The sequence below is a fragment of the Leptodactylus fuscus genome, chromosome 5 (genome assembly GCF_031893055.1).
Source record: "Leptodactylus fuscus isolate aLepFus1 chromosome 5, aLepFus1.hap2, whole genome shotgun sequence".
NCBI classification, from domain to species: domain Eukaryota; kingdom Metazoa; phylum Chordata; class Amphibia; order Anura; family Leptodactylidae; genus Leptodactylus; species Leptodactylus fuscus.
This window is the reverse complement of record NC_134269.1, coordinates 64,535,157-64,652,271: the sequence shown is the minus strand read 5'-3', so window position 1 is coordinate 64,652,271 and position 117,115 is coordinate 64,535,157. Positions and strand designations below refer to the sequence as shown.

The following is a 117,115-nucleotide window of genomic DNA, read 5'->3' as shown; positions in this document are numbered from 1 at the left end:
TGAAGTCTGAATTTTACAGACTTTGTATTAGCCAGTACTCTGCTTTGTCCACTTTCTGAATAGAGCTCAGCAGAGCTGATCAGAAAGGAAGGGGCACAGGTCTGAGCTGAAGATTCCTGCCTATTCCTTTTAGTGACCGTGGGCTTCTCAGTGCACAGACACGCACCCTTTAAAACTTCAGATATCACTATAGCATGAACAAAAGTTTTCTAAAATGACATTTTTTGGCTCTGTAATATCACTTTCATCTTCCCTGTAGAAAACTTTAACCCTTTCCTGCTTTTATTAAAGGGTACCTCTAATTATAAAACAACTTTTCATAAATAACTAGTACAAGAAACTTTGTAATCTATCTTATTAAAGAAACATGGTTCCTTTTCCATTTAGCTATGTTGAGTTACTTTTTGCATAGAAGTCTATGGAGAGTAGGAGGATAGGGTGCCAAAAAACACTCTTATCTGCAGTTACTAAACTTTGCTACACGGTAAGGGAGCTCTCTGACACTGTTGTATCTGCAAGAAAAGAGTCTACAATTGCACAGAACAAGGTAATAAATCAATTAGCAGCCTTACCCTCTCCACTCCATAGACTTCTGTGTGTGAGCTGAATATAGAGAGGATTCTGTGTTTAATAAAGGAGGAAAACAGCCTTATAAGTGGATAAGGGAACAGGTTTCTTTAAAAAATATATTACATCAATTCTTATTTCCTGTATTATTTATTTGTAATTGGAGGCACACTTTAAGATTAAGGCCTCATGTAGCGAGCTGCATCCAAAAAGCGCTGTAGAAGAGACTGTGGTGGAAACGCATCATGGTTTTTTCCCCGCAGCACTTTTCACAGAAAGGCCACAGTATTCCTCTGAAGATTCTCTGCCCCTATAATTCCTATATAGAAAATACCAGTGTAGGTAGGTGTAATTGACATGCTGCGATTTGCAAAAACACTTGCATTTTTGAAATCACAGGGCTTCTGCTGCAGATTTTTTTTCTGCAGTGTGTGGTTAGGATTAGCTAGAATCCCATCCACTTTGCAATTTCTGTAATACGTGGCTTTTTTTGAATATTGGCAACATGGGGCCCTGGCCTATAGGGGTTTTTCGGCCCTAAATGGAGTTTAGATATGGATGACTTATCCACAGGATATCAATAGTTGCAAACAAATCACATACTGATGATCTATTCTTTGGATAGGTTGTGAAACCTCAACTTGGGTCCAGAAAATCCATTTAAATTAGTTGTCTGAGACCCCATGTGTTTTAAATATTGATGACCTATCCACAAGAGAGATCATCAGCATCTGTCTATTTAAAATTATGGCTGCAAATCCTATCCTGATGTCGCAAACTAGGAATGATATAATGGTCAGTGGTGCTGTAAGATAGTCTTTAGACCCACGGTCAAGAAGGGACTTGCAGCCTTAAAGGGGTTGGCCACTTTCAGACCAATATTGATAAACAAATGTACAAAAAAAAGAGATACAATTTTCCAATATACTTTCTGTATCAATTCCTCACAGTTTTCTAGATTTCTGCTTGCTGTCATTCATTCTGTTACTTCTAGTAGATAAAACTCTGACCATGGTCATGTGATATACGGTCCATGGTCATGTGATTTACGGTCCATGGTCATGTGATGAGTACACAGGTGCTGCTCGTTACAGTCACAGCACAATATTCAGACACCTGCCTGGTAATCAGCTGTGCACCTGTGTGTACATCACATGACCATGGACCGCAAATCACATGACCATGGTCAGACTTTTATCCACTAGAAGTAACAGAATGAATGACAACAAGCAGAGATCTAGAAAGCCGTGAGGAATTGATACAGAAAGTATATTGGAAAATTGTATATCTTTTTATTGTACATTTGTTTGTCAATATTGGTCTGAAAGTGGCCGACCCCATTAATGCAAAAGCATTATGGCCACATGAACGTGACTTTACTCTAGACTGCCCCCCATACCCTTGCAGTAGGAGTGCATATGTTTAGTACCTGCACTTAATGCAGTTCTTTCAGTGGGAGCTCCTGCATCTTACGCAGAGGATGCAAAATAGATATCAGGGGACCTCTTTAATACCTTTAGCTTTGATACCAGAATATCACAGGTACAGTATAAATTGAATGTGTTGTCTGTGTTATTACATCTCAAGCAGACTTTTTTTTTCTTGATCCAGTGTTTAAAGGGAACCTGTCAGGGTAGTTTAGTGTCCTAATCGCCCTGCTGGGTTCCCATTAAGACAGTGCCTTATACCACAATACGTCTTGGTTAATGTGTTGGCCTCATTATAGTTCAGTTAACGCATTGTTTACCTCTAATTTGTGTAGTAGACACACACTTTAATGGGTTTATACAGGTTCCAAAAATGATCTGCAAATATATCCACAGCAGTCCTTAATACTCACTGTTCACTTGTGCAGACGTTGCTTCATTTTACTTGTTCCCTGTATCACTGTTATTTAGATGATGAAGTGAATCTGTGGACAAACTACATATCCCATGATTCATCTGCCTGCTCTCACTCTCTGTGTCCCCCTAATTTCTCCAACCTCTCCTGCACAGAAATCATAATAAATCACTCCCATATCTGAGGTCACATATCACTGTGATTTTTTGTTCGCTAGCTCACTCCCCACTGTGAGCAACAAATACAGAGAGTGAAAGCAGGCATATAATCATGGTAGATGTAGTTTGTCCACATGTTCACAGTATGAAAATAAGTGACTCGGGTAAAATAAAGCCAAGCAAAAGCTGCATAAGGAGAACAGTGAGTATTTAACCCTTCTGTGGATGTATATACAGATCATTTTTAGGAGATGATAACCCCTTTAATTTCAACTTTATGAAAAGCACTAAAATCTATACATAATGTATTATACAGATCTTTCCTGGCTATGCAGCAGTTGTAGTTTGTGTACATATGTATTTTTTACTTTTGTACATAATTTTCTATTTTTTGTAATTTTGTACTACATTAAACTACAGTTTACATATTTGAGTGGTGTCATTTTGCAGACGTACATAAGGAGGACCTCACCGGGAAAGGAACTGCAGATTTGGTTGGTGAAAAAGCAAATCAAGTTATCTAGACATAGTGAAAAAACCTAAGAGAAAACTCCCAATAATCAGAAACACATTATATTGGCGTAATGAAAGGGTATACTTTCCATTAGTTAGTGCATTTCATGCTAACATATAATACACATTCGTTTTGATGGTGCAACATTATAAAGACATAATCCCTACTAGTCATAAGGGTGTTTTAATAATGTGACAGTGGGACAAAGTGTCAGCTTATGGGATCCCAATTGCTGAGGGAAGACATGGCAGTAGGTATTAAGTTTTCCATTTTTGAAAAACGCAGCATGAGAGTTTTATCTGCGTAAATGTTCATTTTCCCTATAGATTTATTAAGGGAAGAAAAAAATGCAATGAAAAAAACCGTGAAAAAAAAAAACTGTATTTCTGCTGTGTTCTGCAATGTGGGGGCTAAGGCCACATGTAGTGGACTGCAGGAAAAACTGGAGCGTAAACACAATGCAGTTTTTCCTGCAGCGTTTTTCGCACAAAGTCAGTAGACTTGGCTGGGACAAATTTTTCTGCCAGGGTGCAATCCTAGTGTGGTTAAAAAGGATAAAGCTATACAGAAGAACATACTGAGATTCTGTGTGATGGCTCCGACCTCTTCCAGTAATCTGTTAGGAGGAAACTGAGCAAGTGTGAATAGTGTTGTCTCACTAGTGCTCTGCACATGTGTTGTGGGTGGGGGAGGGTGAACAGGAACAACTGCTTTATATATTATTACTACACAACTGTAAATGAATATCTTGGCACATTGTACATTGGTGGGAATTTTAAAACATTTTAATAACTGCCTGGTTAGAATGCCACAAACACGTGAGCTTCACGTACTGCCAAAACTTAGTGACATTGAAATCCTGTGTATAATGTTATGGTACTTCCCAATAACACCCTTAATACTGACTTTTAAATACATTTCCACTTTAATACTTCTGTTTTATGAATTTTGCATGCAAGTTATGACTTTCAGAAATATTAAAAAATTTTCGAGCCAGCCAGGAGTCGAACCTAGAATCTTCTGATCCGTAGTCAGACGCGTTATCCATTGCGCCACTGGCCCTACTGGTAGAGCTTTACAAACCCATTCATTTCTGCAGTACTAGCCCACCTGACTTTTTCTATCTGATATCTACTTAGTTATGAATCTCTGTATTTTCGATATACCCATGCCCTTTCTTAAAGGGGTAGTTCCATTACAGGCATTTATCCCCTTGTCCACAAGTATCACATTGCTGGGGGCTCTGACTGTTGCCCAGCGATCAGAATTATGGAGGACTGTAAGTCCCGCGACATCCTCCCTGTGAATGTATTACTAGTACACAAGCTTCATTTCCTACTATGGGACTACAATCTCCGGTAGCCCCATAGAAGTGAATAAGACGCTGGTCATGTAAGGTCTCCAGTGCACCGCTGGAAATTGGGATTCATGTATACTGGGATGCTCAATACTCATATTTGGCGTTTTTGTGATGTGAAAGCTCAGCTTTCTTATGGTGCCAGAACCATTTTTCTAGGTGGCATAAAACTAATGATATAGCCATTTAAAGTGCGCCCCTTTGGCCATATATCAAAAGAAGTCCAGTTTCAGACAGCCTGACTATGTTTACACAGTGTAAAATCTGGGCTGATATGTATGATTAGATACAATGCCAGGATTGGATCCAAAACAGAGAAAAAAGAAAGAAAAGAATACATATATCTACATCTGTATGTGTATATATATATATATTCTTTTCTATCTTTCTTTTTTTTTGTTTGTTTCTAAACATACATATTTTATACAGTGTAAACATAGTCAGGCGGTCTGAAACTGGACTTCTTTTGATACATGCCCCAATTGTGCATTTTTGTTGCATGGTGGCACATTTAGGGCCCGTTCACACGGAGTAAATGCGTGTGTATTTTGGCAAGATACACGTATAAAAATAAGATTCTCATTGACTTCAAGGACATTTTTTTACACGTGTAAAAAAAAATTGAAGTCAATGGGAGTCTTTATTTTTACATGTGTATTTTTTACACGTGTATTTTGCCATGTGAACGGGCCCTTAAAGTGTAATTCCAATTTTATTAACTTTTTTTTTCTCCTTGTTTGTGTGGGGGCTGAACGTTTTTGTAAAACACTTTATTAATCTATAAAATTTCCTTTTGTCACAAAGCAGGCTTTAAAGTTCGCATTAGCAATGATCTAACTAAGCAATGCCAGGGAGTCTTTGTCCGTACCCATGTACTCAGTATAGTATATAGAGCTGAGGCATTTACTAAAGGGGGGACTTTAAATGCCTATATCATTGGTTTTATACCACGTAGAAAATGGTTCTGGCACCATAAGAAAGCTGAGCTTTCACATCACAAGAAACGCCAAATTTGAGTATTGAACATCCCAGTATACATGAATCTCAATTTCCAGCGGTGCACTGGAGAACTTACTTGACCAGTGTTCCATTCACTTCTATGGGGCTACCGGAGATTGCAGTCCCATAGTAGTAAATGAAGCCCCCGGTCACTCTAGCATACTAGTACTACATTCACAGGGAGGATGCCAGGCTACTTACAGTCCTCCATAATTATAATAATAATAAATTTTATTTATATAGCGCCAACATATTCCGCAGCGCTGTACAATTATTCTGATCGATGGGCAACAGTCAGAACCCCCAGCAATGTGATACTTATCTCCGGTCTTGTGGACAAGAGGACAAGTGCCTGTAATGGAACTACCCCTTTAATAAAGGGCATAGGGTATATAGAAAATACAGAGATTTATAACAAAGTAGATATCAGATACAAAAGGTCAGGTGATCTAGTATTGCAGAAATTAATGGGCCTACAGAGCTCTGCAGTAGGGCCAGTGGCGCAATGGATAACGCGTCTGACTACGGATCAGAAGATTCTAGGTTCGACTCCTGGCTGGCTCGAAAATTTTTTAATATTTCTTAAACTCCTAACTTTCATGCAAAATTCATAAAATAGAAGTTTTAAACTGGAAATGTACTTAAAAGGCAATGTTAAGGGTGCCATCATGTTGTTCTCTATAGCACTAGATGCAGGATTTCAATGTTAACAAGTTTTTGCAGTACATATGGTTATGAAGCTTCATGTGTTTGTGATATTCGAGCCAGGCAGTTATTTAAATGTTTTAAAACTCCCAACAATCTACAATATACCAATATATTAATGTACAGTTGTGTAGTAATAATATATAAAGCAATTGTTCCTGTTACCCCTCCCCCAACACATCTGCAGCACACTAGTGAGACAACACTATTCACACTTGTTCAGTTTCCTCCTAACAGATTACTTGGAGAAATAGGTCGGAACCATCACACAGAATCTCAGTATGTTCCTCCATATAGCTTTATTATTTTTAACCACGCTAGGATTGGACCATAACAAACACACACAAAAATATAATTTACGGTATCTAATTATATATTGTTTTTGTTTTGGGTCCAATCCTGGCATGGTTAGAAAGAATAAAGCTATACCGAGGAACATACTGAGATTCTGTGTGATGTCTCAGACTTCTTTCTCCAAGTAATCTGTAAACTGAACAAGTGTTGTCCCACTAGTGCTCTGCAGATGTGTTGTGGGTGGGGGAGGGGTAACAGGAATAACTGCTTTATATACTATTACTATACAACTGTACATTTATATATAGATTGACGTAGAGTTTTAAAACATTTAAATAATTGCCTGGTTAGAATATCACAAACACATGAGCCTCGTAACCACATGTACTGTGAAAACTTGCTGACATTTTAATCCTGTGTGTAATGCTAGGGTACTGTTCAACAACACCCCTAATACTGACTTTTAAAGTCACGTCCACTTTAATACTTCTATTGTATGAATTTTACATGCAAGTTATGAGTTTAAGAAATATTAAAAAATTTTCGAGCCAGCCAGGAGTCGAACCTAGAATCTTCTGATCCGTAGTCAGACGCGTTATCCATTGCGCCACTGGCCCTACTGTAGGGGGCTTTTTAACTCTGTAATAGTGCTGTAACTCCAGCTTCCAATGTTTACAGTTCTGAATTTATTGTCCCGGTTATACGGTTATATAACACTATGGACAATAAATGAATGAACACGACTTACCGCTAAAACTGTAAGATGTGATTCTATTTTACTGCTTCAAACTGGATGAAGTAAAAAAAAAAAAATCCAGTGTTTTAGCAGGATGCAATAGTATGATATCATACCAGCTTGGAGCTACCACTGTAAACGCCATTTATAACTCTGACTTGTAATGTAATGTACATTTTTTTTAAATTTTTTAGTATTACATGTGACTATAAGCCATATTGTCCAAATTTGTCCCCCCCCCCCCCCAAAAAAAAAAAAAAAAAAAAAAAAAGGCCTCCTGATGTCCTTAGAAGAATTCTCCAGGGCCTGGTGTAATGCTCTCACATCCATGGGGGTCACATACTGTAAAAGGCGAGGACAACACATTGTGCGTCTACATCACAGCAAGGGAACAACACAGACAAAAAGGGGACATGTCACGTCCCCAAAAAAGGAAATGGCCTTGTCAACAGAGGTATAACTTTGCCCGAAAATTTTTGTGTGTCGTTCTCCCAGATCTCCCGCTTCAAATGTTATGAAATATGGTATAAGCCATAGATATCCATTTGCGATATATACTTGCTCACTGCACAACAAACTGCAGATTTTACCAGTTGGTTGGGAAATATCTTTGGAGCGATTCAGTCACTTTATAGTCAGCATTGGGAAATGTTTCACAAGTTTAGGCTCGGTTCACATCTGCCTTCAGGGATTGCGTTCCCCTCTCCGCATGAAAAAATGCATAGACCCCATTATAGTCTATGGGGTCTGTGGGTTTCCTAAAGTAACTGCCTGTTTATGTGGATTAGGTTTCGATTTGGAGGGTCCCCAAGCAGACTTCCCAAATGGAAACCCATGCGCAGATGTGAACCGGGCCTATGATTGTAGATGAAGATACCTTATGTAGAATCACATCAGGATCTCCGATTGCTATCTTTATATCTTTAAATAAAAATCTATTACATTACAGAAAATAAGGCCCCGCACAGATCCCTGAAGCAAAATGATATGTTGTCTGCCATTGGGCTTTAGTTTGGAGAGTCACTGACGTCATGCAATATGCAAATAATGACAGTACATAGCTCGATCTAAGAATGGCGTAGCGTGCTAATACAATACAGATAGTACTCAAATACAATCTTCATATAGACCCATCATGACACTGCCATAAGTCTATATTTTTATGGTTCATAATACTGTACATATGAAATACAGAGACGTTCAAATACATGAAAGAGTACAATAGGTACAATAAGTATGAGCTTATTAAGGGCCCGTGCACATGACCGTGTGGGGGCCGCAGGCCTAGATTGCTGTCATCCGTGCCACCCATGCACCAGCTGGAACTCCGCAGCCCCATTGATTCAATGAATGGGGGCCATAGAGGCACGGCTGCAAAATCAGACAGGAATAGAACCTGTTCTGAGTTTTGCAGCCCAGACTGTTGGCCTGTGCACTGATCCATGTAATACATGGTCATGTGCATGGGCCAACAGAAATGGAAAACCTCGATAGCACACTGACCCAGGACACGGCCGTATGCAAGGGGCCGAAGTGACAGACTGGTGCAGGAAGCAGAGCTGCGCCCACAAGGGCTTACAATTGAAAGAGAAAAGTGAAAACCAAAAATAAATATATATATATATATATATATATATATATAAAAAGCTTACTTAAAAGCATAGAACTGGCTGAAAAATCCTTTTTGTCCTAGAGTGTAGCTAAAGTGGGAAAAAAATAACTCTTAACTTTTATTAATATTAAGGAGAACCTTTCACCAGCCTCAACAAGTCCATGTCATTACCCCAACATCAGACGATGCTCCGCTGGTGTCGGCACAGTTGGAATTTTTTCTTCTCATCCTTTCTGAAAAAGTTTTTGAGCCTGGCAGAAGTCGAACCTACATGGCAAAAATGTGATGTCAATACAAAATACATTTCAAACACAGATACTCCCCCCCTTCCCAAATTTAAGCCATCCCCGTATAACACCACTACCCAGTGCCCATATAATACAGCTGTGGCAATCAATAATGGTGGCCAATCGATGTGCGCCCTGTTATATTAATTTCAGTGGGTACTGCATTCCCTACTGTACCCCCTGTTCTCAGAATCAGTGGGGATCTCAGGAGTCAGACCACGGCCGATCGGCAATTTATCATCTGTCCTATCAATAGTGAATCAATCCATTTTTGTGGTATAAACCCTTTTAAAGGGATTCTATCATTAAAACGCAATTTTTTTGTGACTAACACGTAGGAATAGCCTTAAGAAAGACTATTCTTCTCCTACCTTTAGATGTCTTGTCCGTGCCGCTGTTCGGTAGAAATCCCGGTTTTCATTGGTATGCAAATGAGTTCTCTTGCAGCACTGGGGGTGGGCTCTAGCGCGCAAACTGCACTGGGGGCGTCCCCAATGCTGTGAAAGAACTCTCCAGCGACGCCTCTGTCTTCTGGAACGGCCTCTTCACATGTCTTCTTCCGGTGCTGGGGGTCAAATTTCTAGGCCTCGGGTAGAGCCAATTTCACATGCCCACAGGCCACAAGAAAATGGCCGCTTACTTACTGTGTAAGCGGCCTTTTTTCTTGTGGCCACAGGTATGCGCTGTCAGACCGCCCCCAGTGCTGCGAGAGAACTCCTTTGCATACTGACGAAAATCGGGATTTCTACCGAACAGTGCCACGGGGAAGACGTTTAAATGTAAGAGAAGAATAGCCTTTCTTAAGACTATTCCTACGTGTTAGTCACAAAAAATTGTGTTTTAATGATAGGATCCCTTTAAGGAAAAACTGATGGTTTTAATATTTATATTTTCTTTTAATATATTTTTATAAAAAATATTCAAGTTCGTGTCCTTCTCCGGTCCAATATCAGTCGGCCCCTGAAGGGGTTAATAAACATGGCTTTATGATTAATTATATTATATAAAATAATACCAGCCACAAACTATGTGAGCTATAACTAAACAAAAAGTCCAGCTCACCATTCCAAATCCATGTAAGGAAACCGAATCCAGGAAGCAAGGAAACCTTATGGGATTCTCAAGGCTCACTAGTAGACATAATGACGATAAAATTCCAGCTTCAACTGTGGATCCAAATATCCAAACGATATGGTACGATAAAAAATAACTTTTATTTAATAGTTCACAGTTGAAGCTGGAATTTTTATCGTCATTATGTCTACTATGTGAGCTATACACACGTTATACAAGGAGGCAGGTCTACATTGCTATCTATTAATGTTCAAAACAATATAAAGGGAAACAATTATGATCCAGCCCAGAGCCTTACACTGTACCACTGCACTGCACACTGCACCAATGGCCACGTGCTTTGCAAGTTTTGCTTTGTAGGTAACTGCTATATACTGACACTGGGCACACTTACACTAATGTAATGCTGATATATAGATACTGACTGTATCATGAATGACTCCCAAAACTCTGGTGTGCTTTCTCATGGGGGGCCAGTGGCGCAATGGATAACGCGTCTGACTACGGATCAGAAGATTCTAGGTTCGACTCCTGGCTGGCTCGTCTGTAATTTTTTCTTTTCCTCAATCTTCCTTCTATTATAATTCGAATAATAAGAGCCATATTATTTGCTGAGATAATGATGCGCAATAAAACCAATATAGAATAAATAAAAGATTCTCGAGCCAGCCAGGAGTCGAACCTAGAATCTTCTGATCCGTAGTCAGACGCGTTATCCATTGCGCCACTGGCCCGTACGAAATTTCAAGCCCCCTAGTGTTGTATTGCAAGAAGACGTCAGAGGTCGCGCTCTTTCTGATGTTACCACATGATACTGATGAGGGAAGTGACGTCAGGCGCGGCAGATTCGGAACCCGCGCGTTGGTCCTCGGGATCTGGTGAACACTACAGCCTGTCACCCGCTTGTGCCCGGAGTGGGGTGAGCGCCTTGTAGGTAGTTGTGACGTTGTCAGCACAGTATAGATATAAGGTGCATGACGTCATAGAGCGCAGCGCTGATAAGCCGCATGAGGTGGTGTAATATGTATGTCCGCTTATACTGCTGGCAGTGACGAGCAGTGCGGGCTAATACAATGGCAGGATGTAAGCCATGCGTGAGGAGCCATGTGGGCTTATAGTGGATGATACAAGAGGTTCTGTGACTGAGGACTCTGATCCAACCTCTGGCATGGTGGTTTCTTTCTGGAGGAGACCACCAGGGGGCTCTCTGTCCTGACACCTCCCCCTGCTGTGCCCAGACCTGGCCACCAGGTGATGTGTCAGGGGCCACCGCCTCCCCTGGGCTATAGTCACACACAAGTATCCCAAGAATCCCATCCCCAGTGTGCAGGCAGCGGCAGGACACACATGTGCGGTACCGCTCCATCCATGTATATGGGATGGCTGGGGATATGGGGATGGTGCCCCTATTCTTGTGTTGTGTGGGGGTCCTGGCAGTCACACATCACCAATCAGAATGTTATTCCTTATCCTCTATATAAGGGATTACATTAAAAGGGATGGCCCAAAGTTTAAGAGGTGCAAAAACATGACTTAGTGGCTGTAAATGGTTTTCTGCCTCAAAATCCTCTCCAAAAACTGCCCATCGTGACAGTACAAGGCTATTACAGAGTACTATCGGGGGGGTGGGGTTCTTCACATCCCAGCAATGATGCCAGGCTGTAAGGGCGGGTGAGATAGTAGTGCCGAAACTAACACCACCAATATCTCTGGCACCGGGGTGCACACTGCCAGCTTTCCAGCAGTAGGTAATACCGCCAATGTCAGGACATGAAAGGTCCTCTTTAAGGACTGGCTCTATTTGGACCTTAAAGAAGACCAGTGTCAAAAGCCCCATGACATAATTGATCTTATAGGGGCTCTTACCCTGGTGGGGGTTTTGTTTATAGAAATCTGAGACAGATATAAGTCCTTATAATTTTGATGCAAATTAGTGTATCCTATCCAAGTGGGCGGTAACACTGTGGTTTCTCTGGGGGTGGGGTCTCTGTGCGTCGAATGTCACGCAGTGTTACCACCCACTTGGCTAATGGTCCCTAATTTGCATAAATACAAGGAGTATCACTGTGACTAAAGACGTTATATTAGGAAAGTGGTCTTGATGCAGGTAAGTACATGACATATAGTGGATCTACAAGCCTGGGGGGTGCAGATCTATAGCTTGTCTGTGGGGTACATGACTATATAGCACTGTAGGCAGATTGCCCGTTTGGCTTTGTATACACACTGCCCTACAACTGGTGAATATACAGAAGATCTTCCCATTGATAAATACCACCAGATGCTTATAGTGAGTCTCCGTTCACATCTGTGTGGGAATCTCCATAAGAGACTCTGTCACAGACTCCACCGAAAATCACTGGAGAGAAAAGTCTTGCACAGGGGACCTTTCTCTCTGCTGGTTTCAGCATAACACCATCGCAAACGCAGCGGACCCCATTATAATCTATGGGGTCCGTGGGTAACCTCAGGCTCCCACAGGGAATATGCACAAGTGTGAACCTAGCCTAATATAGACTCCACTTCATCAAGTTTTCGTTGTATTTTGCTGACTGAATAGATTTATCTTCTAGATTTTTCTATTTCATAAAATACCCTCACCTCTGGAAAAAATATTTAATAAAACAAAAATTATCTGTGCAAACCATTTGTAGTAAGTTTGATATATATTTTTTAGGTCTCTTTTATAGCAATATGGACCAGAAAATATTATCTTTATCTGCTGAGAAGAAAAGCGATGGACTTCAGCGTTACCTCGAGACTCTGAAAGATGCTGAGGTGAATGACGACTGTATACAGGCTGCATGGATTGCTATGACAATGGTTTTCGTAAAATAATACATTAGTATTGTGTGGACGATCAACCCCCCCATGGGAATTTAAAAAGTAAAAAAATATCATGTTTTTAAAAGTATTAAAAAATATATAAAAATTCTAATCACCTCCCTGTCCCTAAGTCACATATCAACATAAACACTTTAGGTATCCCTGCGTCCAAAATTGCCTAGGTTATTAAAAAATAAAAATGCTGTAGTGGGAAAAAAAAATCAAATGGCCAAATTACCATTTTTTTTTAGCACTTTGCCCTTTAATAAAAATGGAACAAGAAACCATCAGACATTCCCCAAAAGTGGTATCAATAAAAACATGTTGTGCCACATAAAAAGAAGCCTTACACAGCCCCAAACACAGAAATCTAAAAAAGTTACAAGTGCCATAATATGGCAATACAAAAAAAAAAAGATTGTGTTTTGCTAACTTTTTTATTTTGTTTCAAAGACATTGAAACATTAAAAAATACTATATAAATTTGGTGTTGCTGCAATTGTACCCATCCACAGAATATAGGTAAAATGTCGTAAAAACTAAACCCAAAAGAAATTGATGACCCCTGCTTTTTTCCCCCCAATTTTATCCCGTTCTGAATATTTTCCCAGTACATTGCATAGAATGTTAAATGTTACATTACCAATTTTTCGTGTAAATAAAAAGCCGCCATATAATTTAATAAACTGAAGAATAAAAAAAGTTATGGCTCTTGGACTCTGAGTAAGAAAAAAAGCGAAAACAAAAACTGTCCCAGACTTTTCAGACTTGTTTACACGGGGCAACAGGGGGCGGATTCTGACGCCGAATCCACCTCAGAATCCGCCCCCTCAAGATAGAGATCTATGTAGACCGCTAGATTCCTTTTTTCCGTGAGTGGTATGTTCCCGCGTCTGCCTCGCAAGACCACCCTCCGGACTAGGCCCATTCACTTGGGCCTACTGCGGAGGGAGAAGCCGCAACAGTTGTGGCAGGCGTGTTTGGTCCAAATCTGATGCGGCTTCCCGCATCAGAATCAGGACCAAAATACGTAGTCCTGTGAACCGTGTGAACAAGGCCTAAGGGGTTTTTGGATAGCAAAAATATTTGATGAAAGAGTGTATTAGTGTATGGAAACTTTGAGAGCCTAATGTGATAATTGATACATTGGATTCATTGTACATTTTCGATTTTTTGGAGGAAAACCGCCTGATTCAGGTTACCCTACAAATCCCACAACTTCAATAGGATCAATCTTTAGTCTTGTTTATGATGGTCCTCTGACTTTCACTTGGCCATTCCTTTGTTCCTTCTGGAGATTATTTGCCATATTCTCTTCTCAGATACAAGCAACGGCCAGATAAGGACAACACATGCTGCACATACATTGCTGAGCTCAAACTTTCCTACAATTTCACTTTTCCTCCTTAAGTTTCCAAGTATTCTGATTTAGAGACTGTTACAATATTGAGATTTTCACTTCAGTTGTATTCAGTGCTGTGTCTTTTATTTCAGCTTGTAAACCTCATCACTAAACATGCAGTGAATGGAAAGGAACATGGGGCGCTGTTACGTGGTATCTTTAAAGGTTAAGATCCTTGAAATATTTTCTAACTGCATTTAGTATTCAGGACAAGGCTCGTAATATTAAACTCCTTATATTTGTGCAGGGTCTCCGTGCTCTGAAGACACAGCGGTATGCAGAAGGGTTGCAATCTATAAGCACTGTATAGAACTTGTTGAGTCAGGAGATTTGCAGAGAGATGTAGCAGCAGAGATTGTGGGCTTATTAATGCTTGAGGTAAGTTCATTTCAGATGGCAACAGGAATATACTTGTAGGCTCAGGACGATAGAGTTGTAAAACCATGTAAAGCAGGACCAGGCACATTTGGTGAGGTAAAGATGTACAGTAGTAATATAAAAAACCCTACAGATTGTACTGTGTTAATACAAAAAATACTAAAGGTCTATTATGATTAAAAAAATAAGTAAAAAACCCTTCTTTCAGACAAGGAGCGTGTTTAGGTCACAGATTGGACTTATACAATGTGGTCACCCTTGATATTTTGGCCTTTAACAAACCAATGGGCCTCATTTTCATTACAACTGTTGTTTCCCATTGCAAAATTGCGATGCATTTCTGCCTTTTTTTCCACAGTGTTTTTTTTTTTTTTTTTTGCTGCGTTTCGCTTCCTGGAGCCTTATGGTTGGTTCACACTAGCGCTTGTATTCCATCCAGAAGGAGCCCGCATGGACACCCCACCGGACGGAATACAATCGCCACACAAATAGCCAAATAAAGCTTTGGCGGTAGTAAGCGAAGATAGCTAGGTAATGTTATTAGCTGTATTTGTACTTTGTGTTTACTTTGACTTTCAGGTCCATCAGCTACCAGCACCCGCTCTTCTTGAATTGTCTAATTTATTTCTTGATGCTGTGAAAGCTGGAAATATGTCAAGTGGAAAATCATTGGAATTATTTCCCAATGTTCTCAAAGCTCTGTCATCAAAAGAAACCTTGGTCTATGGCAATGGTAATATAATAGTTAATGAAGAATATGCTAATAATTGTCCAATATACTTTCATGCAAACGTGGTAATTAAAACCTGTGATTTTACAAGGAATATGGTCCAGTGTATAGAAAACAGACTGTAATGGGATTCTCTATTGTACACGGCACTGTGTCTAATGCATACAGTCGAAAAAAAATTGTGATATGATGTTTTATTGAGAGTTTCAACCCACAAAGAATCAATTTTAATATGTTTATAAACTGGTGCTGTATGAAGGCATAAAACATTGGAACACAGTTCCCAGGGCATTATACTACAGTACTGCAAGGACTTTGTGTGCTGTATTATTTAGCCTGTGAATTAAGCCTAAGGCTGGTCTTACACTACCATAATGTAAGTCCGCAAATGGTCCGCAATTGAGGGTTTTCAATTGCGGACCATTTGCGGACAAATTATAGTCGATGTGGCCTCTTACACCACCGGATATTTTATCCGTGGTGTGGCCGGGCCGCAACCGTGGTCCGCAATTTATAGAACATGTCCATAATGGCCGTGAATTGCGGCACTGCACGGACTCGCCCATAGAACTCTATGGGAGAGTGCGGCAGGACACGGACGTCTGCGGAGTCTATGATGCCAATCAGCAACTTGCGGACCGTACATTCAATATGGTCATGTAAGACCAGCCTTAGAGAGGATTGTGTGGATTATATTTCTTTGGTTACTGTATGTTGTATAATATATAGATATACATATAACATCTCAATTGGAAGGTTTTTCACTACTGTATATAGTATGTAATACAACTTTCTGGCAGACAGGTAGTTATATTTTAATGCATTATGTTTTACATAGTACTGAAAAGTTACAGCAAGGAAAAAAGGAAAACGTATGCAGACTACATGGGATGTTTTTGGCTTTAATAAAAGAACATGAAAGAGTTATGTTATTGGCTCTGTGCTGGTGAGCATTGGGTCAGATTTACTAATACCGTGTATTAGTGTAAAATTAGACTGGACAGTTTCTAATGCTCCAGATTCACCTGTAGACTGTCTAACTTTATGCCACTTATTAGTTGGATTAGCAAATGCCATAAATGCGACACAATTTTTGGTATATCTTAGACCATGGCCTTTCTTGATAAGGCACAAGCTTTCTGCTAAACTATGTCCCCTTGTTATACGAGGCTAAAATAGTAAATGTGGTACAAGGAATATGCGCCAGGTTGTTTGTACGAAATATTCCAGCATCCTGGTACATTTTCATTAGTAAATCTGCTTTATTGCTTTTACAACTGCATTTATATTCCTGTGAAGTCATTGTACACATCCTAGGAAATATGATTTACATAGACGCTTAAAGTAATTTGCTGTTAAGTACCACCGCAGGATAGGCGATAAGTTGTAGATAAATAGGGCTCTGACAGCTGAGGAATCCTTTATGACAAGAGGGGTGTCTTATACCCCTGTCTACGTGGTATCACGGTTACGCAGATGCACATCCGCTTATTTTGTTTCTATGGAAATTCAGAATATATTCTAGTACAGTACTTTACTATCTCTGGCATTCCCGTACACATGAATGACGTGGCAGCGCGTCTGCACAATTGACAATCCATTCAGATGGGTAAAAGGGACCCCTGTTTTCATGATGACTGCGATCAGGTCTACTGCCTGTTTCCCACCTACAGGCTGACTTTGAGGGCAAACCCATTCATTCTTTTTAAGTATTTGATGAAAGTCAAGAAATGACTTTATTTTTCTTAAAGGCGAATTAACTGGAGAAGAATGCAAGAAGCAGATTATTAATAGTTTGTGCTCCAGCAGGTATGTGAACTTTCATTGCTTTTTATTTAAAGTGAACCACTTACATTCAAGAACATTTAGTTAAATAGACCGATTGATACTGTTTTACATAGTCGTCTTGTGAAATAGCTACCAGAGAGATTGTCACAGATCCCTGGATGTCAGGCAGATATATAGGAACAGGCGATTTATTACAAATAGGATCACCAAACAGGATACACAGTGTGTATGTGGAAATCAATGGTGGTCTGGTTCCAAAACTACTATAGAAATAAACTAAAAGAGCATCACACCTGTCCACTAATTCTCCATTTAGGTATGGTAGACATTTACCCCTATAACAGGTGGGATGGGGGTTGGGCAATCCCTGTTCTGGGGATAAGTGTAGGTCACACCTTTGTGATATGTTATAAATGACTATAGTCGGAATGACCCTTTAAGCATAGTTTCTCAGTTATTTCATATTTCTTGCTTAGTTGGGTGATATCCTGAGCAACGTTTTTCCATTTCACTGCAATAGAATGGAGTTGTCTAATCCCTGTTCACACATTCCACATGTAAATGTGAACTACAGTTCATGATCTGAGCAATTTAGACAAGAGCCGGATTATGATAGCTAGACTAATAGGTCATAGTGTTTACATAGTAACAGATGTTATAAGGTGTTCCCATTATATAGTGGTTAGTACCTAGCAGAAATGGTACAAGGAAGGATACTAGGTGAACCTACAACAGGGTTAAGATATTGTATCTGATCTTACAAGAGTTTACAGATCTGATGCTAATGTCTTGGTGCCAGATATCACAGGACACCTTCAGAGGATTTGTGGAGTTCATGGCTTGATGGATCAGAGTTGTTTTATTGGCTTGACGGGGACCTACGCAATATCAGGGAGTTGGTTTGATATGTCTGATTGGTATATGTCTTGTGTTTTACCTCATGTCTGTACATTGTATAGCTACATGGTATATGATGTCATTTTATAAATAATGAGGAAGCCATATTGGGTGAACATTCCTGGAAACAGCTGAAACTAAATTGAGTGTAATTTACCTATTGTTTATTATGCTAATTTCATTTTTTTGTAAGGTGGGATCCAAAATGTGTCATCTTTCTAACATCAATGTTTCGGTGAGTTTACAAATGCGGTTCACTTTTTTAATGTATTTTCACGGGCAAACAAGTGTTTAAAAAAACCATTCAATCAGGGCAACATGGTGGCTCAGTGGTTAGCACTACAGCCTTGCAGTGCTGGAGTCCTGGGTTAGAATCCCACCAGGAACAACATCTGATCTGCAAGGAGTTTGTATGTTCTCCCCGTGTTTGTGTGGATTTCCTCCCATTCCATAAAAAAACATACTGATTGGAAAAAAAATGTACATTGTCATCCCTATATGGGGCTGACAATCTACATTAAAAAAAAAAAAAAAACCTTCAATCAGTGAACACTTCAAGTCACAAAAGAAGACTTGAGATTGTATTGGTAAAAGGGGCATGACTTTCCAGTCACAAGAAGTTGGATATTTTATCAGTATTTCTTCCACATTTCTGTCGGTAGTTTTTGTCAGTACTTGCTGAGACTCTCAGCTTTCAGTTGACACCAGAAGCACTTATCTAGGTGGTATAAGACCAGAGATAAAACTCTGAAGCGACCCCTGTGACATTTTGTATATCTGTATATACTGGCAATCCAGGGTGTATAGGGGATGGATATCCCTAGCAATCCTTAGTTACAATGTTGATAGCGAGAACTTTACAACTTGTGTTCTGCTAAAAGTAAGTACAACAGGCTAATAAATTATATTACAAAAATGTTCAGCAATCCCCTCTATGTACAATAGCAAAAAAAAGTAAAAGAACAATTACACTTGATAAGTTCCGGGGCTGTATCCTTAGCAAGCAGATGGTCATAAATGACTGAGTTGTTAAAGGGGTTGTCCAGGCAAAAATGGACACAAAAAATATTTTTTTAAATCAGCAGGGAAAAAACAAAATCATAGTCAACTTTTCCCTGGTGCTCTAGTGCCTCCCGGCGTGGTCCGGTCCTCCCAGTCCAGCGGAAGTCCCTGTACATGTGGCCTATGATTGGCCCTAAAGGGCATGTGATGTCACTACCTGTGATGTCTCAGGGTCACCTCCTGAGGCCGCTAATGTATTCTGTCAACCAATCAGTGGCTTCAGCAGAAGGGATCCGAGACCTCACAGCTGGACTAGACCTCACTGCGAGGACACCGGGGAAAGGAGAGTATGATGTATATATATATATACATGTATAATGAGTGATACATTTTTGTACATTTTTGTATACTGTGAATAATAGTTCAAGCAATGTTTAAAAAAATATAGTGCAAATATCAGAAATCCTTCAGAATTTTTTTTTTTTTTTTTTTATGTAGATCGTGAGCCCCATATAGGGATCACAATGTACATTTTTTAAAATATTTTTTTCCCTATCAGTATGTTTTTATAGAATGGTAGGAAATCCACGCAGACAAGGGGTGAACATACAAGCTCCTTGCAGATGTTGTTCCTGGTGGGATTCAAAACCAGGACTCCAGCACTGCAAGGCTACAGTGCTAACCACTGAGCCACCGTGTTGCCCCAGAAATCTTTCAGAATTTGATCTATTGTAAATGTCTTCTTTATAGTTCTTTTTCTGGTTCATACAGCACAATGCAGCTCAGTTTTAGCTTTACTATGTCACGTATGATGAGTGGTTTCTTTAATATGTGCCTTTCCAGAGACGTTTTGCTAAGTACAGAGGAACTTCAGTTTGTTGTGGAGAAGGTTTTAAGACTGTTGTCTAAGGTAGACCTCCAAGAGATGCCTCCGCTGGTTTACCAGTTGTTGCTGCTCTCTGCAAAGGTAAGGTCATATTACAATGGATTATTGTAAAGGTAATACTTTGTTTACGGTGACCTTAGCAGATGTTTTTGTGTATAATTTTAATGCAGGGAAGTAAGAAAAACATTCTAGAAGGAGTTATCAATGTCTTCAACGATTTGGACCACCAATTGATGACAGAGGAAAAGAACCAAGAGTGAGTACAACAAAATACTAAAGTGATTTGTGTTGAATAATTAAAAGTAATGTATAATCAGAAAATTACTCTATTATTCTAAACATATTGTATGGTATGTCTATCTAATGTCCACAAGAGAGCAGCAACAAAGAGTTAAATTGTGCAAAGATGGGTACAAATCCTGCAGGTAGACTATGTAAGTAACTTCAAAAAACACCGGCTGCAGTCAAAATTTGTGAAAAAATAGAAGGACTTGAGGTCTAATAAAGTACTTCTATTTTTTCACTATTTTCGGAGTGTTGCCTATGTTTCTCTTTTTGAAGTTATCTATTTGTCTTAAAAATATTGCAGCCCCTAGAGCGCACACAGTAGCCTGAAGCTGGGACAGTGGTTGTAGAATGAGTAGAGTAATAGAAATGGCCTCTGATCTGTTAGCCAGTTGCTCTGGATTAATACTTTGTCTCTTCTTGTAGTTCTTTGGATCTAATTGATTCAACTATCCCAAAGGAACAACTTCGCCAAGTTGAGGGTACCATTATTTTGCACATTGTGTTTGCTATTAAATTTGACCAAGATTTAGGGCGAGAGCTGGTGAAGGTGAGTGGACTATTAAATTGACGGTTATGATTTATTGTTCTTTATTTGAATAGAAATATCATGTCATGTAATTGATGAGATTTTTACCTTGTAATGGGGAAGGGGGACAGTATACTGTTCATAGCACAGAATTCCTGTTTCTATCAATCAGTTACATTAGCCAATGACCATTCCTGGAAATGTTCCTCTCCTTAGAATACATTTTGTCAATGTTTCAATACAAAGCACCTACAACTCCTATGTATGTCACAGGAGACATCTATTTTGTCTGCTCTTCTTTTATTCCTCTAGTGCCCCTTTTGCACAGTTTGGGATGTTATGTGTTTATTTGAAGTCCCAGACTTTTATCTGTAATGATTTGGAATTATTATTCATGAAAAATATTAGGGAGAATTGTGATGAATTCTCTTTAAATATGCAATATATTGCTTTTGTAAAATACAATGGGGGACGTTATCGTGAGTGGAACTTTTACATTAGTTGCTGAATGTATCTAATACTAGCCTCTGCCCGTGCTTCCTGCTTCGTCTGTGGGTTGTTGGCGTTGATGATCCGCCTATATTCAGCAAATTGCTGCCATCGATGGTTTACCTGCTCCAGCATTTCGGCAGTTCTCAAGCTGTCCTGCTGCTGAACTTGTTCCTCAGACTGTGCCTGTGATTGTTCCAGCATCTCAGCAGCTCTCTGGGACACCACATAATGAGCGTGCTGTTGGTGTTGATGATCCGCCTGCTCTGGCATTTCGACAGCTGTCAAGCTGGCCTGCTGCTGAACTTGCTCCTTACTCTGTGCCCGTGATTGTTGCGGTATCTCAGCAGCTCGCTGGGACGCCATATAATGAGCGTGTTGTTGGCGTTGATGATCCGCCTGAGCTCTGATTGAGGAGACCTCTGTGACTTCTGGCTCCTTCATAGCTCTTGTTTGCGACAAATTAGAATTTCTTGTTTCAGACATGTTTAAAATTGACAAACTGCCAAATTGGATTGACGGTGTTTGGCCATGTCAGTTTTTCAGCAGTGCCTGTTGCAGATCAGATAATATGCAAATGCATGTACACTGGGGGTTAGCGTGTGTTTACACAGAGATAACATCCCTGGCTTTCTCAGAAGCTGAGATAAGAGCAGTGTAATATAGTATGTAACCATAAATTCATAACAGTTGTGACGCCATGTCATTTACCAGGATAAAAAGTAGCCTATATTTTAATCGAGGTTACAATCTATCCATATGCTGAATTTCATCCAAATCCGTTTAGCCATTTCACATTTATAATAGTAGGATTGCATGTTTTTTGATAAAACACTTCTGTCTTGAGATGGTACTTCACTATCTCTGCATCCCTCTGAATGAAGTAACATTAAGACAATTTTATGTGACTTTTTGAAAAGCTATGGTTAATAAATTTGATGTATGGACAGCTAGATGGATTAACCGTGCCCACCCTCCCACCCACATTCTGAAAGCGGAGTGAGTGGTATAAAAATATAAAATTGAACTTTTTTTTTTTTTTTTTTTTTGCACAAAGAAGTTGAATGACTCCTAAATATTTACTTTGCAACTTTTTTTTGCCAGAATTCTGGAGAGTAGGGTATCATAAATGTCTCCCAATGTTTTCTATAATAATGTCATTTATGTGTCATGTATATATTATATTACAGGCTGGGCAGCAAGGAGACTCAAGCAAGTTCTTAAGTCCTTTCAGCGTTGCACTCTTGTTGTCTGTATCCAGAATACAAAGGTTTGAGAAACAGGTAATGCATCCATTGAAGAATAATATGTTAGTTTGGGGTAGTCAGAAAGCCTTTAGCCTGATTTGTGTTCATCTCTAATAAAATGCGTTCATAAAACCTGTGGGTACTCACTATTAGCAGCGCTGGATTTTTTCTCCATTTTTATTACTATTATTTGATTTCATCCCTTTTTCTTCAACGTTCAGGTATTTGATTTCCTGAAAAGTACCATCTTGAAAGGTTTTAAAGATTATCAGTTTCAACAAGGCTCAAAATTTTTACGGGATTTAGTACCACAGCCTCCCTGTGTCTCAACAATGCTCACTGAAATTGTGAAAAACAGGTATGGAAATGAATAAAGTATGCTATTTGCAGAATGTAAATGATATATTCTGCTAAAATAGATAGTAAAGTTATAGTATAGTTGTATAATTTCAGGAATTTTCTAGAGCGTGTTCCCGTCTGTTGTCATAGTGTCCAGCTGTTAATGTGACCCTGTCAGATGAGGATGTGATAGAGGGAGCGAAGCTGGGCTCTGGGCTATATAGGGTTATATGATTTTTTTAAAATCAGGATTTCTGATTATAAAGTAGAGGAAATCCTTCAGGACTCTTATGAGAGACAATGAGAGTCCTGCTTACCAGGCCCACACAACATGATTCACAGATTTCCCTGTATCATTGTGTGTATAAGGTTGTCAGTAAGCTACAGTTCAGACAGCACAGCATTTTGTATTTTGAAACTGCATGTACAGTGTCGGAAAGACTGAAATCTGTTCCTTTTGGAGTAGAAATACTAATTTGGCAATTAAATCTGCATCATGTTAATAGGCTTATTAACTGAGTCATGCATGATGTTAAGGAAGCTGCCCTCTAGAGGGCAGCATATAGAGGCACTGTTCTCCTAATTACATCCTGGAGAATAGATTTGCATATTTTTTACCCAGAATCCCTAGCGGAGCAGGAATGACTTGTAAGTCTCCGTACTGCCTATGTAGGCACACACTCTCCCTAATGTCTATGATTATCCCCTGACCCTGGAAAGTCTCTAGACAGGGTGGACTGAAATGCACGTTTACTACATATAGAGTCCCGTCACAGTTATAATAGAGAAGATGGCGCTACAGCCTTACTGACTATATTCTTCTTAACTGATTAAATAGAAAGTAGAGAGAAAGATCCTCACACCGTCCCCAATAGGCAGTCATGATACTGTCTGAGCTGCCCATGTAAGACTGTGCTGATGCAACATGGGATTGAAATAGACAGGATGATGAACCTCAGGGGTATGAGTGCGATATACATAAGAGAAGAGCAGAGTGTGAAAGAGTCAGATGAGGAGAGCAATAGAAAAGGTGTTTTCACTAGACTGCTTCTGTAAGGCACCCCTGTCGGGAAAAAGCATTACCCACTACAGCAGCAAACCTTTAGGTAAGATACTTGTCTTCTTGGCCACCATTACTGCAAAGTGGCAGTAAGATTCAAATCTTCTTTTTATTTTTGTCTAATTTATTTCTTGCAAATTATATTGATAAATTAAAGCTTTCCATTTCAGTGTATTTGGTTGGGACCATGTCACCCAAGGACTTGTGGAGCTTGGATTTCTCTTAATGGATTCATATGGACCTAAACTGCTTCCAGGCACAAAAGTGTCAGATGCATCTGTAGGTTCACCAAGTCAACAGGCCAGTCAGCTTGGATCTAAAATTTTACTGGAAACATTCAAGGTGAATCCCTCCTCCCCTTTTGACATCCACATTATTTTCATCACCTTTGAGTGGAAATTTTAACGTTTATTTTCTGTTTCTAGGTTCATGAGCCAATAAGAAGTGTGATTTTGGAACAAGTTTTGAATCGTGTTATTACTAAGGCAACCTGTCCCACAAGTCACTTCATAGGTAAGTTGTTGGGGAGGGGAGTATTGAACAGTCTGCAGTATTGGTTAATACAGTAGCTGTAGCATGAATACAGATCTGGCAAACAAGTGGTGACTTTACATCATTTTTGCGATGTCAAACCTGATCCAGCTGCAGGAGGGACGAAGCAAACAAAAATGCAGGAGGAGAAAAAAGGATGGGTGACAACCAACCAGCATGGAAACCTCTCAAGTTAAAGCATACCTAAAGTTTTAAAATCTTGTTTTTTTTTCAGTTCCATAAATGAATAGTGCAGGGTATAATAATATACTATTTAAAGTGTCACTAAACATTTAAACAAGATTTGATCTGTTCTGGCTGCATTTGTGCCTTTAAAGGGATCCTATCATTCAATCACATTTTTTTCTCATTAACATGTTGGAATAGCCTTAAAGAGGACCTTTGATCAGATTGGGCACAGGCAGTTCTATATACTGCTGGAAAGCTGACAGTGCGCTGAATTCCCAATTTGTGCCCCGGGTAAAGCGCTGTCGGTCCCGGTACCATAGCGCTTTACAGTCAGAAGGGCGTTCCTGACAGTTACCCAGGTACATCCTTCTGCACAGCAGCGCCTATCGTGCTGTGCTGTGGAGCGGGGAGGAACGCCCCCTCCCTTTGCTCACACAGCTCATCCATAGACGAGCATTATCAGGAGAGGGAGGGGGGCTTTCCTCCCCGCTCCACAGCACAGTGCGATTGGCGCCGCGAGGCAGAAGGACGTCTCTGGCTAATGGTCAGAAAAGCCCTTCTGACCATAGAGCACTACGGTACCGGCACCGTATCCTCTTTACACCGGGCACAGGTCGGGAAAGCCGACAGTGCGCTGAAATCAGCGCACTGTCGGCTTTCTGGCAGTATATAACACTGCATGTGCCCAAAAGTGGTGAAAGGTCCTCTTTAAGAAAGGCCATTGTTCTCCTACCTTTCATTGTCTTCTCCGCGCTGCCGTTCGTTGATATTCCGTTTTTTGTCGGTATGTAAATGAGTTCTCTCGCAGCACTGGGGTCGTCCCCAATGCTGCAAGAGAGCTCTCCAGCGCCACCTCCATCTTCTTCTGGAACGAGGTCTTCACCGTGTCTTCTTCTGGTGGTGTCTTCTAACTTCTAGGCCTTGGGCCTAGGGCAAGCTAGAATGGCCACTTACAATACTGTGTAAGTGGCCATTTTTCTTGTGGCCGCGGGCATGTGCAGTTGGCTTTGCCCAAGGCCTAGAAGTTAGAAGACACCTCCGGAAGAAGACGCGGTGAAGACCTCATTCCAGAAGAAGATGTAGGTGGTGCTGAAGAGCTTTCTTGCAGCATTGGGGACGCCCTCAGTGCTGCGAGAGAACTCATTTACATACCGACAAAAAACGGAATATCAACGAACGGCAGCGCGGTGAAGACAATGAAAGGTAGGAGAACAATAGCCTTTCTTAAAGAGGACCTTTCACCATTTTTCCCAAAGGCAGTGTTATATACTGCCGGAAAGCTGACAATGCGCTGAGTTCAGCGCACTGTCGGCTTTCCCGATCTGGGCCCGGTGTGAAGAGCTTACGGTCCGGTACCGTAGCTCTTCTATGGTCAGAAGGGCGTTTCTGACCATTAGCCAGGAACGTCCTTCTGCCTCGCGGCGCCAATCGCGCTGTGCTGTGGAGCCGGGAGGAACGCCCCCTCCCTCTGCTCACACAGCTCGTCTATAGACGAGCATTATCAGGAGAGGGAGGGAGCGTTCCTCCCTGCTCCACAGCACAGCGCGATAGGCGCTGCTGGGCAGAAGGACGTTCCTGGCTAATGGTCAGAAACGCCCTTCTGACCATAGAAGAGCTACGGTACCGGACCGTAAGCTCTTCACACCGGGCACAGATCGGGAAAGCCGACAGTGCGCTGAACTCAGCGCACTGTCAGCTTTCCGGCAGTATATAACACTGCCTTTGGGAAAAATGGTGAAAGGTCCTCTTTAAGGCTATTCCGACAAGTTAATCAGAAAAAAATGTGATTGAATGATAGGATCCCTTTAATACAATTTATAATATACTCTATTAATGAGTTTTAGCCCCAGTGAAATCCTTCGTTTTTTTTATCTTTTCCTATGTTTCTCTGTTGAGAAGCTGCAATCATTACACTACTTTTAGTATGTACAGCAAGATCAATGTATTATTTTCAGAGATATCACCATCTAAAAAAAGTGGAGATTAGCAGCGGGGATTATTTATATGTATCTGATTCCAATCCCGACTGTGTGAAATCTCTGGAAAATATAAAGGTAGATTCGGTTTCATATGAAAGCTGTAAATCTAATCTTTTATATGAAACAAGAACCACCGCTCTAGGCTCTATAATGCTCAGGATATAACTGTTTTCAATGACACCTCCTCCAGGCTCATTTTCCCTGTGTACACTTCTCTATAGTGAAAACTGTGTATAGATATCGCTTCTCAATAAAGAAACAAGGAACAGAGTAAAGAAGAGCAGGGTTTCACAGAATAGAGCCATAATTCATAAATATTAGCTCATGTATTAGAAGCAGTCTACTTTTTTTTTTTTTTAATTCTCCCTTTATTTCATTTCTGTACTGGTGGTTCAGTGGGGTGATGTAAGGGTTAAATTTAGTAGTTGTGTTATCCAGTAGAGAAAGTGTTTCACATCTCCCGTATGTGACCTGTTTATTCAGTGTCCTGTTCCTTTGAGAATATTGAAAGCCTGAGTTCTCGATTCAGTGAGTAAGACAGTGACCTCCTGAAGCCCAGGTACAGATTAGAGGCGACGTTTACTTAGAAAATGTGATACTGTAAGTGATGGCGAAGAAAATATCAGGACAAAGAAGCATTTTTCTTTTATAGCATATGTGAAAAAAATGTACAATTATCACCTGCTCTATTCATTTATGAAATAAAATAAAAACGTTTTAAAAGTTTAGGTATGCTTTAAGATGACACCACTTCTGTTGTCAGATTAATACGGAGAGTGGCTTAGTCCAGAGAGCAAGTGCAGAGAAAGGGGGACTTTTGTAGGGAGCATGCAGAGTTCAGTATGTAGGATAGTCGGTGAAGAAATCACATTTAAAGAGGACCTTTCACCATATCCGGGCACATGCAGTGTTATATACTGCCAGAAAGCTGACAGTGCGCTGAATTCAGCGCACTGTCGGCTTTCCCGATCTGTGCCCGGTGTAAAGAGCTTACGGTGCCGGTACCGTAGCTCTTCTATGGTCAGAAGGGCGTTTCTGACCATTAGCCAGAGACGTCCTTCTGCCTCGCGGCGCCAATCCCGCTGTGCTGTGGAGCGGGGAGGAACGCCCCCTCCCTCTGCTCACACAGCTTGTCCGTAGACGAGCATTATCAGGAGAGGGAGGGGGCGTTCCTCCCGGCTCCACAGCACAGCGCGACTGGCGCCGCGAGGCAGAAGGACGTCTCTGGCTAATGGTCAGAAACGCCCTTCTGACTGTAAAGCGCTACGGTACCGGGACCGATAGCGCTTTACACCGGGCACGGATCGGGAAAGCCGACAGTGCGCTGAATTCAGCGCACTGTCAGCTTTCTGGCAGTATATAACACTGCCTGTGCCCAGATATGGTGAAAGGTCCTCTTTAAGTTGTGCATTTATACACAAGTTTAATAGTAAAACATTGCATAAAAGTACAAGGTCAATTCATGAATATTAAGATCTATGGAAATGTTTTGCAGATCTTCTCTCGGACATTGTAATTGCAACACCTCTAATAATGCAGAATTCATCCTCTAAGCTTACTGCAATATTCGACCATCTTGTCCACTTGCCATTCTCCACAGTTCAGAGTTTACTTAAAGCTTTACAGGTATATGTGAAATGAAATGGTTGTGTGTGTTATGGTACAAATACAGGAGAGGACACTATGGCCGCACTGTTCTATTTTAAGCAACTTAAGGGACCTCTTTTTCCAAACCTTATATGCCATCTTCTGTCTAGTGCAGGCCTCATGGGGTAGCACATGACAGAGGGAGTCTGTTTTTGGTCTTCATTGAAATTCTGTGTCATGCACGCTCTCTTTCTGGGGACTCGGTAGGCAGAACACAGTGGGGACATATCAAGCTTTTACCTATTTTCTTTTACTTTTGCACATTTTTTAAAGTTTGTCCAGAAGCTTAAACTTACCTTGATTTGGTGGATTCATAGTCATGTACCTGGTTCCCCAGGTCATATGATTGAATCCAGCTCCTGACCCCTGAGTGGCTTCATTCCATCCATTTCTTGGTCTCACAGATAATTCTATTCTATGTGGGCTGGCTATACTATAATAAAGTAAAGTAGATTACCAGTGAGATGAGTAGAAAGTGGTGGAGCAACTCGGGGTCGGGGATGATCCAATGATATTACCAGGGGATCAGAACCAGGCCGGAACCCCAGGGTCCATGATGAAGAATCTGCCGGATATATCAAGGTACATTTAAGCCACCAGAAAATCCCTTCAAGTTTTATACTCTCTGCACAACATTTGCTTTATTTGGGGACCGTGGGCGTGGTTTATCTGGAGTAACATTTTATACTGCATTTATGAAATGCCAAATTAGTACACGGGTAGTATAAAACTGACAGTTCCTGTAGGTGATTGTTCAACAAAAGTTTGCATCTTATAGATAATTTGGGTGTAGGTATTGGGAAAGAAAAAAAAAAAAAAAGCAGGGGGGGAGGGGGTAAGTGGAAAAAAGGGCAAAAAAAAAAAATTACACAATCGATAAATAACTCCAAGTGTACCAGTTTTATCTTATTACTCCTTAAACTCTTTTTTCCACCCTGTGAAGTAGTATAACGTGGTGTGTGGCTCTCAGACCACAAAATGTTTTACACTCCATTTGAGACCATTAGTTTACAGACCTCTGTGTTTTTTTTACATGTCAAGAGATGCAACAAAGTGGACCTGTATTCTAACGTTTGTCGCACCTCCCATGAGGCGACCTGAAGCGAGCGCTTCAGGCGGCGCTATGGCAGGGCCTCAGGGAGGGCGGCATTTTTTCTCACCTAAGCCAGTCCAGGACAAACTGTCCTGGACTGGCTTAGTACGGTGGAGCGATTGGGGAGGCTGCTGAAGCAGCGCTGCTCCGGCAGCCTCCCCTTACACTCAAGCAGAGAGCAGGCCTGCTCTCATGCCTGTGAACGGCGATAAGCCCCGCCCCTCCACCAAGCCCCTCCCCCTCCGCTAAGCCCCTCCCCGGCGGGGGGGGGGGGGGCTTTCTCTCGTTCGCTTCGGGCGGCGAGAGGGGCAGGTTCACCCCTGGTTAGTGTTAACATGAAAGCCTTTGTGTGTATTCTCTATTAGGGCATATAGATGTCATAGAGCGGGGTTCCTCCACTTGTAACCCTCCTCTGTGAGTACAGCTCTCTGAATTGCCTTGTTGTAATATTGCATTGGCCCTGCAGCAGGACCAATGCCTAGATGACTGTCAGGATCTAGATGAAGCAGCGGATTGTCACAGGGGCCACATTCTAAAAGGAGTTGTCACTGATAACACAACCACTTCATGCACAATTGCGGCATAGGTCACTCTTATGCATTTTTTTTTCCAGCTAAAATAAATTGTAGAAAAGTAGTGTTTAAAAGGGACTTTTGCAAAAAGATGTAGCATTAATTTGGCAAACATATCAGCTTATATGTTAAACCGTTCATTGAGTACAGTTTCTACCTTGTCTTTTCAGCCACTATTAAAAATAAATATATCTGTGAGGGACAACGTCATCCTTGTTCTGAGGAAGGCAATGTTTGCAAGGTATGATTTTTTTTTTCCTTTTTATTCTAAAGCTCTCTTGCTTCTTGATTATGAACTATGTTCACACCACATGGTGTTCATCTGGAAAATAAACCCATAAAGTATGTCACATATACCATATAGTAGCATACACCGAGCACTGACCCCAGTTTAACAAAAAAAAACATACCCCACCATATACATTATTTGCTGTATCCCTTTGCACACTTCTCAATACAATAAAAATGAAAACAGAACATAAAATATATACGGTAACTAATATTGTAAAACTACTACAGTATATAGGGAATATGAAACCTTTAATGTGCTTTCCAGGAATGGCTATAGACAAAGATAATTGAATAATTGAAAACCAGCAAAGAATGTAAAGAGAAATAGCAATTAAAAATACAAGAATGGACTGAGCAAACTCTTCCTTTCTGCCGTAGTAAGGGCAGAGACGTGTAGTATTCGTGATGCCTTTGTAGTATTGCTACAAATCTGTGCAGGTTTTCAGTCAAATTCTTATTGTCCATTCTAATTAATTTTGTCATTAGTCAATTAGACGCCCGGAAGTCGGCTGTTGCTGGTTTCCTGCTCTTGCTCAAGAATTTTAAAGTCATGGGGAGCTTGTCCTCTTCTCAGTGCAGCCAAGCTATTGGTGCCAGCCAGGTAAGTTTATTTCTGTCTTTTGTTTTTATATTCTGTATAGGTTTGCATGAGCATATCATTTGTTCTTTACCTGGCAGGTGCTGGTGGATGTCCATACCCGCTATAATTCAGCTGCAAATGAAGCTTTTTGTTTGGAAATATTAGGATGTCTGAGAAGATGCTTGAGTCAGCAAGAAGACATTAGACGTATTCTTTATGAGGTAACTGATATTTGTTATGTAGAATTTAATTTTCATGTTAAGTCCAAAGGTTGAGATCACCTCTTCATGCTTTTTTGTTAGGGTTTTTATGATGTTATTCGACGAAACTCCCAGTTGGCCAGACCAATCGTGCACACCCTTGTCGCTCAGGTATGACATGGTTAGTTATTAGTTATTATTAGCTATTAGTGATTTATTAGACATGGAAGATATAATTATATGAAGAAGCATTTTGTTTTGTTATGCAATATATTCAGTTGATTCAGTGCACTGTGTTTTCGAGTAGTTGGATAAACAGCCGGTGCACTCACATGATTGTGTCTTGCATTATTTTGTTTAGTTAAAAAAGTATTATGAACCAGAGCCTGACTTGTTGCCACCATTGAAACTGGAGAGGTGTATTACTGCACAGAAGGAACAAATACTACTGCAGGAACCTCTGGTAAGTGATTGGTACTAATGTAGAGAAAGCAATCTAGCTTTATATTCTTAAAATATTCGAAGTGTGATTTTCTAAAAAAAAATAAAAAATTAGTATACAATTATCAATAGCTAGTTGATCAAGTCTGGTAAGTTTGTAGGTAAATTAGCTTTCTTGCTTATTTCATTGAGGGACACAGCATCCTGGCCACTTGGAGGCTGACACTAAGAATAACTAAAGATGTCTGCTCTGCCTCTGGGCTAGTTGCAAGTTACCTTTCTCAGCAGCCCTGACAGGTCCTGTAGCTCTTCTAAGGGATTTCCAGACTCCTTAACCCCTTCCCGACATGCGCCGTAATAGTACGGCGCGTGTCGGGTCTGTAACTATGGCGACCGCCCGGGAGCCGGGCGGCCGTCATAGCCGCCGGGTGTCTACTGCTTTAAGCAGTAGACAACCGGCTCTGATGCCTCCGATTGGTCCCCGGACCGATCGGAGGCATTAACCCCTCCGGCGCTGCTGTCAAAGGCGCCGGAGGCGCCATTTTCCCGGCGGCGCATGGGCGCCGCCATTTTGGCAAGGATCGCCGGCTCCTGGAGCATGCTCCAGGGCCAACGTCATGTTGCAGTGACAGCCGGGAGCCTTGTTAAAGGCTCCCAGCCGGTCTGCAAATTCTCTCTTTTGCAGGCTGGTGTATACAGCCTGCAAAAGAGATGATGCTTTTTTGCAATGCATTAGCATTGTAATGCATTGCATTAGTGATCAGACCCCCTGGGGTTCAACACCCCTAGGGGGTCTAATAAATGCAAAAAAAAAAATTAAAAAAAAAGTAAAAAAAAATATATCAAAAGTATTAAAAGTTCAAATCACCCCCCTTTCCCTAGAACAGATATAAAAGTAGTTAAAAACTGTGAAACATATACATGTTAGGTATCCCCGCGTCCGAAATCGCCCGCTCTACAAATCTATACAAATATTTTTCCTGTTCGGTAAACGCCGTAGCAGGAAAAATAGTCAAAAGTGCCAAACCGCCGTTTTTTCACTGTTTTAATTCTGATAAAAATTTGAATAAAAAGTGATCAAAGCAATAACATTTCCCGAAAATGGTAGAACTAAAAAGTACACCCAGCCCCGCAAAAAAAGACGCCCTATGCATCCCCGTACACCTATGTATAAAAAAGTTACGGCCGTCGGAATATGGCGACTTTTAGAAAAAAAATTTTTTAACACCATTTTGGAATTTTTTTTAGGGGTCAAAATGTAAATAAAACCATATAAATTTGGTATCCCTGGAACCGTACCGAAACACAGAATATAGGGGACATGTCATTTTGGCTGCACAGTGAACGCCGTAAAACCAAAGCCCGTAAGAAAGTCGCAGAAATGCATTTTTTCTTCAAATCCATCCCATTCTGAATTTTTTTCCTGCTTCCCAGTACATTATATAGAATAATTAATGGTGGCATCATGAAGAAAAAATTGTCCCGCAAAAATTAAGACCTCATATGACTCTGGGAGCGGAGAAATAAAAAAGTTATAGGGTTTAGAAGGAGGGGAGTCAAAAACGAAAAACGAAAATCAAAAAATGCCATCGGCGGGAAGGGGTTAAGGGACACAGCGTCTGGGAATCTTCTACATGTAGCCTCCTGCAGCAGTTGGCGATCGGACATTCTCCCATACGTCTTGTAAGCCATCCTCCCTGAGTTACCGTAGGGTCCCTTCCACCTTGTCTTTCCTTGATGAGTCAACTTACGCATTGTCCTCTCCCAGTGCCATCACCTTTTACACGTGTGCCCACTGTAATAAACAGTTCCCATGTAGTCATAATGAGCCGATCTGCTCTGACTTCTTTCTGCCTAAGCCAGCTCAAGACCCTCCCCGCCCCTCTCCAGCGGACCCTCCACCCGACTGGACAGCTTCCCTTACCAGGCCGTAAGCGAACTTTGCAGACTTAACCAGTATGTGGTGGAAATATTGGAATGGCTGCCTTCCCAGATTGCCACTCAGACTGTGTCTTCCAGGCCCCTTGCACTCTCATCGCTCCTGTTCCAGAACCAGGAGCTGTCCTCACAAATGGACCAAGAAGTCCTCCTACAGGTCATAGTCCTCCTTCCCTTCCTCTGGGCGTTCGCCAGATAGGGGCACAGCTTGCAGCTGCAAAGTCTGTTTCTACTGGAGACGCCTCTGACTTCAACTGAGAACCTTAACTAGGCACATCCATATCCACTGCTACACAGGAGCTCATCCAAGCATTCAGAGTTACCCTCCTTATCTCAGGGGATCCGGATCCTACTTCTCAAGAGAACATCATCTTCTGCGACTGTCTCCAGTCTCCACTGGTCTTCCCCAATCATAGGGTATTTGACCATATCTTAAAAGAAAAATGGCTTCACATGGACCGTCCCCTGCCTTTCTCTAAGAGGTTTGATATCATCTTTCCTTTTCCAGACCAATGTTTCTCCAAGTGGTCAAACCCTCCCATGCTGAACCCCATGATTGCTAGACTACTCCAGGCTACCATTCTGTTTTTGGTAGACTCCACCTCCCTCACCAATCCCTTGGACAAGAGGATGGACTCTCTCTTAAGACGGCTGGCTCCTAACTGCGACTTTCCCTTGCTGCATCTTGGGTCTACTGCAACATCTAATCCTTGTTGGCCCCTTCCTTTGGATAGTCTATCAAAAAAATAAAGAAATAGTAAAAGCACTTGTAGTTCAGGTTAGGTGCCCAGCTTCTTGTTTTAACGTCGACGTGTAGTGGAACATCATCTGGAGGCCAAGTTTGCAGAGTACTGGTCACTACATTGCGGTTACACCATTAGGTTATAATCAACTATATGGTCACCCCTGACTGATGTAATTGGGCTAGTAACATGCTTACACTTTGTTTTGCTGTATTCTGTGTATTAAATTGTTCTTTGATAAGTAATATGCCTTCATTACTATTTTATGAATTAGCCACACTTGCTGAGCAGTATTCACAGTTGCCTCAGTTGGTATAACCAGAGAAGCAGTTTACTGCAGGAAAAAGGAATGGATGATGATGACGATGAAGACTATATGGCGTGCCAACAAGAAATTGATGAGATACTGGAATCCATTACCAGGAGAATGACCAAATGTGATTTGGAGGAGTTTGAACTGGTAAGGTTCCTTATTAAAGGGTGAAAGTGCTTGGGTGTTTGTTTCCTTCCATCCAGTCCACCAGCACTGCTGCTTGTAGCCCATCATGGACATTGCTGCCCACTTCATTCTTAATTCTCTTCCTTTCTTCCTGACCACTTTGTTGTAGAAGGTTCTTTCCAATTCGGGCTCTTTCTTCAATTCCAAGATGTTGACAATATAATCTTCCCTCCCAACTAGGACAAGTCAGCTGACTTCTCTTTGTCGTCTGGAGTTGGAATGAAAAATTATAACTACGCTGTTCTGGTTATGGGAGTTTGTGAGGTGCTAGTAGAATACAACTTTTCCACAGCAGACTATAGGTAAGACGTAGATCTGGAGACATTTGCCATTTCTGTTGTGTCATGTTCACATGGTGGAATTTAGTGCTGGTTTTGAGGCAAATTCCGTCACCAAATTCTGCCCTGATTGTAATCAATAGGAGGCAGAGATCCAAGCAGGATGATGGAAAAAAACAGCAGCTTGGATGCAGTGCTCATGTGATTGACATACTTGACTTTCTTGCTGCAGACTATTGGAGTCTACCGAAGTAGCGACACAGAATTGAATTAGTTTTTTTTCCTGTACCACTGCATGCTCTTTTTTTCTATTTTCTTAAAATCCTGGACATGTAAATTGTGGCCATTTGATTTGTTTATGAACCATGATGAATAAATTCAGGAATCCAAAACGCCAAGAGCAAAGTAAATGAGGAAATATTCCCCTTTAAATATTGTCATCATGTATGATGTGTAAAAGTGCAGCATTACTTTTTAAATGTGTAAAAATCTGGCTTTAAATCTAACATGTAGCAGAGGAAATCCATGGAAAATCTGCAAATTTGTGCTTAATCCATTTTATGTGGACTTTAACACCCAGGGAGGCTTAAAATATACATGCATATTCACCTATATGTTAAGCAGCAGGGAGTCTCCATTTGGGTCTTTAAGTCTTTACTTTCTGCCCATGGCCAATAGTGTCAGGCAGTCAGTAGCTGAGTGCTAATGCACCGTCTGAACACATCGTCACTACTCAGCCACTGACTGGCCTGAACATGAATATGTCCGTTATAGGACAGGAATAACGGGACCTGAGCAGAGACTCTTGGCTGGATCTCCAGAGGAACAGACAGATGAGCATGCACTATTTACTAGTTTAAGCCCTCCCCAGGGGTTAAAAAAATAACTGAAACGCCCCTTTAAAACTAATAAAAGATATTGAAAATTTCCTAACTAACATTGAAAGCATTTGGGTTGCTGACATATTTTTCAGGGCTATGGGATCAGTTGGGTCAGTTTTGAGTGGATTTCTAAGAAGTTACTGACTCCATCTCCAGCTTCAATTTAAATTGCTTACATTACATTCTACAATTTTCCATATTGTATATTGCAATATATATTGTATATCTACTTTTATATCTAATCAGTTACTGGTTTTGCTGCTTCTGTCTGACCATTCCTATCAGCTATTTATGAAGGAGTCAGGATGCGTCAGGAGTTGGAATCGGTGGTTTGGCCTATTGACTCCGCAGCCCAAGTATTTTTTGCACACACTATGTTCGTACGGTTTACAGCCTAACACTAAGAAATATTTTGGGGCAGAATTTTACTAAACCAAAATAACATTTTTATTAACTGCTAAAAAAATTCTTCAGATTGTTTGTGATTACATCTACACCCGGATGGTTCTTAGTAAGGAATATACAAATAAGAGGAATTTGCTACTTGCGTCATGTATTGGAAGGTAGCTCCCTACAGATTAATACCTGGTCTTCAAGGAAACTTAAAGGCATAATCTGGGAATAATAGCCAAACCAGTGTAACAACTCAATGATGAAGACATTCCTATCATAGCCGGCTGTATAGGGAGCTACCTTTCAATAGGTGACACTAGGAGCAAATTCTTCTTTTTCACCAATGAGGTCTTATTTGTATATACCTTACCCAGAATTCTTAGCAGTGCATGCATGGTCTGATACCTCCCAGTCTCTCCCTAATGAGAGACATTAGCTTTCCAGATTGTTCTTAAAATTTCTTTATCTATAAGTTACAGTACATATGAGGTCTGCACATCTGCTGTATATATACATGACATGTTCATCTTTCTAAGGGGGCTTTCACACTAGCGTTGGTGTCCGACAGCTAGTGTCCGATGCTAATGTCCGCAGAAGATTTTAGCATTGGACACTAGTTGTGTCCGTTCGCAATTTGCATTATTTTAAGTGGGACACCATGTAGTGTCCGTGAGTGTCCTTAACTGTCCGTTTGCAAAGGTGTCCGATGTTTCAAGCGGACAGCAAAACCCTACAGGATTTCGCTGTTCACTTGAAAAATTGGACACCTTTGCAAATGAACAGTTAAGGACACCCATGAACACTAAAGGACACTACATGATATCCCATTTTAAACTATGCAAAATTGCGAACGGACACAGCTAGTGTCCGATGCTAAAATCTTCCTCGGACATTAGCATCGGACACTAGCTAACACCAACGCTAGTATGAACTCTGCTTAAATGTATGTATCTTTTTTTTTCAGTAAAGACAAGTTTGAAGACATATTGGGAATATTTAAGTGCTACAATAAACTGGTTGACATCTTAAAGGAGAAATCTGCAAAAGGAAGATCAGCAGGCAGCAGTAAAGCGTACAGGAGTTTGTTGTCTATGGGCTTTGTGTCCACACTTTTAACAGCTTTATTCAGGTATGTTATCTGTAAATATATAGATGATCTCTGTACTCAAGTATGACTTTCTCATAGAGAGCACTGGAGAGAAGCTTAAACTACATAGGCTTTTTAAATTAACTGTTACATATTCTTTGCAGAGACAGCATGAAGGTCCATGAAGAAAGTCTTAGCGTACTTCGATCTAGCTTAGATTTCATGAGATACGCTGTCAGTGTTGCACTACAGAAAATTCAGCAACTGAAGGAGACTGGGGTTACAGATGGACCTGATGGTCAAAATAGTGAGAAAATGTTCCACAGCATTTGTGAGATAACCAGGTAATGATCAGGAGCACATCTTAGTTAAAGTGGTTTTTCACTTTCAGACCAATTTTGAAAGACAAATGTTTGTATAATAAAATGTTATACAATTTCCCAATATACTTTCTCTACCAATCCCTCACTGTTTTCTAGATCTCTGCTTGCTATCAGGCATTCTTTTACTTCTATTGCATAAAAATCAGTTCATGGTCATGTGATTTACGGTCCATGGTCATGTGATGAGCACACAGGTATACAGATTGTTACTAGTAAGATGTCTGATTACTGCGCTGAGACTATAACAAGCAGCACCTGTGTATTCATCACATGACCATGGACCGTACATCGCATGACTATGGACTGTACATCACATGACCGTGGACTGTACATCACATGACCATGGACCGTACATCACATGACCATGGGCCGTACATCACATGACCGTAGTCAGACTTTTATCTAATAGATGTAACAGAATGAATGACAGCAAGCAGAGATCTAGAAAACTGTGAGGAATTGATACAGAAAGTATATTGGAAAATTTTACAACTTTTTATTATACAAATAACAACATTTGTCTTTCAATATTGGTCTAAAAGTGACCAACCCCTTTAAATATACTACAATCGATAATGGCTGTTCTGTAATCATACATATATGAACAGTGGTAATGTCTTCATTTAACCACCTAGGGTGTTAATCTGGAGATATACCTCAATACCATGTTCAGCTGAGGATTCTGGGAAAAAGGACAAAGGGAAGAACATCTCTTTGCTATGTTTGGAGTGCTTGGTGCAAATATTTTACACTATCCAGCTACATTATCCATCGAAGATCTCACAGTTCCTTGCTGCACTGGGTAAAGTATTTGTCCCATTTTTATATAATTTTAAAAATATAATAACAAATGCCAAAGTAGGCAATGTGCACAGCTTAATAGTGAACAATATCAACATTCCAGCGAATGTCCAATGGTTGCCTTCAAAGGACACAACACTGTATTATAGTTGGTGAGGAACCATGTCAAAGGATATGTCCACCATGTCACATTCAAATGATTTTAGTGATAGCCATAAAAAAATGAAAAATAGAAGATATGAGTAAGAAATGGAAGACACAGAAAAACGGGAACAATTCCAGACACAAAGGAGACAAGAACCATTGAGAGAAAACTAAAGTAGGGATTAATTAATTCATTAAAATTAATTTCTAGATGAGGAAGATGAACGGGAAGTTGATGTAGTAAATGTCCAGGAGAAAAAGTCTTTGCTGATTTCACAGTTTCAGGTACGCTTCCACTTTTTATGTGTATTCTGGAATGTAAAACAGTCTGTTAATATGGGATACTGATAACGATCCATATACTGGCATGCGAGCTCTAAGCTCCCTATGGAAAGTGCCAACACAGATATGAATATGGCCTTTTTATTATATTCTCTATAGACTGTAAACTGGTTCTGTATGCAGGAAATAAACTAAGTCTGTCATTTGTTTTTCACAGAGATCCCTTACAAACCAAGTGAGCTCTGGAGAAGACGATTTCAACAGCAAAGAAGCCGTGCTGTTAGTCAGTATACTGTCTACATTATACAAGTTTCTGGACCCATCTTCTCAACAGGTCAGTTTGTATGCAATGTACAGATTCTGCAAATAACAGCACAGTAACTGAGCAGGAAGAATCTGCATGGAATGTATGCCATTTTTGTTACAGGATTTGCAAAGGACATGAATCATTGCAAACCTGCAGAAAAATCTAGATATAATGCATGAAAAAAACTGTTCTCTCTTACATGTATTTGCAGTATTTTGGCCAATGTTTTACATTAGTATTTCTAAGCCAAAATTAGGAGTGGATCCCACATAGAGAAAATCTGCACCTCCTCCATGTTTTACAAACTTTCCTGGTTTTGGCTTACTCAGTGCAGACTAATAATGATCTATGATAGTGGAATCACCCTGCTATATCTCAGCTCCAAAGCTACAAACTAGCAGATTTGCTTTTTTAACATGTGTAAATATAGAAATTGTTCCTGTGTTGCAGTTTGTCCAGATGCTGTCATGGACCGTGAAAATTTGTAAAGACACAGACTTTGGTAAGAATAGATTAGATTAATGTGATAAAAACTAAAGACTTATGTTGTTTGTAATTGTAAATATACTTTATTTTTGGTAATTTACAAAATCCAAAGTAAATGACCAAAAACAGAAATCTAAATCACATCAATATTTTCTGTGACCATTGTTTGTCTTCAAGACAGTATCAGTTTCTCTAGGTACACCTCCATGCAGTGTCTGAAGGAACTAGGAAGGGAAGTTGTTCCAAACATCTTGGAGAACTAACCATAGATCTTCAGTGGATGTAGGCTTCCTCAAATCCTTCTGACTCTATGAGATTGATATGGTCCCCACAGAGCCCTGATCTCATCACTTACAAGACTCCTTGTTCTTCTCTAAGGCTAGGTTCATACTTGCGCCGTGCTCTCCATCGACTGTATCCACCATGGGACCTGAACGATGACGAGCCCGTCTGCTGAAACAGCAGTTACCTGAGGACCCTATAGACTATAATGGGGTCTGAAAAGTTCTCCATGCTGGACTTTTTTCGCTAGAATCTGTGGCAGTCTCTGAAGATAGTTCTTTATGACATTGGCTCTGTTTTTGACAACAATATTAATTGTGAACAATAAACTGTTAACACAGCATTTGGTTTTACAGATATTATGTATGCTGTACTGTGGCATTTGGTTGCCACCTCATGAGGGTATTATGTGTACAGCACAGTAGCATATGTTTGCAACAGATTAACTGTTGAGCCTTGAATCAAAAAAGTATGGAGGGCTCCCAGACATACACAGACATTAAGTATATGTAGTGCAAACTGCATGACTGATATAATGTTTGTGTATATAGGTGTGAATTTCATAACGTGAGACCCCCTATCTGCCCTGATGAGGTTTCTCTCACATTTAGTAAGTGCTGTGAGCAGGTATAGATTTTTCACTTTATTCGCTTGTTGTGGGCTCGTTGACATCTGCGCCCGGGAGTCCGTTCTGCAGGTTTCCGTTTCCTGCATAAAACTGGGCAGGAGACAGAAACCTGCAGGCATCTTTCAAACCCATTCATTTCAATGGGTTTGAAAAGTGTCCGGCCGTGAGCGCCGGTGAGCGTTTTATGCTCTCTGCCACGAAACCATTTTTTTTTAAACCAGACACAGAGTCGGACATGCAGTACTCCGTGTCCAGTTTAAAAAAAACTGTTTCGCCGTGGAGAGCATAAAACGCTCACAGGCGCTCGCGGCCGGACAGTCTAACAGGTTTCTGTCTTCTGCATGCAGAAGGCGGAAACCTGAGAACGGAGTGCCGAACACTGGTGTGAACCTACATAAATCTGACTTCTACAGTCCTCAAAAGACCTCCTTAGCATGAATTACGCACATCCTCTGGGAGTCCGCACAACTCCTTGCTGTTAAAGATTTCTGATGTTATTAACACCACAAAAGTATGGTACCATAAATGACCAATGTCCGTGCCCACTTTGGCAGTGCTTGGACACAGTGATGCTACTTACAACTATTTAAGTCAAAGAACCACCAGTTTGCCAATATTTGACGCAAAAATGAATGCTGATTCCCCCATGTCTTTAGGTGTTTACTGTAAATACTTCTCTTCAAGATTAGTCTTATACAATGTTCTGTGGAGGGCCACAGGATATAATGTATAATATACCATTGCACAGCACTACTCCATGTAGCCATACAACAGATATTTGATGTTCTTTTTTCCGCAGAGGATGTCCAGTTTTGTAAAGGAATCATGACACTTCTCTTCAGTATGCATTCTTTATTCAAGAGCCCAGTAAGCCTGCTTCGTGAGCTGTCACAAGACATTCATGGTCATCTTGGGGATATTGATCAGGTAGGATTTAACTGTGTTTACAGTGTAACAGAAAGCTACGCACAAAAGTTGCTTATCCATTTCTTCAGGGTTTTTTTTTTTTGCCTGGCTCTCATTAGCAAATAAATAGCATTTCTCTGCTTCTGAAACTGACTTAATTTTCTTTTTTTATATAATGTATGCTGGTATTCAGGGGTTAATATTTTGGACTGATTAAATTTGCATGTAATTCTGTAAGCTAGTTATATGGCTGCTGGTTTCATACAGCAGGGATATGGACATAAGTTTGGTACATAAAGGCGTATCCGCCTCTAAATTCTGACCAAAAAGACGGCTTCCATCGAAATTAATGGGAGCCGGTCAGTTCTTTTTTTCGGGAGCGATTTGTTCCGGCTTCCTGAAAAAAGAACGGACATGGTCATTCTTCAGGCTGAGTCGCCTCGCAATTCCACCTGAAGACACTCCCTCCTCCAGACTAGGCCCATTCATTGGGCCTAATCCGGAGCGGAGTTCTTGACTGGATGCCGCTGCAGTGCATCGGCATCCAATCGCAGCTACCAGTATTTTGGACCGGAACCTGGAACCTGAGGAGGCCTCTGCTTCAGGTTCTGGACCAAAAAACTCTATGTGAGCCCGGCCTTAAACAGAAGTGAAACAACAGTGGCGCGGCCAGGAAGCGGTTATAGCCACTCCCCAGGTGCATGGTATATCACCATCCTTACTGCACACTGCATAGTGTCTCTTTACCCTATGAAGTGTGGCATCACCCAAATAGGACATTAACTCTGCCTGTGTGGCCCTGACTGACAGAGCTATGTAGGAAAATATTGCATTACAGTTGTGAACACACAGTAGTCAGGGTCAGAGAGAACCTTAGAAATACTTGTGGCTGTATATTTCATTTTTGTTACACAAACCTACTACTTTTTATTATGTGTATTTGTTTTGATTTTCATTTCTTTCTGTGTTTGGGTAATGATTTTCTTAAACCAGCTGGATAAATGGGTAGCTTATGTTTAAACACTAATGACAGCTTGTTCTAAGGCCATGTTCAGATGTGACCGATGTGTTGCGGATTTTGTACCAGAAATAATTATCTTTTTAATGTCTTTTCATAGGACATTGAAGTGGAAAAACAATCACATTTCCGTATTGTGAATGTAAAGACGGCAGCACCTACTGTTACTGTAAGTATCCTCAATCTCATTAGCATTTTTTTCAAAAGAGACTTATTAGTTATTTCCCAGGATTTATATATTGATGGCCTATCCTTATAATAGGCTATCAATTTATGGTGGGGGAGAGACACCTTGAGACCACAACGACATTGGATACCTATCACCATGCTATACATATTTTACGGGCTGCGCTTGTGATTGCAACTCAGTTCCATTCATTTGAATGAGACTGAGCTACTGCTGAACCATGTGACCGATAAACATGATGGAATTGGCACAGTGAAAAGGTCAGAGCAGTCGTGAAAGCTGCAGCCTCTGTTACTGTCCATTATCCACAGACTTCAAAGTTAAAAAGTAGCGAACGCTTGGTGTCCGTTATAAAAGCTGCTTTTTTTTAAATGGATCCAAAAGTCCAGCATGAAGGATGTTTTTGTGCGCGAAAAAAAAAACGGACATGTAACAGATTTGGTGTAAAATGGTCACTAATGGACACAAAATAAAATCCTGTTGAAATCAATGGAGTTTTTAAACGGGTTTTTGACGGATCGGCTAGTGTTTGTTGCTAATATCTTCAAATGATGAATAGCAACAGACACTATTGACAGTCCCCAGCAGTAGTGTTAACGGCACCTTAAAAATAATACAAAAAAAAAATTTGCAAATTAATCAAACCGCTGCATATTCTTGATAAATTTGATGCTCTTAAAAAAAAAAAAAAAAAAAACTGCTGTAACTTATGGTTTGGCACAACTCCTGTGGTATTGCAGCTTTTTTAGGTGCAATGTGTGTGCGATGCAACTTTTTAAAAGTTTACACCAGGCTCACTGTGTAAGGTCACTTTGCGCCTAGAAATGTGACTTTTGTATTAGTCAGAAATGTTGAATATGACTAATTTCTCTGAGCCATGCAAGCCACACAAATAATACCAGACAGGCACAAATCACACAAGGCTAATGGATATGGTTCATAGTTATTACGTTTATATTAGACACAAATGACATCATTTTTTGTGCAAACCATTTGATGAATTCCCCCATGGTCTTTTGCTGTAAGAATTCTATTCTTCACAATTTCTAATATAAAGTGGTTTTCCAGCTCTCAGGGGTTCACCAATACGACCCTGCCTGCTAATCTGTCTATGTCCCTGCGCTGTAAGCTACTTCACAAGATGGGTCGAAAGTAGCTCTACCCATGTTCTAATAGTGGGCGCAGACTGCAGTACCCAGACGCCACTACTATTCAATGGACAAGACTACAGCTCTGTGGCTATTACTTGAAGAACGGCTGCTTGTGGTGCGTCCAGTGTAGTATCCAAATCTGGTGATCAGTGTGTAGTCCAGATGTCTTTAGTGTAGGTCAACATAAAAAAAAAATCTGGGGGTCAGAAAACCCCTTTAAGGGCCCGTTCCCACGATGTAACACGCCGCTCGTTCTGACACTTAAACGCGTGAGTGAGCCCTTCAAAACAGATTCCATTGACTTCAATTGGCTTTTTAACCCATTGATTTCAATGTGTAGCGTGCGTAAGACGGCACCCATTGAAGTCAGTGGGATCTGTTTTGAAGCGCTCTCACTCTGACACGTGTTTACGTGTCTGAATGCGCGGCGCGTTACATCGTGGGAACGGGCCCTAATACTGTCCATACACATAAGATCTCGAATAAAGCCCTATACATATAGACACTCAGCACAACTGAGTAATGCCTGTGAACTGAATTACACAATGGAGGAAGCGACTGCCAGAATTCTCTGGATGCAGATAAAAAAATCCCAGGAAAATATCCAAATACCAGATTGTTCTTGCTCACATTATATGGTTGGATGATTTTGCTGACCGTCATCTACTCTGTATTTCCAGTTAAACCATTGTATAAACTTTATTTATTTATTTTTAAGCTTTTGGTCTTGAATCAAGCAGCAAAAGTGCTGGATGAGGTGGAGTGGCTGATCACAAAACTAAAAACACAGCTTGCTTCAGAGAAGATGTCTGGTAGGTAAAAAAAAAAAGTCAAAACGTTAAGAAAGCAACCACAGAAATCTAACATTTCTAAGTAATTACCTCTTTTAATTTTTGTTTTTGCATTTCCTGTTTTCCACTGTATGTTCACAACTGCCCGATGAAGGGCTGTATACCTGAAACGTTGTACTATATACACCAATGAATGAAATGAAGATGCATTACCACATATGGAGTGCGGTTCTATGTTCCTCTGGTCCTACGTTGTCTAGAGGGGAGGTGGTCAGCCCCGCACAAAACAAACACCCAATACTTATCTACCACCCATGTGCTGCCGATACACACCTTGTCATTGAATCCCTCAATTTTTTGAGTTTGCTAATCCATTTGTTGTGTACAAATACTTTGTTTTATGTTAGTGCCTCCTTGTTTAGTTGTTTAACCCCTTAACGCTAAATCACGTACCTGTACGTCAGGGAATGTGGTTAGTTCCCGCATTCCCACGCACCTGTACGTGATGGAGATCGCACGGGCTCAGAAGCAGAGCGTGTGCGATCTCCATGGGAGGCCGGCTGTATCTGACAGCCAGGCTTCCCCTGTAGCAGCAGGGACGGTGACACATGTATTGCAAGTCTATAGTTAGTATAGAACCAGCGATCCTCTCTCATCACTGGTTCTAGTGTGCTTGCAGCACAAATAAAAAAATGTAAAAAAGGGTTTTTTTAAAAAAAATAAAAATAAAGTGTGTAAAACAAACAAACAAAACAAACAGTTACATTTCTTGTAAATCTGGAAAATCGCTGTTACACTTGTAAGCCTTGTAACGTCCAAAATAAATTAAAATACAATCAAAAGATGATGCCGATATAAAGCAGAGATATGGGAGATAATATTTATTCCTGTATTTTGGTGGTATAACTATCTGCATGAAAAGCAGAGAATTTCATTTTGAAAATTGCATCTTTTTTCCAAATTTCCATCAAATTTCCTATTTTTTTAATAAGTAAATACAAAAATATTGATTAGTGTTTACCACTAACATGAAGTATAATGTGTTACGAGAAAAGAATCTCAAAATCACTTGTGTAAGTTAAAGCGTCTCAAAGTTATTGCCATTTAACCCCTTAGCGACCCTGGACGTAACTGTACGTCATGGGTCGCATGGGGATGTATGGAGCGAGCTCACACGCTGAGCTCGCTCCATACACGGCAGATGCCGGCTGTATAATACAGCCAGGACCTGCCAATAACAGCAGCGGTCGGTGCCCGAGCCGATCGCTGCTGTTAACCCTTTACACACTGCGGTCAAACGCGACCGCAGCGTGTAAACAGCGCAGGCGGCATGGGCGCCGCCATGTTTCCCCGATCGCCGCCCTCCTGAACGTCACATGAGGGCGGTGATCGGTTGCTATGACAGCCGGAAGCCTATTGAAGGCTTCCAGGCTTGTCTCTGCACTAGATCTATTAGACGATGCCAGAGCCATCGTCTAATAGAAGTGCTGGGATTCTGCTATTCACTGCAGTACTGTAGTATTGCAGTGAATAGTATGAGCGATCAGACCCCCTAGGTTTCAAGGTACCTAAGGGGTCTGATCATAAATGTAACAGAAGAAAAAAAAAAGTTTTTAAAAGTATTAAAAAAATAAAAAAAAATATAAAAGTTCAAATCACCCCCCTTTCCCTAGATTAGCTATAAAAGTAATTAAAGAACATTAAACATAAACATATTAGGTATCCCCGCGCTCCAAAATGCCCGAACTATTAGAATATTAAAACATTTATCCCGTACTGCGAACGGCGTAGCGGCAAAAAAAATAAAAACAGCCAAAAAGCGTTTTTTTCAACACTTTGCCTCCTATAAAAAATTGAATAAAAAGTGATCAAACCATCAGATCTTTCCCCAAATGGTATCAATAGAAACGTCATCTTGTCCCGCATAAAAAGACACCACAACCAGCTCCATACATGGAAATATGAAAAAGTTACAGGCGTTAGAACATGATGACACAATTTTTTTTTTCTATTTTGCAAAGTTTATCATTTTTTTAAAAGTATCAAAACATTTCAAATACTATATAAATTTGGTATCACCGCGTTCGTACTGACACGTAGAACACAGGTAACATGTCATTTGTACCAAACAGTGAACGCTGTAAAAATTAAACCCATAAGAAAATGGCGCAAATGCATTTTTTCTCCAATTGCACCTCATTCTGAATTTTTTTCCAGCTTCCCAGTACATTGCACAGTATATTGAATGATGCCATTACAAAGTACAATTTGTCCCGCAAACAATAAGCCATCATGTGACTCTGTGAACTGAAAAATGAAAAAGTTATGGCTCTTGAAATGTGAGGAGGGAAAAACGAAAATGCGAAACCAAAAAATGGCCTGGTCCTTAAGGGGTTAAAGTGACATGTCAATTTTGAAAAAAATAGGCCTGGTCCTTAACATACTTTTGGGCTGTGTCCTTAAGGGGTTAAGTATGTTTTTATTCTTCTGAAAATCCCTTTAAGTAATCAGAGTAGATTCGTAATAGACTATTTTCCATCTGCACAGTTCAGAAGTTACTCTGACCAGGTGTTTCTCAGTCCATTCAGACTCATGGGATTCACATCTTACATTATAATAGACATGGCTTGATCTAAAATTTTTAGAACAATTTTCTATTTTGGCAGCTGATGGTGACTCCCAGGCTACAGATCCCAGAGAACCAGTGGAGAAGGCAATCATTCTTCAACTAGGGACATTACTAACGGCATGTCATGAGATGGTCCAGACAGCACTGCCAACAGGAAGTTGTATGGACACTTTGCTAAAGGAACTTACCAAAATGTACACAGTCCTAACAGCCCTTGTGAAATATGTAAGTTATCCAGCAAATGGAAATATTGAAAGCCTTAAAAAGGGATAGTCCAGATATTTCATTGCATAACGCATATGCTTCAGGAAAGATATCATTAATATAAGATGGTGGGGGCCTTACTCATAGCGCAACCAACAATCTGCAACTTGAAGCAGTTGTGGGCACTCCAGTGAATGCTGCGCTCTCGTCTTCAGGGCTAGTGTCTTGCGCTCAATGCTTTTTTTCAGCTCACTCCCTGCAAGTGCAACAAAGTGAGTTGCGACACCAAGGACATCTGCTAGGTAACATACCGCATCACATAACTCATAGACCACAGCACTCACCTGCTAAACAATGGGGGTGCCCACTAATTTCATATGGTTGGCTGTATCCTAAAATAGTTTCCACACTATAGTAAGGGGTAGTATATCACTATGATATGTAATTATGTGCAGGAACACCCATCAAACTCTAGAATGTAGTAACCACAAATCCACACTGGGAGTACTGCAGTGCAGGGGAACTAACAAAGGTATATCATAATCCAGTGATACTCTGTAAGATGGACTAGATCAGACTACCCCTTTAATAATCAGTACTCGTACAGCAATACAAGTTTGATTGTAATATGGGTATAAAGGTTGTGAGCCCTGGAGGTAAATTTGACAAGTAACTGCTCAGGAGCTTCTTAGAGAAATGTTTAAAACACTCAGAAATTAAGAATTACCAGATATTGTCCTTCACAAATCTGACTGTTTTTCTGTGTCCAGTATTTGCAGGTTTGCACCACTCTTGCCAGAAATATTCCAACGCGTTTCGAGAAGTTGGTAGGTTGAAATCAGGTTGTTACTTGGTCACTAGCTCCTGAATTCATCTTCCATTAAAGCGCTGCTTTCCTTCATCTGCAGGTTAAGCTGTCTGGCTCCCACCTCACACCACAGTGTTATGCATTCATCACCTATGCACAGGTATGGATGTGGCGGTCTTTAGTTGCTGGCATTATTACATGATTCTGGTATTCCACAAATCTGTACAGAAACTTGGAATTGCTTAGATTCCCTATCACCAATAGGTAACATATTTTATTCCTGATTTTTGGCTCTATTATTTCCCCTGCACCTTTATTGAGAGCTAAAATCATACATTGCTTAGTATAGAGGGGTGGGCTCTTGTATAATACAGGGAAGCTGAGGCAGGGGATAAGGGGTTATTTCAAACCGTTATATATCTGGCATTAAAACCTAGAGCAATGCTTCTGGCGTAAGAAAGATGAGACTCTCTGCTTGTATTGAACTGCACTCTTGGGTCATATCTGTATTATTTCCAGAGTTATTACACAATTTGGATTGGGAGCAGCATTTTAGAAATATGCCAATCCCAGCTTTTTTTTAATCTGGAGATTGCTATGGAAACTTATCAGGTAGAACTGTGAGCATTGTGTCATATGAAAGATGAGAATATCTAGCTTTTAAACTGCCTGAGAAGATGTGTGTTTCCAACTTCCATGCATTATATAACAGCCCGTAAACCTAGTGAAAGCAGTGTACAGCTCTCAATAAAGAAGCTGGAATTTCATAGAAAGGAGCTGAAATTTGTTAAATTATATTACAAAATGTATTAACCCCTTCCCGACATCGCTGTAATAGTATGGCATTTAAATATTGCAGATGCTCACCAGATATCTGACCCCCTCAGGTTACGTCCCTGGCCAGGTATCTGGTGAGCATCTGCAATATTTAAATGCCATACTATTACGGTGAGGTCGGGAAGGGGTTAATACATTTGCAGTTGCAACGGAGCCCATAAACACTGGCATCAGTACTGAGATTGCAGCTTCCATCTGGCCCATAAGCCAAGGAGACCACAGATTACCCAAACCACACTAAGGTGGATTAAACTTCTTAGTATCCACAACCATCACTATCAAGAATTCACTGTAGGGATGAGGTAGGGGGCCCCGGACAAAAGATTGTACTGGGGCCCACAAGACTATAGTTACGCTAATGCCCACGATTAGAACAAAAGTTTTAGTCATGCTTTTATGTCTGCATGATATTAAATCTATAGATTGGAGAAGTTACCATTTACATTTTCAAAATGGCTTTTGAATAATGGAAGCTGAGAATATGGTTCACAACCTGGTGGGCAGGAAATACAGTCAGGTACTTATGCAAGTACCCCAAAAACCTACATCCCAAAACTGCTTCCTCATAATGATATTAGCAAAATATCCCAATACACATATGATCTTTTGTATTGACTTAAATGTTTTCTACATCTCTAACTTATTGAAGTCACTAAGGTGGTCCGGGGCTTATGCCTCTGGAGTCTTGGTTCAAGGTTTAACCAGGGGCAACATATTTGCATGTGTTTCCTCCTACACTCCAGTGGGGGGAAGCACTGAAGAAAGTGGTCAATGTACACAGTGTGGCACTATATAAACTAACACAGATTAAACAAACCTATTTCAGTAAAGCAGCATGTTATGCGCCTATACTGCTGAATATCTACCTATTATTTCCTTCTGGTTTTTCTAGAGTATACAAAATGAAAGTATTTCTGGAGAGAAGAAGAAAAAGGAGGATGCAGCTGTAATTTCTACGGTATGATGGGTCTGTACCGGAGATATACATGTGTAGCATTACTGTATTTCACCATCAGTACTAGTCTTGTCATACTACTGGACACTTATTTGCATATTTCATACAGAATTTATGCTTCTTTTTTTTAGGCAAAAGTCCTCAGAGACACAAAACCAATTCCAAATTTAATCTTTGCTATCGAAAAATATGAGGAGTTTCTGATAAAATTATCTAAAAAGTCAAAGGTATGACACACTTGAAAGGTTTTAAGTACCGTATGATCTACATTGTATGATTTCTGACCCCCTATTCTGCCGTGTCAGGTCAATCTGATGCAGTACATGAAGCTCAGTACTTCCAGAGACTTCAGGATCAATGCTGCCAGTCTGGACGCAGCACTGCAAGAAAAGGGATCTGATGAGGAGAATGAAAAAGCCAATGAGCAGGTCTGTGCTTTGTGCATTATTATCTCTATCCAGGACAAGTTTACATTATACATTATCTGGTTTAAGAAGTGGCAGAGATTTGCTTTTCAGGTTTTGTTATATTATTAGTGCTTTTGGTAATATTTAGTTTCATTCAATTTCCAGTCTGTGTCTGAACAAAGTGAAAGTCAAGAACCAAAGAGGAAACGGAGGAAGAAGTAGCTGCTGTCCTGGGCGCTTCAGTAATCTCACAGCTTTACTTACTTTTTTTTTTTTGTTAAACTGATATTAACTTTGGTGCAATATAGAGAAACAGAAACCGTTTTTTATTAACATTATTTTACTTCATGAAAGTCACGAATAGATGGGAACTCCATGGGAGTTAGAAGTCTAATATTCAGGCAGAGATAACTCAGCTCCCTTTCTCCAACACACCATTGGTCACTTTAAGCAATTCGTATATATCCAAAGCTTCACCTAGAAAAAAAAAAATCCAAAACGTGGATTTGTTAACAAGGCCGTGACGGCTGACTCAATCTGTAGTACTTAAAAAGGTTATTGAAAATATCCACGCACGGTGTATGAGAGAAATATTGCTGCTAAATAAACTGTTCAACTATCCTGATGTAAATGTTGAAATGATGTAATATAAGTTGTTTTTATATTAAAAAAAATTAAAATTAATACATGATGAAAGGATTTCTACCTGCTTATGGCCAGGACTACATGTGGTGTAGTCATATTGTGTTAGCCACCAGCGAGCCTGCTGCATTACACAGTACCAGTGTAGTAGATTCGCAGGGGGTCTGGTGAGGTTCTCAGCCTTCACAATGCAGCAGGGCCGGTACAGGATGTCTGCAGTAGACCAGACATGGATGGCTTTAGCTACATTTGCTATACTTCCGAGGTCCTGATAAAGGCTATTTCACAAACTGATAATTTTGCAGATTTTGTACTTTGCATAGAAATGTTCTGTAAGTGTTGTATTCGATTTTTTGCATTTGGAATATGATTTGTTGCTCCAGACAACGCTAGAAAATATTTGTTATGGTCACCACCACTAAGTATCTGTACTAGCTACATGAACTGGGCTCTTAAAGGGATTGTCACAAAAAGGATATGTGGGTTTCTGCTGCTAGTCCAAGTGACCGGCTCAATGGAGAGACAACGGTGCATATAGTCAGACTTTACTGACAGTCTAAGTGACCCATAAAAAGATGATTTGAGACAACCCCTTCAAAGTTTTCATAGAATTCTTTGTTGCAATGTATTATACTGATGTCTATAAAATCTGTATTTCATTACACAATAAAGGAGGTTAATGTTATGCAGCAGGAGTTGTCTTATACACACTGTACATAAATGACATACACTGTACCTGGCTGAATACCATATCTCTGCTCTACTCCAGTTGGGTTTGATGGAGTTTTACAATCCATGTTCACTTCTTTTCTTAGACACCGATCAATATCAACAGCACTGAAAAATGCAACGGACTGGGGCAAGTCCTGCATCCCTAACTTGTAGGCAAACATACTCCTGGAATATGAGAAAATAAAATATGGATTAATTCACTGGTCTTTCTTACCATTAAGCTTATCAGTCCAGATCATGCAAGTTTTACCCAACATAGATGTTACACACGTGTTATAGTGTTCACATTGCTTCTCTTATTTTCTACATTGGTCTGGTAATATAACATCTGCCCCAGTAGGAGTGATGCTGGGTAAAAGAGGACAAACATCATAAGTAACCGTTAATGCAATAGGCAGCCCCCTGATATCGTTCTTCTATTAATACTACACTATTGTAAGCTTGCAATGGAGATACAGCAGCCCGAACATCCAGCCACTTGTTCCGGTGCATAGGTATTCAATGCAGAAGGTGTGGGTGAAAATTTGATAGACCAGGCAACATTTATTCTGGACTGTCAGAGGAAAATCCAGCTTGTGTTTTCCTCTGTGAGTCCACAATACAATATACCAGGGATATCTGCTTTTCAGACTATCCTGTTGCATCATAGTCTATTCCCTGAAGTGTCTCTATATACTCGCACCTTTTCCACTGACAGCAGAAAGATTTCATGCAGTTGATGTTACCTAGTGGTACATATAATACAGAACTTACACACAACATATAATGCACAGAAGTCATCACAGTTTTAGAGATTGGTGGGAGTAGGACTAGGGAGTACATGGTACACAAGTGTAAAGAATCAGCAGCTCTCTCAAGACCCTAACAAGTGATGGGAAATGGGGACAATTAATACCCCTTTCATGATATTGTACAGCATTCCAAAATATTTCCATCATTTATACCAGGCAGTAGAACTGTCGTAAGGACAAGGGGACACTTTAGGTGGTCTCACACTAAAAGTTTTAGCTGGTAATTCACCCTCTAAAATCCTAATGTTCCAACTGCAGTTCCTCTACTAGTGCAGGGGATAGATCCTCACTGAACACTGTAAAGATATAGAAATAAAGCAGATGCCGATGTGCACATAATCTGTGCTTGTGTAGGTCTGACCCAGGGATCTGCAAACTGACAGCACTGTCTGGGGGCTGCTCCTCTGCAGGGAAAGCAATGGAATTACATGCGTGTGGGGGGTAGATATTAAAATTTAAAGGGAGTATTTCAGAAGTTGAATTATTGTAAACCTTATTGTAGTTGAATTATCATAGTACCTTGTACTATTTCTACTTACTATCAAAATGGGGCTCTAAAGCTGAACAACAGAGGCATATTTGTAAACTGTAGAAATACGGCTACAAATCACTGATTAGATTTAGAACCAATTTACTGCTGACAGACTCCGTATAAATGGGCACTAGCTTAGTCTCCATTTAATAGAGCATGTCATTCTGGACTAAAATGTAATTCCCTTTATTTCAAAATGTTGCTGCCTGAAAAACCTCAGTAAAGTTCCTGTCACTGGCTTTCTAGCTAACTTGCCTTCATGCATGTGTTTCAGTTCAGTGTTCCTAGATCTAATATATTATTCTCATTTTGGCTTTTCTCAGCTATGTGTTTGCTATAGTACAGTTACTCCTGGCAGAATTACATGTAAACTAAGCAATAGTAGTCTTAATAGGCAGGGGATGGGAAGACTGCTCCTTGTACATGTCCACAGCCTCAGAGACAGAAATGTGCTGCAGCCATAATGGGATATTTGCAGCGGAAAAACTGATAGAACATGATGTATGAAGGTTTATACAGCCAGAGAACAGACTATCCAGCAAAACCCTGCATATATTTAAAATTTTCATGAAAACTCTTTTAAAAAAAAGACATTTAATATTTTCCACTCTTGGCCACTAGAAGGAGCAAATCCTAAATTCTACCCAAAGAAAGCCACCTATATAAAACAGTTGCATTACTGTGGGCTCTTCGTTCTCGCCATTGGTGCCATCACAGCTCTCCTTCCCATTGTGATCAGTTACCGTTACATTGTATGGCTCCAACTGTTCCTACTCTCCATCCCTTTATCACCTCTTGTCTGGACTACTGTAATGGCCAATACGTAAGTCTTAGGATAAGAAAATCATCGCCTTCAGCTAGTCCAAAATGCCACACAGGTTAATAACCAAACAACCCCAACATGTTCCTATAACCCCCACCCTCCGCTCACTGCACTGGCTACCTATATAATGGGGAAGACCTCGAAGACCTTCAAATCGTTGAACAACTTAAGCTCTGACTACTTAGTGTTCTTCTGAGGCCCCATAAAGCTCGCTGACCCCTCAAATCAGCAGGCACAAATAAACTGTCCAAATCATTTAAGGTGAATCCTGGGAATGGAGCCAGAGCCTTCTGCCATGCAGCCCACACTCTCTGGAACACATTACCCGCACCCATCAAAGAGATCTCATGCTTAGGCAATATTAAATCAAGACTCAAAACACATATCTTCAGTCTGAGAACAAATAACACCCTCGCTATATATAGAATATTGCAAAATACCGTTTAGTTAACTACGGACTGCGCTTTGAGTCTATTATGAGAAATAGAGAGTAACACTAAATCATTTGTAATGTGTTATGTCCTGTAGGTGCCGTCACCATCTTAGTATGTACCATGCAGTGACACAAACACCAAGGCTATTAGATACAGCAGGACCATTTATAGCTATAAACAAAACACATTAAACCAGATTAAAATTTACAAAAGCCCCTACCACAAATGTTAAACAATAAAAAAAAAGTTTAGTGACAATTCCTTTCAAAGCCTCCATCTTTACTTTTCTATTTCCCGGTCTGTGACTTTGTTGCTCATCCATGAAAATCAAATATGGTCACAAGATCCGTGTGAGGTTAATAATCCCAGAGGTGGTTGTTATAATGCACAAACATCTTAAAGTAGTGAGAATACCTTGTTAGCAGATTAGTGATCTGGAGAGCTAACGCTGCTCTGTATCTGTCCTCGCTGCACACTAAGTAGCGAACTTCATCATGGATACTAATGCAGAAACGCCCATCAATGTCATACTCCTCGAAAAGCCACTTCATTGCTACCAGCATAAGGTGAAGGTAGTCAACAGCCGAACTCTGTACAACCCAGTTCACTCTGCTGGTTATAAACTGTACAAAGAAAACAAGAATCACACAGTCAGTATATAAGTAGGTGGCCTGATGGAGGAGGCAGATACAGCACAAGTCCCAAGGGCACCAAACCATTCCCCAAAGTAATGAAATGCTTATGCTATCAATATGTAATTCACAAAATTATTGCCTAAAAAGGTTTAACACTTAAAGAGGACCTTCCATGAGTTGGGGCACATGCAGTTTTATATACCGCTAGAAAGCCGATAGTCTGCTGAATTCAGCGCAATGTCGGCTTTCCCGATCTGTGCCCTGGGTGAAGAGCTATCGGTGCTGGTACCGTAGCTCTTCACTGTCAGAAGGGCGTTCCTGACAGTCTGTCAGGAACACCCTTCACATTAGCGCCTATCGCGCTGTACAGTGTGAGTGGTGAGGAACGCCCCCTCCCTCTCCTCACACTACTTGTCCATACACGAGTATTATCAGGAGGGGAGGGGGCGTTATAGCAACACTGAGTAAACAATGGGAGGAATAAGGTCACATATCAAGCAAACAAAGCAGAATTTCTGAAGCAATATATTTGGGAAAAGGCTTAATTTATACAAGCTAACAGTATATATGGGGCAGCCCCTTTAAACTCTGTACTGTCAGAAGGGCTGTGTCAGGCCGGGGTCTGATTCGGAGGCAGCCAGTGTCAGAGCTCAGAGTCACACCCCTTGTCTGCTCCTACCTGAAATTATAGTGCCTAATAGTATATCACGCTCCAAAACTAACAGCATTGATTAGCCAGAATACATGGAGCAGAGCCTATTAACAGGTACTAAGAAATGGGGTTGGTGGAGGAGGCAGAATCTATTAGGTTAGCTCAGGTGGATGATGTGGAGGCATGACAAACCAACTAACACCCCATGATCATAAGGAGACTCACCAATTCTATTTCTACCAATGCCAGCTTAAAGGAGTTGTCCGGGAATTGGGGAGGCTGGAGACTGTCACAGGCAGATTACGAAGTGTCTAGGACAGTTGCGTTTTTTTAAAATTTTGCATTGTTATACTGGTTGCTCCAATTCCTGGAAACCCCTTTAGGCTAAGGCCATATGTAGCGGTCTATGAGAAAAAACATGACAGTAACAAATCGCGTTTTTTCCCCACAGTGCTTTTCACCGTTTCCTCTGCTTCATTTATACCTATACGGAAAACGCCGGCGTTTCCATAGCCATAAGAGAAATGGTGTGATTTCCAAAACCTGTGTATACTTGGCTTGCGATTGACTACCTCTCCTTTTACAGCTGCAGGTTCCAAGGCTCTGCTGATGTGACATCCTAGGACAGGAGTACTGGGGGTCGGACTCATCGCTATGCTCTCAAGCTTGTTGAACATTTGTGACTCTGTCCCACCAGTCCAAATCTTGCGACTTATCAAGTTCCATTTCCTCCTAGAGCTGTTGCCAAGAGAAATAAATCCAGATTATACAGCGCCACATAGAGATAAAACAATAAACCATTCATTTCCTGAATAATAATAACTTTATAGAGCACCAACATATTCTGCAGCATTTCACAAATCAGTGGGCACATGAACAGTCAGTATTTGGCATTACAATGTGACAAAGAATCAATGTATCAAACAATAGGAGCGAGGGCCCTGCTCAATAGAGCTTACAATCTACGAGGAAATAGGGCTTGTTTCACACAATGGTCCACCCAAAAGCACAATGAAAAGTAAAACCATTATAACATAGATATATATATATATATATATATATATATATATATATATTTTACACATTCATGCACATCATACATTCCAGGACACGACTACAGGACATGCTCTTACTTTGCTGATGCTTGCTTCTGAATCTTCCTGACATCCTGTAAGCTGACAGAATTCTCTTCTCCCCTCTCAACGGAGATCCCAAGCTGTTCTACAAGCCATTCTGCATCCTCAGACAAGATATACCTGAAAGAACAAACAATATCATTGTCACAGCTCCTCAATACAAGTGCTATGTAGTAGTGAGAAGTGGGATCATCAGATGCAGCGCTCACACATTACATCCTATAGCACAGTTCCACGCTCCCCATCATACAAAGCCATAACTGTACTCACTACACAACTCCCATCTCCTACCGCCAATGCAGAGTCTTGACAATGGCAGAAAGTAACTTTACTGTGTGATGCTGCCACCTGCTGGCAACAATAATTACATCTCTGAAATACAGACACGCTGAGGCCACAGGGAAGGCACCTGCAGGCTGCCAGTCACTCATCTCTAGTCTAGTATATATCATCTTGCTATAGTACCTCATTATAGAAATGTCATTTTTCCACTGTAACATTGATGTGTGCCCCATGATAAATAATGTGGTACATAATACTACCAACCTCCTGACTCCCTTTGTCACTGCATACATTTGTTTGGCTTTTGCTGCGGCTTCTTCTTGAGTAAGACGATGGTTAAACTGCATTAGTAGTCGCTCTGCAAAAGGCTGGCCAGCTCCATAAATACGCCCGTAATTGAAGACTTTGGCGTGTTCTCTACTTATTCCCACTGTAGAGGCCGTCTTACTGTGCAAGTCAGTGCCACTGCTCTTCTTACCCTGGAGTGTCATCCAGCCAAAGGCTGTGCAGCCTGAAGACAGATAAAACTCACATTACAAGGATGGCAATTACATTCTATATAGACAGAGGACTTAAAGGGGTTCTCTGGGGATAGGAGAAAAAAAATAAAAACTACAACTGATAGTTACCTGTATCCTCTGAGGCCTAGAGGAAGAAAGAGAGCCTGCGTCTTATTAAGATCATAAAAATGGCCGCCACTGCTCTCCTCTATGTAAAACCCATTCTAGATAGGTTCTCTGCTGCTAGAGAGGAGGGGACTGAGCCAGGGCAAGTTGGGGGCTCAACACCATGGTTTCTTTTTTTTTTTCATGTAGATTGTGAGCCTCATATAGAGATCACAATGTACATTTTTTCCCTATCGGTATGTCTTTGTAGAATGATAGGAAATCCACGCAAACACGGGGAGAACATACAAACTCCTTGCAGGATCCGAACCCAGGACTTCCAGTGCTGCAGTGCTAACCACTGAGCCACCATGTTGCCACCATAGTTTCTGTCTAGACTGTGTATCAGTCTCACAGGATTACTGAGGAACTAACTAATATCAGAAGATGGCTGAGCAGCGGAGAGCAGAGGTTGTGCCGCTCTACACCATCTTCTAGTATTAGTGCAGCCATGGTCATTGCATCACAAATCTTATTGGGCTTATACATAACCTGCACAGAAACCAAGGTGTTAAACCCTGTCCCTGACTCAGCCCCCTCCCATCCAGCAGCAGGGACCTGTCCGGGGTGGATTTTACCTGGAGAAGAATTCTGGTTGCCATTTTCTTTACAATCATATCCATAGAGGCACAACAAGCTCCTGCATCTTACAAGAGGTCCGGCATCCTGATGTTTTCTCTAATGTTATTAAGCAGGAGGAGCTGCAGAAAGTGATATATTGTTTTATGACACAAGAGTCTATTTCTATGTTTAGGAGACTGGTGGCGGCCTATCTCATTGTGCACGCTCTTTATTAGGATGTCAGTCACTGATCAGGACCAACCACTGGACACCCCTAGGAAGATCAGGGAGATGAAGAGTATGTGTTATCTCTGGTAACAGGTTCGTTTTATTAAATACTTGGATTTCCCATCAAATAGAAATTGTGGATCATATTTTCTTGTAACTCAGCACTGCACTGTTCCTGTTATTCCTCCTAGAAATCTGTGAATAAATTGACAACTGGGTGTTACTAGTTAGGGAAGTCTTCTTATACTCTGACAGTCTATCAAACAGTGGGGATACACTCCTATTACAAGCGCAATGGTAACACCCATTTGTCAATTTATTCAGGAAATATACAGGAAGAACAACACAATGCAGAAGTACAAGATTCTCTAATATTGTTATATTATGGGAAATCCGAGTATCTACTAAAACTGACATGTCAGGACAGAGGACAGGTCTTCCAATGAATAAAATGCTGAATCTCTACACTATCAATCTGCTCAGCTCCTCCTGCTCTACAACAATATATGTGTTATATGACCGCTTATTGTGAACCTACAGTATTAAGCGATTGCAATACCATTGCAGCCCATGGACAAGAGTGGAAGACAGCAGTCTTCTATATCTAACTACATAATTCCTTTTAGGATGTATTCACAAATACCTCATGTGAATGGAGACCCCTGCTCCGTCTGACTCAAGTCTTCCCCTGCCACCATGTACTGTAACACTACATATTCCTTACAAAGGCTTCAGGAACTGGTTGCTGGGCATCTTGAGAGTATTACACATGGTGATCAGCTGACTATTACTGCCGCCCAAGGGTTTGTGATAAGATAGCAAATTTCAGCATATTATACTTTTACTGTCCATCTGGTCTCTGAACATGAAGCTCTCGATAACTTCAGCATTGCACATGGAAAATATAACTATATATATATATATATATATATATATATATATATATATATATATATTTTCCAATCTCTCAACTAAAACTAATCCCACAGTCTACACTACATTACAATAACTCCCTCTATCCGAGGGTGGCATTTACCCACTCATTTCTATACTTTTAATCGCAGAAAATGTAGGACACTAAAACTGTTACAGACCTTAATGTAATTCGCAAAATTGCACATTTTCTTGTAAGCCATCCACATGTGTGAATGGGAAAAGATGGCACTTAAAAGAGACTACCCAGGAACTAATGTAAAGGGAACCATTAAAAAGGAGAAAAAGTAATGATGGGGTTGCTGGGGAGGTCATAAAGGCTGGGGAGCAGATGAAAAGCACAAGATTACAGGACTGGGAGAATTGTGTAATGGAAAGGAATAATGATAATGAAGTGCGGGAAGCAAAGATTACTGGGTAATGGGGAGCGTAATAAAGACATAGGTGGAGGGTAATTAATAAGAGACGGGACCCGTATAACACATATATAGGGTCTCCATTCCCTATGACAAGCCAATAAACATAACAAGTCTCCCAAACAATTATGCAATTCTGTAATAGTGTCTCAGTTTATGGTGCAAAACAATGAGAATCCCAGGAAGACTGACCTATCACTAAGTGTATGGAAACTACTGGATAGACATCGGCATCCTAGACACACAAACATGAGACACTTCCAGGCCAATATTGAGAGACAAAAGTTGTACCATTTTCCAATATGCTTTCTGTATCTTTGAGCATCTCCCCTCATTCCATCTATTCTGAAACTAAATATCAGTAAAACTCTAAAATCTATGAGCAATGTCAAGAAGAAGAATAAGGAATCATTAAAGGGATAGATAGTAATAATTCACTTATTTTACTAAAAAGTGCAAGGGTATAAATGCTGTTATATGTGCAGTAATCTCACATGTATAAGGTTCATTTCACTCCTCTCCAAAACACTTCTCTACACTAATAAAAATGTATTTTATTGAATTGACATTACCATGAATTCCGGCAAAGTGGGCTTCTCCAAGGATGGCGGCTATCCAGAGCTCCTGGGAATCTACATCTGCACCGATCATATGATATCCTGGAGGCGTCTGAACCATAGCCTTTAGTTCACTGCCAATGCGGTCAGTCTACCAGGAGAGGAAGCCATTACTGCTAGTAATAGGAAATACTAATATATACAATATAATAAGGCAGCAATTCAGTAGAATAAGAATAACGTGGGACACTTGTCACTAGGATGAACCTGTTAAATGAGAACATGGACAAAATCCTAAGGATAGGCCACAAATCATAGAAACTGGTTAACCCCTTTAACAATGGATGACCTATACTTAGAATAGGTATTTAACTGAAAATTGGCAAGTGTCCAACATGCAGGACCGTCAAGTGAATGGGTTTGAAAAGTGACTGCTGATTTCCATCTCCTGTCCATTTTCTCGGAATTGCCTAAAGCGGAGACCGGCACAGGTGTGAACCCGCCCTAAGCTTCACATTCTGCGGCAATGAATACACTTTTAGAGGATTTGGCTCCTTGGGTAACCCCTTTATCTCATCCAGTGTCTAATATACAGTCTCTTACGCGTGCATTACTGGCAGTCAGCCATGTTGGCTCCACCGCTCGCCGTGTGATGGTTCCAGCTGAGATCACCTGAGGAAGAATAGCGCCATACTTATGTTCTTCATCAAAATCAGGATTCCTAGAATAAACAAATCGTTTACAACATAAATGATGCAAAAATCAGTAACATATGGAATTAGTATCTATAAGCAACATGTTCAATGGAAAGTAGCAGAACCATAGCAGCCATATTTATGCCTCAAAACACATTACTGACTCCAACCACAAGCCCGCTTCCCCTAATACCAGGAAACATTGTTCTTTCAACTTTCACTATTTGTCCTGTGAACCAAACACTAGCCGCGAGGGCTACAGAGAACACAGGAAAAAAAATTGCAGGTTTTATTAATTATAGTGGAAAAGCTAAAATATTGAAATGGACAATGTGAAAAGTAAAAAGCGCTACTTTATACATTTAACTGTCAAACACACGTACAGGGACTGCAAAGGGCTTTTAGGTTTCATCAGCTAAGTGACTTCATCTGTACGTGGGTGTAAATCCAATGGCCGTTTCTCTTCTCTACGTCAGCGGACCACAACTCAAGATAAAAGATGCATTTAAAATAACAATGCTCTTAAATCATAGCTGGAAAGTAAATTGCAAATTCAGCCACTTTACAACTTAAAATAGGGACTTGTATATATTTACATATGTACTGACATTGTGCTGAAAGCAAAATGAGAACGTCTGCAAGCCTAAAAGGCAACCAAAATACCTGGTGACTGTGCGCGGCAGCTCCGCTTTTTTCAGCCACACGACCTTCTGAGAACTGTAAAAAAAAAACAAGTAGCTGAATGGAAAGTGTTTTACAAGCAGCAGTCGCAGAAGTTTAAGAGGTTTTTATCTTGTGTATGTATTTAAATTTGGTATTTATGGAGGAAAGGGAACATCATGGCAAATAAAGAAACTTGGGGCCCTGCTAGTTCACAGTCATTTATCTGAAGACAGGACATTGCCCTCTTTCTTACCCCTCATTCACATCTGCATTTGGTAATCCGTTCGGGGAGTCCGCATGGGGACTCCCCAAATGGAATACCAAACGCAATTGCAAGCGGTGTGCAGTAAAAGCACACGGACCCCCGTACACTATAATGGGGTCCATGTGCTTGCCGCGCGTTGCCTGCACGAATCAAGTGGACAGGAGAGTAGATTGTGAACTACTTTCCTGTGCGCATAGTCTGTGCGGAGACTTGGCGGCAAGCACACAGACCTCAGTATAGTCTATGGGGTCCGTGTGCTTTTACTGCACAGCGCTTGTAATTGTGTTTGGTATTCCAAATACCCATGCGGACCTCCCCGAACGGAATAGAAATGCAGATGTGAATGAGGGGTTACACTTTCTACCTTTATTGTAGAAAAGACTAGAAAGCCCTTCACCTGTGTGTAATGCTCTGAAATTATAGGGAACGCATACAGTACCGTGTAAAACTTTTAGGCCGGTGTGCAAAAAATGCTGCAATGGTGTGACCGCCTCTCGCTTTCCCAACAGCTTCAATTCTTCTAGGTACACTTGCACAAAGATTTTGAAGGAACTCAGTTGGGAGATTTTTCTCGGAGAACTAAGCTCAGATCTTCTGTGGATGTAGGCTTGCTCGAATCCTCTCTCTTCTTGTAATCCAAGACTGAATAGTGTTGACATCAGGGCTCTGCAGGGGCCATATTGTCACTTCCAGGACTCCTCCTCCAAAGGATTGTCACATCATATATAGATTTGATTTAGACTTCATTTTTGACAATTAACAAAATTAAGTGAATGAACAAAAGAGAACTAAACTCTTCTATTTCTGAAAGCATTCTTAATTGCAGCATTTTTTCACGCATGTCTAAAACTTTTGCACAACAGTGTACAGGCTGATTATGCAACAAAAGTCGCATAATCTGTTCACCCGGCATGTCTGTCCTTGGACATAAGACTATGACCACACAGTTTTTGGAATGACACCCCAAGACATAATGAAAATACCTGATACGCTTGTGTGCGTTTCTCCAGAATGAGATCATCTTATTAATTTCTAATGCCCGGGTAGCACTGTTGCCTCCAGTACTGGCCTGTAATGTTCCATCTTCCATCTTTGGAAGAAAATCTTTTGCAAAAGGGCTACCCACATTATTTGCAATACCGTCCTAAAATGTAAAATGATGAAATCTAATCAGAAAAAGGTTATGCTTATATAGTTTAATATAGATAATACGCTAGTCAGGAAGACTGTGGAAACGCTGCAATGCCAAGTGCGCACTACATCTGTATACGTGGCTGAATATATAAAGGAAAACTCCCAGTCTATAGATTCTCATTCATCAGATGGAGTGTTTTTTTAAACAATGGAACCCTATGGGTGAGGAATGTCACATCTATCATAAACCTCTGTCAGATTTATACATCCCAAGTATATACACACAAGAGCAGTCTCAAATGCTAGGCCATCTACCATGGGAGGGGTCCGAGCATTGAACTGCTACCCCTGCTTGCTCTGCTACTATTATAGCAGGTAGAGCACCTGTTGCTACTAGGTATAGTACTAGTCCCCCTAGTGGTGGTGCTTGCAGGCATTACTAGATCATTTATAATGACTGGTAGCAGCACTTCTACGTCTCAGTGAATGGAGGTCTCTGGTCTAAAGTGTACTACAGGCGGTGTTCGAGAATTGAACTGCTACCCTTGTTTGGTAGAGTACCTGATCCAGGGGCCACACGGTGGCTCAGTGGTTAGCACTGCAGTCTTGCAGCACTGGAGTCCTGGTGTTCAAATCCCGCCAAGGGCAAAAAACCATCTGCAAGGAGTTTGTATGTTCTCCCTGTGTTTGCTTGGATTTTCATCCCATATTCCAAAAAGACATACTGATAGGGGAAAAATGTACATTGTGGGCTCTATGTGAGGCTCACAATCTACATTTAAAAAAAGAAAAAGAAAAAAAAGGGTATCCAATGATAGGATCTCTTTAAGACTGAAAATGTGATCTTCAGATGACCTACCTGTGCCATAGACTGCAATATTACTGTGTTGCTGTCTATTGCAAAATCACATCAAAATCAAATATTAATGTCTGCTGCAGGCAGGCTTACGTAGTTACAATACTATGACAGAACTGGGAGCTTTCAGAAGGCTACTGGCTGCTATGGTAATTGAACGGCTCCTATGTTGCACCGTGGGAGGCTGCCCAGATAGCGAACATGAAATGGAAAGGGAAAGTAACCAATCGTATACCATGGTTGCATTTCACCACGCCATCTGAGTGGTTAAATGCCATGATCAGAGTAATCCCTGATCCCAGGCAATGTTGCCAGGTCCCTGCTGTATGAAACAGCACAGACCCGGCAGCTAGTGAGGCTGCTCAGCTTCAGAGCGGTCGCCAAACTTAGTCACAAGCATAAGGATTAAAATCCTTGTCAGACAACTATATTCCAAAGTACAAGAATTTTCTAACTTCTTTTTTCTCTAGCATGCTCTTATTTTCTTTGCTAGCGTACCATAAGAGCGTAATGACTTCTTTCCCAATTGCTCTTAAAGATGTCGCGTAGGTCTGAGGCCTGGTGTTAAGAGGTTTTGAAGAAAGGCTTTGCAAATGTTCCCTCATTCTAATTGATTTCCTTGATGCAAAGTACAGATAAATTACATACAATAGTTTTCCTTTAATGTATCAACACATGGAAACGTTCGCCGTGTTGGAGTGACTGCCAGTAGGATTCTGACTATTAGGAACAAAATGTATTAAATGAATTCTCACTTTGTGCGGCAATCGGTAGAACCAGCAGCCCGAAACATTCACGTCACTGCAAGCGCCATTTCCATGGTGATGAGATACTGAGTTTTCCAACTCTGGAAGCGATTCGGCAGGGGGCTCCTGTCACAGTGAATAGGGTGGGGATTATATATAATTACAGATACAAATAGCGTGGCGGCGGCGAAGCACATGGAAAGCAGTCTACCAATTAGCTCCTCTGTGCAAAATATCAAGAGGAATTTATACTCCGCTGTTCCTCTTAATATAGTACCGCTATACAGTATGCCCTGCATAAAGTTTATCTAGCGTTAGAATATCATTCCTAAAAATATAAAGAGGGGCTGTCACTTCCCGACCTGTCTCTCTCATCCTGACAGGTCTATAGCAAATACTATTACACAGTTTATTTCTCATTCTACCAGAATATTTAGAAGTAAATTGACAACTGGGCGTTACCTATGCAGTAAGGCCCTGTTAGTACGGTTTGGACATTTATTCATAGATATCCAGCAGGAGTAACAGAGAAACATTGCAACGCAGAACGTTATGAAAAGTTTCTCCAGAACGGCTATATCATGGGGATCATTACTAAGCTGGACATGTCAGAATAGGCGCTGACAACACAGGCACAGATCTGCTGTAACCTTACAATAATTGCAGGCTACATCCCACCTACATAAAGAAGTCTGATTTTTCCCAGAAATAGCACCAGCTTTGTATAGGAGCTGTAATACTGCCCACAGAAAACCCTGTATATGTGAACACTGCGAGTCAAGATGAATGTGTAACATTTATATTTTACAATTTGGCCCTTCAAATATTATAAAGTTTTAAGTTTTTCTTTATAAACAGCTTACAAGTACATAAAAATAATTCCCTGCCGCGATTCCCCTTGATCTTTGTCGGGCTACGTTGATACCATATTGACACAACCAATTCCTGCCCACACCAGTGACCTCAGTGGCATCAACACATCATCTCTACAGCCAGCGCCTATGTCGGCATACTACGTCATCACTGCAGTGTAGTATATGAAACAGGAATGCACGTGAGAAATATACTTTTTGTTACTTTCATGCACTGTAAAACATCATGGGGTTGAAACCCCCCTTTAGGCCAGGGCCACACAACATGTTTGCAGTTCATATCCACCACAAAATCTGTGGCTACAGTCTACAATAGGACTGTGAATGAGATCAGATAAAACTCAAAGTGACTTGCACTGCGAAAAAAGTTACCAAGTATGGCTTCAAAATGAATGAGTGATTATTGTAACAATAATCAGATGTATACTTTGTTGAATATTTACTTTCTATAGGAATTCAGTCACTCACTTAATGAATTAGGAATCTTTACTGCTTGTGACTGACCGTGGCTGTCAGTCTTTTGTGAAGGAGTCAGAGTCGGTCCATGGAATAATGAAGGAATTGGAGTTTGTGGTTTGGGCTACCAGCTCTACAGCCCCGAATTAAAGGGGTTTTCCTATCTTGAGTTACCTTTGGCGCTCCCAATAAATGTAATAAAACTGAGTTTGCTGCCCAGCCATCGCTCTACTACTCCTCCACTCAGAACTAAAGCTGAGCTGTGATCGCTGCTCTGGACAACAAAGGCAGTTTTACCGTTAGACAGGGTTGATAAAGAAGGCCCATTATATATCAAATTGACAAAATGATTTGGTCATCTCTAGTCCTGGATATTAATCTATGGTGCTCTTCTATGTCAGACATGCCTGAAGGATATTCAGCCAAATCTTCCACCACGTTAGAGTAATTTAGATTTAGTCAATACTTACATACAAACAATAGAAAAAGTCAAAAAGACATACCAGTTTACTTTTTTTGCTCTTCTTTGAGGTTGAGGTAGTTCCTTCAAGGCCTATATCATTCTCCAGTCGACTGAGCTCTTCTACCTAGAAATAAGGACAAAGCAACCTAAGCATAGTCACCTATATAAGCAACATACAGTCTAATCTTTCTCATGTCTTAGGATTACAGGCAGGTTTTTACCTTTTGCCAGATGCTGCTGTCTTCAGTAAGCATGAAGTCGTCCTGTACATTTGAGTCTTGTTCCCCTGAGGTGGTGTTTGCTTTATTCTTACAGTATTCAACGTAGACATTTTCAATGGCCTTGTAAGGGCAGTCTCCATTAACATCACAATCTTCATCTTCTACTCCACTGGCCAAAAGATTGTCGCTCCGTCCTGGAACAAGGTATCCCCAACCATGCTTGTCAGAGAAGTGCAATGGGAAGCCATCCCACGTCAAACGCATAAGCTTAGGGGTTAATCTCATCTGAAGGCTGATGAGGCTTGGACCAGGAACCCAGTCAGGATCGTCCAGTTTTGGGCAAAGCTTACGATACCATCTACAAAGATTAACACCGTTTGTGATAGGGAAGTTTTGGTGCAAACCAAACCAAATCAAATATGTCAGAAAGTTAAATAAAATAGTTTCTGGTCTAAATTACTGTAAAAATAATGGGCCACAAAAGGTCCCTCTAAGCCCTACTCACAACTCCTGCTCTTCTCCACGGTCTAGCCACGCTCAGGAGAACAATTCTGATAAAACAAATATCTCAGGGGATTGGTACATATGTAGAGGACTAAACTGGAAGCTCAATAAAAATCATTCACTTCTCTGAACAAGGTAACAAGGTTTTATTAATGGGATGCAGTTGTGTACACGATGAAAGTTGTGGTCATTAATGAAATCCACAAGCAAAGCTATTCAGTGTAGTCTGATCTCAGGAAAGTCTAAGCAAGAAAACCAGTAAGCTGTAAGCTAAAGGGGAAAAACTACGTTGAAATATATTTATGTATCTTTGGTGTCTGTTACTTACCCTGGATGGCCGGGCATATGTTGGCTTCTTTTAGGCAGGTATGGTAGAGTTTTCTCTATGAGATCATCCAAATACAGTTTACCAGGCAAAGGTTGTAAATCTTCTTCTTCGCTGGGAGGTCCAGGATCTGAATATATCAGAGTCATTGAGGTAAACTAAGACAATTTTCCCCAAAAAATCCCATAATAGAAATCGTAAAAACATTGCAAAAATTTAGTCTACGCCAGGGTTTCCAGATCTTTAAGTCAAGTACTACCCCCTTGTAAGAAAACTTCCAACCAAGTACCCCTAATGGACTCTATGGTGTTCAGTCATGTGACAGATCTTGCTGCCAATATCATTTGGGAAAGAAAAGCTCACAGTGAGCCAAGCAAGACCTTTTGATTATGGCGAGTACACCCTAAAAGTTCTCAGGGTCTTTTAGTTTCTTACAAGCTTTTCACACCACAGTACATAGATCAGAATCTATTTGCCTATTCAGCATAGACTACCTATGGCGGTTAAGGAGACCCATTCTCTTAAACTTGACCCAACATCTTCTAAAGCCTGTCTCTGCTTGGCAGCTACTTTGGGTTGTTTGGGTGGTATTAGCTCCCCAAAACCCGAGCATTCACTGAATCTGCCACTTCCAGAGCACTGGTTCCCAGCCATGGTGTGTACCCAGAGACTGAACACTGTACCCCCTTGGGGTACACATACCTCTGGTCTACAGTAAACTAGAACACAGAAATAAATGGATCCTCACCTTCATGTGGATCTGTGAGATCTTGACTCCTTGCATGATGTACTGGTGCAGATTTAACATCTTTCTTTTTGACACTTTTTACCTTCTTTTGCTTGAATTCTTGAACATCCCATTCTAAATCCCAAAGCCAAGGATTGGTTTTGTATCTGGTTTGGATTAAAACATACATCAGCTTTATACTGCCCTGATTATTGCAATGTTAAAGGTATTGTCCAAGATAAAAGATTTTTCATATGAGGCAGATGAAGGTAAAAACAAAAAAACCATACTCACCTGTTCCCAGTGCTCAGTTGTTTTCCCATTCTGGTCTGGTCCTGCTACTCCGATGTCTTGTTTTGGAGGAAGTCCCACTACAAGTGACTGCTGAGGCCAATCTGTGATGTACAGTGTCCTTACTTTAGGTGGCTAATTGGCCTCAGCAGTTACGTGCGGCGGGTACGTCCTCTGCCTTTTAATTTTATGGAAATTAGCTGAAAAGGGCTTTAGGCAATTGTCCTTTCTTGCCAGGACTGGTTATCTAGAGTATATTGTGACGCCCCTGCAGGAGAAGAAACGCCTATAAAGCCTTTTTCAGTTAATTTGCATAATAATAAAATAATGATTTTCATTAAATGGATCTGCAATGGATCTGAATTCAGCGCACTTTCGGCTTTCTAGCAGTATATAAAATTGCATGTGCCCGAGGTCATGAAAGGTCCTTTTTAAATATTGTATAAAAATACATAACACTATGTTTTGCACTCTGTTTTCCTTCGGTTACATACCTATCATCGACCAGCAGCTGACAGGCATCGTTCGCCAGGTTCATGAGGGATTTCTTCATCTCTTTCTGCAGTTCTTCATATGTGATTTCGGCTTCATCCAGATACTTCTCCCAGTTTTGGTTCACTGGTAGGTAGGGAACACCCATTTCTAACATCCCAGCTAGGGTCACAGGATGAGGACATCTAAAAATCAAAGAACAGTTCTTGAAAAATATATATTCACCAATACTGTGTCAAATATAAGTGATAAAGACTGATGCACATATATAGTGTGTTACATATGGGAAGTTTCCTTGAAGTGCAATCTTTGTCCTTACTTAACCGGTTAAGGACCAGGCCCAAAAGTATGTTAAAGACCAGGCCTTTTTTTTCAAAACTGACATGTGTCACTTTAAATGGCAATAACTTTGAGACGGTTTAACTTACACAAATGATTTTGAGATTGTTTTTTTCGTAACACATTATACTTCATGTTAGTGGTAAATATTAATCAATATTTTTGTATTTATTTATAAAAAAACTAGGAAATTTGATGGAAATTTTGAAAAAATTGCAATTTTCAAAATGTGAAATTCTCTGCTTTTCAGGCAGATAGTCATACCACCCAAATACATGAATAAATATTATCTCCCATATCTCTGCTTTATATCGGCATCATCTTTTGATTGTCTTTTAATTTATTTTGGACGTTACAAGGCTTACAAGTGTAACAGCGATTTTCTAGATTTGCAAGAAAATTCTCCAAACCAATTTTTTAGGGACCGCTTCAGTTCTGTAAGGAATTATAAAGGCCTATATAATAGAAACCCCCATAAATCACCCCATTTTCAAGACTACACCCCTCAAATTATTCAAAACAGCATTTGGGATGTTTGTTAACCCTTTAAGTTTTTCATAAGAATAAACATAATATGGAAGTGAAATTTAGACATTTCATTTTTTTTCATTAATACATTCATTTAGACCTAAAATTAACACATTCACAAAGGGTTAAAGGAGAAAATGCATCTCACATTTTGTTATGCAATTTCTCCCGTACACAGAAATACCCCACATGTGGGCGTAAACTGATTTTTGGGTACACAGCAGTGCATGGAAGGGAAGGAGCGACACTGGGTGTGTGAACAGCAGATTTTGCTGGAATAATTTTCAGGCACCATGCCTCATTTGCAGAGACCCTAGAGTACCAAAACAATGGAAACCCTCCAAAAGTGACCCCATTTTAGAATCTACACCCCTCACAGAATTCATCAAGGGGTATAGTCAGCATTTTGACCCTACAGTTATTCCACAGATTTTACTAACATTGGGATGTGTAAATGAAAAATTACTAAAATGTCACTTTATCCCCAAAGTTTTAATTTTCACAAGGGGATAAAGGAGTAAAAGCCCCCCACAGTTTGTTAAAAAATTTCTCCTGAACACGGCAATACCCCATGTGTGGCCATATTTTGCTGTATGGGTACATGGCGGGGCTCAGAATGGAAGGAGCGCTATTTGGCTTTTGGACGGCAGATTTTGCTGGAATAATTTTAGGTGCCATGTCGCATTAGCAGAGCCCCTAGAGAACCAATACAGTGGAAACCCCCTAAAAGTGACCCCATTTTGGAAACTACACCCCCCAAAGAACATATGAAAGGGTATAGTGAGCATTTTGACCCTACAGCTGTTTCACAGATTTTATTAACATTGGGGCATGAAAATGAAAAATTACTTTTTTTCCAATAAACTGTCAATTTAGCCCCACATTTTTCATTTTCACAAGAGGATAAAGGGGAAAAAGCTCCATAAAGTTCGTTAAACAATTTCTCCTGAACACAGAAATGCCCCATATGTGGCCATAATCTGCTGTATGGGAACATGGTGGGGCTCAGAATGGAAAGCGCTATTTTAATTTTGAAGGACAGATTTTGCTGGAATATTTTTCAAGTCCCATGTCGCATTTGCAGAGCCCCTAAAGTATCAATACAGTGGAAACCCCCTATAAGTGACCCCATTTTGGAAACTACACCACTCATAGAATTTATCTAGGGGTAGAGTGAGCATTTTGGCCTCACAGCTGTTTCACAGATTTTATTAACATTGGGGCGTAAAAATGAAAAATTACTTTTTTTTCACAATGTATCGTCCATTTAGCGCCATATTTTTAATTTTGCAAGTAGTTAAAAAATTAAAAGCCCCCCACAGTTTGTTACAAAATTTCTCCTGAACACGGCAATACCCCATATGTGGCCATAATCTGCTGTATGGGTACATGGTGAGGCTCAGAATGGAAAGAGAGGTATTTGGATTTTGGAGGGCAGATGTGGCTGGAATAGTTTTGAGGTGCCATGTCACATTTGCTGAGCCCCTAAAGTACCAATACAATGGAAACCCCTCAAAAGTGACCCCATTTTATAAACTACACCTGTCATGGAATGAATCAAGGGGTATTATCATTTTGTGCCTAAAATGCTTCCAAAAAATGAATGTCCAAAATGAAAATTGAAATTTTGAAAGAAATATGCCATTTCGGTGCCCAATACGTTGCACCCACTTTGTGTTGTCAGAGACCTGCACTCCTAAAACTATTAAGGGGCCATCCCGAGGGGCAAAAAATGATATATGTGGGTGTAAACTGCTGCTTGGGCACACAGCAGGGCTCAGAAGGGAAGGAGCACTGCGCTTTTTAGCTTTTGGGGTACAGATTTAGAGGGACTTTCTGGGGGCCATGTTCCTTTTGGAGAGACCTGGAGGTAACTGTAAACCCCATTTTGTAGGGGCAAGTTTAGGGTCTCTGCAAAAGTGTCATGGCATCCAAAAACCAAACCATCTGTGCTCCATAAACCCAATAACCCTTCTGTGTCCGGCTGTGCCCTAATATCAGTTTATAACCACTTATGACATTACGTACGTTATCCCGGGTACACCAGTGTCATACATGTGGCATAAACTGTAGTTTGGGTACACAGCAGGGCGCAGAAGGGAAGGAGCGCTATTTTGGTTTCTGGAGCACAGTTTGGTTTTTGGGCGTCACTTTTGCAAAGCCCCTGAATTGTCAATAAAGTGGAATCCGCAGACATGTCACCCTATTTTGGACACTAGCCCACTGATGGGATTTATCAAGTGGCGTAGCGAGAATTTTTAACCCTTGAGTGTTGCATTTATTTAGTTTCCAGAAATGAAATCGCAACTGATAATGAGAAGTTAAAAATGAAAAATTTCCAGAGATTCGCCATTTCAGTGCCCGATATGTTGTGCCCAACTTATGTCATCAGAGACACTCCAAAAACTGGTAAGCGGGTATCCCGGGCACAACAGCTTTCAGAGCGTTCATCTCTGATACAAGTCAGGCACAATATATTACGCACAGAAATGATGTATTCCTGGAAAAATGGTCATTTTCACCTCTCACAATCAGCTTCGTATTCATTTATGGATAATAAGTTATAGCAAAACTTGGGGGCTAAAAATGCTCTCTGTACCCCTGGATAAATCCTTCAGGGGTGTAGTTTCCAAAATAGGGTCTCATATCAGGGGATTCCACTTTACTGGCGTTTCAGCTGTGCAAAAGTGTCATGGCATCCAAAAACCAAACCGTCTGCGCTCCAAAAACCCAATAACCCTTCTTCCCTTCTGTGTCTGGCTGTGCCCCAATATCAGTTTATACCCACATATGACATTACGTCCGTTATCCCGGGTACACCAGTGTCATACATATGTCATACATGTGGCATAAACTGCAGTTTGGACGTACAGCAGGGTGCAGAAGGGAAGGAGCGCTATGCGGCTTTTGGAGTACAGATTCAGATGTTTGGTATCTGGACGCCATGTCATGTTTGTAGAGCCTGTAAGGTACCAGAAAAGTGGATTCCCCAAAGGAGTGACCCCATTTTGAAAACTGCACCCCTCAAAGAATTTATCAGGGGGTGTAGTGAGTATTAGTATCCGGACGTGACTGCACGGCGGATGGCGAAGAGGGAATATATAAGCGGTGCGGAGAACATTGCAGACACCAAATTCCCTACTATGTCCCAGTAGCTCCTATGATTGGGGGAGTCACTCTGGGGCTCATTTTGGGGGTCACTTCTGGTGTCTTTCCCTTGTAAACTGTAAATCTGGGGTGTCTCCTGAAGTACACTGACACAGCTTATACATTCCCTTCCTGACGCCGCCAGTTGTATTCTAATAATTTGGCGATTTTGGTTTTTTTTGTCTTCACATTACTAGATGCTATATTTTCTTTATTCTTTTGGTGACGCGGCCATATAAGGGCTTGTTGTTTGCGGGATGTGATGTATTTTGTAATGACACCATTTTTGGGTGCCTACAACATACTGAATACATTTTATTAACTCTTTCTTGCTGGATTTAAAAAAAAAATAAAAAATCAATCCTGGCATTGAGTTGTACCCTTTAAATTTTGCGCCATGCAGCGTACAGTATAAGTAACATGTAGCCTTTATTCTGCGGGTCGGTACGGTTACGGCGATACCTCATTTATAGTATTTTTTTATGCAATACTAATTCTGCAGAACAAAAACACATTTGGGGACATAAATCAGTGATTTTTGCATCGCCATCTTCTGAGAGGCGTAACATTTTTATTTTTCGGTTGACAGTGTTGGTTGAGGGCTTATTTTTTGCGGGACAACCTGCGCTTTTTATTGGTACTGTTGTGGGGTGCATATGATTTTTTGATCACTTTTTATAGCATATTTTGTAAGGTGATATGGTGAAAAATCATTACTTCTGGCGGGTTTTTTCCGTTTTTTTTTTCAGCTGTACACCATATACATTAAATATAATTTCAGTTTTATTGTACAGGTTGTTACGGACGCGGCGATAGTAAATTTGCATTGTTTTTATTAATTTTTAGTACTTTTTTTATATAATTCATTTTGTATAGAGAAAAAGGGATTTTTGGGCTTTATAACTTTATTACTTTTTTCATACACTTTATTTTTTTTTAACTTTTTTTTTTTTACTTTTTCATGTGTCCATTTAGGACACTTCAATCAGTTGATGCTTTGATGAAAGCATCAACTGAATCTGCACAATAGCAGACAGGACACGAGCAGGACACAAGCCTGCTCGTGTCCTGCAAGCTGCAGAGGAAGTGAGCTGCATCGCTCACTTCCTCCATCGGTCGGCAGGATCAACCAGGTATGTGGGGCTCCGGTAGTCTGGGGTCACTGGCCAGACCCCAGACTACCTTCTACTGACATCGGCACCCCCCGATCTCGCCGCGGGGGGTGCCGATCAGCTTCAATCTTCGGCGGATCCCTTTCGATCGCGCCGTGATGTTTCACGGCACGATCGAAAGGGTTAAAACGTTCAGTCGGAACTGAGTCCGACTGAACGTTGTTGAGGGGGTGGTTAGGTGTTAGTAACACCTAACCCCTGCCCTCCCCCCGCCCCACCCCCTGCCTAGTGAGTCTCTGAAGACCGGCCGTAAATTTACTATCGGCTGGTCTTAGAGACCAGGACTGCTGGCCGTAAATTTACGGCCAGCGGTCCTTAACCGGTTAAAGAGGACCTTTCATGGTTTTGGGCACAGGTGGTTTTATGTTCCGCTGGAAAGCAGACAGTGCGCTGAATTCAGTGCACTGTCGGCTTTCACGATCCAGCTTTCATCCGGGTGAAGAGCTATCAGTCCCGGTACCGTAGCTCTTTACAGTCAGAAGTGCGTTTCTGATAGTCAGTCAGGTACGACCTTCTTCACAGCAGCGCCTATCACGCTGTACTGTGAGATGGGGGAGGAACACCCCCTACCCTCCTGATAGTGCTCGTTTATGGACGAGTACTGTGAGCAGAAGTTGGGGGCGTTCCTCCCCGCTCACACTGTACAGCGCGATAGGCGCTGCTGTGAAGAAGGACGTACCTGACTGACTGTTAGAAACGCCCTTCTGACTGTAAAGCGCTACGGTACCGGGACCGATAGCTCTTCACCCGGGGCACAGATCAGGAAAGCCGACAGTGCACTGAATTCAGCGCACTGTCAGCTTTCCAGCGGAATATAAAACCACCTGTGCCCAAAACCATGAAAGGTCCTCTTTAAAGGGGTATTGCCATTTGAACCTTTATGTCTAGATCTATACTATATGGGACAGTGACTGTTAATGTCTGTAAAGTGCTGCAGAATATGATGGCACTATACAAGTAAGCATAAGAAATAAATTATAATACTCTAAATATCAAACATGAAACATGTGATTTCCATAATCATCTTGAGAAAAGGGAGAGAATCCCATGCAGTGTTACTTTTTTATGTGTATGGTAAATAGAAGTGCCGGAGTCTAATGACTGCTGGTCTATAGCAATGTGCATACCCAGCTACTTACCTGAGTGTTGGTGGAAACACATGTTTGGCCAATTTCTCTACTGATAGGTCTCTTCGGTGATCCAGGGTTTTTATACTGACTGCCATATTGGAGTCGGAAAGGAGTTTTTCCCCCTGTAATGGGGCAATTGGCATGAGCCTCATGTGATTTTTTGCCTTCCTCTGGATCAACACTGTAGGGGACTGTAAAGTTGTGGGTTGGACTTGATGGACTGATGTCTTCATCCAACCTCATCTACTATGTATGTAACTATGTACATATTGATATTCTGTTCACTGCTGAGCAATCAACAGAAATAGCTTCTATAAGGAGGAGAGCTAGTTCTATTAGGTCCTATGTATTGAAAACATAGAACGTTACATCTGTAGCCTAGTTCACCAAGTATTGTTCAGGTGAACCAAATGAGAATGATACAAGTTGAATGTAGTTAAAAAGATCCTATCATCAGATACCCTTTTTGTCTGACTAACACATAGGAATAGCCTTAAGAAAGGCTATTCTTCTCCTGCGCATGCCCACAAGAAAATGGACGATTACACAGCTTACTGCACGAGGTCCAATGGCAGAGCCGACTGCACATGCCTAGAAGTTTTAAACCGAAGATGGAAGAAGGCACAGGGAAAGGGCGTTCCAGAAGAAGATGGAGGTGTCACTGGAGATTTCTCTCACAGCATTGGGGACGCCTCCAGTCCTGCAAGAGAACTCATTTACATACTGAAGAAAACCCGGATTTGTACTGAACGGCGGTGCAGAGAAGACATCTAAAGGTAGGAGAAGAATAGCCTTTCTTAAGGCTATTCCTATGTGTTAGGAAGAAAGAAAGGGTACCCAATGATAAGATCCCTTTAAATGGCACCAAAGTAATTTAGTGACATCAATGAGAGAAAAGTGTACAATGTCACAAAAAGTGGAGGCTTACACTTTCAAAAATATAGTAAGTATTGCCAGTCAAACATGCCAAAGGAGCACATGTTTGTATACTTTTGGCTGACAAGGGTGTGTTAGTCTTATATGTTGGCAGCATTTCCTGATATACAGACTCATGATGTATATAGACTGTAACTTTGTATTCAGCTCGTTTGCCATGCCATACTGATGGACTATGTCACCTTTCTATGAAGAGTGGAAATGTCTCTTGAAACACCTCATATGTGGCTTTCACATCAAGAGCACAATACAGAGCAAGATCCTATGGAAACAAGAAAAAACAAAACAAAGCACGATTATACGTTATACTTATACGTTATATACTTCAGCACAATGAGGCTCATCTATGGAAGCTAATTCATCAGTAACAGTCAATGTGCTGCCACTTCAACCAACTCGACCAGCTCGCAAATTTTCTTTTTTTAACCAATGACTGCCTCAATTTCATTGGTTGCTCAGAATACTACAAGCGTTTTTGCACTTCAATAAAGATGCCACCATATTTGTCTACAGTAAAATTACATTAATTCAGCACCCAAAGATCTGCCATGAAATAAAAGAATCCCACAGAGGATCAGCAATATTAGGTGGCAGCAATAAATGGCCAAGGCCTTAGAACTTGCTATTACATACCCATGCCAGATGCTACTCTGCATGAGGATGGGAGCACAATTTTGCAAGCACTGCCAGAAGTTAATGCAATAAGATACGTGTATTCACTATAGGTATACACAAGTGTATATATCAATACTTCAATTAGAGTCCAAGCAAAACACACAGAAAATGTAAGTAAAATGGAAAAAAATCTGTAACATATAAAATCAATTGCACAACTGAATATAAGAAATGTTTTTTATATATCTTATTAAAGAAAAACACCTTCTTTCTTCATTTATCCAGCAATGTTCCTCCCATGTCCTCTCTTCACTGAGCCTCATATCATTGTGCGTCTCTTTTCATCTCCATAGACTACTATATATTGGTAACAATTCAATGTGTATGAGGCTTGAAAGTCTGAACCCACTCTCTGGGTATGGATTATTTTAAAGATAGACTGAGTAAAGGTGGGGTGAGGAAGGAAGGAAGGAAGCCAGCCTGATAAGACACATTACACAATTTCTTATATTCATTTTTAGCATTCATTCACTACATTTGTATTATTCTAGGTCAGCATTCTTTGGATAAAGGTGTTATAAAAGAAAATTTAAAAAATTTTTGATTTGGGCTCTGCTATGGCTTTGGTTAGCACCCTTCTTTCTCAGGATTAGATACATAATATATAATCCTACTAATATAATAATAATAATAATAATAATAATAATAATAATAATAATAATAATATTATAAATGTGAAAGTTTGTTTGGATGTTTGTTCCTCAATCACACAAAAACGGCTGAATGGATTTGAATAAAATTCGACACATAGATTGTAACCTTGATTAAAACACAGACTACTTATTATCACGGGAAATGACATGACTTCATGGCTGTTATGAATTTATGTTCGCATACTATATTACACTGCTCCTGCAGCAGCTTATCTCAGGTCCCAGGTCTGTTATCTCTCTGTGTAAACACTCAGCTAACCCTCAGTGTACATGCATTTGCATATTATCTGATCTGCTCAAGGCAGAGCACACAAACTGACATGGGCCTTTTATCCAAATTGGCAGTTTGAAATTTTCAACATGCCTGGAAAAAGAAAATCTAATTTGTCGCAAACAACGAGAGCTGTGAAGGAGCCAGAAGTCAACAGAGTTCTCCTCAAGCAGAGCTGAGGGGGATTATCGACGCCAACAACACATGTATTATATGCCGTTGCAGCGAGTTGCTGAGATGCTGGAACAATTACAAGCACAGTGCGAAGAACAACTTCAGTGCCAGGCCAACTTGAGAGCTGCCAAAACGCCGGAGCATGCGGATCATCAACGCCAACAACACGCTCATTATATGGTGTCCCAGCGAGCTGCTGAGATGCCGGAACAATCACAGGCACAGTACAAGGAACAAGTTCAGCAGCAGGACAGCTTAAGAGCTGCCAAAACGCCGGAGCAGGCAAACCATCAACGGCAGCAATTTGCTGAATATAGGCGGATCATCCACTCCAGGAACCCGCAGACGAAGTCACGGGCAGAGGCTAGTCAGATATATAATTATAGGGGACTTTCACACATTATCATGTTAACATTGTCTTTTACAAAACACTACCATTATAAAGTTTTTGTATTCCCACCTGAAACTGAGCTCTGATATCTGCCATACTTCCTTTTACAAAGAGGTCGCGTGCCTCTTTTTCCAGAGGAGGTCCTCCAACATACAGCGCATGGACATCAGCAAGATTATTAATGCTACTAACATTTACCCAGTCCCAGGAAAGTATCTGCAAAATAAAATACAATCATAGAATAAAATTAAATCAAATATAGTATATAGATTTATTAAGACTGACGTACCATACACTAGTCTTAACAAAGACCCTGACAGGCGCAGGGAACAAGTGATATATGAAGAGGCTCCGGTCCCTTTATAAAGTCAGTCACATTTCCCATGTCTATACTTACGCAGATTTCCAATATAACTCATGGCAGCAAACTGGATGAATAGGTTTATAGCTTATATAGACAATAGAATATGGAGGATATGCCATAATGCTGAGATACAATGGGAAGTTGCTTAGAACATTGCTGACAGTCCGTCCATGGTGCACTTAGCAGAAGGAAAACTAAACTTTTACATGCACACATTTATAGAAAGCAGTTCACATGCAGTACTTACCGCAGGCCCTTCACCTTTGTTACGAGTTTTCATGATGTGCTGCTTAACTTCTTGCAGTCCTTTATTCCTCCCATATTTACTTGCCATCCATAGGCTGCGCTGGAATCCAGTAAGGCCAGAAATCGCCATATGCATGCTCATAGTGTCCATAAAACGCATTTTTGAGCCCTGAATGGTAAAGAATTTAGTCATTGTAATTTTCAGCCTGAGCATCACTGAAATGGCTATCTTGATTATTTCTGGCCAAGATAATACAGAACAGAGATATCGTCTTCTAAAAGATCTACATACAAAACATTTACTAGTCAGAAAAATAAAAATCATAAGAAAAGAAAGCCTCCATCATGTGTTTAACACTGGGGTACATGCAGATGGAGGGGGCTGCATCTACCTCTGTCATTTAATGTCCGTTGCTCTCTTATCAACGGACATTGCATAATGGTAGTGTGAATCTACCCTTAACTAGTTAGGGGCGTTCACATTTGTTTCCCTGTGTGCCCTCTGTCATTCCGCCAGGTTTCCATCCTACTTTCCAGAGAAACTGCATAGGGAACAGCTTCTGGGGAGTCAGTTTTAAAACTGCCAGTGTCTGTATGCAGCCTCTCCATGGGGAAAGCATTTATTTTTGGTGGGACACAAAGTCGGACATGCAGGACTTTGTGTCTGGCCCCCCCAAAAAAAAAAGTTTCCCGTGAAGACACGGCATACGGACATCGGTGGTTTGTAAAACGGACTGCCAGGAAGCCATCCCCTATGAAGTTTCTCCGGGGCTTAGGACGGAAACCCGGCAGACTAACATAGGGAGCAAATGTGAACACCCACTTAGGCTAAGGCCCCACGTTACAGAAATGCAGCTTTTTTTGTTGCAATTTCTTTTTGCTGTTTTCTTGAGCCAAAACCAAGAATGGCTACAAAAGGAATGGGAAATATATATGAAATACTTATACTTCTACCTTCTGCACAATCCACTACTGACTTTGGCTCAAAAAACCACAACAAAATCTGCAACAACAAAAAACCTTAGCCTTAAAGAGGTTGTCCAGCATTTTTTTTTTTTTAAATTAGTCTGGGGGAGGTTAAAAAACAAAACAAAACACACCATACATACTCACCTGTCCCCGATGCTCTGAACAGTCAGTTTTCAGTCCCTAAAAGTTGGCACAAAACTGTGCGTCTTATAATTAGCATGTTAAAGGAGTTTTCTTTTTCTTTTTTTTTTCTGTCGATTGTTAGCCCCATTTTTTTCCCTATCAGTATGTCTTTGTAGAATGGGAGGAAATCCACACAAACACGGAGAGAACATACAGACTCCTTGGAGATGTTGTTCCTGGCGAGATTCAAACATAGGACTCCAGCACTGCAAGGCTGCAGAGGTAACCACTGAGCCACCGGGTTGCCCTGTTAAAGGAGTTTTCTGTGCTTTAAATATTAATGACGTGTCTTTGGTATAAGTCATTAATATCAGATCAGTGGAGGACGGTGTAATGCTCATGATCACTGCAGCCACTAAACAGTGTACAGAGCTGTCTGCTTACAGCTTTGTGCTCTGTATCGGTACAACATTGCTGCTGCTGCTATCACTTAACTGGTAGAGGTGCATGGTTATAGAAGCCATCTGTTCGGATACTGATGACCTTTTCTAAAATAGTTCATGAATATCTAAATGGCCAGAAAACCTCTTTAAGCCTTGCCTTCAATTGGGACTTCTGTACACTGGAGGACATTGTTAGGTCTCAAGCTGACATTAGAAACCTGTTGTCACCTCTCAGTCATGGTAAGAGAGGAATCTTCCCACAAGACACCCAGATTCCATGATCAGTATTGACTGTGGCATGTAATGGGGAACTCACACTACCGTTACTAAAGTCTGTTACGTTCTTCCGTCATAGGATGCATGCAGGATTTTATCTTGCGTCATGTTTACCTTTGTGTCAATGGGAAAGGACACAGAATCAGTATGTGACAGCTAAAGTCCGTTGCTGACATCCTATGACAGAAGACAGCAACTGACTTCAGTAATGGTAGTGTGAACTCTCCCTAAGAGGTTAATCTGCGTGGATCTGAGTTACTGTATCTTGGACTCTGATAGTAATGGTGCAGCCATAGCTCCTGACCCGTTAGCGTCTGCATGTTATGTTTAAATGTAAGTCTATGCGGGGGGGTTTGGAGCTCTGTATACTGTAAGATTAAGCAGCACAGAACTTTGGACAAAAAAAAATATGACATGTCCATGTGAAGTGGAGATTCATGTTGGCACAATGAAACATGGCAGAGTTTAGGTCACCATGTAAATCATTCCCCTACATCACCTTAGGCCTTACTCAGATCTAATAACCCGAACTTACAATAAGATAGATCTCTATGATGCTGCTATTCTGTGTCAGGAGGGGATTTGTGGCTATAGTATGCTCACATTGTGACCCTCAGAATAAGGACCTGGTTTGTGGTTTTCAAACATTTTGGTCATATTTCAGTATTTTTCTACGGTGAGAAGTTACATAAAAAAGGAAAAACACAAAAACGCACATTAATGCCTGAGAATTCTTAACCAAAATCTACTATTTTTGTTGTATGCCACAATTTAGTAATGTGCATAGATACTAGTTTACGGCTGGGAATGAACTACGTGCCTCATTGGCTGATGAACACCCCAGTAACCCTGTTTCTAGTCCTCGATGACTGAAGCTGTAGCACATACTGAGGCACAATACACAGAATCCAAAGAAAACCCTCATAAAGAACCAAACACAACAACGAGCCTGCTGGTGCCCAATTTCCTCTACTGTGCAATTCTAGTCAAAGAGGAACTATGGGCTCCTCTGTTTTAGTGAAGGATAGTATTCCCCATAAAACAATTTGTTCTAACTCTTTATTGTACAATTCCTCTGTTGCTCCTCCTAGACATAAATGGCATTATTAGAAAACTACACTTACTTTGATGAGATACTGTTCTTTAATATGCGCTCGATCAAAGCTGACGTTGTGTCCCACTACTAGTCTCTCCGTCCAGCTGGGTTTGCTCAGTGCATTGGACTTTACAGATGTCTCCAGTGGAATAAAATCGGACAGAGACATCTGGTTAGACCAGGTATACCGCTCTTCTATTAGACGTCTGCTACACCATGAATACCTGTAAATGAAGGATTATTTAAAATGTATTTTCGTTTCAGGTGACTTTTCAGAACAAGCGGTTACGGGTGTACTTAAGAAGTAACACTATTTTTGTCTTTATAGGACTGGTATTCTGCATTTTTCATCAGTTTTCGCAGGAATCCACAGCAAGATAGGGCAGCTCGCTTCTTTTTTCCGCTACTAGCTAGCAGAAAAAAGAAGCAAGTGGCTCCCATTGAAGTCAATGGGAGCCATTTTTGGAGCCGTGGTTTTGATTGCACATCAAAATCCGCTCCAAAAAACTCAGTGTGAACATACCCTTACAGGTTCTCTCTCTAATTCTCAGTTTTCCGAGATAGTGGAATGTCTCCTATAGATAACACACAGAGGAGTGGAGCTCCTACAGCAGTATAGAGGACATTATATAACACTGAACAGTGTAGATGTGATGGAGAGGTACAAAATACAGGTAGTCCTCGGGTTACGACGTTTCGTGGTTACGACTAGAGATGAACGAGTAGGTCCTTGCTAGTCGGAGAGCTGGCAGCTTGCATTTATACGGGAGCTGACTTTTCTCATAGGAATGCATTGGCCAGCGTTGACTGGCGAGTATACAGCATTCGGCCAATCAACGCTGGTTCTGCCGGAGGCTCATCTGTGAGGAGACGGAGTCTAAAATCGGACCACAATGGAGACTGCTGTGGTCCGATCTTAGACTCCGCCTCCTCAGACGAGCCTCCGGCAGAATGCTGTACACTGGCCAATCAACGCTGGTCTATTCATTCCTATGAGAAAAAGTAAGCTCACTCGTAACAGCAAGCTGCCAGCTCTCTTCCGACTAGCAAGGACGAGCCTGCTGCAGAACCAGCGTAGATTTGCCGCAGGCTCATCTTTGCTAGCTGGGAGAGTACGTCACAGTATCACAGTACGTGATTTAGTGTGCAGCAGCTCGGAACCAAGGAAGACTGTACTGTACTGTATATGGTACAGTCTTCCTTGGTTCCGAGCCGCTGCATACTAAATCACGTTGATTCGTTCCTACGCGGCATCGCATGGTACATGTTTCCGACTTACGTCGAAATTCGGTTTACGATGCCATGTAAGAACGGATCAACGTCGTAAGTCGAGGACTATCTGTACTTCCTTCTGTGAGTGTCTCTGCTAGGGTTGGGCAATTAATCGAAAAGTAAAGTTGGGTCAATGAATCGATGTGAACCTGATGTCATCCATTATTTATCATCCATGCCATCATGTCATTGACTAAAGGATATGTCACTCACTATAAACTATCCAATCAGAATTGCTGATATGTTAATAACCGAAACCAAAATTCAGTGTCATGGTGTTGTATATAAATAGGGGTGGGATATGTGAACTTATAATACGTCTCTGAAAATGAAATGAAGATCAAACCTGACGATTTCAGCAAGACCATCCAACTATGTGTATGAGGGGGCCTTCCATCACCCCCTCCCATATGATGTGAAGGAAGGACTGGGCATGATGAATCTTACCATACTCAATCATTTTCCTGGGACATAGACCACCACCAGAGGTGTGTGGAAACTGCTCACCTCCCTCTCTCTATTAGAATAGTATTCACACTCAGCTGACACAAACATGACTGTGTATAGAGAGTCTGGGACAGAGTTCATCCATCTGCAATCTAAAGTGTATGGGCACCACTAGCAGTGATCTCAGGTGAACAGTATAGGAGGGGGAAAGGAGCCTGATCAGTGGAGAAAGTGCCATTTTTCTCCTATCAGATAAATAACAAAGTTTTTAATATTCGCGTGCACTTTTGGTTTATGCAAAGTTTGCTGAAACCACAGTGCCCATTTACGTGCTCCCAAACAGTCCCAATATAATGTACTCAAGACATCTCACCAATGCTGGGGAGAAACAGCCACAGCCAGTGTTGGGCACTGCCCCTCAGACATGCATACTTCCACATCAAACACTAAAGCTCGCTCATCTGGGAAGTCAACTCGTTCCTCCCCACCATCTCTGGTGTACTTGGTCCACCCAGTTTGCCAGGCCCATTCTTTTGGCATAATTGGAAGTTTACACTGCAAGAGGTCATTGGCTGCTTCCAAATAAGGAAAACTTTGTTTCTGAGCCAAAATACGGAAATGTTCTTCAATGTTATTGCCATACATCTTGGGGAGCTTTAAATTCACATCTTGAAGATTAGAGGTCTCTTGACCCCAAAGATCATGATTCTTTAGATGATCTATGCTCTTTTGGATGTCTTCATCTGAATACTTTGCTTCTGTATCCTTGAATATTTGCTCATGGAGTCCTTTAGAAAGCATCTGTATGTTGAGGGGGTTTATACGTCGCTGTGAAGTATCGGCAGGGGGATCTTCTTTTGGGAAATGTGAAGCCATTGTACTTTTGTAACATTTCAAATATTTGATCTTCCAAGCACATGACAAGTATGCCCGCCTTATCAGTAGTTGCTGCATTTTTCCTGGTTTTGAAGGCTTCTCTAGGTCTAGATTTGTGTTATACAGTCCTGCAGGAAAGAGATATGAAAAACATGTTATACTATTACACAGGACCCGCGATTCCATCTGGGGTACCACGACATTCCAGAGGGAAAATAGCTGCATGCCCCCTTTTAGCAACATCAGCACCCTGACCAATCTGATACTGATAAATTATCCTGTGGATAGGTTACCAATAGAAAAAACGTTCAGATCATGGACAACAACTTTAAAGGGATTCTGTCGTTGGTGTCAGTGGTTTTGAGACAGACATTCCTGGATAGCCTTTAAAAATGCTATTCTACTACCACCTTCTTTTTTTTAGATTCTCTCTGCTGTTCTGTTGTAATCCTGGTTAATTACTTTATGTAAATGAGCCCACCGAGCACCCTGGGCATTCCCCCCCCCCCACATCATACCTTTATTCATGCCCCTCCATCGCTCGTGCCCCATCTGCCCTCCTCCTACCTTGATGTTCTTCCGGCCAGATCGCGCTGCTGCATTTGAATTCTTGGGCATGTACAGTTCCGCGCGTCCGAGTGCCATTTTGATGTAGCTCGCTATAGAACAGCATATTGAGCAGTATGCTACGAGTTCTATAGGTAGCTACAACAAAATGACGCTCACGCATGCACAGTACCGCTCTGAATGGTGCTGAAGCATGCATACCCGAGAATTCAAATGTCGCAGTGCGATCTGGCCGGAAGAACATCCAGAGAGGAGGAGGGCAGACGGGGCACAAGAAATGGAGGAGTGTGAATAAAAGTATGACGTGGGGGGTGCTCGCAGGCCCTGGGGAATGCCCAGGGTGCGCGGTGGGCTCATTTACATAAAGTAATTAACCAGGATTACAACGGAACGAATGTAGTAATAGAATAGCCTTATTAAATGCTATCCAGGAAAGTCTTTATCTCAAAATCACTGACACCAGTGAAAGAAACCCTATAAAACAGGTCATCAATAAGTGATCGGAGGGTATCTGACACTCAGGTGGTGAAGAGGCCGCGATACTTGGTGAGTAACATGGACTCTTCACCGAATACCAAGCACAGCATCATACTTATTGGCAGGGGCCGTGCTTGATATTGGAGCTCAGACCCATTCTCTTCAAGGAGACTGGGTTGCTGCTGTACAATGTGACGTTGCCAGTATAAGGGAGGGGCCTGGGACTCTTCAAACAGCTGATCAGTGGGTGTTCTATGTGTTGTGCACTCTCAACCACATTTTGCTGACTTACCCTAAGTATTGGACATCAATATACAAGCTCTGAAAAATCTGGATGTATTTTAATAGCAGAAATCTGAGGCGGACCCTTGCAGATTTTCTGTGTGTATGCAGCAGATTTACATTGTCATTTAAAGGAGTTATCATTCTTTGCATTGGATAAGCTTAATTACTAAAATATATGTATGCCCCCCCCGCCCCCTTCTTTGTTTACAAAGTGCAGCAGAGTGCTCTCTGTGCTCAGTCTCTTCTGCCAGCACTCAGTTCTGTGATATCACCAGCTCTGCTCTACTCCTGCTGCTTGTATATAGAGTAAGCAAAGCTGGTCATGTGACCACAGTCACAACATCAGCAGAGGAGCAAAACTTCTGCAAATGTAAGAACGAGGGTGACTGGAGACCAGAATATATATCAGTAAATAGGCTTTCCAAGTGCAGAAAATTCACTGCTAAGGTTTTCCCCAACACAGCCCCTTTAATTGGGGTAATACTCTGCATTTCAGAGGCTTAGTTCACACAGGGGGGCGGTAGGGCGGATTTTGGCACCGAGAGTGAAGCAGGAAGCTGCGTCACTCTCGTGTCAAAACCCGCCTGCCACGACTGTCGCAGCTTCCCACTTCAGAGCAGGCTCAAATGAATGAGCCGCCTATGGAGGTTGCTGCCGCCTAAAGAAAGGGCAGCCCGATTCTTTTTTCTGTGAGCGGCAGCACGGAAAAAAGTACCCTGGCAGTCTACATAGACCACCATTGTGAGGGGGTGGATTATGACGTGGATTACGTGCCATAATCCTTGTACTAGTATAAAAGTGATAGGTAATGTGCGACATGCTATATGAGGAGCCACCATGACACCTACGAGGACCATCCGCTGACAATGTCCCCACAATACGCCATGATAGCGGCTGAAGTCTCACCACAGTCTCCAAGGCGTTATATGTAATAGTCATCTCCCCCTTACAGCTTCAGGTACCACGAAGGCTACAATGAAGTAAAAGCTACAGAAACCGTTAGGCAATAAGGCCCCACGGGACGGTCCGCAGCAATAAAGTTCTGCGGGAAAAACCACGACGGCAACACATTACAGTTCTTCCCACAGCGCTTTAAACAGAAAGTTGTCAGTCCGCTGACTTTCTGTTACAATTATACCTAATGGGGAAACAGCCAGCATTTCCATAGATATAACTGACATACTGCGATTTCCAAAAACGCATAGTTTTTGGAAATCGCGGCGTGTGCACACAGCGGTTTTTAACACAAAGTGGGCGTGGGATTCGCTAGAATATCATCCACTTTGCCTGTACTGTAAAACACCACGATTTTTCCTATGGCGTTGCCACTGAGGACAAATTGCGGCGTTTCCAACCCATCGGGCCCCGGCCTTATAAGGGGTTGTCCATTCTGGGACAATTAAGGGTCTGTTCACACGGAGATTTTTTGCAGGCAGATTTTGACACGGAATCCGCCTCAAAATCCTCCTGAAAAAAACGCCTCCCGTTCATTTCAATGGGAGTCACTCGCATTTTTTTCCTCTAGCATTTTTTTTCAGCTAGCGGGGAAAAAGAAAGTGACATAACCTATCTTCAGGTGGATTTCGCCTGGAAAAAACCATTGAAGGCAATGGGAGGCGGAAAAATCATGACACGGTTTTTTTGTCACTGTTTTTGCATAAACTGCTAGCGTTTTTTTTAAAGAGACGTTTCCAAGTCCATACAGTGTGTCATTTAAAAAAAACAAAAACGTTTCCTAATTTCTGAAGTAGATTTTTTCAGCTTGCAAAAAAAAACTCAGCGTGGACATACCCTAAAAGCATCCTGACAGCTTGGAATGGGAATACTAATACAGCAACTCTAGAATATATTTAAAGGGATCCTATCATTCAATCACTTTTTTTTCTCCCTAACAATTCGGAATATTCTTCTCCTACCTTTCATTGTCTTCTCCACGTTGCTGTTCGCCTAAAATCCTACTTTTTGTCGGTATGCAAATGAGTTCTCTTGCAGCACTGGGGGGGTCCCCAATGCTGCCAGAGAACTCTCCAGCGCCACCTCCATCTTCTTCTAGAGCGAGGTTTTCACCACATCTTCTTCCAGTGGCAGCTTCTAACTTCTAGGCATCAGTCCTAGGTCAAAGCTGACTGTGCATGCTCACGGCCACAAGAAAAATGGCCGCTTACATAGTATTGTAAGCGTCCATTTTCTCGTGGCCGGCGAGCATGTGCAGTCGGCTTTGCCCTAGGCCTAGAAGTCTGAAGCCTGCGCCGGAAGAAAACAGGTGAAGAGGACGTTGCTGAAGAAGATGGATGCGGCGCTGGGGATTTCTCTCGCAGCATTGGGGACGCCCCCAGTGCTGTTTGAGCGCTGGGGCCCGCCCCCAGTGCTGCATAATATCTCATTTACATACCGACAAAAACCAAGATTTTAGGCAAACGGCGGCGGAGAGAAGACAACGAACGGTAGGAGAAGAATACTGTTCTGACATGTTAGGGAGAAAAAAAAAAGTGATTGAATGATAGGATCCCTTTAATATGTGAAATCCCCCCCTCCCACACTAATGGTATCTCCCGTCGGAGTTTTGACCATATCAAAAGTGACGTTTCGTCCATGGTGACGTAGCATCACATGATTACGTCATCCCGGGTCTCTAGACTGTGACAGTACTCCGCAGTCGGGACGTGCTGTTATTACCTATGTTGGGGAATTGCTGCTGCTTTTGTAAACTTTCAGAAACCCAGACAATACCGCCAAGCTATTCTATAAATGACGCTGAGTGTAAACTGGGAGCAAATGATACAGCGAAGCACGTGTAACAATTCCTCTGCAGTAGCGCATGTGTGCCATTGCTGGTAAACAGGGCGTATACTAATGTACAAGTGACCTCAATCCCCACTGTGCCCGATACGGACCAACCCACGTGCTGGTAAGGAGACATTAGACCCGCACCCGCACTCTGTATTTACCTCACTTTCCGCTGAGGCCTGCGAAGCCGGGGACTAAAGTTAAACATAGCCAGCCGAAAAGGCTCCACATGACCGGCAGAACACAAACACACAAGGTTTGAAAACATCGCGTTAATGACGTCTATACTTCTCCCATAACCCGTAGCGATGAAGACATCCTGTGTGATCTACATATTGGGAGGAGTTATGGTGACATCTAGTGGTACTAGGATCAGTCATAACTTAGTCGCAAGACAACAGCGTAGAGAAGGGCCGCGTGGCCTAATGGATAAGGCGTCTGACTTCGGATCAGAAGATTGCAGGTTCGAGTCCTGCCGCGGTCGTTTTTTGTTTTTTTTTCCCCCTAAAATTATATTAGTAAGGTGATGTAGTTGAAACCATTTTATCCTTACGTTTATATTTCTTTGTTGTGGAGCTAACTGTATAGAATGTCATCCACTTTCTCATCCCCTGGTTGAACTTCATGGACATTTGTCTTTTTTCCCGCCGTACTAAATATGTAAGTATGAGCGCAGGGTGTCAGTCGCTCTTTTCTTGAAGTGTGGCTTACTATTGTTACTATATTCTACAGGGTATAAGTTCAGGTTTCCAAACAATAATTTTAAGGCTAAGGCCCCATGTAGCGGGCCACCGCAAAAAAAGCGCTATGGGAAAAACCACAGCGGCAACGCGTCGCTGTTCTTCCCTCAACGCTCTAGACAGAAAATTCACACAGTTTTCCTCTGCAGACTTTCTGTTACAATTATACCTATGTGGAAACCGCAGGCATTTCCGTAGGTATAATTGTCATGTTGCAATTTCCAAAACCGCGCTCTTTTTGGAAATCGTGGCGTGTTTGCACCGCGGTTTTTGCCGCAAGGTGGTCATTGCATTCACTAAAATCCCATTCACTTTGTCCTGACTGTAAAATGGCACGATTTTTCCAATGGTGTTTCTGCCACGGGCAAATCGTGGAGTTTACGCCCCGTTGGGCCCCGTCCTAAATCTATAGAAAACACACAAGCGTTTCCGCAGATAAAATTGACATGCTGCTTTTTCCAAAATGTGGCGTTTTTCAAAATACAGCTTTTCTGCAGCATTTTTGTTCTACAGTGTTTGGTTGGGATTAACCAGAAACTCATCCATTTTTCTGGTGATGTAAAACGCAGCTTTTTTTTCTGCAGCAGGAGAAACATTGTGTTTCCGTAACATGGGGCCTTGGCCTTGCATCGTGATGGTTCGATACCAGGCACACACACTGTCTAGCAGAGACCTGCACAGTATACAGAGCTGTATACTGTATAGAGGCCAGGCTGCTGTATTGCATCTCATCTCCCATTCTCATTTAATGCAGTGGGCATATGAAGTTCTATACATTATATCCGTATGCATTGCACATGCTTGTACTAGGTCCTTTATACCTAGATTTCAAGGAAAGGTAAGTCTAAGGGTATGTTCACACGGTGGAAACCTTTTCCACCGTATGAATTCTCTGCGACTAAGTCAGCTGCGGAATCCGCGGCAACATAGGGCATATTGCTTCTTTTTCCCGCTAGCTGAAAAAAAAATCGATTGCGGGAAAAAAAAAGTGAGGGCCTCCCATTGAAATGAATGGAAGGCCTTTTTGCAGGCGGATTTTGAGGTGGATTCCGCGTCAAAATCCGCCTGCAAAAAAATTCATGTGAACTGACCCTAATGTAGTTAGAAAGTAGGAAAATGAAAAAGGCTGAAAATAACATTGCTATGATGGGCAGTGTATACATATTAGATTATTTATTTAAAAATGTATTTTTTTAAATAAAAAAAAAAATCGCATTATTTTCAGAGAATACATTCCATTACAGCATAAGAATTCCTCCCATCTGAGCATACATTGACACTATCATGAATCCAGATGCCGGCCATGTTTCAGGTTCACCAGTTTCCAGTGGGTTAGCTCCGGATGAGCTTGGAGTCTTGGGGCTTTTCTTTCTTGGTGTCTCTCCAACGTCTGGCGTAGTCTCTGTAGCTTTCTTAGAAGTTCCCAGTTGTGCTGCAGCAGCTGTGACTGGACTCTCTGGGCTTCCATTTGCTCCTTCTCTGCTACTTCCAACTCCATTTTTGTGCTTTTCAGTTCCCTCTCCAGATCCTGGAACCTTTAATGCAAAACCAGCGTTGTATAAGCTAACAGTTATCCCAAGTGTCTGGAAGGGTGGCCTAAAACTCCCTCCTGCTACATAAGAAGGCACCGGTTTATTAATGCATATCTAGTTCCAAAATAACACAATGACATTTTAAGAAGCAAAAGAGGGGCAGAAGGACTTGATTTAAAAGTAGGGACTGTGCCTCCGCAAGACAGATGCATGGGAGGTATGTCTTAGGATTCACTGATTGCTCAGGAAAGGTGGGGATTAGAGAAAAAAAATTTCAGTTGTGTCGGAGTCAGTGGTGCGGCACCTATTGAAGGATGTAGAGAGTTGGAGTAGGTGGAGGCGGTGAAAGGTCCTCTTTAAGGGGGCATTCACACGGAGGAAGTTGGCGCTGATTCTGGCATGATAACTCGTGTCAGAATCGGCGCAGAAATAAAGCCTCCCATTGACTGTAATGGATTCCGTTTGAAGTCAATGGGAGGCTTTATTTCCGTGCAACTTATCGCGGCAGAATCAGCGACAACTTCCTCCGTATGAATGCCCCCTAAGACCCATTTCATATTTTGAGTTCAGGTGGGTAAACTCAGTCTTGGCCTGATTTACCAACTGGAACATGTTTCAGATAGGCTGTGTTTGGGTCAGTATATCTGGACAAGACACTGACCGAGTCTCCCAGCCTGTGTGAACCTGCCCTAACAATGATAGTGCTGGATCCCTCTCACTTACAATGTGTTATTATCATCACCTTGTCAGATAAAGGCGTGTCATATTTTCCATCACTGCATTAAGGGTTAACGTTTCCTGACGGTAACCTTTTCTTAATTCCTCTTCAAGAACATCCACCTTACTTTGATTGACCCCTGGTTTCCTTATCTTCTCCTTGAATTCATATAAGTCTAAGTAAAAAATGACACAAAACACACACAAGTGAAATATTGAAATATACAGAAAACATCAAACTATTTGGGAATTATAACTTCTGACCTATATAATGGTTTAAGTTCTTAGCTCTAGTCAAATAACTAAAGAGGTGGCTGCTTTCTTCTAGAAACAGTGCCACACGTGTCTGTGGGTTGTATCTGGTATTACAAGCCTAGCTCTAGTGAAGTCTATTGGGTTGAACCTACAATACCACATACCACCTCTGGACAGAAAGGGTCTGTTCACACAGAGTTTTTTGGCAGCAGATTTTAACGCGGAATCCGCCTCAAAATCTGCTGCCAAAACCAGCTCCCATTGACTTCAATGGGAGCCGCTCGCTTCTTTTTTCTGCTAGCTAGTAGCGGAAAAAAGAAGCAAGATGACCCTTCTTGCTGCGGATTGCTCCCTCCTGATTAGGCCCATTCATTTGGGCCTAATCCAGAGCAGAATGCCGTCATGGGATGCCGGTGTACTGCACTTCTGTATTTTCCTTTAGGCCAGGGCCCCACTTGGCGTAAATGCCGCTGTATCCCCACGGTGGTAACGCTGGGGAAAAAATCATGACGTTTTACAGTCAGAGCAAAGTGGATGGAATTCTAGCAAATCCAATGCCCACTTTGCGGTAAAAACTTCACCGTAGACACGTGGCAATTTCCAAAACCGGCACAGTTTTGGAAATCACAGCATGTCAACTATACATACGGAAATGCTGGCGGTTTCCCTATAGGTATAATTGTAACAGAAAGTCTACAGTGGATCTCTGCAAACTTTCTGATTAAAGCGCTGTGGGAAGAATTGCATTGCCGCCACAATTTTTCCTGCAGCGGGACCCCACGTGGGGCCTTAGCCTACACTACACACTACATGGCGCTGAATGAGGCTATGCACTAAATAGGCCAGTGATGGCGAACCTTTTAGAGACCGAGTGCCCAAACTGCAACCCAAAACCCACAAAATTTTCGCGGAGTGCCAACACGACAATATAGACTTAATACTATGCGGATCCACAATTGCGGACAGTTACTGACCAAAAATTACAGTCATGTGGGGCTTTACAGAGCTTTCAATAATACAAACAACGTTGTACTGAAATGTAAAGGTCTCGGCATTTGGTACTTTGAACAATTAATTTTCACTATTTACATCGCACAGGATCTGTTTTATAGTTACCGTGTAATATTCTTACATCCTGTACTAATATCACGTCTGCTATAAAACAGATACTGTGTGATATAAATAGTGAGGGGACCCCAGACAGTATTATATGCTCTGCAGTGGGCCCACCACACAATATTATATTCTCCACAGTAGCCCCCCAGTGTTATATGCTCCGCAGTAGGTGTCCCCCCCACAGGATTATATTCTCCACAGTACCACAGTAGCCCCCCAGTGTTATATGCTCCGCAGTAGGTGTCCCCCCCCACAGGATTATATGCTCCACAGTGGCATCCACACACAGTATTGTGTGCTTATAAATAGGCCCCCCCCCCCAGTATTATATGCTCTTTAGTACACCCCCCAGTATTATAAGCCACCCCAGTATTATAAGCCCCCCCCAGTATTATACACTCCCCCCAGTATTATAAGCCCCCTCAGTATTATACACTCCCCCCAGTATTATACACTCCCCCCAGTATTATACACCCCACCCAGTATTATAAGCCCCCCCAGTATTATACACTCCCCCCAGTATTATACACCCCACCCAGTATTATAAGCCCCCCAGTATTATACACTCCCCCCCAGTATCATACACCCCACCAAGTATTATAAGCGCTCCCCCCAACATCATATACACAGTGAGCCACTCTCATACTCACCCCTGAAGAGCCGCCGGCATCCACCTTCTTGTCACTGGCGGCGCTGATGACGTCATCGCGCCCGCGTCGGGGCAGAGGTCAAACTCTGCAGCCAGTGTAGGCCGCGGTCGCGCGATCCGCGGCCTACCCTGACAGCTTTCAGCTGTATGTGCATTTGCACATACAACTGAAGGCAGTGATCGCTCATCAACGGGGAATCCTGTACCGGATTCCCTGTTGGTGAGCGATCCGGGCGACCGCACGCGTGCCAGCATGGAGGGCTCTGCGTGCCCTCTCTGGCACGCGTGCCATAGGTTCGCCATCACTGAAATAGGCTATGCTTTATTGGAACTGGTGGTCAAGTGATCATGAGTTGCCACCTGATGTATCAGAGCTGCTAGGTCTTAGCAGAACCTGATCGGCTCTACCAGTGACCATGGAGGCTGTTTTCACCTATAGATAGATGAGGCTCGTATGGATGTCTCAATTACAGTACAAAAGGGAGATTTAAAGAAACAGTGAAGTATGAATATCCCAAAGGTGGTGTTATGATCTCATGGGACACAACATGTTAAGGGGCTCTATCATTTCGAAAAGTTATTTTTAACTAATCACATCCTTGCATAGCCTTTAGAGAGGCTATTCCACACCTACCTTTTGTATGTAAATTGCCTCAGTAGTGTTTGAATAAGTCCGTTTTTATTCATATGCTAATTAGGTTCTCGGTGCACAGGAAGTTGTCAGCCAGCACTCCTCTCTATGCTGTGTGTGAGAGCAGGGAGGAGGAGTCCGCAGCAGCAGCCTGTGTTGTATATACAGAGAACCTAATTGGCATATTAATAAAAAAGGGACTTATTCAAAATCTACTGAGGCAATTTACATACAAAAGGTAGGTGTGGAATAACCTTTCTAAAGGCTATGCAAGGATGTGATTAGTTAAAAATGACTTTTTCCAATGATAGAGCCCCTTTAAAAAACTACATACATATGAAAAATAAAAAAAAAATACAAATAAAAAAAAAAATCCTCCATTGAGACAAATCCTTTCCTTATCCGCCCTGTTTATCTGGGACTACATACAGTATATAACCAAATGAAAACATCTGAAATACAATAAGGAACCCATTTTAATATATAATTTAAGTGACAAGTCGCAAAATAAAAAAATCTATATATTTACAGTCCTATGAAAAAGTTTGGGCACCCCTATTAATCTTAATCATTTTTAGTTCTAAATATTTTGGTATTTATAACAGCCATTTCAGTTTGATATATCTAATAACTGATGGACACAGTAATATTTCAGGATTGAAATGAGGTTTATTGTACTAACAGAAAATGTGCAATATGCATTAAACCAAAATTTGACCGGTGCAAAAGTATGGGCACCTCAACAGAAAAGTGACATTAATATTTAGTACATCCTCCTTTTGCAAAGATAACAGCCTCTAGTCGCTTCCTGTAGCTTTTAATCAGTTCCTGGATCCTGAATAAAGGTATTTTGGACAAACAATTCAAGTTCAGTTAAGTTAGATGGTCGCCGAGCATGGACAGCTCGCTTCAAATCATCCCACAGATGTTCAATGATATTCAGGTCTGGGGACTGGGATGGCCATTCCAGAACATTGTAATTGTTCCTCTGCATGAATGCCTGAGGATTTGGAGCGGTGTTTTGGATCATTGTCTTGCTGAAATATCCATCCCCGGCGTAACTTCAACTTCGTCACTGATCCTTGAACATTATTCTCAAGAATCTGCTGATACTGAGTGGAATCCATGCGACCCTCAACTTTAACAAGATTCCCGATGCCGGCATTGGCCACACAGCCCCAAAGCATGATGGAACCTCCACCAAATTTTACAGTGGGTAGCATGTGTTTTTCTTGGAATGCTGTTTCTTTTTGGACGCCATGCATAACGCCTTTTTTTTATAACCAAACAACTCAATCTTTGTTTCCAAAATGAAGTTGGCTTCTCCAAATGTGCTTTTGCATACCTCAGGCAACTCTATTTGTGGCATACGTGCAGAAACGGCTTCTTTCTCATCACTCTCCCATACAGCTTCTCCTTGTGCAAAGTGCGCTGTATTGTTGACCGATACACAGTGACACCATCTGCAGCAAGATGATGCTGCAGCTCTTTGGAGGTGGTCTGTGGATTGTCCTTGACTGTTCTCACCATTCTTCTTCTCTGCCTTTCTGATATTTTTCTTGGCCTGCCACTTCTGGGCTTAACAAGAACTGTCCCTGTGGTCTTCCATTTCCTTACTATGTTCCTCACAGTGGAAACTGACAGGTTAAATCTCTGAGACAAAGTTTTGTATCCTTCCCCTGAACAACTATGTTGAACAATCTTTGTTTTCAGATCATTTGAGAGCGGGCTGTCCATGTTCGGCGACCATCAAACTTAACTGAACTTGAATTGTTTTGTAGAAAGAAATGGTCCAAAATACCTTCATCCAGGATCCAGGAACTGATTAAAAGCTACAGGAAGCGACTAGAGGCTGTTATCTTTGCAAAAGGAAGATCTACTAAATATTAATGTCACTTTTCTGTTGAGGTGCCCATACTTTTGCACCGGTCAAATTTTGGTTTAATGCATATTGCGCATTTTCTGTTAGTACAATAAACCTCATTTCAATCCTGAAATATTACTGTGTCCATCAGTTATTAGATATATCAAACTGAAATGGCTGTTGCAAACACCAAAATATTTAGAACTAAAAATGATTAAGATTAATAGGGGTGCCCAAACTTTTTCATAGGACTGTATTTATCTATAGAAAGATAGATTTATAGATAGATAGATAGATAGATAGATAGATTGATAGATAGATAGATAGATAGATAGATAGATAATAGATAGATAGATAATAGATAGATAGATAGATAGATAGATAATAGATAGATAGATAGATAGATAGATAGATAGATAGATGATAGATAGATAGATAGATAGATAGATAGATACAAAAAATATAGCACAAAGGCTATAAAGAACAAAGAAAAAACTGCATTACAGCTATAAAAAAATACTATAAACTAAATATATAAAGAAATTTGAGGTTCTTCGTTGTACATATTTGATCAAACAGTAGGAAGCCCACCTGCCCCGACAAGGCGACCTCATTAAGGTAGGACCCTGCACTAATACCTCTCCTGGACCCAAGTATGGGTCTGCAGTGTGAACACAGAGCAATAACATACCTCTCCCGGACCAGACTCGGTCTACAGTGTGAACACAACGGAAGTAAAGTCCAGAGAATACTCACCTTAAATGGCCCTGATAGATAGAGAGATATATATAGATAGATAGATAAGTAGATAGATAGATATAGATAAATAGATACGAGATAGATAGATAGATAGATAGATAGATAGATAGATAGATAGACCTAACCCCAGAACAGCAACAGATAATCACCAAACTGAGGGACATGGAGAAAGTCATCAAAGACTTCCAGAACCCTCTGGACTCGCCAATCACCATAAAAGATATACAGGAAAGAATTGCTCTGCTGAAAGGCAAAAAGGCCCGTGGCCCTGACGGCATCCTACCAGAGATGATCAAATACAGCCCTCCAGCAATACACGCGGCACTGGCAAAGCTATTCATCCTCGTGCTCAATGCTGGACACTTCCCCGAAGACTGGAACAAAGGGCTCATAACCCCCATCTACAAGAATGGGGACCAATATGACCCCAACAACTACAGAGGGATCTGCGTCAGCAGCACGCTGGGGAAACTGTTCAACAGCATCATCAATAACAGAATCCTCACCTTCCGCACACAACACGGGGTCCTCAGCAAGAGCCAAGCAGGGTTCATGCCAAACCACCGCACCACAGACCATATCTACACCCTGCACAGCCTCATCAAGACCCACGTCCACAACACCAGAAGAGGCAAGATATTCGCCTGCTTCGTGGACTTTAAGAAGGCATTCGACTCAGTATGGCACGCAGGCCTACTCCTAAAACTCCTAGAGTGGAATAGGAGGAAGAACGTACGACGTCATCAAGAGCTCCTACACTGGAAACCAGTGCAGTGTGAAGGTGAATGGGAAAGGACAGCATACTTCCAACAGGCCTGAGGGGTCAGACAAGGCTGTAGCCTGAGCCCAACGCTCTTCAACATCTACATCAATGAACTGGCTACAGCCCTGGAGGCCTCACCAACCCCAGGCCTCACCCTGAACGACCGGGAGGTGAAGTTCCTGCTATACGCCGACGACCTCCTACTCCTGGCCCCCACCGAGAAAGACCTCCAAGAAAGTCTGTCAGTGCTGGAAAAATTCAGCACCACATGGGCTCTACCCATCAACCAGAAGAAGACCAAAGTCATGGTATTTCAGAAGAAGGGCCACAATAAAGCCTCCACCACCCCACAATTCACACTGAACGGCTCCACACTGGAGAAAACCAACAGCTACACCTACCTGGGGCTGGAGCTCAGCCAATCAGGAAGCTTCAAAGCTTCAATAGAAACCCTGAAAGGAAAAGCCTGCAGAACCTTCTACGCCATCAGAAGACAACTGTCCCACCTTAAACCACCGGTGAGGGTCTGGCTGAAGATATTTGACGCAGTCATCTCCCCGATCCTTCTCTATGGCAGCAAGGTTTGGGGCCCAGCCACCTACCCAGACCAGACAAAGTGGGATTCCAGCCCAACAGAGAACTTCCATCTGGAGTTCTGCAAATACCTGCTCCATGTCCATCGCAACACCACCAACATGGCCTGCAGGGCAGAGCTAGGCAGACTCCCCCTATGGCTCACCATACAGAAGAGGGCGCTAGCTTTCCAGGCACACATCCAGGGGAGCAAGCCCGACTCCTACCACCACCAAGCCTGGCTAAGCCACCCGAGCAAACCAGACACTCACCAACCAAACAACAGCCAACCACCAAACCAAAAACACCAACAGATGATAACCAAGGCCAAAATAAAGGCGACCACAGAGGCAAACAGAGAGCGGTACATTGAAGAATGGAGAAACGAAATAAATAACTCAAAGAAACTCACCGTGTACCAATTCCTACAAAGGGACTACACCATGGCCACCTACCTGGAGAGAATACGCCACCCCAAGCACAGACAGACCCTGAGCTGGTACAGGCTGAGCGCCCACAACCTAGAGATAGAGACGGGGCGATACAGGCAGACGTACAAGCCACGGGAGAACAGACTGTGCCAGCACTGTGACCAGGGGGCCCTAGAAGACGAGACCCACTTCCTGCTACACTGCACCAAATACTCAGCTGTGAGGGCCGTCTACTACCAAAGACTCTCTGCCCACATCCCAGACTTCATATCTGCAGACGAGAAGAGGAAACTCTGCATTCTACTGGGAGAAGAAGAGGCCACTGTGGAGATCGCTGCCCAATACGTGTCCAGCTGTCACCAAATAAGAGGAAGATGAGACCCCACGGACTGTTATATTTATCCCAATACACCCGCCCCACCCGACCCCACCCCCTCCTCCCCATATAGCGGTCACCAACTAAGAGGAAGATGAGACTCCATGGACTGTTATAACCCAAACCACCCTCCCCCCCCCTACCCACCACTCACCCACCCGAATCCAACTCCCCCCCCCCCCTCCCGCCCACTTTACTAGCTTTGGCAATGCCAAATACCTATTCGGACGTGCCAATAAAGCCTTTTTGATTTGATTTGATAGATAGATAGAGATAGGACATAGATAGATAGATAGATAGATAGATAGATTATAAATTAGATAGATAGATATTGTAGATAGATAGATAGATAACTTATATCTTGGTACATTACCTGTACTGTGGTGACTGTAGTCCGTATATAGTCTTCTAGGATTAGATTTCATCATTGCTATAACCAAAGATGTATAGATGTTTATTAGACCACAGGCTCCTATATAACTACTACATGCTCTTTATATCATGGCAAATGTACTATAACAAAGCTTATCCCTGCCCAAGACAATGTGAGATTTTGTGTTTAATAAAATATTGTAAAGTCCACTTGTTTGTTTTTCTTCAGTGATATTACCAATATCTTTATATACTGCTTGAGTAAAGATAAAATAAGAACATGTTCACATATGTCAGAGTATGAAAAGCTTCACCTGGGCTGTCCCAGAAATGTCCCATATATGGCAGCTGCAAGCTATAAGATCTATAGTAAGATGCATTTGTTACATGAAACATGACATAGTGAACTGAGCAGGAATATATAATAAGAATTCTTACTAGTTACTCGGTAGCTGTAGGACGGGGCCGCTCCTGTCTGTCACTGTGTAGTAAGATTACAGGAAGCTTAGACTTATGGGAGGTGATAGAGTTGCTAGGTCACTTCAGTACACAGAGGTACAGGAGGGTGAAGGGAAGGACATGCTGCTACACATTTACCACTTACTGGCATGTAAAGCTGTGTTATGTGTACACATTGTCTCTAGGACCTAGAGTCTAGGTGGTCTATGTATTATAAGGCTGGGTTCACACTACCATTGGATTCTGTTATGATAGTGTTCAGTGGTGTAACTACTGCGGTCGCAGCTGCCACAGGGCCCGGGACATTAGGGGGCCCGGCGACAGCTGCTACCGCTGCGCTTTTTTTTTTTAATAGGCTGTTATGGGCCCTATTTACTTACCAATCCTGGCTGGGCCGGGATCGGTAAGTGACACCGTGGGCCCCACAAACACTATCATTATACTCGGGGGTCTTTGCAGACCCCGAGTATAATGATCGGAGGCCCGGGAGAGGTAAGAAACATAAAAAAACACTGTTACTTACCTCTCCACGATCCAGGCAGGCCACAGGCCTAGTTGTCTGACGTCACATGAACCCGGCCAGCGTCCCGGGTCATGTGACGTCCGACGTCATTGAAGAAGGCCGACAGCGTAGGAGCCGAGGAACAGGTAAACAACAGTAGTTTTTTATGTTTTTATTCCCCTGGGTCGCCAATTATTATACTCTGGGGTCTGACCCCAGAGTATAATAATTGTTTATGGGTGTCCACAGTGGAGCATAATACTGAGTGCAGGGGCCACTAAGGGACATAATACTGTGTGCAGGGCCGCTAAGGAACATGATACTGTGTGCAGGGGCCACTATGGGGGATAATACTGTGTGCAGGGCCACTAAGCAACATGATACTGTGTGCAGGGGCCACTAAGGGACATAATAGAGCACGCAGGAATGCAGAGGAGGGGGTCGGTCGAGGTCGTCGGTGTCATTGGGGGGGGGCCTCATGTCAAAAGTTCGCCACGGGGCCCCGCCATTCCTAGTCACGCCACTGATAGTGTTCATTAAAAAAAGCAAAAAACAGACACCTATCATGGACACTAAGGGAGGGTTCACACCTGCACCCAGTTTCCGCCTTGCGGGTTTCCGTCTTCTGCTGAGAGTAACTGGACAGGAGACGGAAACCCGGTGGTCAGTTTTCAAAGCCATTCACTTGAATGGGTTTGCAAAGTGACCGCCCATGAGCATCTTCTGCTTGTCCGCGGCGAAACATTTTTTTTTTTCACCGGACACAAAGTTGGACATGCAGAACTTTGTGTCTGGTTAAAGAAACCGGTTTCCCCGCGGACAAGCAGAAGACGCACACAGGTGGTCATCTTTGCAAACCCATTCAAGTGAATGGGTTTGAAAACTGACCACCAGGTTTCTGTCTCCTACCCAGTTTCGCCAGGGCAGAAGATGGAAACCAGACGGATTGGCTAAACCAGAGACTGGGCGCAGATGTGAACCCGCCATTATAGTGACTGAATGGGCATTGAGGGGGCATGGGGAATTATGCATGAATGCTTGGAGATACACTGTAGTAAATAGGGGCCACTTGAAGGGACTTTCAGTTATGTGTGTGTGTGGGGGGGCTGCTAATGAAACCTTTGCACTGGGCCCTCCAATTTGTTATAGCAGCCATGACTGGCTCTGTGTGTGCTATTGGCTCGCCCTTATTGTAATATATAGCTGCAGTACCACACACATTCCACAGACATATATGGCGCTGTTTTAGTCTGAACCAGGTGTGATTAATCAATAAGCAAAGGGGCAAATACTCTTTCAAAGCTTTGTATATGAATGTATGTTCAGCAAAGGTGAGTCCAGATTTAATCTCATACTGTATGATAATTTACCTACATGTAGCGCTCAGTGCTCAGGGACGTACATCAAATCTTCATTCAGAAGATCATTTCAGATGGTTAGGAAACATCCCCCGAGCCATATACATCTGCATATATGTGCGGGCAAGGCTGCAGAGTGTAAAACATGTGCTACAGGTTAAACTTAAATAAAACATAGTTTCATGGAAATTTCCCATAGATACAATGTTTTATTAATATCTGATCTACGTCTTTCCTGTCTGTGTATATTTTATGTAATGTTAGCAGATTAGTGTAATAGATACATTGAAATGATGTGTAATGACATTAGCCTTTGCTAGGATCGGGGCAGTGGCGTAACTAGGAATGGCGGGGCCCGGTGGCGAACTTTTGACATGGGCCCCAACCGACACCGACGCCGTAGACCTCGACCGACCCCCTCCTCTGCACTCTATTATGTCCCTTAGTAAGCCCTGCACACAGTATTATGCCCCAAAGTGTCCCCTGTACACAGTATTATCCCCCATAGTGGCCCCTGCACACTGTATTATGCCCCAAAGTGTCCCCTGTACACAGTATTATCCCCCATAGTGGCCCCTGCACACTGTATTATAGCCCATAGTGTGCCCTGCACATACTAGTATGCCCCACAGTGGCCCCTACACACAGTATTATCCCCCATAGTGGCCCTGCACACAGTATTACAGCCCATAGTGGACACCCATAAACAGTTATTATACTCTGGGGTCTTTTCAGACCCCAGAGTATAATAATTGGAGACCCGGGGGAAGAAAAACATAAAAAATTACTGTTACTTACCTGTCCCCGGCTCTATACGCAGTCTTGACCGCGGTCGGCCCTCTTCTATGACGTCGGACGTCACATGACCCGGGAAGCAGGCCGGGTTCATGTGACGTCAGAGACATCAGTGAAGTAGGACGGAGGCCTGGCAGGATCGTGGAGAGGTAAGTAACAGTGTTTGTTACGTTCCCTTACCTCTCCCGGTCCACCAATCATTATACTCGGGGGTCTGCAAGTATCGGCAAGTGAATAGAGCCCGTAACGGCCTATTAAAAAAAAAACAAAAAAAACCCCGCAGCGGTAGCGGCTGTCACCGGGCCCGGTGGCAGCCGCCTCCGCTGCCTCTATGGTAGTTACACCACTGGATCGGGGCACTTATGGCATAATTTTATGCCACAGACAAATTTTCCACCAAATCCACTTGATGTACTGATGGATTTCGAGACATATTTGTTATGGAATTGATACCACTAGGCAATGGAGATGGTGGAATCTGCAGCAACTCGGTGGCAAATTCAGATAGGAAATCAGGGCTCGTTCACATCTGCGCCCGGTCTCCGTTCAGCAGGTTTCCGTTTCCTGCACAAAACTGAGCAGGAGACGGAAACCTGCAGGACTCTTTTATACCTATTCATTTGAATGGGTTTGAAAGATGTTCGGCCGTGAGCGCCGGTGAGTGTTTTATGCTCTCCACCGCGAAACCGTTTTTTTTGAAACCAGACACAGAGTTGGACATGCAGTACTCTGTGTCCAATTTTAAAAAAACGGTTTTGCGGCGTAGGGCATAAAACGCTCACGGGCGCACACGGCCGGACCCGGTCTGACAGCTTTCCGTCTTCTGCATGCAGAAGACGGAAAGCTGAGAACACACTCCGGGTGCTAGTGTGAACCTAGTGTCACAAGTACTACAAGTAAATTCAGCAGTAAACTTGTCCATGATCTTCCACCAACTTCAGTGCCCATCATAGTAACAGTTTCTAAAGTCTGAGAGATGACTTCATTTGCCAGGCCAGTCGTGGTTCGGCAGATCGGAACTCACAGTGCCATATTGGACTATGATACTGTGTGGCTGAACTTTCCCTGAAGCTGTGAGTACATGACAGTATATCCGCAGATGTTCTGGAACTCACAGCATTATAGATAACAGTAATGCTGAGATAATAGTACTAATCAGGGGGGTAACATGAGGGGGTGCAGAGGGTGAAGTTACACCAGGGCCCAGGAGCCTTAGGAGGGCCATGAGCACTGACATCAGTATTGAAATTGTAGTTTCCATCTGTCCCATAAACCAAGGAGACCCACAGATTACCCGAACCACACTAAGGTGGGTTAAACTCCTTAGCACCAGTAACCATCACTATCAAGAATTCACTATAGGAATGTGGTAGGGGGCCCTAGACAAAAGATTGCACCCGGGCCCACAAAACCTTACAATGTAACAATGAATTAAAATATCAAACAATAGGAATGAGGGCCCTGGTCACGAGCGCTTATAATCTATGAAGGAATAGGGAGACACAAGAAGTAAGAGGACTTGTTTGGTACAATGGTCCGGCCGTCTTGTAATAAATAAGGTCATATAACTGAAGCTGTATGAGCCAGTCACCTGTGTATTCATCTGTGAATATACAGATACTGAGTTCAGCCAACGGTCAATCCAATTAAGTCCAATCCAGTTCAGTGATCCACAGCCTTCCCTATATTACTCCAAATCACTCAGTAGGATCGCCCACTGGACTCTTCAACCCAGAATGTGCAAAAGCTAGGATCTGTAAATGACACGTTTGACATTTGTCTACTTCCTACTGGCAGTTCAGATGGTATTTTCAATGTGATAGACTCCTATAAGTTATAGTTAACCTATCTGCCACTTATTGGGACAAGCAGAAGGACATTGGTATTCTAAACTACTGAGTAACAAGAAATTCATAGGCTGCGAAAGCTTAGCAATAGCTTGGGGAGCTGAAGACTTTAGTAATGAAATATAGCCCTATATAGTGTATATATGGTAGTATGGTGTAGATAGGACAATTAAGGCCGGGGCCCCACGGACCGGAAATGCCGCGATTTGCCCGGAGGAGAGACACTGTGGGAAAAATCAGTTGTACAGTGCAGGCAAAGTGGATGGGATTCATGCGAATGCTTTAGTGCTGCGGATACGGCCCATAGGGCCTTAGCCTAAAGCAGCTAACTTGGGGCAGAAGGGTTTCATGTCGAGAAATATAATTTTCCAGAGCAGTCCAAAAATGACTAATTCATCAGGCAAAGTGAAATCTCAACATTGGACAGTGCAGATCAAGAATCTGTGTCAATGGCAGTTTTCTGAAAAACAAAATAAAATATGGAAATGTCTCATACATTTCCATATTTTATTTTATTAAAGATATATTTGAATGATTGTGTAATGTATGTCTGGAATTTGATGAATGGCAAAACCAAAAAAAATATTTTTTAACTTTTACATATTAATTATAAAATGTATTATAGGCAAATCTGTTTTTCTTCACCAATTGTAATCACTAGCAAGATGAGTAATAGTTTCTCTGCAAAAATCAAGATTGCCACTAGGTGGTAGTATAGGCTCAAAATCCAGTTCACAGAAGGCCTGGGGGTGACTGCAGATCTGAAAGGCCACCAATACAACTCCACAAACAATAAGCAAGTCATTTGTGAACAGCACTGACTAGTCTGATGGATAGTCACATGATGAACACAACTATTTTTTTATTCCTCAAAAGACTGATGTATTACTTACATTTCATTTTATTGTAACAGTCATAAATGCAAGTTTGGGACACATTTAGAGCAATATGGTGACACATGTGCCAGTCTCGATGACCGGAGTGATTTGAGCCTAAAATGTTAAGGCATGTGCTTCTTAATAAATTAGAAGAGACATCTATCTATCTATCTATCTATCTATCTATCTATCTATCTATCTCCTATCTATCTATCTATCTATCTATCTATCTATCTATCTATCTATCTATCTTTCCATCTATCTATCTATCTATCTATCTATCTATCTATCTATCTATCTCCTATCTATCTATCTATCTATCTATCTCCTATCTATCTATCTATCTATCTATCTATCTATCTATCTATCTATCTAGCTATCTAGCTATCTTTCCATCTATCTAGCTATCTAGCTATCTCCTATCTATCTATTAAAGAAAAAATCTTCTTTGTCCTGATATTTTCTTTCCTGTCACCTATCAAAATTTAATAAATAAACGTAATCTCTAAGGTTTACACAATCATCCAATCGCGCACTCCGCTCTGGATTAGGCAAATCCGCCTGAAAGAATGAGTATGTCACTTCTTTTTTCCAGGAGCCGGAACAAATGGCTCCCAGAAAAACAAAACTGACTGGCTCCCATTGATTTCAAGGTGGATGCAGCCTCAAAATCCTGGCCCAAAAAACCAGTGTGAACTTACCCTAAGGCTAGGTTCACACCTGCGCCCGCTCTACATTCAGGATATCCTTCCCCAAATCTGTTTAAAATATGCAGAGAGAAAAGTCCTGCAAGTCTCTACATTTTTCGGGTGGAAACCCGGCGGATCCCATTATAGTCTATGGGGTCTGCAAGTTTCCACGGGTAACCACTTTTTAAGCGGAGTGGGTTTCCAATCTTCGGGTCCCTAAACCCAAATGCAGATGTGAACCTAGCATCAGTCAGCTCCAAACTGATGTAGATGTGAACTATCATTATATGTCAGATTCTTACAGATTATGGTGAATCTGATGGCCATGTTACCTCCTAAGCCCTATCTGTCCACTTTTTGGAAGAGAGGTGAGGAAGAATTAAGAGTTAATGCACATAAATATTTAAATGGCATAAAGGAGGGCTAGATGAATTTCCCCTATTGTGCATTATAGGAGCAGAGATGGTAGAATGTGTCTTCTATAGGGAACTGTGTCTTCTATAGGGAACAGTATTGAAACTAGAACACATTACTGTGGCCCACATTGGTACTATGGAAATTGTATCATGCAGCCTAAGCTTTGCCATAAGGTCTCCCAGGCCAGTCTCTGTTGGGAGAAAATTTTATATTAATTTGTGCAGAAGATCCATATCTTATATTCAGTACATAGCACCATTAGGCCCATGTACAAATTGTGGACCTTTGTATAGATCTGTAATACATTGTCATTAGCGCCTACATAGATATCTTTTTAGGTCAATATACTACACCTGTTTTATTTAGTACAATGTTGAAATTGCAATGTTTTATAGGACATTATATCAACTGTGCTTTATATAACATTCTGTGCCTTTCTATGCCAACAGAATGACAGTTCTTATAAGATGTCTGAAAACTGGCTCTACTAATGCAGCAACCCAGTGGAAGGGATCAGACAGCGTGTGTAAAGACGACACATGGGCTGTACCACCTGCTAGGCCTGGTATGCTGCTCACACACTCCGTTCCTTCCCCAGGGCTGTGCACAGGCAAGGGGGTCCTGCAGTACTACCTGTTGGATGCGGTAGAGTCCTTGTTTTCCCCGGTGCGCTCCTTGTTGGAGAGAGGACTCTCAGTACTGAGCCAATGCGGTGTTGTACAGGAGCTGCCCTGATGGTAGTGCAGGCAACGACTCAGGAGTACAGGGTTGCAGTGTTAACCAAATAACTCTTTATTTACCAGATTCACCAGCAGCTTTGCAAGATGGGTTTCAGCATACAGTTCAATATGCAGCGTCTTAGACTTAAGAGACTCGACAAGGGTAACTCTGCAGTACTATACGTACTTTTCTCCTCTCCTCCCCTTGTACCACTCCCTAAATCAGCATATAGGGGCTGTAGCAGGGCAAAGAGTCCTGATAGGGAAACCCGGGTACCTGGAAGGTAGGCTCGTATTCAATACTCCTGTCGGGTACCTCTGAAGCTCCTAATTGCACGGACACAGATGTTGCTCAGTGACACCACAAGTTCTCTCACTAACTCCGGGACTGTCTCCGGATGTACCTGGTATAAGATGGCTTCACTCTCCATTACTAGGACGATGCTTGAAGGAACTTGACTGAGTTCTCCTACTGTTCCGAACAGCAGGGCTTATGCCAGGTGGCTATACTCTGAACACTGCACTCTGCAACTGGATACTAGATCTGAATGTGGACCTGGACTAACCTTGCAACAGCTACAGGAGACTATAAACCCTTTCTTCAACCCCCTAGCTGAACACCCTAGCTGAACACGGTTATTATAAATGTATAATCTGCGTTGTATGTTATATACTGTCAACACAGCAGCCTGCAAAAGAGTTGCAACAAACATGTGACAAATACTGTTTGTCACTACTGTAACTTAGGTGAAGTCCAAGTGTCACAGACCACATGTACATTTGTATCAGGATGTGCTATGTAGCTGTTATATAAGCTGAGGTTCTGCCAGCAAGTGGCTTTTGTCAGTGTGTCTCAGGAGCAAAGTGCTATAGCTTTTCAGTGGTTCTAACATGTTAAAGGAAACTATGAGGCTGGGCCATGGAATGCATCCTCACACCGCCATGATGTAAAGGGGGGCATACAAAACACCTGCTTAAATGGATGCACAACCACACCAGACACCGGGTGTGGCCCCTTTTACGCTAAAGTCCCACGTTGCAGAAACACAGCTATTTTTGTTGCGTTTTTTTTTTTTAAGCTAAATCTATGTATGAGTGGCTACAGTAGGAATGGGAAGTATACAGGAAGTTCTTATACTTCTACCTTCTGTGCAATCCACTCCTGGCTTTGGCTCAAAAAAATGCAGCAAAATCTGCAATGAAAAAAGCTGCGTTTTGACAATGTGGGGCCCCAGCTTCACAGTGTCACCTGACTCTGCCATTTATCAATATATTAGTATAATTCTAACTGACGAGCCATTACATTTTCATGGTACAGTTATTGCTCATCACCAGTGCTGGGTCCCGCACTTTGTGTGTGTTCCTTGCATGATGAAGACATTGTCCCAGATTAATATTAGTTAGACATTGCAAATTTAAACATTGAGTCTGCAAATACACATTTATCACAGTGACTGATGTTGGATGATAAAGTATCTTTAGGCCAGGACCCCATGGGACGTAAACGACAAAGGAAAAATCAGTAAACGCTGTAGGAAAAATCACAGTCAGGACAAAGTGGATGGGATTCTAGTGAATCCCACGCCCACTTTGTAGTAAAAACCACGGTGTGGACACATCATAATTTCCAAAACCGTCATGGTTTTGGAAATCGCAGCATGTCAAGTATACCTACAGACACGCTGGCCGTTTCCCTATAGGTATAATTGAAACAGAAAGTCCATGGAGGAAACCTCTGCAAACTTCCTGTCTAAAGTGCTGCTGAAAGAACCACGATGCGTTGCCACCACAGTTTTTTGGTGTGAGACGTCCTGTGGGGCCTCTACATTGAATTGACTGCAGTTTTAAAACCCTCTACTTGGTTTACTTTGAGATTATTTTGGCACATTGTGGCACATTTAAGCCACGGCCCTTTCATGGGAATGGACAATTCAGTTTAGTGAAAAAGAAACACATTATAGACTTGAATTTTATTTTTTTTATGTCTACCTATCTGCCGAAAATTCAATTTTTTTTCTTTTGGTCTCAATTTCTTTCTCTGCACAGTGAGTAATGTTAGCTTAAATAGCTATTGAAGGTACAAAAACAAACAAGCAACATGTACACTCATCCTCTAAGAAGCCTCCTCTTCATTTGATATGACTTCATTATGATAATTGCATGAAGAGGAGACCTCAAAACTTTCCAATCCTTCCTTGCCTTCATTCATTTTTATAGATGAAAACCATTTTCTGGCTCACATTAAATGGAATTGGGTTTGAGAAGTGAGAAGGAGATTCTGCACTCCATTAGCAGAAACAATTTGCGTGCTAATTATGTGGCTCTTGCTTGCAGCGTCCTATCTACACACTTGATAAATACAATAGCCCCTGAGATATTTTTCTTGTAATATCTTCCTGGTTGAGGAGCCTTTCTATTCTGGCTTCACTGTCTTTAAATGATAAAATCTTCGTTTTGCGTTTTAGGTCACTCTTACTACAGTGTCCATACCTGGAGTCAGCTATTTTGTGTATAAAACAAATATTTCTACCATCTTGAAGAAGTTACTGGAGACAGGCGAACCATTACGTCAGGAACCGTATTCAACCCGAATATTCCAAATTGTATGGTTTTTAACAAAATCGAATAAATGTGGCCACCATCACATGTATTACATAGTAAAAATACAGAAGACGCCCGTGTATTGTGAGTTACTATCAAATTCTGGTACCACCTGACAGTCTATCAGCTAATAGTCAGTGGAAGGTGGCCACTTTACAGTGCTGAGGTCATATACAGTATATAAGGTACTGTGGGATGGAACACAAGCATTTCAGGTGATGGTGGAAGTAGAGGATGGATGTGCTATTCATCACTGCATGATACAGAGCACCGAGTGCTGCAAAGTTTGCAATGCATCTAGGAGTAGGATAATTAGACCCAAATTTAGTCAAATTTAAGCAATTACAGACAGATTAGTGATAGAAATCATAAGAGTGAGGCAAAATATCTGCACTGTGTGAGCCTGACTGTAGAAGTAATACAGATGGTCAATGTACAGTTAACCCTTTCATTGCCGATAATCTAATTTTGTGTAAGTCTGTTTGGCTGTAGAACAGTTTGAGCTAACCACAGTTTGTTTAAGGCGAAGTTCGCACCAGCACCTGATTCACGTTCAGGGTTTCCGTCCCTGAATCCATTTCTGTACCCAAATCCTAAGAAGACCTGAAGAATGGAAAGTCAAACACTAGTGTGAACCTAGTGTAACATAGTTTTTATTGACAAAGTCAGTCCTGTTAGTGAAAAAAAATTTAAAAGTTTTTTGGCGTTTGAGTTTATTTGTCCCAAATAACAACAAGACTATAGCAGTTACAAGTCATCAAAACAGGCAATTTTTTAAATATTCTATATGCAATATAACTGCCATGTGTGTCTTAGCAAACCACGGGTAAGCAACTTTCCTACAAAAAGAGTAATATTGGAGCATTTTAATGTCAGCGACCTCAGCGGTCATGTACGGTAGGGACTTCCGCCAGTGGGAAACACCGGAGCAGCAGAACCAGGCCACGGTGGGAGACATCGGAGCACAAGGGACAGGTGAGCAGATTTTTTTTTTTTAAATCACATTCCCTGGTCTCATAATAAAAAAGTGGTTATCTTGGACATGCCCATTAATTAATTGCCCCCTTATATTATGCCCCTAATTCTTCCTGACAAATACTGCTCTCCTAATATATGATGCCCCCTTCTATTCATAATCTAATTCCAAAAACAAAAAATGGCAATAAAAACAATTCTTTATTAATACTTATTAAAAATATATGTCCATGGGTATAAATATGATGTAAAAATACCCCTAAGTCAGTAGACAGTGACTTATCTAGCCCTATTTCATGTACAGAAGAGGGAATTCAAGATTGGCTATATACACCAAGGAACTCTATTACTCAAGTCTTTTAGATATAAAGGGGACCATAACCCTCTACTAAAGAGTGTATTGTGTAAAGCCAAAATAGTCAGTGTCACCTATGAGGTATAATTAATAGAGTAGCTCAAAGTGTTGCATACAAATGAGCAGAACTGGCAGCCTCTAAACAGTATATAACAGAGGGTGCCACTGATAAATAGTAATCTATCACCTATCATAATAAAAAAGTGGTTATCTTGGGCACGCCCATTAATTAATTGCCCCCTTATATTATGCTCCTAATTCTCCCTGACAAATACTGCTCTCCTAATATATGATGCCCCCTTCTGTTCATAATAAATGCAACACTTTTATAAATGTCTATATATATATATATATATATATATATATATATATATATATATATATACAGTACAGACCATAAGTTTGGACACACCTTCTCATTCAAAGAGTTTTCTGTATTTTCATGACAAAACTATGAATTAACACATGTGGAATTATATACTTAACAAAAAAGTGAAACATATGAAAATATGTCTTATATGCTAGGTTCTTCAAAGTAGCCACTTTTTGCTTTGATTACTGCTTTGCACACTCTTGGTTGTCACCAGGAATGGTTTTCACTTCACAGGTGTGCCCTGTCAGGTTTATTCAGTGGGATTTCTTGCCTTATAAATGGGGTTGGGACCATCAGTTGTGTTGTGCAGAAGTCAGGTGGATACACAGCTGATAGTCCTACTGAATAGACTGTTAGAATTTGTATTATGGCAAGAAAAAAGCAGCTAAGTAAAGAAAAACGAGTGGCCATCATTACTTTAAGAAATGAAGGTCAGTCAGTCCAAAAAATTGGGAAAACTTTGAAAGTGTCCGCAAGTGCAGTTGCAAAAACCATCAAGTGCTACAAAGAAACTGGCTCACATGAGGACCGCGCCAGGAAAGGAAGACCAAGAGTCACCTCTGCTGCAGAGGATAAGTTCACCCAAGTCACCAGCCTCAGAAATCACAGGTTAGCAGCAGCTCAGATTGGAGACCAGGTCAATGCCACACAGAGTTCTAGCAGCAGTCATATCTCTACAACAACTGTTAAGAGGAGACTTTGTGCAGCCGCCGGCCTTCATGGTAAAATAGCTGCTAGAAAAACACTGCTAAGGACAGGCAACAAGCAGAAGAGACTTGTTTGGGCTAAAGAACACAAGGAATGGACATTAGACTAGTGGAAATCTGTGCTTCCACTCATCTCACTGGGCATACACCGCTCAGACACGTCCGAGTGGCCCACCCTGACGTACGTTTCACCGAAACGTATGTCGGGGTGGGCCATTCTGACGGAGGCTTGGAGGATCATTATAACATGGGTATGCTATGATATCATCTACTCTATTACACTATGCGTACTTTTAGGATATATATCCATAAACGTGACTGACAAAGTTTATACTCAATTCATGTTTTGTACCTGCGTGTCTGAGCGGTGTATGCCTAGTGAGACTTATATTTTGTATGACCTTTTGGTTGCCTTTATTAAACCTATGGCATTTGCTAATTCTGAGTGTTCTTACCCATGCAGATGATCTATATTCTTGATATAACAGTATTGGTTATGCCTTATATTTTATTGTAATACACCATTGTCCTCCCCTCCGCCCCTGGCCCCTTTTTTCTGGATCTACATGTGTCTTGTTCCCTTGTTGTTCTTTTTTAAAAAATACTATTTAATAAAATTGTGATTTTATTGACTTAATTGTGATTTAATTTGAGTGCTTCGCCTTCTTTTTTTTCGGGTGTTCTTTAGAACTATAGATGTTGGGAATGGGTTAATTTATATAGCATTGTCATTCTCCATAACACAATATTGCACAATGCATTGTAACAATTACAGTGGGGTACAGAACAATGAAACAATTTCTTACTATTATATATGTTACAGGGGACATCTCTCATCCCTGGCCCACCTTCTACTAATTTCAGTTTCCTACCTGTTTGACGTAGAACTTAGCTAATCTTAATAAAGTTCCCTGTCTGCCTTTTCCAGTGTCTTGTTCTTTGGAATACACATTCACTGTGCAACAACCTCAGCATTATACAGGATCTCCATCTTAAAATCTCAGAGAAACTTGGACTAAGCAGTCTGATACTAATTCCCCTGCTGCTCTATTATGGTGGGCTATACTTTTCAAGTACCCCTAGTCTTGAGAACAGTCCAGGTGGAGGAGTAGGCATTCTGAAATTCGTTATGTAAGTCATTCACTGAATAGCTTCACTCACCTTCCCCTCTTTTGAGATCCCCACCGTCAGACTTTTCCACCCATTCTCCTGGTGAACAAACATTTTTAACCATCCTTAGGCTTCTTGAACACTTACTCTGTTCTTACATAATCCACTATCTCTCTGGTAATTCTCTTTTTCACCTCGTCTGGTTTTCACACATTACACTCTATAGAAATTGCACTTAAAAGTCTCCAATGATTTCCTGACGGCTAAATCTAAAGACAACTATTCCCTACTAGAGATGAGCGAGTAGTGAAATATTCGAGATTCGATATTTGTTTTGAGTAGAGCCTCAATATTCGACTACTCAATGGAATATCGAATCCCATTATAGTCTATGGAAAAAAATGCTTGTTTCAGGGGAAACCACTATTCGACTAAAGAAGAGTCACCAAGTCCACGAGTAGCAGGAGTAGAGTGTTTAGGAGGAGCAAAGTGCAGTTGAGGAGTGTTGAGGAGGAGTGCTGTGCAGTTAAAGCGTACGGACCCCATAGACTATAACGGGGTCCATGTGCTTGCAGCGCACTGCCCGCACAAATGATTTGTGTGGGCAGTGCGCGGCAAGCCCATGGACCCCATCATAGTCTATGGGGTCCGTGCGCTTTAACTGCACAGCACTTGCAGTTGCGCTGATATTCCGTACGGGGGGGTTCCTCCTGCGGACTCCTTCCGGACGGGAGGCAAGCACTAATGTGAATCAGCCCTTACTTGTCCTGCAGAACCAGCATTGATTGGCCAAATGCTATACACTGTATAGCATTCGGCCAATCAAGGCTGATTTTGCTGCAGACTCGTCTTTGCTAGTCGGGAGAGCTGGCAGCTTGCGGTTATGCTGGAGCTGACTTTTTCTCATAGGAATGCATTGACCAGCGTTGATTGGCCAAATGCTATAGAGTGTACACCATTCGGCCAATCAATGCTGGTTCTGCTGGAGGCTCGTCTGTGACGAGGCGGAGTCTAAGATGAAGAATGTGTATAGCATTTGGCCAATCAACGCTGGTTCTGAATCGAATCTTTACTGCGTACAGGAGTAGTATTTATTCGAGTACGAGTATTTCGAATACAGTAGTATTTGTTCGAATACCTACTCGATCAAATACTACTCGCTCATCTCTATTCCCTACTCATTCTGCTTGATCTCACTGTTTCATTCAACACCACAGATAACCAATTCCTCTTCAGTATGTCCACTCTTGTATATCCTGTTCTCACTTGGATTTCTTCTCATCTTTCTGACTCCTTCTATAATATATCATTTGCGGGCTCTGTCTCTTCTCCTCTTCCCCTTGCTGTTGGGGTTCCTCAGGGTTTAGTCTTAGGCCCCCTCGTCTTCTGTCTCTACATAGCCCATCAGTAGACACCATGTTGAAAACAAATAGACCTCATTATAGTCTATATATTATAGGTTTCGTAGCTAACGCTTTTTAATGCGTTCAGTATTCCATTCGGGGGTCCCTAAGTGGACTCCTCGAATGGAATACCAAACGCAGATGTGAACCGGACCTTATTCTTTGATATGTTAGTTATTTACTTACATTATAATGTGATATTGTCTTCTCGTGTATCCTTTGAATTGTAAAGTGTATGTTATGTGGGTTCTATATTCCTCAAAATAATAATATTTATATACAATACAATACAATATACAATATACCTCCTTACTAAAATATACAAAAAGAGAAAAACATGGCCCGCACATCCCAATCTTATACATTGATCTAGTAGTGCTTCTCAGCAAATTCTACAATACTGAACATGAGGTTCTTAGTATACATATTGATCTAGGTGTATAAGCCCACTAGCCACTTCACGGCGACCTCTTTATAGTGGGTCCCTACTCTACTGGGTGTGGTGCCGCACAGCGACCGCCACAACCGCAACACGGCGCCCACAGGGCGAGCGACCCAGCGGTCCGGCAACACCCCTGCCACCAGACCAAGCCCCCAGGGCTCCGGGCCGCGCCGCCCCATGGGCACCGCACCACAGAAGCAGCAGACACCACGCAACACCACACCATGTGAACAGATCTCAAAAATTCACCTTACCATGTTGCCCCAGTCAGAGGACTGAGAGCTAGTAGGTGGGTCCCTTTTTGCAGTCTCGTGGTGTCTGCTGCTTCTGTGGTGCGGTGCCCATGGGGCGGCGCGGCCCGGAGCCCTGGGGGCTTGGTCTGGTGGCAGGGGTGTTGCCGGACCGCTGGGTCGCTCGCCCTGTGGGCGCCGTGTTACGGTTGTGGCGTTCGCTGTGCGGCACCACACCCAGTAGAGTAGGGACCCACTATAAAGAGGTCGTCGTGAAGTGGCTAGTGGGCTTATACACCTTGATCAATATGTATACTAAGAACCTCATGTTCAGTATTGTAGAATTTGCTGAGAAGCACTACTAGATCAATGTATAAGATTGGGATGTGCGGGCCATGTTTTTCTCTTTTTGTATATTTCCGGTAAGTTTCTTCCTTCACCATTTTTTTTTTGTTTTGCCTTGGTACCAGCACTCCCCCCATTTTGCCCAGGTGTTTTTAATTAGCAGGAGACTGCAAAAAGGGACCCACCTACTAGCTCTCAGTCCTCTGACTGGGGCAATATGGTAAGGTGAATTTTTGAGATCTGTTCACATGTTGTGGTGTTGCGTGGTGTCTGCTGCTTCTGTGGTGCGGTGCCCATGGGGCGGCGCGGCCCGGAGCCCTGGGGGCTTGGTCTGGTGGCAGGGGTGCTGCCGGACCGCTGGGTCGCTCGCCCTGTGGGCGCCGTGTTACGGTTGTGGCGGTCGCTGTGCGGCACCACACCCAGTAGAGTAGGGACCCACTATAAAGAGGTCGCCGTGAAGTGGCTAGTGGGCTTATACACCTTGATCAATATGTATACTAAGAACCTCATGTTCAGTATTGTAGAATTTGCTGAGAAGCACTACTAGATCAATGTATAAGATTGGGATGTGCGGGCCATGTTTTTCTCTTTTTGTATATACCTCCTTACTAAGGAAAGCAGTTGGAACTCATTTTTGCCATTGTTTGGGTCATAGTGATAATAATGGGGTATTCTAAATATGGTGAAAGTGCAGAACACTACTTGTTTCCAATTCAGGTAACTCAGAAATTCATAAATCTTCATTGTGAAAAGACAAAACAGCCAAGCACATAAAGTTGTCTATGAGATAAATGCTTTCCCTTGACATGGCGTAAATCAGAATTAATGTTACAAAGAAATCGTATTCATTTTGGGATTGTTCTGGTCCAAAGCTAACAGTCCGCTCCATGATGCATATTAGTCAGGGGTGTCTTCTGTAGAAAAGTGACATCAGCAATGAAGATTTCAGTGGAATTTCACAATGTAATACCTAATCAAGTCCTCATCACGTACTCACAGAGCATAAAGGCAACCATCACATATGACTTGTCTCAAGGTAAGTAGGATTCCAAAGTAAGGGCGCATTCACACGGAGGAAAATGGTGCTGAATTTGGTGTGGAATCCATGTCAGATTCAGCGCTGAAAAAAAAGCCTCCCATTGACTTCAGCGCTGAATCTGACACGGATTCCACACCAAATTCAGCGCCATTTTCCTCCGTGTGAATGC

At 41.7% G+C, this 117,115-nt stretch overlaps 2 protein-coding genes and 6 non-coding genes across 9 annotated transcripts; 4 read left to right on the top strand and 4 right to left on the bottom strand.

Moving 5' to 3' along the window:
* Nucleotides 1-4,070: 4,070 nt before the first annotated feature.
* TRNAR-ACG (transfer RNA arginine (anticodon ACG)) lies at nt 4,071-4,143 on the bottom strand. The gene has a single exon. It is a non-coding gene; the product is annotated as a tRNA-Arg (tRNA).
* Nucleotides 4,144-5,928: 1,785 nt separating this feature from the next.
* Nucleotides 5,929-6,001, top strand: TRNAR-ACG (transfer RNA arginine (anticodon ACG)). The gene has a single exon. It is a non-coding gene; the product is annotated as a tRNA-Arg (tRNA).
* Nucleotides 6,002-6,980: 979 nt separating this feature from the next.
* On the bottom strand, nt 6,981-7,053 carry TRNAR-ACG (transfer RNA arginine (anticodon ACG)). Its single transcript has one exon. It is a non-coding gene; the product is annotated as a tRNA-Arg (tRNA).
* Nucleotides 7,054-10,615: 3,562 nt separating this feature from the next.
* On the top strand, nt 10,616-10,688 carry TRNAR-ACG (transfer RNA arginine (anticodon ACG)). Its single transcript has one exon. It is a non-coding gene; the product is annotated as a tRNA-Arg (tRNA).
* Nucleotides 10,689-10,806: 118 nt separating this feature from the next.
* Nucleotides 10,807-10,879, bottom strand: TRNAR-ACG (transfer RNA arginine (anticodon ACG)). The gene has a single exon. It is a non-coding gene; the product is annotated as a tRNA-Arg (tRNA).
* An 87-nt stretch (nt 10,880-10,966) lies between these two features.
* On the top strand, nt 10,967-50,803 carry FANCI (FA complementation group I). The gene is made up of 38 exons (XM_075273257.1): nt 10,967-11,064; nt 12,823-12,923; nt 14,466-14,538; nt 14,621-14,751; nt 15,331-15,484; nt 17,233-17,290; nt 18,360-18,401; nt 20,012-20,135; nt 20,225-20,310; nt 20,766-20,889; nt 22,548-22,640; nt 22,826-22,962; nt 24,174-24,345; nt 24,429-24,516; nt 28,198-28,328; nt 30,185-30,255; nt 30,792-30,906; nt 30,984-31,106; nt 31,188-31,256; nt 31,447-31,548; nt 34,482-34,667; nt 34,887-35,008; nt 37,223-37,387; nt 37,510-37,689; nt 38,364-38,530; nt 38,885-38,958; nt 39,173-39,289; nt 39,713-39,764; nt 41,458-41,585; nt 42,683-42,751; nt 44,639-44,732; nt 47,378-47,565; nt 48,315-48,371; nt 48,453-48,512; nt 50,082-50,147; nt 50,276-50,371; nt 50,450-50,572; nt 50,717-50,803. Exons 2-38 carry the CDS (start codon nt 12,840-12,842, stop codon nt 50,771-50,773), a joined length of 3,978 nt encoding a protein of 1,325 aa, XP_075129358.1. The 5' UTR covers nt 10,967-11,064; nt 12,823-12,839; the 3' UTR covers nt 50,774-50,803.
* Nucleotides 50,804-50,904: 101 nt separating this feature from the next.
* POLG (DNA polymerase gamma, catalytic subunit) lies at nt 50,905-89,234 on the bottom strand. 2 transcript variants are annotated; one of them, XM_075273258.1, is made up of 22 exons: nt 89,086-89,234; nt 84,306-84,936; nt 82,242-82,437; nt 79,308-79,475; nt 78,766-78,912; nt 76,715-76,794; nt 69,283-69,465; nt 68,519-68,664; nt 67,774-67,900; nt 66,942-67,299; nt 66,761-66,844; nt 64,939-65,055; nt 63,177-63,337; nt 61,929-61,982; nt 61,174-61,291; nt 60,586-60,721; nt 57,475-57,721; nt 56,926-57,048; nt 56,365-56,530; nt 54,920-55,128; nt 51,930-52,090; nt 50,905-51,028 (listed from the first exon to the last, which is right to left on the bottom strand). In XM_075273258.1, the coding sequence occupies exons 2-22, from the start codon at nt 84,884-84,886 to the stop codon at nt 50,964-50,966; spliced, it is 3,627 nt and encodes a 1,208-aa protein (XP_075129359.1). In that variant the 5' UTR covers nt 84,887-84,936; nt 89,086-89,234; the 3' UTR covers nt 50,905-50,963. The 2 variants fall into 2 exon arrangements, with proteins under 2 accessions (XP_075129359.1, XP_075129360.1); XM_075273259.1 differs by lacking the exon at nt 64,939-65,055.
* A 101-nt stretch (nt 89,235-89,335) lies between these two features.
* On the top strand, nt 89,336-89,408 carry TRNAR-UCG (transfer RNA arginine (anticodon UCG)). Its single transcript has one exon. It is a non-coding gene; the product is annotated as a tRNA-Arg (tRNA).
* The last annotated feature ends 27,707 nt before the right edge of the window (nt 89,409-117,115 follow it).

Coding starts and splice junctions, on each gene's coding strand:
- FANCI (XM_075273257.1), top strand. CDS start 12,840: ATGGACCAGAAAATATTATCTTTATCTGCTGAGAAGAAAAGCGATGGA. Junction 24,346..24,428: donor TTTTACTGGAAACATTCAAG/GTGAATCCCTCC, acceptor TTCTGTTTCTAG/GTTCATGAGCCAATAAGAAG. Junction 48,372..48,452: donor CAACGCGTTTCGAGAAGTTG/GTAGGTTGAAAT, acceptor CTTCATCTGCAG/GTTAAGCTGTCTGGCTCCCA.
- POLG (XM_075273258.1), bottom strand. CDS start 84,886: ATGCAGCAACTACTGATAAGGCGGGCATACTTGTCATGTGCTTGGAAG. Junction 57,722..60,585: donor CCACTTTGCCGGAATTCATG/GTAATGTCAATT, acceptor ATCTGTCTTCAG/GCTGCACAGCCTTTGGCTGG. Junction 56,531..56,925: donor CAGAAGCAAGCATCAGCAAA/GTAAGAGCATGT, acceptor TCTTGGCAACAG/CTCTAGGAGGAAATGGAACT.